This window comes from Lemur catta, chromosome 1, assembly GCF_020740605.2.
Source record: "Lemur catta isolate mLemCat1 chromosome 1, mLemCat1.pri, whole genome shotgun sequence".
NCBI classification, from domain to species: domain Eukaryota; kingdom Metazoa; phylum Chordata; class Mammalia; order Primates; family Lemuridae; genus Lemur; species Lemur catta.
In genome coordinates, this window is record NC_059128.1 from 167,492,353 (window position 1) to 167,619,446 (window position 127,094).

Genomic DNA, 127,094 nt, shown 5'->3' on the forward strand with positions numbered 1-127,094 from the left:
ACCAGAGGGCCCTTGTGAAGAAATGGTCGTCCCAGGACTCCTGTTTACTTAGCTCTCTCGCCTGGGAGGCCAGGGCTGGCTGACACAAATGCCACCCTTTTAAAGGCATACTGACCTCAAGTTGGCAGAGTGGAGAAGTTTAGAGTTTGTGTGAGGGGCTCTTACAGGGGAGGCCCATGGAATTTTCCTGCAGCCATTTTGACTGCAACCGTAGCAGCTGTTCCACACACAGTTGTTTTGATGTGGAGAGTTTTGACTCAGCCTAAAACCCAACCATTAAACTTTAGGCTTAAAAAACTAGACCAAGTACACAGACATCCCTATCCTATTCCTGAGCCTCACCCCTGGGTAGGGTGAGAGTCAGGAATGTAGTAAGGGTTATGAGAGTCTGTTTTGTACATGGACTGATAATTTTAAGAAACAGAGTTTTACAGTTTGATATAACCTGTCAAAATGTCAAGAAGATGGCATCTGAGTGCCCATTTCAAGACATCCAGCTTCTCATCCAACCCACTCTCACCCTCTCACACGGCACTGCCTTTATCTTATTGCCTGCTACGTTGGTTTAGTGTAAACTCCTTAGGGACAGACAACACTCTCTCTGAGTCTCTAGCAGGTATAACTGCTTGGTGTGTACTGATAACATAAAGTAGGCTTATATACAATTAGGACTTTCTCCTTCTCTGAAAATCAAAAGAAAGAAACCAAGAAAGATCCCTGGACCAGTGGTTTCTCCAAACTCTTTGATCACAACCTATAATTTAAAAAAATTACCATTTAATATTGCAACCCAATATAGTAAAATATCTCTTTCTCTTCTTTATCTCTCTCTCTCTTTCTCTCTCTCTCACAAACACGCACACACACACACACACCCCTGGTACAAAAGTTTAATGAAATAAAACTTGCATTCTCTATGTGCAATGCACTTAGCCATTTTCTGTCCTATGCTATTTTTTTTTTTTTTTTTTTGAGACAGAATCTCACTCTGTTGCCCAGGCTAGAGTGTCATGGCATCAGCTTAGCTCACAGTAACCTCAAACTCCTGGGCTCAAGCAATCCTTCTGCCTCAGCCCCTCGAGTAGCTGGGACTACAGGCATGCGCCACCATGCTCGACTAATTTTTTTTCTATATATTTTTAGTTGTCCAGGTAATTTCTTTCTATTTTTAGTAGAAATGGGGTCTCACTCTTGCTCAGGCTGGTCTTGAACTCCTGAGCTCAAATGATCCACCCACCTCGGCCTCCCAGAGTGCTAGGATTACAAGCGTGAGCCACCGTGCCCGGCCTGTCCTATGCTATTTTGTTCTCCTCTATTTAGTTTTTTAAAATGGTTGAACATTGTGCATTTAGTTGGTTTGGTGGGTAGCAAATGGGTGATGACCCACAATATGAAACACTACTGTTGACACTTGTCAGACCCAGTCCTGACGGTGCTCAGCAGGGCACCAGCTCACCCACCTGAGAAGGTGGAGCATCCTAAAGGTTCATAAGAAGGAGCTGCAATGTGTGCTTCTGAGCCTGGGTCCATGCTGGCTCCCATTTCTCACACCCCTCTCCACCACGTCCCCACACCCTTGCACGTGTAGCTGGCACTCAGTTGGCTTCATGGGGCAGGTGGGCAGGCTGTGCCTTTTGTGCCAGGAACAGCCCTGATCCAACAGGGAGCTCAGACTTAGTATGCCAGCCAGCATACAGTTGGAAAAGAGAAACCACACTGGGTATTCCAACAGAGAGGAATGAATATAGGGAATTGCTAGCACAGCTACCAGAGGGCTGATGTAACAAAAAGACAATATGAGGGGATTCAGAGGTACCATCAAGTGGGTAAGGGGTTCTGAAGCAACAGTGCTGGCAGCAGCTGGGGTGGCCCCACATCTATAGATTTTGCCCATGAGGGCATGATGAGCCTAAATGGATTCAGGTAGTTTATTACTCACCACACAGCAGGCATCATGAGCTTCATGTTTACATTGGTTTCCCTTGTCCCCTGAGTCCCAAGGGGGTGATGCAGAGAGGGGCCTGTGTGGACACCAAACACACAGTGGGTCTGTGCAAGAGCTGAGGAACCCTGAGCTCAGGAAATCCCCGTCTTACAAGGAGGCTGCTAGCAACCCTGCCATGTTAGTCAGCGAGGGCTACCACAAATATTGCAGACTGGGTGCCTTCAACAGCAGAAATTTATTTTCTCACAGTCTGGAAGCTAGAATTCTGAGATAAAGGTGTCAGTAGAGTTCTCTGTTCTGAGGCCTCGCTCCATGATGTGTAGGTGGCCATATTCTCCCCGTCTTCACATGGTCTTCCCTCTGGGTGTGTTTGTAGCCTCAACTCCTCTTACAAAGATACAATCATACTGGACTTAGGCCCACTCACGTGACCTCATTTTACCTCAATCACCTCTTTAAAGACCCTATCTCCAAATGCAGCCACATCCTGAGCTACTGGGGGTTAGGGCTTCAACATATGAATTCGGGGAGGATAGAATTCAGCCTGTAGCACCTGCCCAGATTTTGTCCCCGAGGGAGCCATTATCTCTGTTATCCTGGTCAGAAAACCTCCCTTGTGCCTCAGAGGGAGACACAAACTCTAGCTTTCAAGGCCGTTTGCATGTAAACATCTTTAAAAAGATAGTCTTGAACAAAAGCTGTCACAGATGTGTAGAAATGTATGGAGAATTGTCTCCCAACAGACGAGTATAGGGAGCAGCTATGGCCCCTGGGGCTGGGGAGTGAAGAAAAATTGGGGTTATCAGAATCTAGATGGGGCAATGAGGCTGGTTCTAGGAATTTATAAAGAAACTGGGGGCTGGGACCCAATTCTGCTTTATGAGTGAAGGACCGTTTCTAAGACAGGAAGCAAAGAGGAAGGGACAAGCCCTGTCTCCAGATGGCAACTCCTGTTAGTGCAACCTAGCAGGGACCAAGTTAGCTAAGGGAAGATACAGCGTGCAGAGTCCTACTGCCAGCGTTAAAAGGCAGAGTATAGGACGATGGATTGGGGGCCGAGAGATAATGACATAGTGACCAATACGGTCTAACTCTTTGACTGCTGAACATTGATTGACACACACCCTTCTACAAATACCTCAACTTCCACACAACAATTACAGCTTTATACTTCCATGTGACAAGATACAACTATCCTTCATAAAAACAGAGATGCTCTCAACCTCCATCAAAATGAGGATACAGAACATCCCGCCATTACTGTATCCATCTCTGGGCAGTAGTCATAGGCCCTACCTCTGCACAATGCTAATTATTTCTCTACCTCAGTCATAGACTTACCAGATTATTTCATAATCTAAAACCAGATTTTACAGGTAACTACCAACAGCAATCCTTACATAAACTAAAAATGGGAAGAAGAATGGAGGAAAATGTACACACACACACACACACACACTTATGAGCATAGCTTCTACAATCCTCATTTCTGTAGCTGGTCATGAGGCTGTGGTTGAGATGTAGTATTGATACTCCTTTTTCTTTGACTCATTCCCTGTTCTCAGATGGCTGGGGCTCTTGACCTGGGGGGCTGAGCCAAACCTTTGTGCCTGGATGGTCTGAGTCCTCAGTAGCTTTGAATTTTTTTTTTTTTTTTTTTTAGCTTCCTGTAATTGTCCATTAGCTTTTACTGTCAGACTTGGACATACTAAGATGCACCCTAGGACATCCTCTAGTTCCAGTCACAGTGCTCCTCATCACCATTGTGTGGTAATAACTCAATTTCATTTTGTAATCAGGATCAGTCATCCTAGCCTGTGGAGTAGCCCTTTCTTCTGCCTGCTGACTCAGTGGCACAGGGATCCCCAAATGGCCAGGTGGCAGCCCCATTTCCCATTTCAGTGGAATCAGTGTTGCGTCTGCTGATAGAGACACTCTCCCACTGGGAACTAAGATCTCCAAACCAGCAAAGCTCTAAGTTGGGTTGGAAGCAAAATTTCTGAGTGGGTTATTGTCAGTCACTCATTCCTACTCCCATCCCTTGGTTTCCAGGCCATGTGCCTCAGCTGTGGAAACGCAGCTTTATGTACTGCTTGCTGAGCCAACGCCTGTGCTTAGTCCTGTAGGGCACGACCTATCATTTAGGGGGTCATCTTCCAACTGGGGCTGTGCCTAGGTCTTCAGCCGGCCCTTCTGCTGTTCTATTAGGCCTGCTGCCTCTGGGCAAGGGGGCATGTGGTAAGACCAGTGAATTCCCTCGACACAAAGCCATTGCTGTGCTGCTTTTGCTGTGAAGTGAGTTCTTGCTAAACCTGTGTTCTTAAGAAGATGGAATAGAAAGGCTGGAGGGAGGGGTGGGAGTCCTAAGGTCATGCCGCGCTTCCTGCAAGAAAAAGCCTAAAGCCCTTCGCTCTACCTTCAAGGTCCTTTTTTCCCCTCAGACAGGCCCTCCTTTCCAGAACTGGCCACTTTCTCTGCACTAACTGACCTACCCGCTGCCTGTGAGCACCTCTGCTCTCAGGACCACTGCCTCCAGGCCTCACTGCCCCTGCCTCTGCCTCTGGCTTGCCTGGGCCACTCTCCTCCCAGGTTCTGTTTCATCTTTCCAGCCAGGGGATCTCTTGCTGCCACGCCTCTGCCACCCTGACCTGCCCTGTCCTTCAGGGTTCAGTTTCTGGAAGGCTCAGGGCTGCCATCTGGATCTGGGTTACCCCTGGAGAGCCCCAACATCTGGTCACCTCCAGGAGGCCACTTATTATGAGGCCGGGATGGAGCTGGTGGTGTGACAACTGCGATGTGGGGTATTACACCTGGTTCTGTCCTGTTGGAGATGAGGCTCATCTGCCTGGCTGGGAGTTTTGCCTTCATGGAGGGTGATTTGTGTGGCCTGGCAGAAGAGGGATGTTCTCAAGGCAGGGTCAGAGCAGCATCTGCCCCCAACAAGGCTGCTGGGTATCAGGTTACAGCCACAACAAATGACATCAGTTCAGTTTCCACAGACCTCCAGTCCACAGTGCAGGTCACTTAATTCCTGAGTCCACAGTGCAAGGCAAGGCTCCGTCTAGGTGGTGAGGAGGAGAAGGGCGGGCAGCGCAGGCATCATCCAAGGGTGTGCTCGTGGGGTGGAGGTGAGGGGTGTGGTCCCCGGGGAAGCTGTCCTCATGCTGAGCATTCTCATAGGGACGGCCTCTTCACACTGCGCAGGGAACTGCTGACACGGGCCTTAGACACCTGCTAAGGATACAATTCCCTACTGAGGATATGGACCCAAGGGAAAAGGAATCAGTCAGGTCCATTGGCAGAAAAATAAACTATGTGGAAGAAAAGTGGGCCTGAAAGAAAAGTGTAGAACCAACTTACTTCTTAAATAGAAAGCAAGGACTATCAAGCCTTGAAAAGAGAGCAAAGAAATACACTCAGCTCTATCTTTTGTCCAGTGCAGTGGAGTAATAACGAGAGAGCAACAGGAAAAGGGAGGGGGAGTGGAGAGCTACCTGCAGGGACATGGGGCCAGCTTGAGAGAGGGCGCCTGGAGTGCCCCTGGCCAGGCCCAGCTCCCCACTCTGCTGCCCCTCCCTTCTCATTACAACCTGCATCTGCCTCTGCCTCAATGCTCATCCTTGTCCCCATTGCGGTCCCATCTCTCTGCTCCTGATTTAGCCTACCCCAAGCCCACCATGCCTGTGTATGACAAAGGTCCCGATGGGCTGGATTTTGGGCACTATATGTGAACAAAGGGGAAGGTAGAATTTAGTGCCCAAGTCCTCTGGCTCGGTCCATGGTCACAAAGGAGGTAATGTTTTAGCCATGCAGAGTTACAAGGGATTTTAGCCATCACCTAGTTGAAGCCTTCATTTTGCAGATGAGAAGGTTGGTGGTCAGGAGCCCAGGGGCTCAGGGACTTCCACAGATCCTCGGGTCCCACTGGCACTCTTCCCCACTATTGCAGAGCACTCTCTGGGGCAATTGTACCAATGGACGTCACCTGCCCTTGCTTCTCTGTGTGTCCTTGAACTGCTTTCTCTGTGGGGAAGGATGGCAGGAAGTCCTAGGTTCAAATTTGGTCTCTGATAGTTACTTGCAGAGTGACCTTGAACAGGTCACTTCACCTCTCTGAGTCCAAACCTCCTTGCTCTAAAAAAGAGGACCTATCTTTATAATAGTGTGGTAAAGATTTAGATGAAATAATGCTCACGTGTAAGGCAGATAGCAGAATGGAAAGAAGTCAGAAGACCTGGTTTCAGATTCTGACTCTGCGACTTACTAATTGTCTGACCTTGGACAAAGTTTCAACCTCCCTGACCTCAGCATTCTGAGCTGGGAGACAGGGATGTTAATCCCTATCAACAGCAGTTTTTACAATCATGATTTTATTTTTGTATTCACTGAGTAAACGTTTATTAGACTATAAACTACTATGTGCCAGGCTCCATTCTAGACGTCAGGAAAGCAGCAGTGCATTAGACCTACAGAAGCCGTCATCATGAATTCACATTCTATTGAGGGAGACAGTTAATAAGCAAATGAGTAGATATATATATAACCTAATGCTCAGAAGTGAAAACAGCTATGAAAAATGGGAGAGAAAGGGAGAGAAAGATAGGAGGGAAACACTTGGTAAATTACAGGGCACTATCTAATTGATTCCTCTTGTTATATGTTGCCTGGCATTTAGTAGGTGCTCAACAAATGCTAATTTCTTCAATGCCCAGTGCTACTCTCAGGAGCCCATACTCTCCTCTGAGAGCCTCACCATTTTGCTCGGCCATCCTTCCGGCCATGCTGCATGCATTCTCACACTCTGCCTCTTGCAGACCCTGGGCCAGGCACTGAGCTCTCAGTGACAGTAGGATATCTGCATAGTGAGAATCTTATTATATGGCAGGAGGGAAGGCAAGGCAACAGATGCACACAGTGCAGCCTATGAGACATGGCCGTTGGTGACAGGGCAGGTGCTTACTCCCTGGGACCTTGTCCTTCCCTGCCTCTGGGACTGGGAGCTGCTCCTGAACAGAGCTTCAGTTAAGAAGATGAAGAGAGTTTCTGAAAATACCACACCAGTGATCGAAGATCAAGCCTCTCTCCCAAATTTATTTGTAATAATGAAACATAACATCATTAGTTTATTTTATCCACCAGAGATTATAAAAATCATTTCCAAAATACAAAGGCAAAGAAATACATATACATTTTTATTTATTTAATGCAAGGAAAGAAAATTTAAGAAATCCATTATATTTTTTTCACTTGTAAATGTGTATTCTGTCCCCTTGTACCCTCTTACTTGACTATAAATATTTAATAGCTCCAGGTATGAGTGGCTTCTCTAGTCTGTCAAGAGTTCAAGGTCAGGAAATCCTGAGTAGCTCCCGGTTGGGGTTTCAGAGGAACAGGCTACCTTGTCTGAGAGAGAAGAACCTAAAACAGCCTTCCTTCTATGGCAAAGCCTCCCTTTCACCCCTTTCTTCCTTCTGGCTCCCCCATCTTGGTCCTCTCTGGGGCAGGCACCTAGAATTCATCTCAGCAAGGCTGGGTGGTGGCCCTGGAGGCCACATAGGGGTGAAGAGACAGAGACCCCACCTTCAGGGAGTTTGCAGCGCGACCTCTGGCCTTGGAACCAGAGCTCTACTTTCAGGTCCAGTTCACCCTTTCATTGCCAGTGTGACCCAGCCTTGATTTCCCCATTAGTAAAATGAAGGGGCTGACTTACATTAGCATTCCCCCAGGTGTTAGCCACGTACAGCAGTTCCACAGGATGCTCTAGGGACAACGGTACTTTGGCCAGTACCTTTGCAAGCCACCGATGTCCGCAGGAGCATCCTGGAGGCCCTGCTGGCTGCACTTCGTCTGGCCCGAAGCCGGGCCGCCCACCCTGCTGGAACACGAGCCCTTTGCTGAGGGCTCTGCCGGCAGCTTTCTGGGAAAAGGCAGCTGTGGGTTTCGGAAGGCCTTTTCCAGGCAGAGACGCCTGGGGTACGAGGAAAACAGGATGGGGTAAGGAAACCACCACCTTGGGGAGGTGAGGGACCGAGCGCCCTCCCTGACCGGAGCCCTGCGGTCTCATCCCTGCCTTGGCCGAGCTGCTCTGGCCACAGTGGTTAAGTGGGTAGCCCGGTCTGGACGCGTGGCCACCACTGGTCCATCCGCAGCGATGAGCAAGCACGACCCCACCGCCCGCTGCCCCAGACGGGGCGCCTCATCCGGGCCCTTCTCCCGCCCGCCCCCAGTTTTCCCAAGATCCCCCGGGGCGAGGGAGACTCAGTGACTCTCGGACGGCACCGCGGGGGCCTCGCCTGGTGGGGCCTCCCTGTCAGAGTCACGGGCGGGTCTGAGGGGACATCTTGTCTGGCCCTTAGGAATGGAAGGGGGCAGGACGGTCAGAGCCGTGCAGTCTTCCCGGCCCCTCCCTCTCCTCCCTGCAGAAAGAGGCGGCAAACGGAGCATTCCTGCTGAAGGAGAGGAGGCCCCGGCGACGGAGCTGGGGGCAGGGCCGGCGACCTCAGCCCTCCACGCGTGCGGGTCAGGCCCTGCAGCCGCCGGCACAGCCGCGGAGGCGGCGGGAGGCCTGGCTGGAGCGCAGACTGAGTCACCTCAGACGAGGCGGAGGCCCGGGGAGTCCCGCCTGTGAGTGAGGAGCACCTTGACTGAGGCCAACGTCACGGGCGCGTCTGGGAGGTGAGTCAGGGACCCGCAGAGTAAGTCTCGACATTCCTGGGAATGGCTTCCTCTTACTGCCCTGTTGTGATGTATTTTCTCCCGTAAGTGACCTCAAAGGCATGACAGCTTTGCAGTTGACATTTCCACAGCTAAATGAGCTGGTGTGCACTGGAGTTCACAAGGCACGGCTGCGGCTTTCAAACCAAACTGCAGTGGCTTGTCAGAGGCGGGTCACCCTCCCCTCCCGCTTTCCTTCCTTCCATCATGTCTATATCCATCTTTCAAATATTTATTAACAGCCACTTCGTGCCAGGCACCGTGGACTGGGGTCACAGTGATCAACCAGACACACGTGGTCCCTGCTCTCACACACCCTGTGGTCTAAGGTGGAAGGACACTGAACAGTCACACAAATGATTACCTGCGGTTTGCTATGAGCTATGAATGACTAGCTCAGGGGGCTCTGAGTGCATCTAACAGGGGTCCTGGCAGGACCTGGAGGAACAGGAGGACTTCCCTGGGGAAAGTCCATCTAAGAGAAAAATGAGAGGCTGGGAAGTTCACCAGGGAGGAATATTGCAAGCAGAGGGAGCAGAGGAAGCTGAGAGCTCTATGGCTTTGAGAGGCAGTGTAGTCGGTGTGCCTCGAGAGAGGCAAGTGAAGGGGCGGGATTCAGGTCTGACAGGGCCTGGGAAGCCGTGGTGAGGATCCAGAGCTTTACCCTGAGAACAGTTCTTAAGCAGGGAAGGTGGAGAGCTGAGTCCCCAGTGCCCCAGCAGGGAAGTTGTGCCACTCTGCCTGTGGGGCGTTAGGGCTCTGACCCCCTAACCATCAGCCACACCCCTTACCTGAGAGCCAGTGATGCAGCCAAGGCTCGGACCAGGCGTCTTGCTCTGGGATGCTGACTTCCAGGGGTCTTCCAGGGGTCTTCCAGGGGTCTTCCTGCCCAGGCCTACCGTGGGTGACAGTGCGCAGGTTCTTCAGTTTCCCTTACTGTAACATGGGCATAATAAGGCTTGGATCAGTGTGTCTAGAGTCTGTAAGGATGAACAATGGTGGTAGCCTGAGGGCAGACCTGTGCTCTTTTAATGGTTAACCCTGCCCAGGAAAAGACTGCTGACTGCCCCCTTCCAAACCAGAAACCTTGGGCTTGCAGAAACTGCAGCCCCTCCATTATTAGGTGACACCTTACCCAAGGAAACAGAAAAATCCCAAGTCAGATAGCCCACAGACACTTTGATGTAGTAAAAGGAGACTGGGCTTTGGAGCCAGAAAAATTTGGACTTGTATCCTGGGTCTGTCACTAGCTGTGTGGCCTTGGGCAAATCACTTAACCTCTCTGAGCCTCATTTCCTCATCTGCAACAAGAGGACAATTACAACAAACTACCCTTATTCAGTTGTTTCAAGGATTACAGATGGTGTTTGTAAAATGTGTACATCAGAAGGCAAGAATAGCCCTCTGGGTATTTGGTAGTAGGAAAACATTCAAACAGTCTGAGAGAAGTGGTTTTTCACCTGTGCTCATAACAAGGAGAGCCCTTTCTACCATTAATGCCCTATAATAGTCCTTTATCAGTCAACCCTCATTGCTAGGAAGTCCTGTGTTGTGTCTAATCTGCATGTAGCACGCTGCATGGCAACTGGAGCCCATCTCCCTTTGATCTGCCCTAACAGGAAGGCCCGGCAACATCTGTGCACTACCAGAGGAAGGTGCCAAGACCCTACCACCCACAGGGCCTTTCTCGCTAAGTTTCTACAGAGGTGTTTCTACAGAAGTTTCTATGGAAGAGCTCACAGAGGACATAGAACATTGGTCCTACTGAAATAGCAAGTCAGCTGCCTGAATTAAATCATGTCAGAAATACAGACAGACATCACCTTCTCCCATCACTGTCCATGGCCCACACACCAAGACCCGTCGCTTTACACACTGAACTTTCCCAGGACCAGGACAGGAGAGACCAACTGTAAGGTAATCAAGAAGCCAGAAAAAGGATGCAGAGTTTCTGGAGCCATAAACGCACACACAGGCACACACATAGGAATGTGGACAGACATAAGAACATGTAATTTATGTAACACACACAAAGAATGACATGTAAAGGGATCCCAAACCCAGAGATCTCCAGACACTTGGGTACACGGTAAAGTTACTTAACGTTTCCCTACTTCAGGTCTCTTGTCTGTAAAATAGGAATGACAGTAACATAGGAATGCTGTAAGGATTACACATGAGGTACTTGGACAGTGCCTGGCTCAGACTGGGCTCTCAGTTTCTGTTAGCTATGATTGTTATGACAGCTAGAAACCCAAGCAGGACACAGACATACAGGGATACACACGCAGACACAAATACACCCAGACCCAGAACAATCAGTTTCACAGGCGCACACAAACCCCAAATCTGACCACAGGTACAACGTCCAGGTGTTCACCTAAGAGAAGCCGTGTCAAGCACCCTGCTGGTGGTTGGTGTGGTAGGGCTCACACAATCTGGCATTGGTCCAGTTTCGTTCAAGTGAGCAGAATTTTGAGATGGCATGTGGAGGGAGGCTGCAGCCAGAGGGAGGGGCTGGGCCGAGTTCAAAGCCTCTTTTTAAGAGGTCAGATAGTCACTTTTAAGCTGTCTAATGTCCAGACCTGCAGGATAAACAGCCCTACTCCACCATGTGCACCTTCAGTGGAAGGTGTATTGTCCCCAGTGCCTGATGCGACAAGCGTTTGGAGCTAACCAAAGAAAGGGGGCTGTGTGCTACATCTGAGTTAATGCACTGCCAGCCATGCTCAGAGGCGATAGGCAAGAGATGCAGACTTCAGTGGGAGTGGGAAATTAGAGCAAGCTGACCAGGAGAAAGGAAAGTGCCCTGAGGCACTCCAAGATTGTCATGAGATGGGGATCAGAGCCATTAAAATGTCTGGAGGATGCAGGGCCATCCAGATGGCCAACTTCTGAGTTATAAAAAGAGCAGAAATATGAGCACATACGCCCAGCCCTCTCTAAACCATTATCCCCACCTGCTAAGGGAGGCTGGGCGGCTCATGGGAACCCTGCAGGTTTGGTCAGAGAAGGCTTTGTGGAAAGTGGGTGTGGAGTGGAAGAAACACTGTGTTTGCATCTGGTCAACCTGAAAACAATGAAGGCTATATCTTGGGGGAGGCCTTGCGGGAACTTTCTCTGCAATTCATCAAGAGATTTTTCTGTGATCCCACACCGATTATATTTAAGAAGAGTCTGTGAGTGGCCCTCAAACAATTAGTACCTATCATTTTTCTTTTGAGGATAAAGCTGCCCCATAACTCTACAATTAATGCACCCTGACTGTGGATGTCAGAGGGGATTAAAGGATGGGATTGGACACTTTTGAAGAGAAGGTGGCCATCTGGATGGTGCAGGTGCAAGGTGGTGGGGCCAGAAGGTAGCAGATGGTTTGATTCTGGGAAGGCAAATTAGGGAACACAGAAGATGACAGATGGGCAGGTGTTGGGTCATTGTGAAAGGGATTTGCCCAGGTGAAACAAAGATTTTTTTCTATTTAAGCTTGGGGCAAGCACAAACTTTGCCTTTCAAGCTTTGCCTACAAACATGGCAGGAATCTCTTTATGGAAGATCAGTTTGGGAAATAAGAGAGAGGAGAGGCAAGATGGATCTGCCATCTCTTATCTGCAATTCCAAAAGGCAAAACAACTCTGAAAACTAAGTTTTAAAAAAAAACGTTTGGCAGTATAACCTGATCTGAATTGACCTGAAGCTCTTTGTTATCTTTATTTCATGTAGTTTGAACATTGATACAAAAATGTTGGTGCATTTGACCATCCAGGACTGCCCACACCACACCCCATTTTACATAATACTGGTACCTCTATATTACCTTTCTAAAACCCAAGAAGTTCTAGATTCTGAACACATCTGATCCCCAGGTTTGTGGACAGATCCCACCTACCTCCAGGGACAGCTGAGAATGAGTGCTCGGCAGGCTGCCTGGTGGTGGCCTCAGCATGGGACACTCAGGTGTAAGCAGTGGAAGAGGCTCCAAGGAAAGGCTGCAGGTCTTTGTATGGACACACTTGGGCGGCAGGGGAGCCGGGGTGTAAATGCTCAGGGTAGTTCCACGCACTCCAGCAAGCAAAATAAGAAAGAGGAAGAGAAGCTCTTAGGAAAGCCATCCTCCTGGATGAAATGATAATTCACTTGAGATAATATTAATAATTAAAACATTTTTGATAGTATTTTAAGAAACAGATCCATTCAGTTAGGCCCACTTGCAAAGCTACTCCCACATAGAAATCTGGGGTGTGACTTTGTGGTCCCTTGACTCGCCTTTCTCATCTCCAAAAGGCTGGGACTCAGTCTCAGGAGGGCCGGTGAGGAGGAAGGCTGAGGGGGGAGGGAGGAGCCAGGAGGATCACCATAAATAGATTCCACCTTCCCCGTTTTTCTCATCTGGTATCCCAAAACAGCCATAGCAGCAGCACGACAGTGGCCACAGAAGTGTTGGTGTCACCAGGATCCGGTGTCAGGTAAGAGAAGGGGTGTGGCAACAGAGGGCCAGAGTCAGGGGGGCTGGGTTGGTGCTGAGCTTCAGAGTGGTCTGATGAGAAGTAAATAAATAAATACCCACAGAGGTCTCATAACAAAGGAGGAAACATAAGGATGTCTTGGACACTTTTTAAAAAACATAGCTTCGGGCCCGGCATGGGAGCTCACACCTGCAATCCCAGTACTTTGGAAGGCCGAGGCAAGAGGATCACTCAAGCCTAGGAGTTCCAGACCAGCCTGGGCAACACAGCAAGACTCCATCTCTACAAAAAATAAGAAAAATTAACTAGCCATGGTGGCATGTACCTGTAGTCCCAGCTACTTGCGAGGCTGAGGGGGGGCAGGATTGCCTGAGCCCAGAAATTTGAGGTTGCAGTGAGCTATGATTGTGCCACTGCACTCCAGTCTGGGTGACAGAGCTAGATCCTGCGTCTTAAAAAAAATTGAGCTTCATTCTAAAAGGAATTGTCTTGTATGTAGTTTATATAGAAAACCCTGAGTGACTTGTACCTTTAACAATGGTTTTGCCATAGATACAAAGGGAATTTTTAAAATGATTTTTTATTGATAAAAGGGCTTAATAGAACAATAGGAGATTTTAAATGAGACTCTGGACCAGTGATTCTGAGAGGGACACCATTCATAAGCACTCCCTACTACAAAGGATGCGGGAGCAGGACATGCTGGAGTCTCCCACACAGGGCATGTGAAGAGATGCTGATGGGGGAGGGCTTAGAGGTGGGAGAGCACAAGGATCTGGGTGGGGAACCTGGCATCATCAGGGAACCAGCACCGATGGGAGGAGTCTCTGTAGCCACCGTCTGTCTGACCCCATCAAAGGAGGAGTGCTACCCAGTATGGATGGGCTGGGGTGGGAAGCAATGAGCTCCTCGACACTGCAGGTGTTTAAGAGGTTGGCAACTCCTTGTCAGGTATGCTGCAAAAGGGGTCCCTGCATCAGATGGGGCATTAAAATAGACACGTTATTCTCATCAGGAAAGGAAAGAGAGTGTTTCTGAATCCCAGCGGGAAAGCAAGCAGCAAATTACTATCGTCCTTTGGAGCCCCTGATCTGCCCCTCCCCCTAATCTCAGACCGCGTACATGGTGGCAAAGCATGGTGTCTCTCAGGCTGTTGGGGAGGAGGCATCGAGGACCTCTGTGCTGATGTTCTCACCCAGGGTACTTGGAGTAACAACAAATACTTAGCTAACTGCAGTGGGCTAGAGAAATACTCAGTGAGAGCTGCTTAGGAGTATTTTAGCCTAGAAAGGCAAGCTGAGTTCATGTTTGACAGAAGGCAGATTTTCTAAGGGTTGGCTGTTTTTCCCCGTGCAAGCAGGACCCTACACCCCACTGCGTCCACTTTGCCCAGCTGCTTCTGGTTTGTAGGTGATAGAATACAAAAGACTCTGGTATCAGCACATGTTTGAAACCAGAATTCTGGAACTATCTGGATATCTCCCACTGCCTGCCTCCATATCTAACTCTGTCCAGTGGAACTTTCTGCTAAGACAGAAATGTTCTGTGCTGCCCAATATGTTCTCGGTGAGCCACATGTGGCTATTAAGCACTTACAGTGTGGCTAGCGTGAATTTTTAATTAAATTTAAATTTCACGGATTTAAATTTAAATAGCCATCTGTAGTTCACAGCTACAATAGTGGACACTGCAGTGACAGACCTACAATAGTGGACACTGCAGCAACAGACCATTCATTCTTTGATAGCAGGAATTGTGTTTTTAAAGAACTTTGTATCTCCAGCTCCTTGTATGATTAGACATGTAGGTATTTGATAGGTAAATAGTAAATGAAGATGATGTTCTGGGAGGCTTCTGGAGAGGGCATGGTTGAAATCTCAAGGGGAAAGGGTTGTTTTTAGTAGATTAATGAAGACTTCAAATCATTGGGATTGTTGACTGGTTTATCTGCAGTTTTGTTCTCCTCAATGGCCGGGGGAATTCCTGCCATTTTAACCATAATTTGATGTGTTTTGACAAATGTACAGAAATGTGTAACCACCATCAAGATATCAAACATCGCCATAAAGTGTTTGGCGATTTTCATCGCCATAAAGTGTTCTCTTATGCTCAGGGTTGGTTTCATGGGTGTGTGTGATGTGTGCAGTCACACAAGGACTTGTGCTCAGAATGTCCCCATGCTTGGTTTAATGCTCTGCTGCTGCTTCCTTGAAATTCTTAGTAATTTTTTAACGAGGGGTCATGCATTTTTTTTTTTAAAGAAACAGGGTCTCACTCTTTCACCCAGGCTGGAGTGAAGTGGTGTGATCATAGCTCACTTTAGCCTCGAACTCCTGGCTCAGGTGATCCTCCCACCTCTACCTCCTGAGCAGCTGGGACTACAGGCATGAGCCACCATGTACAGCTTACTTTCATTTTGCTCTGAACCCTGCAAATTATGTAGCTGGTACTGCTTGTATCCCTTTGCAGTTGATCCCCTCCCCATCCAGCCTCAGGTAAGCATGGATCTGCTTTTGTCACTAGGTTAAATTTGGCTTTTTAAAGAGTTTCATACAAATGGAAAGTATATACTCCTTTGTGTCTGGTTTCTTTTACTCATAACATTGATCTTAAGATTCATTCATTTTTTTGTGGTGAGCAATTGTTTGTTTCTTTTTTATTGTTGAGTAGTATTCTATTCTGTGGATCTACTACGATGAGTTTGTCCATTCATTTGTTGATAGACATTTGGGTTGTATTTGTCTATTATAAATAAAACTGTTATACGCTTTTGTTTAGAAGTCTTTATGTGGACAATGTTTTCATTTCTCTTGGGCAAATACCTGGGGATGGAATTGCTGATTGTAGAAGAAGCATATTTTTAACTTTTCAGAAGCTGCCAAATTATTTTCCAAAGTGTTTATACCATTTAACATTCCTACCAGCAATTTTTGAGAGTTCCAGTAGCTCCACATTTTTGTCAGCACTTTGTATTGTCATTTTTCATTTTAGCCATTCTAGTGGGTTAGGTTGTATATCTTATTATGGTTTTACCTTGTGTTTCCTTGTGCCTAAAGATGTTGAGCATCATGTCATGTGCTTTTCACCATTTGTGTATATTCTTTTGTGGCATCTGTCCAAATCTTTTGCCCATATTTGTCTATTTTCTTTTCTTTTTTTTTTTGAGACAGAGTCTCGCTCTTTTGCCCTAGCTAGAGTGCCGTGGCATCAGCCTAGCTCACAGCAACCTCAAACTCCTGGGCTTAAGCAATCCTTCTGCCTCAACCTCCCGAGTAGCTGGGACTACAGGCATGTGCCACCATGCCCAGCTAATTTTTTTCTATATATATTTTTAGCTGTCCAAATCATTTCTTTCTATTTTTAGTAGAGATGGGGTCTTGCTCTTGCTCAGACTGGTCTCAAACTCCTGACCTCGAGCAATCCTCCCGCCTCGGCCTCCCAGAGTGCTAGGATTACAGCTGTGAGCCACTGTGCCTGGCCCTCTATTTTCTTATTATTGAGTTCTTTATATGTTCTGGATATGAGTCCTGTGTTAGATTTTGTGTGTATGTGTATTAATCAGATATATTTGCTTCCATTCTGTGGCTTGCCTTGTCATTTTCTTAATGCTGTTTTTCAAAAATAGAATTATTTTTAACTTTGATGAAGTTTAATTTAATAATTTTGTCTTTTATGGTTTGTGCTTTTTGGTGTACTAAGAATTTTTGCCTGCCCCAAGGTTACAAAAATGTGCTCTTAATTTTTCTTTTAGAAGTTTTATAGTTTGTTCTTTATGCTTAGGTCTGTGATCTATTTTGAGTCAATATAACAATCTTTCATATAATTAAATCTTTCTGTATTTGTTGAGACTTGTCTTGTGGCCCAGAATCTGGTCCATCTTGGTGGATGTTCCATGTGCACTTGAGAAAAATATGTGTTCTGCTGTTTTGAGGTAGAGTGTTCTATAAATGTTAATAAGATCAAGTTGGTTGATAGTATTGTTCAATTCTTTTATATACTAACTAGTTTTCTGTCTACTTATTCTATGAATTAAAAAGAGAGAAATATTGAAACATCTGAATATAATTGTGGAAAAATATTTTTCTTTTTTCAGTTCTGTTATTTTTTTTCCATGTATTTTGAAGTTTTATTGTTAGGTACATAAACATCTAGGATTGTTATGTTCTCCTGGCAAACTGACTGTCATTATTATGATTTGTCCCCTTATATTTTGGTAATATTCTTTGATCTAAAATCTACTTCATATAAGATTCATATAGCTATCTTAGCTTTCTTATAATTAGTGCTCACATGATATATCTTTTTCTGTAAAGGATCTTTTTACCTTTAACTTTCCTGTGTCTTTATGATCAAAGTGAGGTTCTTATAGTTGGCATATAGTTGGGTTTTTTAAAAAAGTCTAATTGACATTTATTTTTATCTCTGTTTGTGGTTTTTAGCTATATGTCTTTGTTTTATTTTTAGTGGTTACAATAGGATTTACAATGTACATCTTTAATTTATCACAGTCTACATTTAAATAATATAATATCACTTCAGGTATAATACAGAAACTTACCACAGTATTCTTTAATTCCTCCATCATTTGTACTATTATTATACATTTTAATTCTGTTATAAATCCCACATATATTATTATTTTTTCTTTGAATAATCAGTTATGCTTTAAATATATTTTAAAATAAGAAAAAATCTTGCATATTTACACAGTTATTTACTATTTTTGACATTTTTCATTCCTTTACATAAATCCAAGTTTCCATCAGAATCATTTTTCTTCAGCCTGAAAAACTTCTATTTATATTTATAAAAAATTTCTATTTCTACTTATTGTAACAGTAATATTTTTTTGTAGAATACGTTTGTTGACAATGAATTCTTTCAGCATTTGTCTGTCTGAAAGCATCTTTACTTCACCTTTGGTTTTGGAGGATATTTTTACTTTCTGTAGAATTGAAGATTGATTTGTTTTTTATTTCAGCATTTTAAAGATGCCATTCTATTGTCTTCTGGTTTGCATTTTTTCTTATGATATGCCTGTTGAAATTTTCATTTAGTTTTTTATGTCATATGTTATTTTTTCTCTGTCTGCTTTTAAGATTTTCTCCTTATCCTTGGTTTTTAGCAATATGCCTTCATGTAGTTTTATTTGTTTGTACTCTTCTTGGGATTAGTTAAGGTTATAAAATCTGTGGTTTTGGAAACTTTATCAAATTTGGAAAAATTTCAGGCATTATTTCTTTAAGTATTTTCTGCCCCCTGCCCTTTTACACATATGTTCAACCCCTTGATATGTTTCCATAGTTCACAGGCATTGTTAAATTTTTTCAGTCCTTTTTTTTTCTTTCCATGTGCCAGTTTGGAGAATTTCTGTTGCTATGTCTTCAAATTCACTTGCTTTTTCTTTTGCAGCGTTTAATTTACTGGTAATTCCATCCAATAAAGATTTTATTTCATATATTATATTTTTATACCTATATTTTTATTTGTTGTCTTTTATATTTTCCATTTCTCTTCTTACTATGTCTGTGCACATTTATAATAGCTGTTTTAACACCCTTTTTGCTAATTACAAAGTCTCTGTCATTCTGGGTATATTTCTATTGACTGATTTTTTTCTCAGGTGTGGGTCACATTTTTTTGCTTCTTTGTATATCAAGTAATTTTTATTGGGTGCTAGGCATTGTCACAGTTACCTTTTTGAGTGAACAACTTTTGTTTTTTATTTTTAAAGAGTATTGAAATTTCTTTTGGCATCTGCTTAAGGAACTTAGGATCAGCTCAGTTTTTTCAAGGTGAGGTTTTAAGTTTTGCTAATGCAGGTCTAGAGTAGCCTTTATTTTAGCTCTATTTCATTTAATTTTATCACTAAGATGTCACTCTCCTAAGATCTCCACTGAATGCTCTGAGTGTTCAATGACAGGGGTTTCTTCTCTCTGTCTGGATTGCTACTATCAGCCTGTTTGAGCTCTGGGGATTGTTCAGCATTCAGTATGTCTTCACATAGCCTTGTGGAGTTTCACCCTAAGTATTTACAGCTTAGTTTTCAGAACGGAGTCAGGGAGACCCCCTGCAGATTCCTGGCTCTTTATCTGCGTAGTTCTCTCCTTCCCAGGACTCTGCTCCATACCTTCCAGATGCTTCAGCCTCCTTTAACTCTGATCCCTGCGTGTTTAACTTGGCAAGATTGTAGAGCTGTGCTTGTGTTCCTTCTTCTGCACCACTGTCTGGAAAAGTGGCTCCTAGCAGAAAGCAAGGGCATTTGTAAGGCTTACTTTGTTTATTTCCTGACTCGCCCAGTCATAGCTCTGTATTGCTTGTCGTACAGGATTGGGAAGTAGCTGTTTCATATATTTTGGCCAATTTTCTCATTGTTTTAAGTGGGAGGACAAGTCTGATACCAGTTACTCCAGAACCCCAAGCCGCTGGCCTCTGCAGCTTTCTGCTCCCACCCCATCCCCCTACTGGATTCACATGCCCCTCCTCCCCACCATAACTAGAAGAGAAAGATGGGCTTTTTTTTTTTTTTTTTGAGACAGAGTCTCTCTCTGTTGCCCGGGCTAGAGTGAGTGCCGTGGCGTCAGCCTAGCTCACAGCAACCTCAAACTCCTGGGCTTAAGCAATCCTACTGCCTCAGCCTCCCGAGTAGCTGGGGACTACAGACATGCGCCACCATGCCTGGCTATTTTTTTTCTATATATATATTTTAGTTGGCCAGATAATTTCTTTCTATTTTTTTTTTTAGTAGAGATGGGGTCTCGCTCTTGCTCAGGCTGGTCTCGAACTCCTGACCTTGAGCGATCCACCCGCCTTGGCCTCCCAGAGTGCTAGGATTACAGGCGTGAGCCATCGCGCCCGGCCAATATGGGCTTTTTAAAAGATCACATTCACAGCAGTGGTGACTCTAAACTTTTTTTCATAGAGCCCCACAACAAGGGACTTTGAGAACTGAGAAAGACTTTGGAGAATCTGAAGTCTGTCAATTTTATAGTGGTACAGAGGCCCAGGATGTCAGGAAAGGGATCTCAGAAAATCTGACAGCTCAGGCTGGGAACAATTGGGATTTCTGGTGTGTGGGTATTGAAGAGGAGAACCCAATATGAGATAGACCAGGACTTTTCTTCTGAAAAGTAGATTCAACCTTAGCTACATAGTGGAATCATCAAGGGAGTTTTTACAAATCCTGAAAAGTGCTCAGGCTGTCCTGAAAAAATAAATCAGTCTGTGAGATGGGTCTGGACTGATCAGTGTGTCTTTTAAAGCTCCTCAGGTAATTTCAGTGTTCCACCAAAGTTGAGGACCACTGCTCTAAGGTGCTCCACGGCAGCATGGGGGCTGTGTCTTCTTCCCTGGGGAGCCTATCAGGTGCTCTATATATCTTACCTCCTTAACACTCCCTTCCTTTCTTTTCCAGAGAATCTTTTTTCTGAGCTGCTCTTACTCTACTCATAAGGAAGCCCAGGTGATGAGACAGTGGGGAAGGCCAGACAGGAGGTATTGCAGTGGGGAGGAGGGGCATGTGGATCCAGGTAGGGGGATGGGGTGGGGGGAAAGAGCTGCAGAGGCCAGGGGCTTGGGGTTCCCCAAAGCTCTTTCCCTCCTACTGTCATACTTCCTTCCCTGCTCTAGGCCCAAACAAGTCTGGAGCTAGCCAGTTCGGTTGGTGACTGCCCAAGATCTCCTGCCCACACTTCCTGGCCACAATCCTCCTTCAAGGTGATGAAAAGGCCCTGAAAATCCCTTCCTATTTACTGAGAAAGTGTAGGCTGGTCTCCTGGGAACAGAATCCACAGAGTTTCCGTGATGGACACACCATGTGTCAGAGCTTGTGCCCTGCTGCTGACTTGCAGAATGACCCTGGGTCAGTTGCTGCTCCTCTATGCACCTGTTTCCCCACCTGTAAAATTAGGGGATCAAACTGTATTGTTTCCTTGATCCTCTATCCCTGACTGTGCTTTGAGGACCCTTTTTTCCCCAAAGGTATGTGATGTCTTGGGGGTGTTGGCTCTGACCTCTCCTCCTGGAGTGTACCCAACTCTGAAGGACAGGCTAGAAATGAAGATGGCTTTAGTAGCTGAGAGGATGGCAGGTGGATTGTTGGATATTTAATAGAGAATTATGTGGAACTGGACCTCAGCATGGCCTTTTCTTTCTTTTCTTTTCTTTTAAATCTGAAAAAAAAAAGACTATTTTGAAAGGGTCATGTTGAGGGCAGACAACATGTTTGTTTTGAAAGAGACCACTCAGCCCTTCCATTGATGATGTGGGATGGGAACTACCTGCTCTTTGGGCTACGGGTGTGCCATGGAGATTCCTGGAAATTGGGTGGGGTGAGGGTGGACAGCCAGATGGAGGGTGTAGGGAGAGGACCCTGTGTTTGGAGAATGTCTGGGAGCTGGACAGAAGCCAGTGCAACAGGGACTCTGCAGACAGGGCTGAGCTAGGGGGTCTCTGAGGATGTGCTGGAGCAGCAGTGGGGGAGGAATTTCTTTGAATGAAGGAAGGGGCCAAAGAGGGAGATAGTCTCCAAACTGGGCCCCAGAGTAGTTCTCTGGCGAGGCTCAACCACAGCGAGCAGCAGAGATGACCTCACAAAGACATTGGGCAGAAGCGGCAGCAGTGCTGGGGCCCAGGCTGAGCAAGGAGACTGTCTGGAAGCTGTCTGAGGCCTTGATTGAGAGCCCGTAGAGATGGTACTGGGAACCCCCTGAAATCATCTTCAGAGCAGACCATCAGAGGGCCCAGATTCTCTGCATTGGGTGGGCAAGGGCTGGGGTAGAATTAGAAGCGGTCCTTCCTTTGCAGCTGAGGGTTGCTGAGGCCTGGGGCAGAGGCTGCTCCTCACAGCGCTTGCCCCACAGCCCACAGAAGCACCACACAAAGGGGGCAAAGGCTGATTATGAGAGCAAAATGTGTAGGGCCCAGTGTCCTCGGGTATGTTTACAGAACTGCTGCTGTGATTATCATCATTGCTAATGAGCCATCCTGGGAATGTTATCATGAACTGTGGCCCAATTTACACTGATCGCTTTGTTGACTTCTGCTTGGTAACCAGGGTACCACTGTCCAGGCCTGTCCCTAACATTTGTGTGGGGCCTATGCCAAGAATGCAAATGGAGACCCACATACTTTAACATAATAAATTCAGCTTACGACCAAATTTAAGAGCAAGGGGAATTTTTTAATATTGCAAAATGTTCCTTAGCCACCATATACAGCCGCTATGAATACACACTAATTAATGAGAGCCTCAGGAAGCACACATTGGGAGTGAACACTCAGCATGGCAGGGAAAGTGTATGCTGCTACGTCCTGCTGGGTAACCCACTGCACTCATGCTGTCTGAGAGGAAGGACTGGGAAAGGTAATTTGTCTTTTCTCCATCTAAGCACCTCCAGCTCCAACTGAGCACATTGTCCCTCTTCAATGCCACACCTTCACAGCATTCAGTCACCTTTGTTTGGAGGACACAGAGCAAGAACTCTGCAGTTGGATTTTCCTGATCCCTAAATGGTGCTAATTGAGAGAACGGATATTTGGGTTTTGCGATTGTAATATGTGGGGTGCTCAAAAGCACCAATGGTGGTCTTGTTGCTGGGTCAGCTTTGTTTTATTTCATTTTATTTTATCATTGGATCTGAGATACAGAGATTTTAGTTGAGTGCACTCCCTAGTGCACGACACAAAAATCTTTGGTGTGTCCAAGGACCTCTTATCATTATTACACATAAACTTCAGGATAAGCTTTTCAAAGAGATGAAGGGAACTATCAAATTGGACTAAATGCACTGCTGAGATGATGGTTCTCATCTATTTTGAGAAATACAACTTAAAAATGAGTGTAAGATAGATTCAGCTTAACTCCTGGATTTTTGATCAATTTTTAGGCTCTTGTTCAAAATCAGTTAATAACTGATCGAGGATCAGAAGGATTGACACCACTGGATGCAGATAGGCATTTATAGAGGCGAGTGTCTAGATTTCACGTGAGGAGAAGACAGGGTACAAAGAAAAAGAGGCACCGCGCTTGTGGGCGGGCTGCCTGTACATGAGGAGCAGCGGGACAGCTGGTCCTGCAGCCCCATCACTAGCTTGTCCACTGTGGCCTTGCCTGGCAGTCAGCCGCTTCCTTTCTCCCTGGCCAGCACTCTTCTGAGTTAGGGTCGCTGGCCTCCCAGTCCCTGTGTTTTCTGTCCCCAGCTGTCCATTCAGCCATTGTAGCTGGTGCCACTGAGGCCTTGACATTCCGGTGTCTCCTCCCCTCAAGGGGCCTGCCTGTGCCCTATTTTGCCCATCTCCCCACCTGCCCCAACTGTCCTCCCTGGAGGCCACAGGCTGTGCTTATGGAGACCCTCGTCCTGGGTGTCAGTCATGGCAATGGGGAAGGAACCTGTGAGTGAGCACACCAACACAGGCCTCCCCTATTCTCTCATGGAGATGTTTGCTCTAGAGCTCCCTCTTGGGGCTGTACCTCTCTGAGGCTCTTCCTACCCTCTTCTCCATCCTTCCCCCTTTCCTTTTGCAGGTGTCGAAATTGCCCTGTGGTTTAAAGGGTCTGCCTGCTGCCTCCTGCTCCTTCTTGCCCTCCACCCTCCACAGTCATCTCCCCCCATACATCTCTTGTCCTTCTAACCTCACCCTGGTGTCCATGTCCTGGAGGACCTGAACTGACACAACTTGTGAGAAAGTCTGTGTAGAAAAGCCACATGTGGCTTTTCAGCTACTGGCAGAGGGGGAGAAAAGGTGGTGTGAGGGTCTGGTGGGCCGATAGTGGCCTGCCCAGAGGCTCTGGCCCAGAAGAGCATGCTTTGAGCAGGAAGTGAAACAAGGCAAAAGGGTAGGCCCCTGGGTTGCTGTGCTCCCCCAGCCCAGCCCCTGTAAAAGGTACAGGGAGCCTGGGATCCAGGGCTCAAGTTCCTTTCCTTCTTTTGGTCGTTATTCACCCCCGGCCCTGCTACTTTTATGGGATCTTGCAACATGTGTTCTGCAACAGGGAGGGCACTGGCAGCGAGGCTCTCTTTCCATTTGGCCAACTTTCCTGCACTAAATTCACACTTGTTGTTAACTACTCATGCAAACAACCCTACAATGTCCACCTTCCCCTTTAGAATATAAGCCCTGTGAGCAAGAGGACCCTATCTGTCCTGTTCAGAGTTGATTTTCTAGAACCAAAAACAGTGTCTGAAACATAACAGGTACTCAATAATATTGGTTGATGAAATAAATGAGTGAATGAGTAGGGGGTAGACCATATTCTTGTTCTTCCAGCAGCTATAAAAACAAACCAAGAAATAAACGCCATCCCAATAGCTTAGTATTCTAGCCAAAAAATATATCTCCCAGGGCTACCTTTTTCATGAGCATAGTCCCTGTGGTCCCTGTCCTAGAGATGTCATTCCTGTATTTAAGATGGTTTTCTTTTTTCCCCATGAGAAGCCTGTTTCCATACCCACTGTCCCCAGATTTCCGCAAGAGGCTGAAGCCAGCTCTGTTTGTGTTGAGCAACATGTTTAGGGTGCCTGAGATTACTCCAAACTCCAGGAAAGCCTGTGAGATGACATTCCAGAGTACTCCTCCCTGTCTTCTTTCATTTAGGTAATTACAGGTCTCTTCCTCCCAAGGTTCTGAAAGAACTTCCCCATGGGGCAAAGTCCTTTGGAAGGTGGTCCAAGCTCAGTGTTGATGATGTGCACTCATATTTGAAAAGCCATCTCTATCAATTATCTCAGGAACTGAGCAAGCTAGCAAGTAATCATTTGTCAATACCGAGGAGAAAAACAATAGCCATACTCAAGAGTTAAGTCAACTCAAGACTTGCCGGGCTTTCACAGAGAAGAGGAGCAAGGACTCTGTCTACTCTTCACTGAGGACCAAAACAGAGACTGTGGGCTGATAAGGGCAGTAAGCCATTCCTGGGCTGGTTGTTGCCAAGCTGTGATTCTTTCAAAAAATAAGGTTAGCTTGTTCTTACAGAGTGTGTTAGATGTGCTGACGGAGGGGGCTGGGCTCTGATAAAGTCCTGCATTCCCTTCCTCCTTTGTTACCTCAGGAAAAGTTACCATACCAGGGATGAGTCCTTTCAACAAAAGAGTCTCTGTTTCTATGTCTCAGTCTCACTTGCTCACTTTCTCTGTTTTCCAGAAGACATTATATAGAAGGAAATTTCTCTAAGATCAAGGTGGGAAAGAGTATATTCATTCAATCATTTATTCATTCAACAAACATTCATGCTGTATGTACCCTGTGCTAGGAATTGTTACAAGAGCTGAAGATGTGGCAGTGAGCAAAACAGACATGGTGCCTGCTCTCACAGAGCTTGTGCTTTAGTGGAGAGGAGAGACAAGATGGTGAGCAAGCAGTGAATAAATGCAAAAGACAATTTCTGATGGTGGTGAGTTCCAGGAAGACTATAAAACAAGATAATGTGATGGATAGGATGGGTTCTTTTTAGGTAGAAACACAGCTTGGGAAGGGTGTTGCTAATTTGAATTGGTAGTCGGAAAGAACTCACCAAGAAGGTGGCCATTTGAGCCAAGACCTGAACAACCTCAAAAAGCCAACATACAAAGACCTAGGAGTAGAACTTTCCAGGTAGAGGGAAAGAGCCTTGGAAAGAGCCAAGGTGCTAAGATGGGAATGAGCTAGGTGTGTTTGAGGAATTGGAGGAAGGTCCAAGTGACTGAAGTGCAATGGGCTTGGGGGAGAGGGGCCAGATTATGTGGTGAAAATGACCAAACTGACATACCAATGAAAACATCATCAGCTCCATGTGCATCTCAGTCTCTAGGAACCTGACTCTAGGTCCCTGTTTGTACAGGGATCACTAAGTGATGATATAGGCTGAGACAACTTTGGTCATTTTGACAGTCACACATATATGCATGTGTATCTAGACTCCATTCCCACCAGGCTTCTGGCTAGTCTCTTACATATTTCATTCTCATGTCGGCCAAGTCAATAGAAGTGGCTTTGCAAACTCAGCATTCCAAGTCAATTACAGAATTCCCATTTCAATAATTCATGTTATGTGAGCAGGAAGTGGTTAGTCCTCTACTTTTCAGTGATGCCTCTGACTTCCACGTTAACCCTCTTGTTAAGCAACATTGGGTTACATATTGAATCAGGTTCAAAGAACTAACACCAAAGCTTCTCATTGGCCAAGGCAGGGCTTTGCAGAGCTTTGCAACATCATTGCTCATTTCCCTAGTGATTGTTTCTTCTCCTGCTTTCTATTGAATGTTAGAGCCAAAAGAGTCATTTGAGATTCATACTTCCCTCTCAGTGAAGGAACGTCAGTGCCAACATCCTTGTCAAGTGGTTGTACATCCTTGACTGAATTGTTTTTTTCTACTGGGGAATTCACCTCCTTCTGAAGAAGTTGGTCCCTTTGTTGGACAACTTTTGTTATTAGAAAACTCATTTACCTGTCGAGTTTATCTTCCAGTAACATTCATCAACATGATATTTCTAAAGAGTTATCTTGGAGTCTTAGAGTCTTCTCTTCTCCAAGATAACATCACGAGTTCCTCAGCTGTTCTCCCTAGTGAAGTTTCCAGATCCTTAGAAGCCCTCAGATACACTTGAGTCAGTTAGGATTCTTTTGGTAAGAAATGACTGAAAATCCAAATCAAATTGGTTTAAGCCAAAAAAGAAACTTAATGGCTCACAAAACTGAGAAGTCTGGGGAATGCTCCATGTGGTCTTGGTCCAGCAGCTGGTTTCTCCTTGTCTTTGACTCAGCCTTCCTTTGTGTTGGGTTCATTCTCCCTTCCCACATGGTGGCCGTTAGAGTACTAGGCTCACACCCCAGTTTAAATGTGATGCTGTGATTGGCCAGTCCTGATTACATTGCTACAGTGGAGCAGGGGAAGGGATCAACTGCATCAGGAAGAGAGATGGGCTGAGCATGGAGGAGAAGTGGGGTGCAGCTACCTGGAGAAAAATGTGAATAGACTCTTTGGGAACAAAACAACAGCACTCCAACTAAGCCACAGATCTAAAAGCAACGAATAGGTCCCACTGCATTAGCTTGGGGTATAATTAAAATCATATCTCTCCATGCAGTCTTCCAATTAAAGACTTCAGATCCCCAATCCCAAGTCATCTTTTCCTTCTTCCTGGGGTCTACCCTTCTGGGATAAACCAAGAAGTGTCCAAGGTATTAATCTGTGTTTACTTGGGCTTTATTTTTGGTGGAAACACTGCATGGTGTTTGGGGTGGATGTAGAATTCAGACCTATTCCAGAAGCCAGAGATCAAGCATCAGAGTTGGCGCCTCTGAGGTGCATGGAGATTTCTGTGCTGTTGCTGTTGTAGCTTCTGCCGCTGCCCTTACCACAGAAGGGTGTCATACCAGTGGTCATATATGAAAACCTCTGACCAGCTAGGACTGAGCATCCTGTCCAGGTCGTTGCCTCTGGCCAAGGCAGGGGTTTCTCTGGTTGGGATGCAGGCGGATTTACTGTTCCTCCCCCTCCACACATTCTGGTGCTGTAGGCTCAGCCAGTGGGGTCCTCAACAAGGTATAGCCGAGGTTCCAAGTGCATGCATAAACAAGTCTTTAATGTTTGAGGGCTTCTGAGGAAGAAGAAGAATTACTACTCTTGTACTCTAATGATTTGCTCATTAATGGTCTACGTTTATCAGATGATTAACATTCCATTGACATTAATTGCTCCATATTTCTCTACATGTTCACACAATATTTATACAATTGTAAATTAAAACTTGACTTAAATTCTCCTAATTATTTGCCCATTGATTGAAAATTATTTAATCTTCTAGACATTTATCATATTCTAAAATTATAAATCCATTAAATCAGTTTTTCTTAAATGCTTAAAATATTTTAAAAAAACAAAAACACCCCAAATATTACAGTGATTATAAAAACAATTATTAGACTTATATTAAAATCATTCATGAAAGTGCTAGTATCTGGATTTATTATATATGTTCTTATTCTTACTCTTACTTTTATTCTAAAACCGCATTTAAGTTCTTTTCCTAGGGTTTCAGCTCCCCAAAAAAGAAAAAAACCAACCATTTACAGTGGCCAAGATTGTGAGATATGAGTTCTAAATTCTTGAGCAGGATCAAGAATCGGTACCTTAAATCCTATCCCCTGAAGGTCAGGCTGAGCCCTTTGATAATTTAGCTGAATTTTTAGTCCCCTAGAATTGGTGTAGATTTTAATTTTAGGAAGGGAGGTGTCTTTTTCCAGAAATGATGGACTCCTCAAGTTTTTCACACTGGCTCAGCTGACCCTCTGCCCTGTCACTGAGAGACTTTGCCTTGGTTAGGATCCCTACAGGTAAGTCTTGATAATTAGCTTGAGGTCAAGTCTGGGCAGTTGGCATCATTGTGACATTTGATTCTTTTGCTATCCTGGAACCCACACTTGACTTTTTTGTAACTGGTGAGTGTGGGTGACCACCATGGCTGGCCAATTTGGGGACCTCTTCTCCCTCTGGTCCTGGTCAGCTGGTACTGTTCTTGGTACAGCAACCACTTTTTCCAGCTTTACTTGGCTTAGTCACAATTTCTGTGTTTTTAAAATTTATACTTAAAGAACATATCCTTACTTTACAATAAGAAATAAAATAACTCTATGTGTGTATGTGTATGTATTAAATATACATAGACATGTGGATACGTGGATATAGGCATACATTCACATTCCCTCTCTCTCTCTTCCATATCTATGAAAATTATTTAAAATGGAATCTATTGTATTGTATTCATTCTTTTTTATTTCAACAATATCATTTATACTCTCTGTATCATTTAAACTGTTTCCTGAGCATTGTTGTACTCTGGCCTTTCAGAAACCCAAACTGTTTCAACCAGCCGTATTCATTATTCCCCCTTGGATGCTCAGAGTGTCCCACCTTGGCCCACGGGATGCCCCTCAAGCCAAGCACATCCCAGAAAGGATCCTTGTCTTCTGGCAACAACTAGAGGATGTTCCAGACCCTTCCTGATTTTTCTTTATTATTCGGGACCAAACTCTGGGCACTAGGAATGCACAGGAGAGTTGGAGGAGAACAAAAGTGTGGCTTTTGTTTTGTTTTTGGAAAAAGAAATTAAAGATTTTTTTTAAAAGGAATGTATTTGCCCTGATTTTTCCAGTGTAAGCCATCACATTGCCTACTTTGCATAGTTTGTGTTCCCTTCCCATAGTCTGTGGTCTCGTCAGCCCCTACAGTGTTTCCTACCTCACAAGTTACAGCTGTTTCCATGCAGTCTGCCTATCACTCCACCACCTGGCCACGCTCCAGCCTCCCTTATCCCAGAGACCTCCAATCCTTTCCCTCCCTGGTCATTTAACTCACTGTGGAATCCAAGGCATAGGTCCCATCTCTACCTGTCTTCTTTTGGGAGGTTTGCTATATCCCTCAATTCTGCTTCATTAGGAACCTGCTTCATAGAAATGTCACCTTTTATTTATTGTTAGGAAAATAATATATTTATTAAAGGTAATTTGAGAAAGTCATTAAGTTACAATGCAGAAAATAAGAACCAACTATGTCCTCTAGCTTTCTCTGTGCAGACTGCCTGAAACAAAGGATGTTTTTAGCAAATTTGGCTTCAAACTCTATGAAGTCCGATTTATATCACAGTGTTAACAGAGGTTACATCTGGGGAGTGGCAGTGGAAGTGAGAGAAGAGAAACTTTAATGTTCACTGTTTATACTTGGGTATTGTTGGAATTTCTTAATCTAAAATTTACTGCCTTTGTAGTAATAAATACAATTTTAAGTGCTTTGGCTAATAAAAAATTAACCACCATGATAAACACTGCTAATACTTTTTGCGCTTCCTTCTAGTCTTTTGTCCTCTGAGGTATAGATTTCTCTTTGTAACACCAGAACCATACTCTATACTTAATTTTTTCCTTCTACTTTGAATTTTAATTTAACATGGTATAACAAGCACTTTTTCCTGTTATCAATTATTCTTGGGAAACACAGGACTTGTAATAGCTGCATGATATTCTCTCATGAGGATGCACCATACTTTATTGGATCATCCTCCTATTGTTGCCAACAAAGTGTTTTAAATTTGAGAAGTACATGAAAGATCATCTCGTTGGAGTGTCTCATTTTCCAGATGGGAAAGCTGCAGCCCAGCGAACCAGTCATTGGTGTAGGCGTGGCCAGCTGGTCGGAGGCTTGGCTGGGACCGGACCGGCACTCCCGAGGCCTGTGCTTCGGCTCTTGCTGCCGTCACACGCTGCCTCCTGGGCCTCCGCGGGGCACTTTTGGAACCTAACTGTAGGGCACTGCCTACATTCTTTCTAAATTACATTTTGTAATTTGGGGCGTATTATTCCTGTCTGACAAGATCATTTTTTATCTTCTGTCATATAACCATTAGCTAATGAGGGATAGTGTAGCCAACAACAGAAATTGTGGCTTTTTCCTCTATCAAGATCTGTTTCCTAAACCATCTGTGTGGCAAGGAAGAGGAAATACTGTCATAACTTCTATCAGATAATTCTAGTAGTCACCAGCAATTACAGGGAAGGGTGCTACTTTGCAGACCTTGGTCTGTGTTCTCAGGGATCCCCTGGGTTCTGACATTCTGTGATCAGCACTCTGGGAGGATGCCTGGGCCCTGCCCAGGGGCCAACGCTCACAGGATGGAGGAGGAATAATTATTGGGTGGGGAAAAGAAGAAGAGAAGGGAACTAACTGCTTTATTAGAAACCTGCCTTATAGAAATGTCATCTTTTATTTATTGTTAGAAAAATATTTTACTATTATAAAAATAGGGGGCTGACTTTTGTGCCAGGTGCAGGGAACCAGGGCATGGATGACAACCATTATAGGACGGGGGTCCTGTAGGATACAACTGGTGTGATTTGGGAAAGCAGGTAGATCAGAGGAATCTCCCTTTTACTTGAATAAAGGAATATTGTCTCACCCTGAAGCTGTATTATTAAAGTCTAATCAGACATGAAGGAATTCATGATGATAGAAAAGAGTACTGTTGGAGAGCTGAGGCTTATTTTGATTTTGTTTCCTTCATGTTTTATGAAATACATTTTGTTCAAACTTTACAAATGAGTCTTTGACATCAGCCTCTGTCATCCCTAGAACCACTTTTGAGTCATCTAATTTAGTTTTTTCCAGAATATATCATGTTCACTCCCAATTAAGTTATTTGAGCAATAGCCCCTTTAAAATCTCTCTTTAAAAATATAGTGGCCTGGGTTTATTCTGCATGGACATTTTTCATGTATTACTTTTCAGAAAATGCTCAATTCATATGAATGTGATTGCAGATACCAGAGAATATGATGGTTTCTATTTATGGTTAATGTTAATCCATTGACCATATGGTAGTGTAAATTTCTAGTGCAAATTCCTTTTGTATGATGTTATAGCTCATTCCTGGACTGTTATATTTATGTAATTTATCAATGTAAAAAATGGACTTTGAAATGTAATAGTCCAGGGCTAATATGGTGAGCAGCAAGGGAATTGTGTGTGTGTATGTGTGTGTGTGTGAGAGAGAGAGCTGTTTCCATGGGAACTAAGTGCTTTGAGAAAGACCCCAGGATCCCTGGGCTGCAGTGTGAGTTGTGCATCCAGGTGATCTGACCTCAGTTCCAGGCTCAGCTCTGATATCAATTGCCAGGTGCCACAGACAAGTCCGTTAGTCTCTTTGGGACTAGCATTCTTGTCTCTGAATTGAAGAAGTCAGACTGGTTCCATAGTTACTAGACTTTGGAGTATCAGTGACCAGTAATGTATTTAATGTTTTTTTTAATTTTGGAATAATTTTAGATTCACAGAAAAGTTGCAAGGATAGGCAGCTTCCTTTAATGTTATTCTTTATCCAGATTCCCTCAATGTTAATATCTTACATGAGTACAGTACATTTGTCAAAACTAAGAAACTAACATAGGCACAGTACTATTAACTAGACTACAGGCTTTATTTGGATTTTCCGAGTTTTTTCATTGCGATCCTTTTTCTGCTCCAAGATCCAATCCAGGATACCACAGTGCATTTAGTTACCAGGCCGTCTCATCTCCTCCGTTCTGTGACCATTTCTCAGTCTGTCTTTGTTTGCCATGACCTCAATAGTTTTAAAGAGTATTGGTCAGGTATATTGTAGAATGTTCTGACCAGTAATATTTTTAAAAAGAAAAAAAATTGGAGTCTAGAGTTGGTAAATTTTTATTTTACCAGGTAAGGTATATGAGTAAATCCTCAGGATTGCAAATGACAGAAAACCTCACCGAAGAGGGAAGTTATTGTAATTCGTTGAACTAAAAAGTTCAGGGGCCTATGTGGGTTCAGTTTGACATTCCTACTGAGCTCCACCTTGTCTCTTGGCTTGGTTCTTCTCTCCTCTGAGCAATTGGGTCATTCTCAGATATGCACTCACCATATGGTTACAAGATGGCTTCCAGCAGCCTGCATGGCTATTTCTACCTGGGGTGTGCATGTGTGTGTGTATGTACATGTGCATGTGCGTGCGGTGAGGGTGGGATGTTTGCCTCTGTTTCACTTTTCCAACTAAGTTCTTAATGGCTCTTATTCAGCCATCTGCTCATCCCTGAACTAGAGGGAAAAGCTAATCCTTTTTCTGCTTGGATATGAGGATGTATTGCGCAGAGATGTGGCCACCATCTCCAACCATGAAGAGAGCAAGCTGCGAGCTGAGTTGTACACAAAAACCTTAAAAGTGAACAAGAACCTGGGTTCTGGGTGATGTCATTTAGCTGCTGAATTAACCAACCCTAGAGCTGGGTTGATCATATGAAATAATAAATCCCCTTTTGGTTTGAGCTCCTTTCAGTTGGGTTCCATATTACTTGCAACCAAAAGCACCTTAATGATACAATATTACCTGTTGCTCATTTTCCTGATACAGATTTCTTTCTTGGGCTTCTGTAGTTTATGGCACAATGCAAAGCAGAGATTCTGTTTCATTGTTTTCATTAGAATTATTGTTGAAAACTCTAGCTTCACATAGGCATTTTGGAAAAACCAGAAGGGATACTCTTTGATTTCACACAATATAGGACACTAAAGCAATCACTCCAATGTTTCTGTTTGTTCTCATGAAAGCTGGAAGGGGACAGGAAAGGGACAGGAAGAGGCCTGCCAGGGGATCTTCACTTGGATCATGTCTGTACTCAGGCTTCTGATCACCCAATGGGGACAATCTGGAATTGGTCAGAAGGGACACCCCTGCCTGGAGATGACTTCTCATGACAAACATTTGGGCACTCTGGGCTGAGAGGATCTCGTCTAAGGCCCCTTTCAACTCAGTCAGGCTAATATTGCAGGCTGAGGTGGTGTGGAAACCAACATCAGTGAGGACCTTTCTCTCAGCGTAAGCCCATGGTTTCTAATCAAGAGCAACCTCTTTAAGGACGGAAGGAGTGTCAGTTTGGAAATGCTTTGGCTTCTTCCCTCTGGCTGACACACTCACTCCTATATGAACAGTTTTTGTTTGCTCCTCTGGCTTTTTTAAATGAAACAGTTTCTACTCCTTCCTTCCCTCCCACACGCACTTTCTCACGAGCGGATACATACTTACATGAATACTCTCAGACTTCTTGTGGATCCACATATTTTGGGCATGTACATAAAGGCATTTATAAGGGTTTAATCCATGAATCATAGACAGAAGATTCTCATTAGGAATGGGCCATGGCCTCTTTATGCTTGCATAGTACCTACAGTATTTGAAGGTGGAAAACAACATTTTATGGGAGGCTTACAGATTCACAGTAGACTCAGCATTTTAATATCAAAAACTCAGGTATGGTATCAAGCCCAAGGGCAATAATCTGAAATGTTAGCAGCACTTCGTTCAGGGCCTGGCATATAATAAATTGTCAGAAACATCTGTTGAGAAAGTGAATGACACTCCCTCACCCCTCCCCTGGGTTTTCAGGATAAAAAGTTACAAAACAGAGCTTTAGGGAAAATCAAATATTTCAGAATTCCTGGATTGCTAAATGATGAAACAATGTTTAAATTTCTCTGCAGTTAAACTTCAACAGGGCTGTGGACAATTTCATGCAGATTTGTTATTTTTTAGCAAATGAGGTTTTATCTTTAGTGTAAAATTGACTCCATTGTTTGAGCCCATTTTAGGGGATGCTGTATTTTGTTTTGAGCAGCTCACACAAAGCCCTCAGGACCTGGGTACTCACTTCTCTGCTGAAAGTCCTACACTTTCCCTCTTGGTCTCAAATTAGTTTTACTGAAACCCTATCTTTATGTGGGTCAGGGCTTCCTTTTTTCTTAAAAACTCCTTTTTTTTCCCACTTGAAAAACAAACAAAAAGAACCCTCCCATTTCCAGAAATTCCTGCACTTCTTATTTCCTGTTGGCTTATTTAGGGGCATTTTTTGCTAATGATGTTTCAAGATGGTTTCTTGAAACTGTTATAAAGTTATATAACTTTGCTGATTTAAAACTATCTTCTTTGCTAAATTCTTAACTGTTGAGTCTCTCTCTCTTTTTAGAACAGAAGCTCTTTTTTAACTATTGATGGTCATAACAGTGAAATGAGATCTCAGTTTTGAAGACTGTCAGTCCAGTATGCATTTTTTTTCCTTTTCTGATCCCAGACTTCACCATTCTCTGCTCTGTAATTGTTGTTGCTACCTCCTATTTTAACCTTGCTGATCAGACTCCAAGGCATGGACCCATGGGCTTGTTTCTGGGTTCCTGGATGACACGCTGTCAAGAAAAGCATCTTGTAAAGTGTCCAGGACTCCAGGTTCCAGTCCCAGTTCTGCCTTGGTTTCCACATCTGCGAAGCAAGGACCCTGTAGTGGATGTCTTTATGGTTCTTTCAGCCCCAGGCTCTGATCCGTTCTGGTATCTAAACATTCCATTTCTAAAGGCCTTGGAGAAGAAAATTCTGGGGTCCCTGGCTTCAATCCTTTGATTTTTCTGCCTAGTAACTCTAAAAATTTCTTCCTTCCGTCATATAAATTCTTTCCCATTCAATCAAGGCTGTGTCCTTGAAGTGGGAAATACATGACTACTTCTGCAGCCCCATAGATTGTTGGCATTTGCACACTGATTAATAGAATATGCTTTGCTCCTCTTCTTCATAACTGTTGGCTATTCTAATTATTTATATTTTTCCCAGAATAAAGACTGCAGGTATGATGGCATGGTGCAAGGAGGCTGGGCTTGGGCTGGGTGATCTTGGCTCTCTGAATTCTCCTTTCCTGTAAGTAAGGTAGGGGGATCTGGCCGCCTGGCCACAGAACTGTTGTGAGGATGAACTGAGATGATGCACTGAAGTCCCGGTGGAGAGTGGCTGTCTTCACAATGTGTGATTATGTTGCAGCCTGTGGCCGGCTGACTCAAGGACGGGATCCGGCTGTGCACGGAGACTCTTCACAAGCGGCTTTAGATCCATATGGAATCCTTGGTGGAATGTGATAGGCTATAAATAAATGAAAAGTATACGCAGGGCGAAAATGGAGACTTCTAGAGAATCTGGCTCCCTGTGACCCTGTTGGAGTTCTGGGCAGGGAACACTTATTCAGAGCATTGCGACTGCAGCGGCTGTCTCCAAGTGCCTCCCCTCAATCCCCTGGGTTTAAAAAAAAAAAAAACAACTTTCCCCAAACTTTCCCATTCCTCCATGGCCTGGCTGCGAAAGCCGAAATTCCATCCTGTGTTTGTTGTCACCCGCGGCCCCGTTTCCATGGTTACTCAGATTCCAGGCACTGGCCCGGGGCCACCGCAACGCATCCCTCAAAGTGTCTTTGGCAGAAGGAAAACATTCCTCCTTGCTGTGGCCAGTCAGAGCCAAGAGAGGCACTCGCCTTCTCACAAAGCCCCTGCCCTACTCCCCTCCGGGTATGACTTGCGTGTTCGAGGTGGGTCTGTGCAGCACCGTTTTGTGTGTGTGTGTGTGGACGGTGGGGGCGGGGGAGGTAAACACAATATAACAATCCCCTCCATTTCTCTTCTCATTTAAGTTGAGGAATTACTTGTACCAATCATTACACCCTTGGAAAACACTCCAGATGGTTCTCATTAAAATTCCAATTCCTTTTTTTTTTTTTTTGCAATTCTTCCCGCCTCATTCTCCTCAAACTGCAATCTCAAAAATAAACACCAGGTTGGGGAGTAAGTGTGTGTGTGTGTGTGTGTGTGTGGGGTCTAGGTATTCCTGCTCCATGACTGGAATCTTTTCAGAGACCCCTGGTATGCCCTGAAGGGGCCTCCAGCTCCACTTCTTGCCAATGGCCACCTTGCCCTTCATGGGGCTGCCGGGGGTGGCAGCCTCGTGGCATTTTCTGTGTGCACTGTCACATTTTCTCTGTGCACTGTCACCAGGGAAAGTCTGAACATACCTAGGGGTGTGTTCAATGGCAAAGGTGCCCTTGGCCACGGGCTCTGCTGCCTCTGCAGGAAGAGGGCAGAGGGCTAGCTAGGCCCCTGCTCCCCAACAGGCCCTGGCCCTGATGTGCCCGCCAAGGGCCTGTCTACCCCAGTTAGTGCACACTGAGGCCTCTCTGCACGCTACTAAAGACCCTGGCCACAGGAGTGAGGCGACACTCTAAGAAGGGTGGTCATGGGGGGAATTGCCAATGCCTTTTGGCCATAATTACAGCTGAGCAAACCATAGGCTTTGCTCCCACATCAGGAAAAATCTGCTTATGCAGGAAAGTATGTGTCCAAGATGTGTATTTGGTGTGTTTTTATTTCCAACTTCATAATACAAAAAATTTTAAAAATATACAGAAGTTGCAAGAATGCTACAGTGAATAGCTGTATCTCTCCACCTATATTCAACAAGTGTTGACATTTTGTCATGTTTGCTTTCTCTCTCTTTCTAGATATATCTTTTATAAAATTTTTTTAATTTCAGCATATTATGGGGGTACAAATGTTTAGGTTACATATATTGCCTTTGCCCCACCCAAGTCAGAGCTTCAAGCATGTCTTTTGATTAGACATTTGAAAGTTGGAATCTTGCCCCTATAGTGTTTTAATAACCTTTTAATTTATGTATTAATGTAATTATACAATGCAGTCATGTGCCACATAATGATGTTTCTGTCAACAACAGACTGTGTATTTGACGATGGTCCTATATGATTATAATACTGTATTTTTTACTATACCTTTTCTATGTTTAGATACACAAATACTTACCACTGTGGTACAACCGCCTACAGTATTCATTATAGTAAGATGCTGTGCAGGTTTGTAGGCTAGGACCAATAGGCTATACCATATAGCCTAGGTGTGTAGTAGGCTACACCATTTAGGTTTGTGTAAGTGCACTCTGTGATGTTCACACAATGACAAAATTGCCTAGTGACACATTTCTCAGAATGTATCTCCATCATTCAGTGATGCATGACTATATATGAATATATTCTTACAATAAAATATTCAAACAGTACAGAAGTTTAAAGAGTATAAGCAACAGCCCTGCATGGGTCCCTCCTCATCCCATCTTCCCCATCACCCAGGATTGCTTGGTTTGTGTCTTTCCTGACCTTTGTCTTTATGTAGACATATGCATATTTAGATAGAAATATATATTTTTGTTATATGTGTTTTTAAACATAAATGAGATCATACTACACATGCTGTTTTACGATTTATTTTTCACTTGGAAATATGCCCCAGATCTTTCTATATTAGTACTTGGAACTCTGCATCATCCTTTGACTACTGTAGAATATGCCAAAGAATGGCTGTGTAATAATTTTCTTAACTGTTCCCTCTTGATGGGCATTTCAGCTATTTATTATTATTTTTCCATTACTCACAATGATGCAATTAATATCCTTGGGAAATGTTTCCTTAATGATGTGCGCCAGTATTTCTCCTTGACAGATATCTAGAGGTGGAATTGCTGGGTTGGATGAGATGCATATTTTACATTTGGAGAGAGTGTCAAACTGCCCTTCAAAATGGCTCTCCAATATACACAACCTCTGAGAGAGAGCCCGTGTCCCCTCATCCTCACCAATGCTAACTTTTATCAGTCTTTTTTAGTGTTGACATTCTGATTAATGAAAAATAATAGCATTGTTGGTTTAGTTTACATTTCTTTGATTATTAGTAAGGTGTCAGAGTTCAGCTAGAGATGACAGAAGCTACATCATTAGTTTATGTAGAAAGAGATTTATTAATAATACAGGGAAGAGACTGGGAGGAGAATGGCTGGGAATGCAAGAACCATGGAGAAGAGATGGATCAGGCAGAGCCAAGCTGCCATCTGTCTGAGCAGAGCTGGGGGAGGCTGCATGGGGTCTTAGTCAATGACAGATGTCAGGGTATCCCCACTGGCCAAGAGGCAGGGATGCTGTACCTCATTCTCCCTCCAGAAGCCCTACCCAGTGAGACTGCATGCCACTTAGAGCAAGTACCGTTCTGTGAGCACTGTGGCAGGGCTGGGGGAGCTGCTGGAGACTGAGCTGGCAGGTGGGGAGGAAGCATGGGCAGAGATGCCAAGAAGGTAGAGAAGAGCATGCCATGGGCTGAGGAAAACCCCGTTTGCCCTTGGGTAGTGGCACCATGATAAAGGGGATCTGAGTCACCAGGGAAGGCATAGAGTAACTGGGATGGGCTTGTACATCAACTTCTCCCTCACTTCCTTTGGAGTCATTTGGTTGTTTTCAAATTCTCCACCCTTTGCCCGTCCCCTGCCCCCATCAAATCCGCTTGGTGTGTGTTATGTGCGTGTCTTTGTGTGTATACATTCACGGTTGGCTCTTGGTAAGAGTAATATTAGCTAAAAACAGGAAATTGCAATTATCTGGCTGTTTTTGACCTACAAAAACAGATTTTTCACAAGGTTCAACCCAATTGGGTAAACTAAAATAAAAACCCAGGTATTAACAGAAACCCCTTATACTAATGAGTAGAACTAATGAGGTCACCATTGGTCTTGGCTCTGTAATTGTCTTCTCACACCTTACTGCAGTCAGAGGCTTTATTCTGAGATAACTGAGTTGCTGTGGCCAGGGTGGTAGAATGCAAGGTCATGTAGTAGCTGGCTAAGAGCCAGGTGGAATTTAGGCAAGGACGTGTCCTGGAATTGGGTGATAACCTTGCTTCAAGTTCTGTCTGCCCCTCACCCTGTGGTCAGTCAGGCTAGTTTTCAGGAGGCAAGGGTGAAAGAGGGCTCAGTCCAGCTGAGGGAATGATTTCAGCAACTGCACTGGGACAGCTTTTAAGGACTTCCCCCTGTCAGGACACCGCAGTGAGCCTGGGGTTCTGCCTAGCTTTTCTCCTGCCACTCCTCCTGGACCTGCCTGCTTTACTGTCATCCCAAAGGCCAACGTTCACAGTGCCTTGAATTCTCACTCCTAAGGCAGGGGTATTCTCTGGGTTGAGTTAGTCACTGTTCAGTGTGGAACCCCGACAGACAGCTGCCATAGATTCAAGGACCAAATACACAATTTATGGGCCCCAGAGCAAAATGAAAATGTGGGTCCCTTGTTAAAAAATCATTATAAGTTTCAAGGTAGCAGTGGCAGAGCATTATTCCAAACCAAACACAGGCCCTTTTGAGCGTGGGGCCCAATGCGACTGCATAGGCTGCACACCCATGAAGCTGGCCCTGGTTAGCTCAGATGCAGAGGCCAGGGCCACCCATGGGGGAGCCAGGAGGGCCGTGAGATATGAAGCCCCTGCAAGACACCACCCAGCTGCCTTTCCAGGCCTGCTCCTGCCCACCCTTTCTACAAGAGCTCACACCTGGGGGCCTGGCATGGCAAGGAACACTTAATGGTGGTAAGGTAGGGCCAGATTAAGAAAGAAAGCTTTGGAAGCTTAATGGATTATTCTTGGATGATGCCTAAATTATCCAAATGATTTCACACGAAGAGCTGGGAAATAGTTAATTGAAAAAGCTCCAGGCTTGACTATGAGTTGGAGTCACAGGTGGGCAAAATTCCTGATTCCAGTCCCCTTTTTCTGTAACCAAGGTTCTGAACTGCGCTCACCTTTTGTGTGCCCTCATTCCCCTGCCTCCGCAAAGCATGAGTGAGGAGCCCACTGGCTGCACTGCCCAGTCAAAGCCCGGCCGGCCAGAATCCCAGGGAGGCTGCACTTTCCTCACATAAACCCCTACCCAGCACTTTGGGCAACTCGGATATGTAGAATCACTTCCAAGCAAAAGACCACATTTATTCAGGACCTTCAGTTTCAGAGTTTGCGAAAGCATCGGTGATTTAAACTTTCTAAAAGGCTTGGAGCGCCCCCTGCTGGGTACCATGTAGCATTGACGTTGAACTATCCTCTGCCAAAGCACCCAAATCTGAAACTATACCTTAGGGCAGCGGTCCCCAATCTTTTTGACACCAGGGACCTGTTTCGTGGAAGACAATTTTTACGGAACGGGGGATCAGGGGATGGTGTCTCCGCCTCGGCTCCACCTCAGATAATCAGGCATTGGATTCTCAAGGGGAGCGTGCAACCTGGATCCCTGGCATGCGCAGTTTGCAGTAGGGTTCCTGCTCCTAGGAGGGTCTGATGCGGGGCTCCGCCGGTGATGCGAGTGATGGGGAGCGACTGTGCGTACAGGTGGGCTTAGCTCGCTCACCAGCCCTCACCTCCTGCTGTGCGCCTGGTTCCTGGAGGGCCACGGACCCGGTTCACCATCTCACTGGGTGTAACCAGCGAGTGGGCAGCCTTAAGGAATTAACTTTATATAAAACCCAGTGACAACAGTAGGACCCATGGTAGCAAAGTTCTAAATTAAATATGAGTTCTGTAAAAGGTTGAATTTTTTAATGTTTCAGGACTCCTGGGCTCCTAATAAAAATTCTTTCAGTTCTTTGTCTCAATTATAGAAACAAAGTAAACATTTTGAAGTTCTGAGTGTTCTGACAGGATTTTCTTCCCATTTCAGAATGGGTGGGTCACGGGTTTTACGGGGTCGGGGATGTGGTGGGGTGGGGTGGGGATAACATGGTCCAGGGAGAGCACATGGGTTTTGGGATCAGATAGCATAGGTTAGAATCCATTTACTATTTGAGTGACTTGGAGTAAGTCCTTTAACTTTAACCTTAAGTCATTTAATTTTAAGTCATCATCTCCTGACCAATGAGGACAATGATATCCACTTGAAAAGTGAATGCCAGCGCCAGAGCTCATGTGCATAAAGCACAGAGAAGTGCTTGATTAATCATGGTGTCACTGTTACTATACTATTAAGATGTGGGTCTAAGTTCAGCTTCAAAGGAGGGGCAGCTCCAGGACTCAGATTCTGTTTCTAGAGAATAGGGGCTGCATCTGGAGTCCTGTGTCTGGCTCAGAGAGCTCAGTACCCCACTTGAATCTCTTTAGAACCACATGGCCATGATCCAGGGTGCTGGCTTCATGAAAAACACCTGGCACTGGGCGAGTCTGGACAATTCCACTTCTAAGAGACATCCCAAGTCCCTCCACTTCTACCTCCATCTTGCTAGTCCAAACCACCACCATCTCGGTAATGACCTCTCCTCTTCAGTCTATCTGGGTCATTGCTGCTATCCTCACTGCCAAGTCTGAAGGGCCCTTGAAGGAGGTGGCTCCAATGCTTGGAGTCTTTGCCCAGTCTAAGACACTCAGGGCTGAGGTTCAGGTCTCTTTCAGGGGACCCCTGCAAACCATGAACCTTTGAGGTTCACCATCTCACTGGGTGCAACCAGCGAGTGGGCATAGCTTTCTACTCCTCCTAAGAGGCTCCTATCTTCATATTCTCTCCTCTCCCACCTTCCCCTGCTTCCCAAACAAGGGGTAGCGTAATTTGGGGGCATGTCTGCTTTCTGCTGTGCACAGGAAGGACAAAGGACCTGCCCACTTCCTTGGAGAGTGGAAATAATTCATAAACAAAATCAGTATTTTAATTATGTGCTACAAATGCTACTTACCATAACCCCCCTTGATTACCCAATATAAATCAGGTCCCCTCCATATGCTCCTACACCTGCAGTAGTCACTCTTGGTGCCCAGGTGCCCCTTACCTGGTCTGTGTACTCATTCCCCAGCTACTGGGTATTGGCTGCCAAAGGCTCATGGCTGTACCCTCCCTGGCAATGCCCAGGAGGCTATGCTCTCTCTAGGGGATGGTAGGAGGGGCAAAGCCAATGACTGAATAATTCATACTTAGGATGTGGGCCTAGCCCTTTGCATTAAGGTGGGAAAACTGTTGGTACCAGCACGGTCCAGAGCTCCCATGAGAGCAGACTGAAGTGAGACTTCAGCTGACACATCTTTGCTCAGCTTCTTTACCTGCTCTATCCTGCTTCCCTCACAGGGATATGCAACCTCCATAAAACACTTGCAAAGAAAATTCTGCTCTAGGCTTAGCTTCTAGGAACCCAAACCTAAGTTACATCCTTTATTTTTCCTTCCTAGCTCATGGCACAATTTGAAACCATAGATTTGTATGGCCATTGGTTTAATGTTTATATCTCCCCCACTAAACAAAGGCTTCATGAAGGCAGAAGCCATATTTACTTTGTTCATTGCTGTATTCCCAGCATCAAGTATAGCACCTCCCACAGATGAGAGCAATACACATGCTTGGAATTGCAAAGCTGGCAGAAACCAAGGGGCCACATACCCTCTTGGCTTCTCTCTGCACAAACTTTGAGTGTTTTGGTATATATGCTTGAAGAAAGCTACACTGTAATAGCAATTTACCATCTCTTGTGCCCATCATCCTCAAGCCAGTCCTAGATGGACAGATTCCAAAGCCCCAGCTGACAGAATCTGACTGGCCCAGGTTAGGTTACCTAATTCCTGATACAACGAGCTACAGTTCTGGCACAATAACACAGGTCACGATCTTGCCAAATGAGGCCATTCCTGGGGGAAGATGCAGTTCTCAGATGAGGGTCATAGTCAGACAAACCAATACCTGTCTTACAGGAACCACATTCTGATTTAGTTGAAGTCAAGATAACTTCCATATTTTATTGGTCTACCGATATTCCAGGGAAAGGCTGGGCTGGATTCATATGAATATTCATCAAGTTCCTAGTTAGTGGCTTAGATATTACATACTGCAAGTTGTAAAATCCTCATTTAACGAGAATGTGAAATAACTGTGGCATACATACTAGGTACTTTAATTTTTTCAAAAGCTTTGCATTCTCTTGGTATGAATTTTTTCTAAACATCATAAAATTCTCTTTTCTATTAGATTGTCTTTCTTTGGGTCTTTATTCCAAAGATAAATCATTTCTAGGCAGGACCACTGATGCAGAGGGAAGATATCAGTCTAGATGTGTCTGGATTACAGGATAGTTGCTACACGTTTCTGCTTGAAACTCTAAAATAAGCTCATTTGTTTTGTGACGTACTTCTTCCTCCTAAAAGGCAGGTAAACAAAAAGACTCAAGCAAAAAGAGGGTGAGAAGAGACTTAGATTATTCTGTGTTTTCAGCTTTTTCAATGAGGGATACAGATATATAAGCCAGAACTTCTTTCTATAGAGTTTACATGTTAGAGAACATGAAAGACACTGTCTAACAGAGGCAAATAATTCCAGGAGATAAATATACATGAATGTGTTTCGCAAAATACAGGTTCTTATACAAATGTATAACTAAATACTGATTCCATGGTGGTTTGGTTATATCTGAAAGGGCTTTGAGAAAATAAGAAATGCCATTACTAGATAAAACTAGTGGTCCATGTCGCCAAAGAGCCTTTCCAGCAGCACCAAAGTTGTAGGGACAGCAGAGGTAACTGTCAGATAACTTTTTAATCTGTAAATTTATAGAAGTTTGAAAATACCATGGAGAATCTTAGGAATCCCAGTAATCAGTGAATGGGATATCTATAGATCCATAACATCTACAGGCTAAATCCACTCAAAGTTGGGGAGTATGAGAAGTTAATAATTCTCCTGTCTGGCTTCCTTTTTGCCTTCCCCTCTCCTGTCTGCAATCACCTGTGTCACAGGACACGTAAGAGTAGGTGGTAAATCCAAATCAGAGTTAAAGCAAATGTCTAAACCAGTCACGTTTACACAAGCTACTGAATGAAGAGTTTTAGGGTTTAAAGAGTCAAATATTCTACATTCCTGAGAAATCTTAGTTTCTCATTCTGCTGAATATTTTCATATTGCACTTTGCTACTATAAACTAACTGGGTATACCTTTTTAAGTGTTGATTTACTACTCAAAGATTTGAATTAGGAAACTAAAAGAAAACATTTTGTATCTGTGTATTTTATAAAAATGCATCCACAAGAAAGGAGCCACGTGTCAGTTTCCAATGGCGGGAACATTCTCATGGAGGTACTGTAAGGCTAAGTCTGTCCACTTCATTTCTTGTTCTTTGACAGATTCTGTGGTGCCACCGTTGTCTTGTTCAGGTTCAGGAAGCTCATTCTGAAAAGGTACAATGGACACTTAGAACTGTAATATATTCTGTATTAACCTCTTAAAACTCAAGAGCACTTAGAATTAAAATCTGTGAGTTCCTAGGAACAGGCAACATAATTGACATATGTACTCTAAAGAGGGAACTAAAATAAACAGATGTAAGAAAAATATCAGAAGTATCCCACAAACATGGCCTGGTCCCTCTTCAGTAGGAATTATGGGCATTATGACTCTGGCATTTGTGCAGCAGGCAGTGTGGCAGGAGGGCTAAAGGCAGAGGCTTTTGGAAGCCAACTAGGATCCAAGCCCACAACTCTACAATTTGCAGGGTTACTTGACTGAGGCATTCAAATCCTTGAGGCCTCTGTCTCCTCTTTGACAAATGGGAGAAAATAGCCATCACCTCATAGGAATGCTGTAAGGATTAAATTAAGTAATTTAGATAAAGTGGTTAGCATTGTGTAGGCATCCAGTGCTCAAAGAACACTGACAAAAGCCAATACTAAATCTTTTTTGGGGAGTGTGTTTTAAACGAATATGAGATTTGCGAGCATATTCCTTAAGCATTAGAAACGTATCCAAAAAACTACTCTGTACCCAACATGCCTGTGTTATAATGAAGGTGGAGGTGGAGGGGAAACACTGAAAATGTAACCTATTACATTTTAACATCTAATAACAGATAAGACCTCCCCCTTGTGGTAGAGCAGGGCAACACAAGACACAGCAAATGACCAATCACACCCTACCAGCAGTTTTCTTAAATGGTAAGCCATGGGTCATGCTTAGTGCACAATCTGGGATCATTTCCTTGTATTTTAAATTTAAATGTATTACTACTGAAACTCTGCTTTGTACCAGAGTTCACTGACAAATTTCTATTATCTGAATTTACATTCTGTTTTAGGGTTGGCAAACTGTTATTCAATATCTACACTTACAATTTCTCACTGGATTCTAATTTGCAATTTGTGAATATGTTTTTCCCCTTTAAGGTTATGTTCAACATATATTAAATGATATTTACTCACAATATGTGTAAGTATATTTGAATCACATACATATTGCTCTACAAATTTAAGGTTGGGATTCAAACATCCTTGTACAGATTGAAAAGAGCTATCATTTATTGTAAATACAAAAATATACTTAATAAAGAAAGTCTGGTCCTAATAATTACTTATAGATGACAAAGAATAAACAGGTCCTTGGGTAATAAATTATTTTCAGAAGCAGGCAACTTTTCTTAATTTCATCCTATCTGTGGTATGCTTTTTAAAATAATGTCTTTCCTTTGGTGACTACTGTCTTTTGCAATGAATACCAACACACACAATTGCACATGTACCTGGAAAACAAGAGTATCATAAACACAACCATCCAGTATAGTTTACTGCAAAAATAGCTGTAGTTCTTTGCAACTACCCCTATCAAAGGGTGGAAACCATTTCCCCAGTCTTGGATTTGGACTGGTTATGTGACTTGCTTTGGCCAACAGAATGCAGTTATGGTGCCAGTGGGCCAGTTCTTGGCCTAGGTGCAGTTTCTTCTCATGCTGCTCTTGGAACCATTAGACTGAGAAGTCTGGGCTAGCCTGCTGGATCATGGCAGACCATGGCCCAGTTGTCCCATTATCCAGCTGACAGCTAGCTAACTGCCAGACATGTGAGACAGTCCAAGGTCACCCAGCCTCCAGACAGTCTGCTGGTTGCATGCACAACACAAGCAAGTCTAGCAGGGATCAGCCAAGCTGGCACAGATCAGAAGACCCTCCTAGCTGAACTACAAAATCATGAAATGAACAGTTTTTGTTTTAAGCCACTAAGTTTTGGGGTGATTTGTTATGCAGCAAAGCTAACCTGACATACACATTGCCTCAGAATTACAAGACAAGGGAAAAGGTATGGATTAGCAAGAGGGCAAGGTCACCATCTGAAAGTCAGCAGAGAAGTGTCCCTCTCCCTAATCCCCTACTACACAAATGGTCCCCAATCCATGCCATCACATCCCCAGAATTTGGCAAGTCTCCTCTATTTTCTTGACTTTGTTTAGGCCCTCCTCCCTTGCCTAGACCCCTGCAAGAGCTTCCTAATTGGTCTCACTCCCCTTTCTCCATGTCAGACCATCTCTAATAAAGCTACTAAACTGATTTTCCAAAAGCCAAATCTGAACATGGCAGTCTTGTTCTGAAGACCACTCATTGCAGGATCTCCTGTGGATGAGGTCTAAGTGTGGCATCAAATACTTCTCTCAAAATCTGGTCTGAGTCCAACTTTTCGGCCTACTTAGATGACAAATGTATTCTCCATCTACACCAAATCTCTCTCCATCTCCCAAAGCCTTTCAAAACTCTGGGCCTTTACATACCTGTCCTCTCTGGTGCAGTGACCTTGTCTACCCCCATTAAACTCTGGTCCTTCCTTACAACCCAGCTTAAATATTACGTTCTTTCTGAAGCCTTTCTGATGTCCACCAACCAATCAGCTACTTCTTGTATGATGTGGCTATTTACCCCCCACTTAGATCACTTATTATTATAATTATTTATTGATATGTGTTGCCTCTCTAGGTCCCCCAGGGGCAGGAACCATATCTTGTGTTCATATGGCACACAATAGGCTTCAAAAAAAAAAAAATGCTTGCCAAGTGAATGAATCAACAAAAGCTCACATGACAGGATTTGGAGCTTCACAGACCTAGGTATAAAGTCCAACTTAACAGCTACCAGACTTTGGGCAAGTTCCCTTTTCTGATCTTATTCCTTTCCTATAAAATGGGGATAATACCACCTTCCTTGCGGGGTGGTTTTAAGGATTAGAGATAATGTATGTCTTCAACCTCAGCCCCTGGCATAAACTGGTATTCAATAATGGCAGTTATTATTCCCATTATGCTCTCTCTTTTGACTATATTCCTAAACTTGAACTAAGCTGTGATTTGTTCTTTGATATGTACATTATTAATTGAACATATTACTCTTATTTTTAAATGAAAATGTGGGTGAACTATTTTATTTCTCTAAACAGCAGCACTGGACAACCTACCTGAAAATTATATTTTATTAACCACTCTCTTGAGGTCAGCTGGAATGCTTTAAAGAAAAACAGTCCCCAGGCCCTGTTCTCCTTTTGTTAGGCCTCTATGACATAAATAGGATTTTTAATGAACGTTTATTTACACAAGCAAAACTTCTGGATCACTTATAACATGACGTTTAAAATACTCCTTGCAGAGGAGTTTTCCAGAGATTAGGGAAGAAAAGAATATTCTAGGAGCTTGTTGGCCTAAATGCAAAACAGAAAAAGTCAGGTATCATCTGAATATTTTCCAGGGAACCTAGGATAGATGTGTGTTCTAAGAATGTGAGTTTCTAAAAATGTCAACAGACTGACAAGCCACAAGCAGGGAAGTAAGAAACAGTATTTATGCTGCTGCTCCTTATCTTACACACTAAATTCTCATTTTTTGATTTATTTCTGGCTTTGGTGTGATGGACAGAACATGGCTCAGAAACTCTGGGCTCCAGTCCTGGAGTGACCCCTAACTGAGCTGGTCATATTTCTGAACCACATTTCTCTTCAAATAAAAAGTTGGGCTAGGTGCTCTCCAGAGGCTTCTGGAATTAGAGAACTTCACAGCTTTCATTTCTTTGTCCTACTAATCTTCCATTGATATTCCACCTCTGCTAGGTACAGCCAGATGATACCTTTAACCCATCATCCTTAGCTTAAATCATAACCTACCAGTGGTATCGCAACATCCTCGTAAGGCAGCTTGTCTTCTCGCCAAGCATCGTCAATCAAATCCAAGATCCTTCCATCTCTCTGTACCTCACTGTCCATTTTCCTGCAGCTTTGATTTTGTCAGATCTGTAAACCAAAGAGGTTATTTCTTAAATGTGAAGACTGAGATGGTGTCATCCAGTATTAGGATTTCCCAGACTTTTTCAGCCTGGAGTCATGTTTTGGCACAACATCGCCCTGGGAAAAGCTCATTTTCTCACATGGGTCAGGTGACAACTTATAAGACCACAGTTCCTCCCCCTCCACCCGCTGATAAATGCTTTATACTGCATATTAGACAGACCTAGCCCAGTGACAGACCAGTGCCAGAGTGTGACAAGAGAGCAACATATTCCTACATGAGGCCTCAAACACGTTGCATCTAAATGTAGCTTTTCCCTCCCAGCTTGCCCATTCACCTTTCCCTGTTCATGATGCCTCTGATGAGTCCCTGACTCGTAACTGTTTCCTAATTCTCCTCTCCAGCTCCTCTAGACTTGCCTGTGCCAATTTTATAAAAGTTTCTACCTGCTTTGGTTCAAAACTCAGCATTCTTAGGCAGAGGAGCGAAATGAATATACTGGGATAACAATGAACTGGACTGTGCAAAGTGACCAACTACAGGCCTGACACAAATCCTCAAGGCAAGAACCATGTCAGAAGTTGAGCTTGTAAAGGAAACTGCTTCCTTTCTTAAAATAGCATGCAGGCTAAGCTCTGAAAAAAGCATCTCCAGATGAACAACAGTGGCAGAGCCCTGTATTGCTCCAGTTTCTACTTTCCTTTGGGGTCCCTTCCCCTGCTTAAGTATTAATGCTACATTCCCTTCAATGCCTGGCCCAAGTGGTCAAGATGCTTACTTAGCTCTTTGACCATAGTGGATTACCCGTTTTTCTCCTGAACAGCTGTAATCTAAGCTAAAAGGCTGGCCAGCTTGGAGGATACCTTTGGGTTCCCTGTTTCCAAGCTGCCTGTTTCTTCATTGTAGGCATCACTCTACTATCTGAAGGCCTGGAAGCAACTGGCACCAAAAGCACTCTCAGTCACTCCCAGTTTCTGAGGGGTGAAACTCAACTATGTTATACAGGCCTATGTTTGTCCCCAGTAGTATAACTGTAAAATATCTCTAATACCTGGGTATTAGAGATACCCAGATTGGGGTGGGGAAGAGTTTTTAGCCCCATGATAAATTTCAGGCAAAAGTGAAGCAAAAGGTGCCCAGCTACTTCTGTCACCAGTGAACCAGGTGAGGTCTTAATGTTTCACTCAAGAATGAATCCAGTACTACACAGCGGATAATTCAAGTTGAAGGATCTTGTCTTTAGGAAAATCCTCAGTTCCAGTTATACTTTTGAAGTCCCTGCCCTACAAGAGCTCTCCTCTTTCCTATTGCCACTTCTTTGTCTTTGCTGCTGTCCCTTAGGAAACCCTTCTCACTTCTTTCTGATCCAAACCTGCTGATTTTCCAAAGCCCACGCAGATTCCACCTTTCTGTAAAGTTTTCCCAAATCACTCCAGCTTCAGGTGGGCTTCCGTCCTTGAATGCTTACTTTTTGTCCTAATTTGATCCACTAAACAAGTTAGGTCTGCTTTGTGACTGACTACTCAGGTATTATTGCCTCTAACCGTTATGTGTAAATTTTGTACCAGTGATTCCTTAACAGATCTTTCCACAACTTGGCCTCAATCTTTTTCACATGTCCCTCTTCCAAACACCTCCAACCCTTTCTCACTTTCCAGTCTTTGCACTTAAAAGCCTCTTTCCTCATCACTAATGTCTTTCAAACAACAGGGGTATCAGCTCCGCGAGGTCAACATCCCATTTCCAGGGTTAAGCGCTAAAGTGCCTTCATCAAGACAGGAAATGCCAGTGTCCCAAGCACTCGCCACACACTATGACCACTCCCAATCTCCTGCAGAAACTTTTCTTATACATGCGATAGTACCAATGCCTGGAATGCTCTCCCCCCCCCCCCCCCCCGCGAACCCACAATCGGTCTGCGAATCTTAGCCCCCTGATCGCCTTCCGCAGGAGGCCCCCTCTAACCCCAGGCTGAGCGCGGTACAGGTACCCACCCTCCGTCCCCCGGTCCCGCAGTTCCCTGGGCGCAGCGCATGGCACCAACTGAGGAGCTTGTCACACCGTCCCGACACGCAGTGCCTGCGTTACCCGGCACAGGGGCACGTTTTATCCATCTCTTTATTTTCCAGCTTTGTAAACATGTGATTTATATGATCAAGGAGGGAAAGCCTTTTCCCTCGCTAGAAATGACCCTCGCAGGCCACCACCATTCGTGGCAGAGTGTCACGTAACCCCCCAGGCGCGGCTTCCGGCCTCAGGCAGGATATACCAAATGTGGAAGTGAAGGGCGGGTCTAAGAGCGCCATGCAAGTCCCTTTCCACCCAACACAGTACGCAGTAAGGGAGAGGATTACGAGCGGGAAGTGAGGGCCTCGGCCTAGGCCGAAAGCAGGAGCGAGTCCGACACTGAGGAACGAAGGCGTTCCCACCCCGCAAGACCTAGACCGGGGGCGCTAGAAACCCTTACCCGCGCCCGGCCCACCGCTGCGCCCGCTTCCTACGACCGCGCCCTCGGCACCACGTGACCTGCACGCTCCTCTCTCAGATCCCGGATGTGGGTGAGCTCAGTTGCCGGCGCGGAGGAGAGGACCGTACTTCAATAAAAGCGAGGGGGCGGTGGGCGGGGCCGACGTGCCGACGATAGAGGCTGGGCGTAAGGTTGGCGGTGACGCGCGTGCGCGGCGCGGGCCCGAGGTAACGGCGGGAAGGCTCGGGCGCGCTCGTGGCGGTCCTGTAACTGCTGTGCTCTCCTAGGACGGGCCCGGGGCGGGCGCCTCTGTTCCGGAGGCGGCCCCGGCTGCCGTGGCGCCGCTGGCCTCGCGGCCCCATGGCCTACGGCTGGTTCCCGGGGCAGCCTGCAGGGCACCAGGCCCGTCCCCGCCGCCCTGGGTCCGCTCGGGCGCGCCGCCCCTCGGCCTCGCCACCCGCGCCCTGCAGAGCGGCGGAGGCAGGCATGGCTCCGCCCCGGGCGCCCGGCCCTGCCAGGTGGTCAGCCGTCCCTCGCAGCCCGGTGGCCGGAGGGCGCTTGGGAGGGTGGCGGGGTGGGCGAGCTGCTCCCGAGGTCTCGTCTTCCCCCGCGCAGCCAACCTGCGGGCCAGCCCCAGCCCCCGCTCAGTGGAGGGACCCCCGGCGCCACCTCCCTGCCTGGGCTGCTGTATCTAGCTAGCGCTTTCTAGCATTGTTGCGGCTTGTTTCATTTATGGCCGATGATACCGGCTCTTTTATGGTGGGAAGTTAATTAAGGTTAACAACTTTTAAAACAGTGAGTTGGTTTAAACGTTAACATTAGTACGGGAGGAACGGAAATGTGGCAAAAATCGTGAAGGGCTGAAATTGGGGAACTCTGAACTTACACACACAAATCAGCGATGGAAAGAAATGATAGATTTAAAAAGAATTTCTTAAGAACACTTTAATTATGAAGATACTTGAAGACAGTTCATCTAGGCACATAATATGGCTTTTCTTACATCATCAGGAAAGTTAAGTCTGATGTCAGATTAGTCTTCATTTACAGTTGCAGTGCAGTAGACTTGCACAAAGTAGTTTCCCTGAGCTTTATAGCCGACTCCTTAAACCAATTTAAACCTATTTTTTAAAAAAAAATTCCTTTAATAAAGCAGTATGTTAGGGTAGATGCCTTGAATTTATACAGTTCCTCACATGCTTGCATTTTTTATTTTATATGAAGAGGAAGTCATAAGGATCATTGGCCATACATTACTTTCAAATATTTACTTTTCTACTTAATAGCTGTAGCTTAATGATGTAGTAGTGCATATAATTTTATTTGTGATGCAGTGCCATCTTTAGATTAATTTTTATCCTAAGCTCTTTATCTTTTGACTAATATTATCAGTGAGCAGTATAGTAAAAAAGCCTCTGAAACTAAAATGGTTTAGAGATTTATAAACATTCAGGCATACTGCCTTTTAAAATGTATCTATATTAAAGTCTAAAAATTATTTGTAAAACTTGAATATGTTAGTTGTACTGATGCGGTTAAGAGGTAGAAAACCTTTGCATAGTCCTTCCTGTCCTCATTTATGTTGTGGATAGTGAGTAGGCCACTCCACATAGCTTTCTACTTTTAAAAAATGTCGACTTGACTTGAAATTCAGCTAAAGCTAACGTTGATATTAATATAAGGTTTCAGGAATTGAATTTCTGATTTTTATTTTACTTTAGGTTCCCTCCCCACCCCCAGCTAGGTTTGTTTTTTTCAGTTTTACAAAACTATAGTACTATCATTACACCTATACAAATTAATACAAATTCTATAATGTCAATATCCAGGTGGGGTTCGGATTTCTTCAGCTCTCCCATAAATAAATATCTTTTCACAATTAGCTTGTTCAGACCCAAATCCCACAAGGATCTGCCTGTTGCATTTGGATGATGCACATTTTACATTTTATAATCTATAGCAGTTCCGTCACCTTTTTATTTTTCCTAAACATTGTAAATTTAGCTGTTTGCATTACATGATATCCTGTTCCCTTTAACATTTATCTATGTTCCCTTTATGTCCTCTAAACCAGTGGTTAGCTCTAGAATTGTGCTGTCCAGTATAGTAGCTACCGACAAGCTGTGGCTATTTAAATTAATTAAAATGAAATAAAATTAAAAGTTCAGTTTCCTGGTTGCACTAGTCACATTCCAAGTTCAGTAGCCACAGATTGCCTAGTGGCTACTGTTTGAACAGTGCAGTTGTAAAATATTTCTGTAATTGCAGGAAGTTGTATTGAGTAGCAAGATCTAGAAGCTTCATCAGATTCAATCTTGATACATTTTTTTTTTTGTGGTGGGGTTGGGGGGAGAAAATTTCATAGGTGGTACAATATACTTAGTATTTCATTAATTATCAGGGTGGCAAGTGATGTCTGAGTTGTTTCTCCTTTTGTGATGTTAAGACTGAGCATTGTAGTGGGTTCAGATGTTGTTGGCCCAATCCATTCATCATGAAATTCCCCGGGAGCCTTTCACTTAATGGTGAAATCCTTTCATAGATTTAGGTATTGACTGTATCTATTTTTGCATTAGGGATTGTGAAGTGGTGATTTTCAATTCTATCATTCCTTTAGTATTTATTAGCTGGGAATCTTTTCTGAAGAAGAACTTTCTTATCAGCTATTTGACTACCCTGAAATACACTTTGTACAGAAAAGGCAAGAAAAATGCTTTAATTCTTTCCCTCTATTTTCAGACTACAGTAATATGTAGGTGGCCTAGCAACCTCCAAAGGTAACCTATGAGTGTTTTTGCCTTTTTTTTAATCATCATAAACTTATAGACTTTAATATGTTTAATATTTAAACTGTTTAAACATACTGCAGTCATTTTTTTTGATACTCAAATATACTCAAATTGTTGGCAAGTGAGATTCCCTTTAAATTGGCTCCTGTTCCATTTGATATGACCAAGAGTTTTGAGTTTTCATAATTTCCTTTCTTTTTTCATTCTTTTTTTCTTTTTGAGACAGAGTCTTGCATTATTGCCCAGGCTAAAGTGCAGTGACATCATCACAGCTCACAGCAACCTCAGACTCCTGTCCTCAAGTGATCCTCCTGCCTCAGCCTCCTGAGTAGCTGGGACTACAGGCATGTACCACCATGCCGGCTAATTTTTTAATTTTTTTTTGTAGAGACAGTGTCTCACTGTGTTGCTCAGGCTGGTCTTGAACTCCTGACCTCAAGCGATGCTCTTGCCTTGGGCTCCCAAAGTGCTAGGATTACAGGTGTGAGCCACCATGCCTGGCCCTTGTCTTCTGATAAAACATTTTCCTGGCTTATTTATACATTGCTGGCCTCCAAATGAGCCCTGGTTCCTTTGAGTTGGAGGTAATTAGAGACCACAGTCTGGATAAGAGAGGTGTTCTCGCTCCTAGGTTGGTTATTGGTCCTAGGATTTACAATGGTCAGAGTTAGGAAATGCACTTTTTTGAAAGAGAAAATAGAGAGTTCACACTGCTTCCAATTTAAGCTTCATTTTATAGTTTTTTTAAACATTTGATTTTATATTTGTTTCTTTTTCTCTTTTACTGAAAATGTTGGTACCTAATTGCCATTAATATAATTACTTTTTTCTTATATATAATGATTTCAAATTAACAATACCAATTTTGTTATTGCCAATATGGTTCCTAAATAGAGCTTAGGATTTCTTTTCAGTTCTTTTTTTATCCTTAGTATATATGCCTCCAGGGCTGTGTACAGTGAAATTATTGTATTTTAAAGGCATATGAAATAATTTATTGTACGGTTAGTCTGTCAACTTGATATCTAGTTGATAGTTGATTTATTTCGTTTTGCTTCCAATTTTTCAGTACTGTTTTTTTCATTTTGATTTGATTTATCATGTGTAAAACATTAGCATAATCTAAAAAAAACCAAGCACCTATAAAACAAGGGTCATTCAGAGAAGTTTGGCTTTCATCCCTGTTTCCTTCACCCTGTTAGTTTATCTATTTATAGGAAACTGTGAAAACTCAAAACTATTGGTCATATCAATAGGAATAGGAGCCAATTTAAAGGGGGATCTCACTTCCCATTTTTTACTGGCTTTGGTTTTATTGTTCCATAAAAAAATGCACCTAAAAGCAAATATGCAAGCATCATAGATAAAAGGTTCTATTTACATATGCTGTTTTGTATCTTGCTTTTTAAACTAATAATGTATGCCCTGTAGGTCCCTCATAGAAGTATGTAGACATTGTTACTCTTTTTTATAGTTTCATAGAATTCCTTTGGTGGAGGAATATTTAACTAGTCCCCTCTTGGTAGGCATTTGTGTTATTTTCTGTTACAAATAATGCTGCAGTGAATATCCTTGTGCATGTGTTATTTTGTATTTTTAGCAATGTATCTTTGGTATAGATTGTAAGAAGTAGCATTGTTGAATAAAAGGGTAAATACACGTATCAGTTGGTAGATGTTACCAAAATCTCCCCTGTGGTAGTTGTACCATTTTATATTCCTATCTACAATGTGTGTGAATGCCTGTTGTCTCATAGTCTTGTCATCAGACTTTTAATTTTTGGTTAATCTGATATAGAAGAAAGAATAACTCAGTGTAGTTTTAATTTGTGTTTTTCTTATTATGAACAAGGTTAAACATCTTTTCATATGTTTAAGGCTATTTACATTTATTTTTTTTTGCATTCCTTGTTAATATCTCTTGCCCATGTTTCTGTAGATTTTTTTTCCTAGTTATAAGCTCTTTGTATATTTGGGTAATTAATGCTTTGTGATAAAACTTTCAAATACTGTTGTCATTTGTCTTTTAACTTTGCATATGGCATTTTTTTAATGTAAAAGTTTATTTTTATGTACTCATATTTCTAAGTCTTTATCATTATTCTTCCTGGATTTTGAGTCATAGTTTGGACAATATTTTTAAAATTTAATTTTTTTGAAAAATTTCTCTAATACCTTATCCACTGATTTTTTTCCCTTTAAGTTTAATGAGAAGCCTTTCTGGAAAATGCTGAATAGTATTGATTATTCATAGTTTTGGGGAAGGAGTGGGATCTTTAATTTGGGGGGGTAGAAGGAGAGTACCCCTTTAAACACACACGCACACACACAGAGCATGCAAATAGCCCCAATTTTGGCAGAATAATTCTTGGTCTTCCCCAAAGGGACAATTTGTTGTACCCATGACTGTTGCCTGCAAAAAATAAAAGAGAAAAAAAGAAAAAAGAAACAAAAAAAATAATATTGATTGTTGATTGGAAGTGCTATAGTTTACCAGCCATAGTATATTTGACACAACCATGGATCTTTATCATTACAGTGATCCCAAGGCAGGTAAAGGGCCAGAACATTGTCATCCTTCTTTAAACTAGACTTCAAGGTTAGGCATATTCTTTCTCTTAGTACATACACATTATTCATAATTCTGTCTGGAGTTTTTATTTTCTTTCTGTGTCCAATTTTGTCAGTAATTTGATCTTGGGCATATACTCTAATATTTTTTCTGATCTGTAAAATGAAGAGGTTAAATTAGAGACCTGAAGTGCTTTCTAGCTCTTAAATTCTAATATGTTAATGAATTTCAAAGATTTACCTATTTTCAGACATTCTATTTATGTTCTTTTCCCTTCATATTTAAAGTGTATTTTTCCTGCTTCCCAGACTTGATGAAAACACTTGTATTTCCTTTAGCCATCCAATTCCAAATTTCTCTTATTTAAAACAGCCTTCATTCCAAAGGAGAGTTATGCTTAGTAAGTACTGTTTGTTGATGTTTTGGTTTAATTGCTAAATGAGTAAGATCATACCAATTGTAGAGCTGTACATTTTCCATTTAACCACATTATCATTGCATGTTAGTGGCAAGGAGTAGCAGATTATCAAATAGTATTTACTTAAATTTGTATTTGATATTATGAAGAAACAATATCTAACTTTATGTAATTATCACATGGCACATGCAAAGAAATAATCAAAGTGACATAGTACATACAGTTGAATGAGAGGTTGGTTAGGAAAGAAATCAGTGATGTAGCTGTGAGCAACTCATAACAAAGATCCACAGAAAATCTGAGTCCTTGCTATTTACCTGATACTAAGGTATGAAAACTGATGGTGTTTGGCAGCTACTCAAGCAGATAGTGAAGGCATTATTAAACAAACACATTATACATTAGTAAGTTTATTTTCCACAGAGTGTGTTTCTGGTTCCCTCCCCCCACAACCCCTTTTAAAAAACAAACAACAAAAAACCAGGGATCTCTTTGTCTTAGTCTTAGACCATTATTTTGATTTCTGAAATGGCAGTTTCCCTTGTGTGGACTATTTCATTATTGTGCTGCTGCCACCTGGTGGCCACAATGGTGATGTCATACTTCATTTAAAAATTTTTTTTTTTTTATTGCCAGGACACTATTGGACCAAAAGAAAATATGCCAATGTATTATAAGATCTGGAATACCATAAAATATATAAAGATTGCCCATTAGTTGATACTCAAGAGTCACTACCTAGGTTGAATCCTAGGATTATAATTTGTAGTTTACTATAGACAAGTTATTTAACCTTCTAATCCTCAGTTTCCTCAAAGTAATAGTATCTGTCTTTTATGAATGTTGTGAAGATTGAATTAGATAGTGGGTACAAGAGAGCTATTATATAACAGTTGGGAATTCAGTGACATTTAACATCTATGATAAATATTGTTAATTATTAAATAATAGTAATCTGGAAAATATATTAATGTATTATATATTGCTAAATATATTATTGAATTTATTAATGTTTAAGAATATCATGACCTAAAGAAGTATAATTTTATTAATGATAATTTTAAATAACTAGTAGCACTGTATTAAGAATAGCACTTTCCTACATATTTAATAAATATCTATGCATAGTTATCAGGAGCACACTATTTACACTGGACATTTCATTGACTATTAGAACCCCATGAGAGCTGTAAGAAACCTTGGAGATTATTGTTCACGCCCCTCATTATGCAGATGCAAAAATGGAAGTCTATGGACAGAGGAGGACTATATCCTAAGTCTCCATACTGTACCGTGTGGACTATGTACTGCCTCCTAGTTCTCCTAGAGTGGACCAAAACATAGAATCTAGGTTGCATTGCAATTTGACTCTATCATGGTTTGACAGTGGAATAGAACATGAGAACCTTTTTCTTTAGGTTTTTATTTTGTGTACTGTTGGTGTAACATGTAGGGTAATTCAACTGGAAAAAATTCCTCCCTGCTATATTTGTGCATGAATAGTTTAATACTCCTTGTTAGTACCTTTGGAAATGGATATAAATAAGGTTCAGTGGTTGTATTTTCCAATCTTTTCATTCTCCTCTGTGTCTCTGGAACACCCTGGACATGCCTTTGTCACTATATTTGTTGCACTGGGAGAGCATTTTTGGCTAATTTTTTCTGTCCCTTACTGGACAGTTAGTTCCTTGAAAAGGGCCATGTCTGTCATCTCTGTGTGTCTAGTAGTACAACACTGAATTATTTGTTGAATGAAGGAATCTACTTGGAGCAATATAACTTTTAGATGAGGTGTTAGGACAAAAGGGCAGAACCTCCACACCACAGTCTTTGCTTATTGTCTAAATAAGGAAAAGGAGCAGTTTTTGAGGAGTGAAAAATGGCTTGATATTTATGAACATTTTAAAGATTTGTGATAAAAGGCGAGAAACCTACAGCACATACTACTCATAGGCATTTCTGAATTTAAGGGTCTTCATTCTTCTCTCACTCTCATCTTCCTTTCTTCATGATGTATCTTTTCGTTTTTATGGCAGTCTGTTCTGTCTCCCCTCATCTCTTTCTCAGCTAGACCCTTCTCTGCAGTCCTCCAGGTATGACCAGTTTGCATACTGGGGTAGGTATAAGAGAGGAGTTGAGATAAGCCAAAAGCAAAAAGCACCTAGCACATTCCATGTTGGAATGCTATACTGAGCTCTGGAGCAGAGGTGAATAAAATTGGTTTTCTGTCCTGGAGGGATGAATAGTCTAGTAAGGAAAAAGAGTGTATAAAAAACTCACTGCCAGTGTGGTGTAACTCCTAGAAAAGAACCTGTTAAGTGCTAGGAGCGGCCGGGTGCGATGGCTCATGCCTGTAATCCTAGCACTCTGGGAGTTCGAGGCGGGTGGATTGTTTGAGCTCAGGAGTTCGAGACCAGCCTGAGCAAGAGTGAGACCCCGTCTCTACTAAAAATAGAAAGAAATTAAATGGACAGCTAAAAATATATATATAAAATTAGTCGGGCATGGTGGCACATGCCTGTAGTCCCAGCTACTCGGGAGGCTGAGGCAGGAGGATTGCTTGAGCCCAGAAGTTTGAGGTTGCTGTGAGTTAGGCTGACGCCAGGGCACTCTAGTCCGGGCAACAGAGTGAGACTCTGTCTCAAAAAAAAAAAAAAGGACTAGGAGCTATGAAGTGCAGAGGAGGGAGGGTCCTGTAGCTGCCTTTCATGGGAGAGAAGGTGTAGCAGGAATCTCCATGGGCCTGTCTTCTGGGTGAGTGGGATCGCCTGTGATGGACCAGGGAGTTCAACTTCAGTGCCTTTCACCTTTTTAAATAATATTAATATCTTTATTTTTTTAAAAGAGGCTATACTTTTCTTCTGACATATGTGACCCGTGTGTTTTCCTCTCATTTTATAAGAGGGTTTGTGTCGGTGTCCCTTTGCTAGAAAGACCCACCTCCAGTCCTGGCCCACCCTTACATTAGGAACTTCACATAGAACAATGAGGTATTTGATAGCAGTCGTATGAGGAGTGTCAACAGCCACTCGGATAAGTTTATTTTCTTTTAGTCTGAAATATATTTGGTCCTGATATTTCTTGAAGTGGTATTATTTGACTGCTTCTACAACCATCTTAAGAAGTGCTGCATTTTGTTATTGTTACTTGCATGCTTTCGTTCACCTTCTTAGGTTGTAAGTTAGAATGTTAGAACTTAAAAACTGAATTTTCTCATGACTAATTTTTTTTGTTTCTCAGTTGCCAAAACAAAGGGGATTTGGTGATGGAGGCTTTGTTGGAAGGAATGCAAAATCGGGGGCATGGTGGGTAAGTTTGCTTTTTTAAAAATTAATTTTCTTTATTAATATAATAATTATAAATATTTTTAGGATACTTGTGCTACTTTGATACATGCATATAGTGTGTAATGATCAAATCAGGGTATTTAGTATATCACCTCAACCATTTATCATTTTTTTATGTTGGGAGCATTTCAGCTCTTCTCTTCTAGCTATTTGGAAATATATAATAAATTGTTAAGGTTTAAGGAACTTTACTGTGCTAGTCTGCCTTACTGTGCTACTTACTTACTAGTCACTTACTGGTTACTTACTAGCCACCCTACTGTGCTATTGAACACTAGAACTTATTCCTTCTGTCCAACTGTATGTTTGTACCCGTTAACTAATCTTTCTTCACTCACTGTTCCCAGCCACTGATAACCATCATTCTATTCTCTACCTCTATGAGATCCACTTTTTTTGGCTCCCACATATGAATGAGAACATGTGATATTTGTTTTTCTGTGCCTGGCTTATTTCACTTAACATAATGACCTCCAATTTCTTCCATATTGCTGCAAATGACAGAATTTCATTCTTTTTTGTGGCTGAATAGTATTGCGTTGTGTGTATGTACCGAGTTTTCTCTGTCCATTCATCCGCTGACACTTAGGTTGATTCCTTGTCTTAGCTATTGTGAATAGTGTTGCAGTAAACATGGAGTACAAGTATCCCTTTAATATACTGTTTCCTCTCATTTGGATTAATACCCAGTAGTGGGATTACTGGATCATATGGTAGTTCTATTTTTAGTTTTTTGAGAAACCTCCATATTCTTTTCCATAGTGGCTGTCCTAATTTACATTCTCATCAACAGTGTGTAAGAGTTCCCTTTTCTCCACATCCTCACCAGCATCTGTTATTTCCCGTTGTCTTGATAGGAGCCATTCTAACTGGGGTGAGATGGTATCTCATTGTGGTTTTAAGTTGTATTTGCCTTATAATTAGTGATGCTGAGCATTTTTTATATACTTCTTGTCCATTTGTATGTCTTCTTTTTAGAAATGTCTATTAATTTCATTTAATGAGATTTTTTTTTTTGCTATTGATTTGAGTTCCTTGTATAATCTGGATAATTAGTCCCTTGTTGGATGAGTAGTTTGTAAATATTTTCTCCCATTCTACAGGTTGTCTCTTCACTCTGTTGATTGTTTCGTTTGCTGTGCAAAAGCCTTTTAGTTTAATATAGTCCCATTTGTCTATTTTTATTTGAAGTCTTAGCCATAAAATCTTTACCTAGAGCAATCCTGAAGTGTTTCCCTTATGTTTTCTTCTAGTAGTTTTATAGGTTTGGGTCTTATGTTTAAGTCTTTAATCCATTTTGAGTTGATTTTTGTATATGGTGAGAGATGGGTCTAGTTTCATTTTTCTGCATATGGATATCCAGTTTTCCTAGTACCATTGATTAAAGAGGATGTTCTTCCCCCCAATGTAGTTTTTGGTACCTTTATTTATTTATTTATTTATATTTATTTCAAGATACTATGAGGGTACAAACGTTTTGGTTACATTTTATGTCTTTGCCTCACCCAAGTGAGGTTTAGAGGCTTGCCCTTCCCCTCTGCAATGCACGTTGTGTCCATTAGTTTTGATTTTACCCCCTCCAACACCTAATCCCTGGAGAATATTACTACCATGTGGGCACCATAGTGTTGATCAGTTAGTGAGTTTTTGGCACTTTTGTTGAAAGATGAGGCTGTTTTTGTTCCATTGGTCTCCATGTCTGTTTTTATACCAATAGCATGCTATTTTGGTTATCGTAATTTGGTAGTATTAATATATTTTGAAGTCAGGTAGTATGATGCCTCCAGCTTTGTTCTTTTTGCTAAGGATTACTTTGGCTATTTGAGGCCTTTTGTGGTTCCATATCAATTTTAGGACCTTTTTTTTTTTTTTTTTTCTATTTCTGTAAAGAATGTCATTGGCATTTTGGTAGGGATTACATTTAATCTGTAGATTGCTTTGGGCAGTATGGTCATTCAACTGTTAATTCTTCTGATCCATGAGCAAGGGATGTCTTTGCATTTGTTTTTGTTCTCTTCAATTTCTTTTACCAGTGTTTTATAGTTTTCATCGTAGAGGTTTTTCACTGCCTTGGTTAAATTTATTTCTAGACTTTTTTTGGTAGCTATTGTAAATGGGATTGCTTCTTGATTTCTTTTTCAGCTAGTTCATTATTGGTATATACAAATGCAACTGATTTTTGTATGTTGATTTTGTACCCTAAAACTTTACTGAATTCCTTTATCAGTTCTAACAGTTTTTTTGTTGGAGTCCTTAGGTTTTTCTGTATACAAAATCATGACTGCAAAAAAGGACAGTTTGACTTCCTCCTTTCTAATTTGGATGCCTTTTATTTCTTTTTCTTGCCTGGTTGCTCTGGTAAGGACTTCTAGTACTGTGATAAATGAGAGTGGTGAAAAGCGGCTTACTTGTCTTGTTTCAGTTCTTAAAGGAAAGGCTTTTTAACTTTTCCCATCAGTATGATGTTAGCTGTGGATTTGTCATATGTGGCCTTTATTATGTTGAGGTATGTTCCTATTGTTCCTAGTTTGTTAAGAGTTTTTATTATGAAGGAATGTTGAATTTTATCAGATGCTTTTTCTGTATGTGTTGAGATGATCTATGGTTTTTGTCATTCATTCCATTGATGGTGTTGTATCACATTTATTGATTTGTATATGTTGGATCATCCTTACATACCTGTGATAAATTCCACTTGATCACCACTTTTGATGTGTTGTTGGATTCAGTTTGCTACCATTCTGTTGAGGACTTTGCATCTGTGATCATCAGGATATTGGCCTGTAGTTTTCTTTTTTTACTGTGTCCTTGTCTGGTTTTGGTAGCAGGGTAAAGTTGGCCTGGAAGAATGGGTTAGAATTCCCTCCTCTTCTATTTTTTGGAACAGTTTAAGAAGAACTGGGGTTAGTTCTTCTTTATAAGTTTGGTAGAATTCAGCAGTAAAGCCAACAGGTCCCAAACTTTTCTTTGTTGGGTGACCTTTTATTACTGATTCAGTCTTGTTTCTCATTATTGATCTGTTTAGGTTTTCTATTTATTCCTGGTTCAATCTTGATAGGTTGTATGTGTTCAGGAATTTATCTATTTCCTCTAGGTTTTCCAATTTGTTAGCATATAGTTGTTCATAATAGTGTCTAATGACCTTTTATGTTTCTGTGGTATCACTTGTAATGTTTCCTTTTGTTTCTGATCTTATTATTTGTGTCTTCTCTTTTTTCTTGGTTAGTCTAGCTAGTAGTTTATTAATTTTATCTTTTCAAAAAACTAACTTTTCATTTCATTGATCCTTTGTATTGTTCTTTTAGTCTTTATTTTGTTTATTTCTGCTCTGTTCATTATTGTTTCTTTCTTTCTAATTTTGGGTTTGGTTTGTTCTTGCTTTTCTAGTTCCTTGAGGTATACATTAAGTTGCTTATTTGAAATCCTTCTGCTTTTTTTTTTTTTTTTTTTTGAGACACAGTCTCACTCTCTTGCCTAGGCTAGAGTGCTGCGGCATCAGCCTAGCTCACAGCAACCTCAAACTCTTGGGCTCAAGCGATCCTTCTGCCTTAGCCTCCCAAGTAGCTGGGACTACATTTAGCCACCATGCCCAGCTAATTTTTTTATATATATATTTTTAGTTGTCCAGCTAATTTCTTTCTATTTTTAGTACAGATGGGGTCTCGTTCTTATTCAGGCTGGTCTCGAACTCCTGAGCTCAAACGATCCGCCCACCTTGGCCTCCTAGAATGCTAGGATTACAGGCATGAGCCACTGTACCTGGCCCTTTCTGCTTTTCTGATATAGGTGTTTGTTGCTGTAAACTTCCCTCTTAGCACTGCTTTTGCTGTATCTCCATAGGTTTTGGTATATTGTGTTTCCATTTTCATTTGCTTAAATAAATTTTTTTTTATTTTCTTCTTAATTTCTTCATTGATCAGTGGTTGTTCAGGAGCTTATTGTTTAATTTTTATGTATTTTTAGTTTCCAAAGTTCCTCTTCTTATTGATTTTTAGTTTTATTTTATTGTTTGAGAAAATATTTGATATGATTATGACTTTTTAAAATTTGTTGAGACTTGTTTTGTGGCCTAACATATAGTCTGTCTTGGAGAATGTTCCATATGTTGAAGACAAGAATATGTATTCTGCAGCTGTTGGATAAAATATTCTGTAAATGTCTGTTGGGTCCATATGGTTCCTATTGTAGATTAAGTCCAACGTTTCTTTGTTGATTTTTCTGTCTAGATGACCTGTCCTATCCTGAAAATGGTACGTTGAAGTCCCCAGCTACTGTTGTCTTGAGATCTATCTCTCTCTTTAGCTGTAATAATATTTGCTTCATATATCTCAGTTCTCTGGTGTTGGGTCATGTGTACTTATAGTTATAATATTCCCTTGCTGAATTAATGCCTTCATTATATAAATGCTGTCTTTGTTTCTTTTTATGTATTTGACTTAAACTCCATTTTGTCTGATATAAATATAGCTACTCCTACATGCTTTTCATTTCTATTTGCATAGAATATTTTTTCCCATCCCTTCACTTTCAGTCTATGTGTGTCTTTACAGGTGAAACATGAGTTTCTTGTAGGCAGCATGTAGTTGGGGCATTTTTTTTTAAATTTATTCAGCCAGTCTGTACCTTTTAATTGGGTTATTATTGATAGGTATCATTTTGTTAATTGTTTTCTGATTGTCTTTTATATCCTTTGTTCATTTTTTCCTCTTTTATTGTTTACCTTTATGATTTTATTGTTTACCTTTAGTTTTTTGTAGTGATAATGTTTGATTCCTTTCTCTTTCGTATTTGTGTCTCTACCAGTGAGTTTTATACTTTTATGTGTTTTCATGGTAGTAGATATCACTTCCATAAGCATTTTTCATACGGCTGGTCTAGTGGTGATGAATTTCCTCAGTTTTTGCTTGTCTGGGAAAGACTTTATGTCTCCTTCATTTTTGAAGGATAGCTTTGCTGGATGTGATATTCTTGGTTGGCAGTTTTTTCTTTTCTTTTTTTTTTTTTAGCACTTTGAATATATCATCCCATTCTCTCTTAGCCTATAAAGTTTCTGCTTAGAAATCTACTGTTAATCTGATGGGGATTCCCGTACATGTGACTTGATTCTTTTCTCTTGCTGTTTTTAGAATTCTTTATCTTTGACTTTTGATAGTTTGACGATAATGTGCCATGAAGAAGACCTTTTTGGGTTGAATCTATTTGGGGATCTTTGAGCCGTTGTATCTGGAGATGTCTGTATCTCTTGTAAGACTTGGGAAGTTTTCAGCTATTATTTCATTAAATAGGTTTTCTATACCTTTGCCCATATCTTCTCCTTCTGGAATTCCCAGAATTCAAATATTTGGTCACTTTATGGTCTCCCATATGTCATGTAGGCTTTCTTCATTCATCTTATTCTTTATTATTTTTATTTTTTGTCTGACTGAGTTATTTTAAAAGTCTTCAAATTCATAAATTCTTTGTTCTGCTTGATCTAGTCTATTGTTGAAGCTCTCAGTTGTATTTTTTATTTCACTTGTTGAATTCCTCAGTTCCACAATTTCTGTTTGGTTCTGTTTTTATGATATCTGTCCCTTTGTTGAATTTCTTATTTAGATTATGAATTGTTTTCCTAATTTCTCTGTATTGTTTATCTGTGTTTTCTAGTATCTCACTGAGTTTCTTTAAAATTATTATTTTGAATTTTTTTTCAGGTATTTCATAAATTTCTTTTTCTTTGGGACTTGTTACCAGAGAATTATTCGTTTCTTTGGAGATGTCATGTTTGCTTGCTCTTTCATGTTTCTTGTGTCCTTACATTGATATCTGTACATCTGGTGTAACAGTTGCTTCCTCCAATTTTATGGATTGCCTTTCATAGGAAAGATTTTTTCCTGTAGATGTATCTGTAGTGTTAGTTGGGTAGGTTGCTTTGACTTTGATCTTGGTGGGCTCAGTAGTGTAGTTTCTGTGTAATTTTTTCATCTGTAATTGGTGTCAGTGGTGTCTGTGAGCTCCTCAGTAGCTTATACTGAAGTTGTTAGTGAAGGTTGTGGCAAGGATTTGATGAGGATGGGGATGCCAGGCAGCCTGGTCTTCAGGCACCAATGATGGCAGTGGCAGGAAGGGTGGGCATGTTCTCAGGCCCCTGGATGGTGTATGGAGGCACTAGTGATAGTGGGCAGGGCATATTGATACCCAGGCCCCCAGATGATGTGTATGGCCACTGGTGGTGGCAGTGGCAGGTGGTTGGGCTGTCCTCAGGTCCCCAGGTAGTGCATGTGGGTGCTGGCAGGCTGGAGTGGGTCAATCCCTAGGGCCCTGGACAATGTGTGTGGGTGCCAGTAGTGGGTGGGACAGATCTTTCTTCAGGCCCCTAGATGATGTGCATGGGTGCCAGCAGGAAGGGCAAGCCTGTCCTCAGACCCCTGGATGTGAGAGGACACCAGGCAGTAAGTTTTCTTTGACCTTGAGCTTCTCACTGAAGTTTAAAAAGCTTATCTGAGTTATGCCTCTGACTATATTATGCTTTGAGTACAGAAACAAAAGTGTTGAGCAAAAGCTAAGCCGATCCATGTCATGATTGTGGACAGTGTCTCTTTTTGGGATGTTTGCTTCATCTCAGCAGTGTGAAGTTAGATGATTGCCTTCATCCCACCTTGACTTTTCTACTCTTAAAAAGCAAAAGTACAAAGGTTCCGTAACACTAAGAATATGTGCTTCTTTTAAAAAGTATTTAAGCCTTAGTGATAGCTCTCTGTGGCCATTTCTGGAAACTTCTTTGAATCTAACACATCTATGTCCACCTCTGTTTCCACATCTACAATATCTGGCAACTCCTGAAGCTTGGAAGGACATCAGTAAGTTTACAATAATAAGGTAGATTGTAGTAAATTTCTGACAATAAGGTGGGATATATAGTTGAAATAAATCTGGCTCAACGTTGCATTTCTTGAAGCCACTCTTAAAATTGTATTATCATTTTCCTGCATAATAGCCAGCTTTCTTCTAAGGCGTTTTATTTTGGCTTAGATGAGTATGTGACATATAGGCTTGTCTGAATTCTTCCTGAAAGCTTCCCTAAAATATTACAGACATGCTAGTGAGTTGTGGAAGTCTTACTCCACAGGCCAGACTGAAAACATCAGTCTTATGCTTAACCAAATGACTTGGGCTTTAGGTTGGCCATTAGAGGAAGACAAGACATTCTGTGGCATAAGTAGTCGTCTTAGTACAAGCATTAAAAGCAAAAGCTCAGAAATCCTGCTCTTTGTTTGTGGTAATTTGTTAGTTGACGTTGTTCTACTTCAGGGAGGTTTACATCTGCTGTGTTTTTATGTGAGAAAGATGAAAAGCCACTTGGACATATGTTCTCTGTTTTTTAATGATCTGTTCTTATTTTTAGGGGATTTTTGACATCCTGTGAAGCAGAACTACAGGAGCTCATGAAACAGATTGACATAATGGTGGCTCATAAAAAATCTGAATGGGAAGGGCAGACACATGCTCTAGAGACTTGCTTGGACATCCGGGACCAGGAACTTAAAAGTCTTAGGAATCAGTTGGATATGAAACACAAAGAGGTAAAGCAATTGATTCACTCTTCTTTTTGATATCTTTATTTATTTATATTTCTTAAATATTTATTGAAGAAAGCATTTGTATGCTAATTGGTTTTTTTATTGGTGCATAAATTCCTTAAGAAAATGTAAAAGGGTACCATACAACGTTTGTGTAACCTTCATCGTATTTCATGTCTACGTTAACATTTACTGAGTTTTAGTGGAAGTTGTTTTTGGCTTCACCATGTGGCTAGTGTAAAAAACAAAGTTGAGTTCCAAATTCAATGATTTGCTTCTTTTAGTTTGATTTAAAACAAAACGAAGAGCAGCCTTTTAAAAAATCATATTACCCTTGTTGAAAATAAAAACTACTTATAATCCACCATCCATTGATATTGGTGATTTGGAAGAAAAGTTTAATAATATTTGCTGAGTGCTTTCTCATAATTTAGCTGGTATGGTAAGAAGAAGTACACTGAATATTGGAAGGGAATCAGAAAGCATTTCTAAGTGCAAGAGTTGTATCTAAATTTTTGGTATGAATGTCAATCTCAGAAGGCTTGGAAGAGTAGTGAGGAAACAATGGTCCCAAGCCCTTCTCTGAAGGCCTTTCCTACCAGTAGTATCATCACTTATGAAGGCTGTCAATCAGCTTATTCGGCTATACTTTTATGAGTAGTGCACACTGAGGTTGTGATTTGGTTGAGAAAACTTATTAAGGATAGTTCAGAAATGTTTCATGTTACAAAGAAAGGGTTAGGCTTGATAAAAAATGTTTTTATGCTTATCAAGGAAATCTCTCAGTGGTTGGCCATTCACACTTTGGGTCAAAGTAGTACATGGTAATATTGGCTATATCCAAATTTTCTATTAATGCCATGTGCTAAAATGCAATTTATTTTAAAATTTGGGTAGACCTTTGGGAATATATTTTGAAATTACACCTCATGCAAAGATACAGAAAGTGATGAAAAAGTACAGTGAATGATGATCATGTTTGATATTTTTAAAGTCTTAATTTAGGTGGGGTCAGTGTTCCTTTTCTGGTAAGCTACTTTAGCTAGCACTTCTTTGTTTCTCCTAAGGCAAAACAGAAGTAGTTCTGTTTAGTAAGTTGAAGTGAAAGAAGTGAAAGTGGTTTTCTAATGAAGAAAATCACCATATATGTAGATATCTAGGTTGTTTATTTTGTTTAAAATCCATTAAAGAAATTTCTGTGTTTGTGATTTTGAGAATAGTCACTCTGATGCTAAGTTTGTACTTATTTCTGTGGCTTAATTTTGATGTCAGGGGCATTATTCCCATTACTTAATGACTTAAAGAGAAATTAAGGGATCAAATGGATAGGTACAATGGTAGAATCTGAATGATACAAGTTTGAAACAGCTGGGAACATACAAGAAATTTATAATTGCAGCTCTCTGGTCAATTTGTTGTTTCATTGATGGGGCTGCTGAAAGTTGATTAAGTTTGCAGAAGCGGTGTACATTTACCAATGGGAATCTATTACTTAGAGTTTGTGAAATTGCGTTGCATTAAAACACTTTTTTCAAGTGTGGGTTATAACATGTTCATAATCTGATTTGAGCAGTACATGATATAACAAATATAAAGTAGGGCTTTAGGCTTTTGTCATTTTTATTTGTTTGAAAGTTACAGGCCTTGAAGCAGTCGTATGGTACAAATACTGCTACTCAAATGACAGGTCCACAATGAGGTAGAAAGCTTACACCAGCATGTAAATCAGTGCATTACATCTTTTACTGAGAAAGTTTTGCTATGTAAGAATGTCAGTTGCACTAAATAGTGTGTTTCATGACATAGTTGTTTTACATTCTACCTCAGGCTCCTTATCTCCCGCTGGGTTGCTGTCTGAGATCAGCTCCAGCCTGCCTGCAGATCATACTTTGGAGGAGCATTACCATCAGCAACTTATTTTGGAGTTAATGCTTTATGTGTTTTCTGATTACAATGTTGGCATTGGATTGGTTTCAAAGGACATTCCTGCTGCTGTTATCTTCTAACTTCCTATGGAGCAGGTTGACCTAACAAAATGAGTAAGGAATTTGGAGTTATTCTAGGCATTCAAAGTTGTTTTAACATTTGTAAATCAATATAACTTGTCACATTATCGGAGAAGTAACCCATAATTATCTCAAACAATCCAGGAAAGGAATTTAATAAAACTCAATTATCCATTCATGATAAAAATTTTAAAATCTCTTAGCAAACTAGAAATATAAGGGAACTTCAATCTGATAAAAGGGTATACAAGAAACATATAGCAAGTAACAATTAATGTGAAATATTAAAAGCTTTCCTTCAGAGATTGTGAATGAGACAAGGATGCCCAGTATCAACAGTTTTTTTCATCATTATAGTAGAGGTTTAGCCAGTACAATAAAGCTAGAAAAATAAATAAAAGATAAAAGAATTAGAAAGGAAGAAATACCACTGTAGTAATTAACACATGATTTTTTGTGTATGTAGAAAATCCAAAGAATCTGTGAACTGTTATAATTAATAAATGAAAATAGCAGAAATCAAGGTTAATATACAAAAATTTTTGTATTCTCTGTACCAGCAAAAAAGCAATTAAAAATGAAGTTAAAAGACATCATTGACAAGAGTATCAAAAAAAGCACAAAATACAGTAAATCCAATGAAAGAGTTACAGAACCTTCTAACAGAAAGCTCTAAATTATGGAGAGAAATTAAGACTGCAATAAATGGAAGGATAGACTGTGTTCATGGATAGACTCAATATTTTAAATGTATTAGTTTCTCCAAAATTGAACTATTGATTCAGTGTCATTTTAATCAAAATTCCGGTATATTAAGTATATGGAAGTAGCCAAGACAATCTTGATGAAGGAGGAATTAAGTTGGAGGACTTAGTGTACTAGACAACAAGATTTATTTAAAACTGTATTAAGACAACGTGGTATTATTGCAAGGATAGAAAAACAGACCAATGGAAAAGAATAAAGAATACCATAACAGGCCGGGCATGGTGGCTCACCCTTGTAATCCTAGCACTCTGGGAGGCTGAGGCGGGTGGATCGCTCGAGGTCAGGAGTTCGAGACCAGCCTGAGCAAGAGCGAGACCCCGTCTGTACTAAAAATAGAAAGAAATTATCTGGCCAACTAAAAATATATATAGAAAAAATTAGCCGGGCATGGTGGTGCATGCCTGTAGTCCCAGTTACTCAGGAGGCTGAGGCAGTAGGATCGCTTAAGCCCAGGAGTTTGAGGTTGCTGTGAGCTAGGCTGATGCCACGGCACTCACTCTAGCCCAGGCAACAAAGTGAGACTCTGTCTCAAAAAAAAAAAAAAAAAAAGAATACCATAACAGAAATTCCACATATGTGAACATTTGATTAATAACAACATAGCACTGAAGGGTGGTGGGAAGTCTTTTCGATACATGGCACTGGATCAACTGAATAACAATATGAGGAAAAAAAGGAAAGATTTTGACTTCTAGTTTCATACTATACACCAAATTTAATTCTAGATGGATTACAAATTTAAATGTGAAGTGCTTGAAAATCTTCAGAAGGTGACATAGGAGAATGTCTTAGTGACCCTGGAGTAGGGAAAGATTTCTTTAATAATAATCATAAAAGAAAAGGTTAATGATTAAAATCACGAGCTTGTTATATATTCATAACATAACCAACAAAGGACAGATAAGGAACTAATAATAAGAATTTAACTGAGTAGAAAAATGGGCAAAATACTTAAATAGGTGTTTCACAAAGGAGGATATGAAAATGGCCAAGAAACATGAGAAAAGGTACTCAGTTTCACTGGTTATTAGAAAAATGCAAATTATAAGCACAGTATACCTCTAGATACATCCCAGCATGGTTAAAAGTTAAAAGACTATTAATACGCTTATTGTAAGGATATGAAACAGCTGGAATCTTTATATTATTGGTGGCAATCTAAATTGGTGTAATGTCTTTGGAAAACTGTTTGCCAATTGTCTACTAAAGTTAAACTGTGATCTGGCATTTCTACTCCTAATATATATGTATATAGTATATCTGTTCATAACAGCATAATTGTTAATATCCAGAAACTGAATATAGCTCAAATGTCCATCAGAAAAGAAATGATTTTAAAAAGTTATCTTTTCATGCAGTGAAATACAGTACAGCATTGAAAATAAATGAGCTTTTACTATAGGCAACAGTATAGATGAATCTCGCAAACAGTGTTGAGTGAAAGATGCCAGTCCAAGAGTAGATACTGTATGATTCCATTTATATGAAGTATGAAAGCAGGCAAAGTAAGCTGATGATATTAGAAGCCAGACTAGGCGCTAACCTGTGGAAAAGTGGGGAGGGGTAGTGATTAGTGGGGTTGGAGGAGGCAGATCTATTGGAGTGGTGGTGATAATGATTGATAGGCAGATTCTCTTTTTGATAAATCATTGAGCTACACTTTTCTGTGTATTTTCTTTCAATTTAAGTTTATTAAAAAATAAAGTAACAATTCCTACTTGAATGGTTGAAAATGTGCATTTTTTTTCTGTGGGTGTTCTGGATTATTCTCCTCTGGGCCTAGAAAAGTTTGGAAATGATTAGTGGTGATGGTAAACTCTAAGTGTCAACATGATTTAGCATGCTTGCTTTCAGCCTTATACACTAAAAGTTCTTTGTCTTTTTACATTTACACAAAGTGCATTTGTGTTTTATACGTATTAGTTTCTTTTTATATTAACATATTCTGTTAACATGCATAATTTGTTCACTTTCTTTTGTTAGCTTTATCCTAGAACTCCTGTAGGGGGAAGTACTAGAAGATCTGTGAACATCTTGGTCCTGTTACCATCATTAACAGTTAATATTCTCACTTCCATTTACTGATCAGTGACTTGTTACATAAGAATCAGTAGTACAATTAACTGGAACTTTGAGCTCTCACTTCTCTCTTGCAGTATTAATAATGTTCAGGGAGGGATATGTGTGTGTGTGTGTGTGTGTGTGTGTGTGTGTGTGTGTGTATGTGGCATTTGTGGATAGTAAATATAATGTACCTTTTCTCTTGGTATCTTTGTTACGAGTAATGGTTACTACATATTGATGTGCTTTGTCTTCATGGGTTATAGCAGTGTAGACATAGGTTACTTTCAGGGTAATCTGCTTCTCCCTTTTTTCTTCTATCTTTGCTAAAAGCTGTTGCTCCTTCCTACTGATCATTGTACCTACTTCTTCTATTATAGCCACTTTACTTTCTAATTTTATATCTTCTGGCAGGTTGTGGGCTAGGAAATATGAATAATTAAGACTTGCGTTAAACAAACAGATGAATCCTCAAGGTCTTTATCAAGTAGGTGGGCTTACTGTTTTCTTTTTTAAGACTGTTTTTTCTTCCACAAAGCCGTAGCCGTTGGGGAAAACTTAGAAAAGACAGTAAAGTATGTTTATTTCTAGTACTTAAAAAAAAAGCTTCCATTCTATTTTGTGATTGAGATTATTACCTCTTATTCCTTGTTCTCCCCCTCTCTCCCCACTTATCAGTAGATCAACAGGAATACTGCTGGATGCTTATGGAGGTGAGGACTTGGCATGAAATAGCTGTGACTGATACCAAGTCATTGAAAAATGGGCTAGTATAATTTCCTTACTCTGGTTAGTGGAACTGGTTTCTCTGAAGTGGGGTAAATGGTAAAGCAGTTACAAAGTTCCTATTGTCTTTCTGTTTGATGTTATTATTCTGCACTTTGATTTGGAGAAATTATTCCTGAAGTCTCATAGATTTTTTAATAAACTATTCTTGGTTTCCAATGTTCTTAAAACTTTGTTAATTTTTTCATGAGTTTTTTTTTTTTTTATGAAAAGGGTTGGGTAGGGTAATTCAGACATAGGGAGAGTTTTCGTTTAAACCTAGAAATTCTAAAACTAGTTGTTTGTTCTCTGTTTTTTGATAGTGTTATGGATTATTAAATAACTAGATATTTGACTTCCCGAGAAGGGGTGTATTACCATATATATGCATTTGAGAACTTGAATTTACAAATAAGTACAGAGGTTATTTCCTATTTTTATGTTTCAGGGATATTGTTTCAATGCTAATAATGAAAGATACTACTACTTATCTGCTTTTAGGTTGGGTTGTTGCGTCAACAAATAGAAGAACATGAAAAAATCAAGGAAGAGATGGCCATGGAGTATAAGCAGGAGTTAAAGAAACTACATGAAGAAGTGAGATTTTAGTTCTATTACATGTTGTATAGTTCTCTCTCTTTTATACTTGAGAATTTTGTTAATGAAAACCAGTTTTTACTTTGTAAAGTGGGAAGCACATATTCATGGGAGGAACAGGAGTGGAAATCTATTTCTCTGTTCTTTAACCCCATCAAGAAGTCTTGTCTAATTATATGTTTGAGACTACCTAGAATGGAGATTCTAAAATATGTTTCTTGGTTGAACACCTGAAAGAAATAGAGCTACTTTTGTATAATACTGTGAAATACTGATACCAAAAATATATTTAATATTTTATCAGTTACTAGATTCTAAATAATCGAGGATCCCAAGATTTAAGAACAATTTTGGGATAAATAAGAAAAATAAGAAACTTCTATCCATTAACTTAATTTTATTCTTTAGATTTGGAAAAAACTGCTTTTATTTTGATTTAATTCCAAAGTACTCTTCTCCTGCTTACTGAATATCAATACCTCACAGGAGTATAGCTTGAGAACCACAGGCCTAGAGGAAAGAGAGAGAGTTTTTATTTGCTGCTTTTATTGTGGGGGTAGGTGGTGGGGTCTTTAAGTATAAGGCTATTGTAATAAAAATGAAAGTTTTGTTTAAAAATTATTTTTCCTTTTATTTTTTCTTTGAATATATTTCTTTGCTAATGTTTATTTTACATACATAATGTTTCGTTTTGTATTTTAGTTTGGAAATATAACATGTTCTCAGTGTATTGTCAATAGTGCTGGTTAGCACTGCTTTTGCTTTCATAATACCAATTTGCCCCCCAACCACTGTTTACAAATTCTTACATTTTAAGTATAGAAGTAACTATCTCTACAGTTAGGCAGACTGAAGAGAAGCTATGAAAAGCTGCAGAAAAAGCAAATAAGGGAATTCAGAGGAAATACCAAAAGTCCCAGGGAAGATCGATCTGAAATTGAGAGGTTAACTGGAAAAATAGAGGTATGTTTATAGTAATAATTTGGTCATAGTGATTTTCAGCCTTCATGTAGGAAAACACTGTTTCTAATGGTGCTGTTTCCTGAAACCAATTTTCTACCCTTTCCAGGACTGCCACTGAGCTATTTCAAAGGTGGGAGGGCGATCTACTGTACATCCTATCATTATCTGGTTCCCTGTGGTTAACAGGGTTACTGTCTATCAATAATTCTCAACAGGGCAGTACCACCTTTAGAAGGCATTTGCAAATGTATGGCAGCATTTTTTTGGTTGTCAGAATGACCGAGTTTGAAACTGGCATTTAGGGGACAGGAACCAGGGATACGAAACATGCCCGGGACTAATCCATACAGGAAGGATTGTTGTACCCAACATGCCAATATCTCCCTTATTGTGAAAGTTATTGCAGTCTGTCATGGGTGGTGTCCTTGTCCTTGTCTTATTTGTCGTCGTACCTCAGGCACCTAAGAGAGTAGGGGCTTAGTAAATGTTGAATGTACATGGCACTTTTTGTACAGAGTATTCTACATATCAGATTGTTTATCCTCAGTTCCCATTTAGATATAGTAAGCCATCCACCTCCCTCTTTGCTAACCATATTTTGATTAAGACTGAGTAACTCCATGCTTATTGTATATATATTGAGGACTTAAGGGGAGGTGGGAGCTAATTTTGCCAAGAGTAGATGAAGGAGCAGCACAAGGCTGTTACTTGCCGCCTCTATCTTTGCCAGTAGTTCTCAGTGTACAAAAGAAGCCCCAGGGTGCTTTTTGGCTCTCAGAAATTCTGAGCCAGTAGTATGGCATGGGACCTAGGGGTGTGCGTTTTATCCAGTTCCCCTAGTTGATTCTAATTTGAGAAACATTGTTCAACGGCTTTGTGTGATTACTTACAAGTTTTCTATGCTTGGCAGTCACCCACAAATGCCACTGTATTATTACTACTTAAAATTGTAATTTGTGTGTTTAATTCTTTTACATCTGAATATTTTTATGCATTTGAAGAGCTCAGAATCAGAGGACTACACAGATACTGCTTCCTCTCTAGCCCTTGACAGCGATACCTTCCCCCACCCCCCCATATCTTTCTTGGTTCTCATTGCTACTTCCTGACCATTTTCTTTTCTTTCTACCTCAAAAACCCCAGCAGCCTATACCACCAACCGATGTCCATACAACCAAAGTAGTCGTCTTCTGATCCCTGGGTTACCTCCCCGGCTCATTGATTCCAGCTCCCAGCTCATTGTCACTCTCTCCGTTATTCTTATCTTAACTTTGAGGATTTCAGTGTCTGCGGGGATGATGTCTATAATACTCTGGCCTCTGAGTTTTATGGTGTTCTTTCCTCCATAGATATTTTGATCTCCTGCCTATTTCATCCACTTAATTCCATTGCCATTCCTTAGCTCATGTCATTAGCAATATTTACATCCCTTCTAGAATCTCATTTTTAAGTATATAACTCTGACTACATCCCTGTCTTTTCAGCTTACTCCTTCTAGTCTTTTCACTCTCAATAATCATTATCTATATCTTAAAGTGATTAAATTCTGCCACCTTTTCACTGTTCCATATCTACCTCGTGTCCTCACTTATCAGTCCTTATCCAGCTTAAATTCTGTGGTTACATTCCTTACCTTGCCCTTCATCTCCTGGATTCCTCTCTTGCTTCATCATATTTGCTTGGCAAAACCACAACTGTGGGTAAATGTCCCCCTTTCTGCCCACTCTCTACCAGTAATGTGTGGCTTAATGGCTGGAGAAAAACATAACTACACTGGCTGGCCTCATCTTAAATTCATGGTCATTAACTTCAAATGGGTCCTATTGCTGCCTGGAATCATACTGCATTTCCTCTCAGTCTCCTACTTTTCATAGTAACTGATTCATACTTCCTTTTTTCTCCTCAAACCTTCAACAGTTTTTTCACATCCTCACCTTTGGGTGATATCTTCCTTTCTGTTCACAGACTTCCAACCCTGTGTCTACCCACCTATCTGTATCTGTACCCATTACCCTGCCTTCTCTCCTGGAGGAATTATCCATGTCCACCCCCTTCCCTCCCCTCCAGCAATTCTTCTCTTTTCTGCATCCTCAGTTTTTTCCGCCCTACTGGATATTTTTCACCAGCATCTAAATTTCTCCCCTATCAAATATCCTCTCTTGACCCCTCTCTTCCTCCTCTGCCCCACTTTTCTCCTTCATTTTATAACTAAATTACTTCAGGCATCTATACTTGTCTGCGATTCCTTTTGTCCCATTTTTCTTGCACCCACTCAATGAGGCTTAGTCCCCTCACACTACAGAAACTATTTACATGGAAGTCACCAATGACCTCCACATTCCTAAAGCCTGTAGGCTGGACCTCATCTTCCTCATCCTATTTGCATCGTTATTGTACCCCGCTGGTCTCTTCCTTCTTAAACCACTTTCTTGATTGGCTTGAGAAAAACCACATTTCCCTCGTTTTTCTCCTATATTATTAGCCACTCTTTCCCAATCTTGTTTGCTCCCCAACCTTTTAACATTGGAATGAATATCTTTGGGTTGTGGCATGGGACCTTTTTTTTCTGTCTACACTCACTCCCCTGGTGAGTGAGCTTTAACACTAATTCAATCTCATAGCTTCAACACTGTGTATACATTGACAGTCACCAAATTTATGTATTTAACCGTGACCTCTCCTCTTTGATACAGAATAACTTTCAACTGCCTGTTTCACCTCTCCACTATAATGTCTAAAACTGTCAAACTTAACGTCCAAAATAAAGGTCCTGACTTATCTTCCTAATCTTACACCAATTACTGTTTGAGTTGGTGGCAACTCTATCCCTCAGTTTGCTCAATCCTAAAAGCCTTGGAGTCATCCTTGACTTCTCTTTTCTCAATACAATAGCCAGAATGATTCTGCTGTAATGTAAGTCAAATCATGTCACCTCCTGTACAGAAACCTTCCGTTATCTTCTCTTAAAACCCAAAATTATCCTAATTACATACATGGTCTCACTCCCAGTTAACTCTCTGACCTTGTCTCCTACTTCCCTTTCACTCACTCCATTCAAGCCACACCAGTCTCCTTACCCTTAAACACACCAGGATGCTCCTACTTCAAGGCTGTTCCCTCTGAACCAAATAGTATAACTTCATCCCCATCTTCCTAGGTGTTTACTTAAATGTTATTTTCTCAGTCTGGCCATTGCTTTTAAAAATTGCAACCGCCAAATCAGCTGGGTGTGGGTGGTGTATACCTGTAGTCCCAGCTACTCAGGAGGCTGAGGCAGGAAGATTGCTTGGGCTCAGGTGTTTGAGGTTGCTGTGAGCTATGATGACACTGCTGCACTCCATCTTGGGTGACAGAGTGAGACCTCGTCTCAAAAAAAAAAAAAATTGCAACCCCCTACTCTGAGCATGCCATGCTCTATTTTATCCAAAACACATATTACCATCTATTGTGCTCTATACAATGACTGTGAATAGCCCTCCAACTGAGTGGGACTAGGATTTTTGTTTGTTTTATTAAATCTTGTATCCCCAACACCTAAAGCAGTACCTAAAGCAGTAGAATGATTAAAAGAATGAATGAGTGAATATTAGAAATCTGGTTAGCAACAATTATCCTAAGGAGCACGAGACTTCTGGAGTTGAGAGTCTAGAAGACAGTGATAGAAAGATGGAGTTTCCTTTCCCTTTGATTTGCCCCATTTTCATAAATATTGGGCTTATTTTCTTGATCATACAATTTGAAATTACTGTTGATTCATCATTAATTTTTAACTGTTTGGCTTTCAGTTACAAATATCTGTTAAAATTTAGTACATATATTCCTTATCATTCAAGCCTTTGTAGTTCTTCTGTGAGATAATAAAAAGTTGGATATCAAAGGCTGTTGTGTTACCTGAATCTACTTTGTTCTTAAGTTTTAGATACTGAGAAGTAAGGTTTCGGCTACCAAGGGACTTACTTGAAAATTTAATTTGTTCAATTCCTGGGTCTGGATGTCAAGAATTTGGATAGCGAGGGATATCTGTAATCATACTTTGAAATTTTAGTTAACTTAGCATCAGTTTTCTGAAAAATCACTAGAAGATTATAACAACCCTTAGGTGGCAGCAAATCTATTAAAATTGTCATGAATCCAGTATTCAGCATCTGTGTTTCATACTCTTCACCATTAGGGTGTTAAATTTAGAAAGACAGATATCCAGAGGCGCAGTGTGTGAGGAATCAGTGTTACCCAGCAGTTCTGTCAGCTAAGTGAGTAATGGGGCCCCTGCTGTGGAGAAAGGTGTAGGCACACCCAGGGACACGGGAAAGTTAACGGAGAAGTGGGTCTGGGAAGATGTGAGGAGAAGCACTTAGAAGTTAAGTACCTTAATTGCCTCCTCAGGAATTTCGTCAGAAATCTCTGGACTGGGAGAAACAACGCCTGATTTATCAGCAACAGGTATCTTCTCTGGAGGCACAAAGGAAGGCTCTGGCTGAACAATCAGAGATAATTCAGGTAGGCTTAAGATGTTTTAAAATAATGTGAAGCAGATAGGTTTTGATTAAATTTTAACTACCTTAATGCAACTTCCTGGTGCTATTTAGCCTCTTTCAGCTTCTCACTACTCACCCTGCTGTCTTTCTTGTATAGGAAGCCTCTCTTCTATTTATAGGCTTCTCCTCTTCAGCATCTAGGCATATCTCCTCCCTCCCGTGCACACAGGCACACTTCTACCCACGCTCACGTCCTGGTGCCCGCTTGCTCCTTTGCTGGCTTCTTCCTTTCTCACTGGCTTGCTCACACTCTGTCTTGCTCGTTCTCCGCTCACATCCATGTTCACTCCCCTAGTCTTGGTCTCTAGCTTTCTCTCCTCGTTTCTGCTCCACGCCACTCCCACCCCAGTCTCTGTCTCCTTTTCCTTATCTTTTTCTGTGTCAGTCCCTGGGTCCCCTGGCTCTACTTCTGTCCATACCTGGCTGCATCTCTGTGATAGCTGCGATACCTTGGCTGAGGTTCCTCAGCTGGGGAGCTTCATTTCGTCTGCTTGTTTGGACACAAATGCTGAGAAAGTCACACTGCATTGGTACACACACTAACTAGAAGTAGTGTCTTTGTGGTAACAGAAACACTTTTTTAGAACACTGGTAGAAACTTTTCTTTTAGTGGCTTAAGCAAAACCAAAAAATAGATACCTGCTTTAGGAATGTGTCTTAGAAACATATTCAGTTTGTTTGCTTTTTCAATTAGTATCAAGAACATAAAGGAAAATGAACATGGGAGAAATGAATGTTTGTGATCATCTGTTATGTGCTAGAGCTTGATACTGTCTCAGTACTTCTAGATGAGTTTGTATATGTTATCTGTTTAATATCATGGCAATCTGTCAAGGTTGGTAGTTATTTCAGTTTTACAGAATGAGGGAACAGACTGGATAAGTTAAAAGAGCTAGAGGGAAGGTGTTTTTGTTTTTTGCTCTTATAATCTGCATTTATTTGCTGCTTTAAGTCTCAATAATGCATTGATTTTTTTTGTTCATCTCCCTGAATATCAGCTGTCTGATAAAGTACTGACAATGGCTCTGCAGAAGGGTGTCCACAGCAACCCCAAGGAAGAAAATTATCTTCTAGGCTGCAGCAAGATGTGCAGCCAGAGCAGGTCAATGAAAATCCTGAGATGTCTAGACCAGGGTTTTTTGACCTGAATACTGTCAACAGAAAAAAAGCCAAACTCTGTAAAATAATTTTAAAGAGATTTATTCTGAGCCAGATTCGAGGACTATGACCTGGAGCCACACCCAAGAAGCCTTGAGCAAGTGGACTCGGTGTGGCTGGGTTACAGTTTGGTTTTGTACATTTCAGGGAGACAGGGGTTACAGGGAAAGTCATAAATCAATATGTGGGAGGCATACATTGGTTTGACCTGAAAAGGTGGGACATCTTGAAGCTGGGGCTTACAGGTTATAGGTGGGTTTGAAGATTCTTTGGCTTGTAATTGGTTGAAGACATGAAGCTTTGTCTAAAGGCTTGGAATGTTTCAACATAAGGAGCTGTTTATCAGAGATAAGCCACTAGACTTACTTGTTGTGTGAATTGAGGACCTGCAGGTTTGTCTTGTATACCCTTAGGCCTGCTAATGGGTTACAAACGATGTCCCCAAGAAGGGAAGGAGGCATGATAAGGCATATCTGACTTCCTTCCTCCTGGCAGGCAATTTAGTTTTAGGATATTCCTTTGGCCATGAGGGGGTCCATTCAGTCAGCCGGTGGGGGTGGGGGGGTGAGCCTTAAAGTTTTATTTTAGTTCAGAATACGAAAGCACCATATCCTAATTGTTGCCTTCAGATTGGCAAGAAAGCAAATTGAGTCTGAACTTTTACAGTTCTCAGTTATTTATCTGTGGAGTATTAGTATTGACTGTAGATTTTTATTTTAAGTTACTATTATCCTGTTTCAAATAACTATTGTGATTTTTGACTCTACATAATTAAAACTTCATTGTTAGTAAAAATGCAATTTTTATTTACCATAATTCAGCTAGGGCTAGAATAAGCAGTCTTTAAAGAGCCAATATTTGTTTTCTCTAGTAAGGGTATTTGAATTATTCTTCCAGTAGTTTCGTTTAAAGTAAAACTGTCTGACTGTTTAACTCAAAAAAGTTACTTATATATGTATTTCTCTTTCTCCCTTAACAAATGAAACAAAATTAAATCTTTCTGTGATTCAATATGTAGCAGTGCTGTATGATCATCATTTATTTTAAACATCTAAATAAACTTTTGTATACCCATTACCTAACAGTAATAATTATTATCTTGACAATCTTTTTTTTTATTATGGTAAAAAACACAACAAAATTTGCCACCTTAACTATTTTTAAGTGTATAGCACAATAATGGTAGCTATATGCACATTGTTGTGCAACAGATGTCTAGAATTTTTTCATTTTATAAAACTGAAATTTTATACCATTCCCTACTTTTTATTTTTGGCTAGAATATTACAAAACAAATCACATTTTATTTCCCAACTTAAGTAAGGGCTTAAAAAAAACTACAGTGTATCAGTATCTCATTAATAGAATAAATAATAACAATATACTTTAATATCCAGTCTGTTCAGATTTCCCCAGGTGCCTAAAAGCTGTCTTTTTACAGTTGGATGTTTGAGTAGGAATCCAGTCAAGGTTGACACGTTGCATTTGGTTAATATGTGGGTCACCACTGAACAGTAACAGTAGGAAATCTGGGAGATTGGGTAAATGGGTATTAACATCCTCCCCCCCATTACAAAAATTTCTGGTATGAATTTTTTTCTTGTATGTTTTTTACCTCTAAAAGTGGAATTCAGAAATAACTTCTTACCTTTTGAGTCATATATTTGCTTGAGTTCTTTTCTTTTAGTCAGCTATTAAAATTATGTAATACATGTTCATTTTAGAAAAATGAGAAAATGTAGATCAAATAAGAATTAAATAAAATTACCCATAATTCTATACTTTATAGGTTCACCATGATAAACCTTTTGGTATAAATTTCTTCTGACTTTTTCTATGCTTATATACAGTGTATATTACATTTATGTGTATTTTTTAGGAAGAAAACTATATACACTGTATATTGGAAGGGAAGGGTAGTTGCAAACTTTAAAAATACCAAGAATAGCAAAGTGTTGATAATTTTTGAAGCTAAGTGATGAATATATAGGGGCTTATCATCTTACATTTGAAATTTTCCATGAAACATAATTAAAAATGTATGGAGTGCTTACAATGTGATGGGCACTAGGCTAAGCACTTTATGACACAGTATTTCAAGATCAGTACAGTCCAAAACACAAGGTCATTTCTGTTTAGAAGGCAAAGGTATCATCTGCTATTTTCCCTCTTGCCTAAACAATACAATTATGAAAAGGAAATATTCAGGGAAATTTTAGAAAACATTAAGGACATTTGAAAAAGATTAAAATATTAAGTCAACACAAAGTGTAAAATATTTAGCTGATAAATTGTATGTGAGAAAAGTAGAGGTTGCATTATATGTTTTCCTTTGGAAATATTTAGATGTGCTGTAAGGTATTATTCAAGTTAATTTTAAATCTGTTCAATTATATGGATACATAAGTATACATTATATTTAAAAACATCATTTTCCTGTTACAACTTACAAAGAAAAGATGATCCTAACTGAAATGTTAATCTGTTGTTTTGGTGGCATTATTAGAGTTGAGTTGGCTCAGACCTACTGTTTAGAAGTTTATAGTGGCATAGACACAACAGTGATAAGAGGATCTTACTGGGAGCTGTATTCTTAATAGGCTCTCCAAGCTATTGGAAATGCTGCAAGGCTGTGGCCTGTAGTGACACATTGGGAGTTGACAGTGTTGGGGAGCTTGGTAAGGTATTGATGCCTGCAATGGCCATACCTTCATACTGGGATCCATTGTTAAATAAAAAGCCCTATTGCTTCATATTACATTGTTCTCGGTAATTCCACTATCTGGGAGAGTCATTTTCTTGAAGTACATGCCACAAATCCAGAAGAGGATTTGAATTCAACCCCTAATTCCCAGCCTCTTCCCTTCTTCTCTCTCTCTCTCTCTCTCTCTCTCTCTCTCTCTCTCTGTCTCCTCTCTCACTTTAGCTGCACACCTTTGGCTTTTGTATCTGTCTCCTGATGTAAATTGCCTTCTTAATTGTTTCTTACTTCTAACCACCTGTATTGTGATTTGTTTTGTTGATAACCCCACCCACTTCAATAGAATAGTTAGAATGCTAAATGTTAGGTTAATAAGAGGGATTTCTAGTTTCTGGTGCAAAATATTAGTGGTTAGTGCAAAAAAAAAAGTTTAAAAATAATCCTTAAAATATCTCTAAAGCCAGATTTTTAAGAGAAATAATCATTATTTTATAAGTGGTTTATATGATTATTTCTGACCTTATTATTGGAAAAGTATTCTTGAGATTAGTGCAGTGCTAATAGAGATACAATGTGAGTCACAGTTATAACTTAAAATTTTCTAGTAGTCACATTAAAAAAGTAAAAAGAAACAGGTAAAATTTTTCATAATATATCAACTCAGTATGTCAAAAATATTATCATTACAATATTTATATTCTTTTTTTTAACTGGGCTTTTGAAATCTGGTCAGACTAGCCACGGTAGTCTGGATTCTAGTTGATGGAAATTTAGAATTTGTACTTGCGATGATTATGTACTTTTCACTATGCCTAGAAAACATTGTATTTTTGCATGTCTGAAATAACTAATAAAAGATGTTTATATTCTTTGTTCTTCAAAACTGAGAAGTTGATTTGTTTTTAAGTAGCAAATCTAGACTCACTGGTTAAGATATAGCTTAATTAAACTATATAACTTCAATATTGAGTTTACTTTAAGATTACAGTTTTGAGTTGAATAGTGTTAAGTAGCTATTGCAGTGTTAAGAAGATGCTGCTAGTATTTTGCAATTATATATTTCGTTTCCTCCTGAGCGCCGTTTGGACAGTGGTTTTCCGGCTGTGTTCTGCTAAGCCTCAGAGCTGCTGTACAGGTTAAGGTAGGGTTGGGGGAGGTTCAGCAAGCTGTGCTCCAGCCCATTTCTCCTTTTCACCCTCACCTAATCTCTGCATTTATTTATTCTGTGCAGGATTCTGTATAAGATTTCCTCCTCTTGGAAAAAAAGTTTATATTATGTTTAAAAGTTTGGAGACAATTGCATGCCTAGCAATTATTCTAGCAATTCTAAACCCATGTTGATGTCCTTCTCTCATACTATTGTGAGATCTGGTAAAAACAAAAAATTGGCTTTTTACACTGGAATCTTGATCAGTAATTTATACAAACACTATTTGTCACTTTGCCTCTCTCCTCCTATCCTCTCTCTGGCTTATGGACATCTTTTTAGCATCTACTTTATGTGACCACAGTATACGGTACAGGATTTTGGCCCTGTACTGTTTACAATAAAATCTTTAAATCTGTAGCAGATAGATTTCTCATAGACATTTCCACTTATATTTCTAAAATAAAGTTATGTGCTTTTACCTTTAGAAATGTTTAGAATAAGAGAAGTTTACCTTCACAGATGATTTATGTTCATCTTCAGTGTGTAGATGAAGTACCAGTCTGGATGCTGGATTTAAAACTTGTGAAAACTAGAAAGTTGGGAGCTAAAAACCAATATAGCTGGACTGCGTAGCCTAAAAGTTAGGAAATATATACTACAGGTCTGTGAGACAGTTGCTAAAGTGGTTTCATTTATATGTACCTCAGTAGATACGTCATTGAGAGAAACTAATTTGAGATGCATATGTTTGGTTAAATCTTTAGTTCAGGAAATGTCCAAAAACCAGTGACAGAACCAATCTCTCCTTCCTTGTAAGCACCTTTTTCCTTAATGAACAAAATGCCACAATTCCCTCACCTCTTCGAATTCAAACAGTATTTTGTGGTCAGTTTGAATAATCTGAGTATGTGCATTTGTCATGTATCTGAAAATAATGTTAAAACAGAATAATTACATACAACATGCTGTGGGTGGGGGGAGGGGAAAATTTGAACTATGAATTTAAGAAGTGTAGTGATTTTTAAAATTTTAATTTTAATTTCTGAATTTCCATAAAAAATGGAAGAATGCATTATAGCTCCTATTTCCTATTTAAGGAGGCGATAATTCCACTTTTTCTATATGATGGCTTGTGGTTGCAGTTGAATTTTTGCACAAGTAGGTAGAATATTGCAGCTGTCTTTTCAGTAAGGAGCAGCATGGAATCTCTTTACTTTCTCAATTCTTTTTTATCCCTTCTAAAGATATTTATTACATATATTTTAGTGAGCTAATGCTTTGTGTTTTTATGGAAATGTTACTCAGTTTCATTTTAGTCTTGCTTCTTCATTGGTTATTCTTTTATCATGTCCCTTTTTCCTGTTGATAATCTATGTATTTCTAGGCTCAGCTCGCCAATCGGAAACAGAAATTAGAGTCTGTGGAGCTATCCACCCAATCAGAAATTCAGCACCTGAGCAGTAAGCTGGAGCGGGCCAATGACACTATCTGTGCCAATGAGTTGGAAATAGAGCGTCTCACCATGAGGGTCAATGACTTGGTTGGAACCAATATGACTGTTCTGCAGGAGCAGCGGCAAAAAGAAGAACAATTGAGGGAATCTGAAAAACTATTAGAGGTGTGTTTTTAAATTCCTATAATTGGGGGAAGTGTGTGTATGAGTGCTAGAGAATAATTAACTTAGAACTAGGTTCCAAAGTCTATACTTTCTTCCCTACTCTGTAGCTGATGGATCAGATATTGATAACTGTGACTATAATATAACTTACAGTCTGACTCCCTGGCTTCCTTTTCTCATGAAATGGAAAAATTATAATAGTATCTTTTCTTTCTTTTTTTTTTTTTTTTAGTATTTTGTAGGTTCTGGAGGAAGAAAAGAGAACTGAAGGAAAATTGTAATAATATCTGGCTTTTTTTGCAGGCTCTGCGGGAAGAAAAGAGAGAATTGAAGGCAGCTCTTCAGTCTCAAGAAAATTTCATCCATGAGGCAAGAATGCGAAAGGAGAAGCTACAAGAAAAATTGAAGGCAGTTGACATGCAACACCCAGTAGAAGCCATAAGGTGTATTAAATCTTAAGTATTATTCATCTTAGCCACTTGATGGTTTGGCATTAAGCACCAGTTTCAATATTGCATATTCATAATTTTATGTTTGATCATATTGTGGGTTTTCTTACTCAGTTTTAATTTGTGAGTTAGGTTTTTAGAGTATTATAAAATTTTTCATGGTTAGTTTTTTTTTCCTGCCTCCAGTTTGGGTCCCTAACAGAGACCTGATGTTTAGAAAGTTAGAAACCTATTGCTCAGTTTGTACCTTTGGTGAAACTCCAAATATTAAAGGAACCGTAGTCTACGGTTCCTGAAAGGCCTCCCTTTCTTGGTAGAATAGGTTGTCATTAGTAGCTGCTTATCATCAGTAATAACCAGCCATTGAGCTAGCCCTTTTAAACACATTCCTAAAACTAATTTTATTTTTATATGTGAATTTTCACTATGAGAAATTTGTTGTGGAAAGTAATAGAATGAGTTATGCACCTTTTGCTTGATTTAAGTCTGTTGTACAATTTTATCCTTGCCAGAACTCTCCTATAACTGTCTTTTTTTTTTTCTATAAAACTCATAACAGTTCTTTTTTTATTTCAAAATATTAGGGGGGTACAAATGTTTTTGTTATGTAGATACTTTTTATGATGCTTAAGTGAGGGTTTTTAGTGTGCCCACACCCAAATAGTGTTCATTGTGCCACCCGATAGGTAAGTTTTAACCCCTCCCTTCTTCTTTATTTACTTATTTTATTTTATTTTTAAATTAAATTAAATTTTTTAATTTCAAAATATTGAAGGGGCACAAAATTTTTTGGTTACATGGATCACTTTTGTAATGATAGAGTCATGGCTATAAGTGTGCCCATCACCCAAATGGTGTTCATTGTACCTGTTGGGTAGGTTTTCACCCCTCCTCGCTTCCCTCCTATAACTTTCAGTTTCTTTGGCTCAAGGTATCAAGTGTCAATTAAGTGATTTTGCCATTCTGTCTTTTTCTCTTGAAACACTGGCAAATTCCAGTTAACAAAGGAGTAAATTTCTGCTAACTTTTTTGAGAAGCAACATCTCTTGACTCTTTACTCTCCCAGTGCTCTTTTTGTAAAGCAGGAGACAGACTGAGGAGTTCCAAAGAGTTTAATTACCAGAAACAACTGGGAAATATAAACTGGCTATGTGTTGTTTTTGTTTGCAAAGATAAAAGGCCTTTAACAATCATAGTGTGTCTTTCTATAGGCCACTGGAGGAGTCTCAGACAGAAAGGAAGTGTACCTCTCAGGGGCAGGGGAACGTAGACAATGTGCTCTCCCCGTTGAATTTTACCCATACTAGTGAAGAACTTCTGCAGGAAGAGGTGACTCGTCTTGAAGGCAGGTAGATAATTATTATATACACATTTCAAAAACTTTAAGTTGTTAAAATGAGTTTTTGATCATATTGATAAGGTAAACTAATGTAATAGTCTTAGTAAAAAAATATTTTTTTTCTAGCATCTACAAATGGTTTAACTTCTTATTTCATTGAGTAAACAAACAAACAATGGAGAATTTCTTGATCTTTCTACCACCAGATCTACCAGTCTGCTGCATCTGTGCCCATAATCTGTTACTATGGATCTGTGTTCCTAAGGCCAACCTTTCTACTTGTGTCCTCTTTCTGTAGTTATTTCCTTTATCCCTACAGCATCAAGTTCTTCCTCTCTGCTGAATCATTTCTACTGGTATGAAGTATGCTGTAATATCTCCCATTTTGGAAAAAAAAGTAAAACCTTCCTTTAATCCTGTATCTCCATCAAGTCACTCCCACATTTCTCTGCTCTTTTTCAAAACCAAATTCATCAAAAGAGTTGTCTATACTGTCTCTACTTCTTCACCTTTTACCTGTTTAGAACCCCTTTATTTAGGTTTTCCTCTCTACCACCTCACTGAAACTGTTGTTGTAGAGGGCCCAGTTGATCCAGGGTGCTCCTTCTTTTTTGTTCTGCAGTGGTGTTGATATTTCCTTGGGTGTTAATTGGATCCTGTTTAATGCTGTGCCATACCTGGCTAACTCGGATCATTGTCATACTCATAAACTGTTTTTTGTTTGTCGTACCTCTAAGCTTTTTGGCTGGGAAGAGTTTGATACTTTGTTTTAAACACACGAGTCATTGATCATTTGTATACTCTTGTATTCTGTATGTAAAAGATAAAAGTACATACATCATTAGCCTTTAGGCAAACAAACAACAACAAAAAAGTTGCCATTTAACATTTTTTAGGTTATCGTTAAGTAATACATTTTTTGTTTTCACACTTATTTTTGTTTTTGGAAACCACTACGTATTTTCTTGGTTTTTCTCTACATATTAAACACACACACACACACACACACACACAAAAAAAAAAAATTTTTTTGCTTTATTCTTTTTGGAATACTTGGAATACTTAAGATATTCTTTGTTATCATCAAGGTATATGTGTATGCTTTAGATTGAATAAAATAAAGCTTATTATTATTTTTGACATTGGGACAAAAATTCACTTTTTTATTGATTGGCTTTCTAGTAATTTTTTAAATGGATAAGGTAATATTTAAGATATTGGCAGGGTATTTCTTGGACATCAAGAAGGTAAATTAGATAGTCCAATTTGTAGATTTCAGAATTTTTGTTTTGTTTTAAATATGTGAAGTTATTTTTGTCATACAGTTTGGAATCTGTAAGTGCAACATGTAAACAGCTGAGCCAAGAACTAATGGAAAAATACGAAGAATTGAAGAAGATGGAAGGACATAACAATGACTATAGGGAAGAGATTAAGAAGGTAAAAATCTGCATGCCTGGGTTTGCATGTATGTATTTATGGACCGAGATATGGGTTGGGAGATTATAGGGGTCATTTTTAATGAGAGGACAATGTAGTCCAAAGGACCACTTGATATTCAAGAATGGAAGAGCAACTGGAATGGGAAGTGCTTTCTTTCTTACCCTGAGGGTTCCATATAAATATTTTCAGCGTAATTGAAATCTGCACTCTTTGAATGCTAAGTCTTTATTCTAAACATATTTTGATGAAAAGCTCTCTCTAAAGTATATACTTTCTTGCTTGTAAAAAGATATGAACTATCATTTAATATTAATGACTAAAGATGGGTATGGTTATATATTTTCTTCTGTGCTACAGTGTAGTTAGTATCCTCATTAGCTACTGAGGTATGCAGAGCCCTAGCTGTCCTATTTGTTGGTTTGTATTTTTTTATTACTTTGAGATTACTTCTAGCCCCTTCTTCCTCTTGTCTTTCTGTTTGTTACTTATTATCTTCTGTAGACGAGGAAACCATATAAACAATATTTACAGGTTTGCAACTAATAAAAGAATGAAGGTCACAGGTTCTGTCCTCTGAATGGTGTACACGGACTTTGATACTGGTCCTCAGTGTTGGAATAATCCATTTCTCCCTGTTTTGAGAGGGAGATGATTATAATAAATGATTGCAGTTATAACTACCTGACCTTCAGTATAGACTTGCATCTTGGTAAATTGCTAATTTTCTGCATATCTAATCTAGAAAAAAATTTCATGTTTTGAGGTAACGTAAAATTTATTTTATTAGTTATTAATATATTTTTCTATCTAAATGCTTTCTCTTAACTTCTGGTGCTTTCCTTTTTGCTTCTTTGTAGTTGAAGGAACAGATTATACAGGCTGAACAAAGTTACAGTTCTGCACTAGAAGGAATGAAGATGGAAATCTCCCAGCTAACTCGGGAGTTACATCAGCGAGATATTACCATTGCTTCTGCCAAAGGTTCTTCCTCAGACATGGAAAAGAGACTCAAAGCAGAGATGCAAAAGTCAGAAGAAAAAGCAGTAGAGCATAAGGTGGTGAAGCCTGAGTAAATACTCTTTTTATTGAAGTTTGTTTTTGAAGATGGAATTAATTAGATATAATTTCCATAATATTTAACTCAGTAAATTTTTCATAGGCACCTGGTTTGAGCTAAGGGTGTGCTGGTTAACAAGCAGTCTAATGTGGATTGTTGGGGAGGTGAGAGTAGATACAGACAAGGAAAGTGCCTGTGCCAGGGGTGTGTGGTGAGAGGCTAGGGGACACCCCAAGGAGCCTGGATCTAGACACTCAGTGCAGAGGCTTCCCAGAGGTCACGGTAGCTAAGTTAGGAGCTGAGGACTGAATAGGAATGAGCTAGGTGAGGGGGAGGAAAAGTGTTTCACACAAAGGAAGAGTATACACAGAGGCCTCTAAGAGAGAGTGGGACATGCTTGCCATGGTTGAAACTAGAATATGGGTGGGATAAGTGGAAGGAATAAGACTGGAAACCAGGGACTAGCTCCTGAAGGGCCCTGTCAGCTGGGTGAAGGAGTTCTAGTCTGCCCTTGAGATCACTAGGGAATGGCCTTAAGCAGGAGGTCAAGAGACCACTCAGATGCTGTCACAGCGGTAAGATGATGGCCTAAGCAGGAGGCAAGGGAGGGAGAGGGAAATGGATGAATTCTGGAGATACTTGGCTGGTGAAATTGACTGGGCTCTGTATTTGATTGGCAGGGAGGGTGAGATAGACAGAGTTAAGGAAAGATGTCACTTAGGATCCAAGTGTGGGCATCTGATGGAAAGTGATGAAATAAATAAAGATAGGGAGCAAGTTTGGGCGAAGCTGATGAGTTTGTGTGAAAGATACACAGGGGAGCTGGTAGAGGGGACATTGGTTTGCCACATTTGGTTGGAGATAAAGGCTGTACTTTTATGTGGAAATATCTAATAGTCAATTCCACAGAAGGCCTGGATTTCAAGATTAAAATCAGGGTTAGGCATTTAGCTGTGGGAGTCCTTGCATGAAGCTGGCATTTGAAACTTTCTGAGAGACTTAGAGATTATGAGGAGAAAGCATAAAGGATAAAGAGCAGTGACTCAGCCTAAATTTAGGTTACTTCTCATTTACGGTAAAAAAGATGTTGGAATGAAGCTGAAAAAAGGATCAGTGGGGAAGGAAACCAGATAGTGTTTGCCAAGCCAAGGAAGGCAGGAATCTTTTCAAATAGGAATGGCCCAGCAGAAAGGCTATGGACAATGAGGACTGAAAATAAGTTGTTATTTTGTGAAAGAAGTGCAGTTCCATGTGATGCTGGAGGTGTTGCCGCCCAACCAGGTTCATTTGCCTGCTGTCCAAGAAGAAGCCAATGCACTGAGACAGCTGAGTTTGCAGCAGAGAAAGAGTTTAATCCGCACAGTGCTAAGTGGGGAGATGGGAGAAATTTCTCAAATCCACCTCCCTGAGAATTTGGAAGACAGAGATTTTAAAGACAGTTTGGCATAGGCAATTGAGTCTGCTAATTGGCTGGGTTCGAGGTGGAACCTTGGGGTTGTAGAAATTGTCTTCTTTGCTGACCAGGTTCTTGGGTGGGGGCCACAAGACCAATTGAGTCAGTTCCTCAGTATGGGCCACTGATCTGGGTGGGTCAGCCGTTCCACTGGAATGCGGGACCTGGAAGATATCTCAGAAACTATCCCTAGGTTTCAAAAAGGTGATGTTATCTATGGAGAAAGCTAAGAATCTTTATGACCACCAGCTATGTGCTACAGAGTAGCATTTATAGAGAAGGAAACGGGGACAGTGGCTAATTATTATTATTATTTTTAGCTAGGCCTGTGCCTTGTTTTTAGCTAGTCCCTTACCGCAGTTCTTGCCTTGCACCCCTTTGTCAATTTGTAAAGGCGGTTTCAGAGGTAGAAGCCAAATGAGAGAAGGCTAACCCAGGAGAGTGGTTTGGTATTTACCAGTGAACTGAAGCTTTGCTGCTTCACCTGATTCATTATCTTAGGATATTTTAATCATATGCATGTTAATTTACCTTTAGAATACCTTTAAAAAAATCTTTTTAGATAGTACATATTTATTATATATATATGTTTGTATATGAATGAAGAATGTAACTTAGTCTAATGAAAATTACACGTGGAAAAATTTTGTAAGATACATTTGATTTCTTTTTTATATTTATTTTTTTCTGCTTTTTCTTTTTCAGGAGATTTTGGATCAGTTAGAGTCACTCAAGTTAGAAAACCAACATCTTTCTGAAGTGGTAATGAAGTTGGAATTGGGTTTACATGAGGTACATAAATAGAAACTCAAGTTTTCTACTATCCAAACCTTTTAAAAAATCACTTTGTAACCATTGATATTATAAAGAAAGAGTTAAGATCAAACTAGTAGAATGATCCTCTTGTAGAAATTTTCTCAAATAGAGTGAAATCAGAACAATGATGGAAGTGAGTAAATGTAACTTTCCAGAAGATTTTTTTTTTCTATAATATTATGTATGTGATAAGATATATGTACAGTCTATGTTCTTAGTGTGGAAAATCTATATAAAGACCTTAGCAGGCTGCGCGTGGTGGCTCACGCCTGTAATTCTAGCACTCTGGGAGGCAGGGGTGGGAGGATCACTTGAGGTCAAGAGCTCAAGACCAGCCTGAGCAAGAGCGAGACCCTGTCTCTACTAAAAATAGAAAAAATTAGCCAGGCATGGGGATGCACGCGTATAGTCCAGCTACTTGGGAGGCTGAGTCAGGATTGCTTGAGCCCAGGAGTTTGAGGCTGTTGTAGTGAGCTTTGACGATGCCACTGCAATCTAGCTGGGGTGACAGAGCAAGACTCTGTCTCAAATGAATGAATGAATGAATGAATGCCTTAGCATAGTGCCTGGCACTTAGTGTGGAGTAAATGCTAGATGCTGATATTATTATTATTGTAATTATTATGTTCACAATACCTTTTTATTCTAAAGTATATTATCTTTTAACTAACTTAGTTTTAATTATATTTCTACAAGATATAATTCATTTAATCAAATATTTTAGAATCTTTTATGTGTAAAGAATTTTAGTAGGTGCTATAATGAATGGGGGATGAATAAGATAGGATTCTTGCTTTTAAGAGATTAATCTAGTAGTGAGGATAAGAAATGCATACAGTGTCGGGCACAGTGGCCCGGGCCTGTAACCCTGGGGACTCAGGAGGCTGAGAAAGGAGGATTGATTGAGCCCAGGAATTTGAGACCAGCTTGGGCAACACAATGAGGCCCCATCTTCAAAAGAAAAAAGAAATGCATATAAGCCTCTATAAAACCAAGAGAGAACATGATTAGCCAACAGTGAGTTGTAAACAGTATAGATGCTCTTTTAACTATTTTGTTATAAAATTCTTATAATTTGCTGACTCATTTATTCTGACCCATCTTTTCTCCATGTAGGGCAAATATCAAAAGATTGTATAAATGCTTTTTTTCTGCATTTCCAGAGTATATTCCTCCAAAAAGATGCTGCCTATTTGCTCCCAAGTAGTTCTAATTCCGCAATCCTAGATTGTGGAGGCTGGGGTGAAAGAATGTGCAAAAGGCTAGAAGAATACTTTACTTCAACTAGAAAAATGGGGGACAATTTTTATATCTTTTAGAAGGGTAAGATTCTCTAAGCATCATGAAGCCATAAAGGATTTTACAACATAAAAATGTAAAATTTCTGGATGGTAAAAGACCTTATTAAAAAAGATTAATAGGGAGAAAACAATCTATAAACAGAAAAAAGGTTAATATAAAATATTAATATATAAAGATTTCCCACAAAGATAATAAGGAAAGATAATCTGTTAGAAAAATGGGCAAAGGACATAAATAGATAATTCACAGAATTAATGCACTCATCCAGTAAACAAAGCTGTTCAACCTTTATAATATTCAAAACAATATAAATAGTTTTTTTTTACTAATTGGCTTGATAATGACTTTTGAAACTAATATATAGCCAGTGTTAGCAAGGATGTAGGGAAATAGACTCTCTCATGCACTGGAATTGATAAGGCCTTTCTAGAGGACAATTTAGCAATAGCCATCAAACATGTAAATGCATGTAGCTTCTAAACTCCTGGGTCATGTGTATTTCTGATTTTGATAGTCATTGCTAAATTGTTCTTCAGAATGATCTTACCAGTTTACATTCCCAAAGAACTTATGCTATAGGAGCAAATGTGTAAAAATTATCATTACAGTGTTATTTGCAATATCCAAAATTTTGAAATAAGCTAAATGTTTATTTAAATGGTTAATTTGTGACTCTGTACTATGACATATTATGCTGTCATTTAAGATGGCAGATGAAAACATTCATCTAATCGTACTGCCTCTCCAGACTCCTCTAAAACTGTAATGAAGGGATTTTTTTTTTTTTTTTAAAGCACAAACTTACAAGGATGAGAAAAATAGGAGAGGAGACAACAGCTAAATATTTTGTAAGGGGGAAGATGGACGGATGGATGAGTGGGTGAGTAGACGAGTGGGTAGCCAGATGGATGAATGAGTGGGTGGATGGATGGATGGGTGGATGAATGGTAGATAACTTTATATGCCCTGATAAAGCCAATACTAAATAGTGGAGAAATCCAAGAACTAGCCTGATTTACCCCACAAATTCCTCAAAAGGCTCAAGATTCAGCAATACTTGATTGAGAGACTCTTATCTTAGGTAGTGATTACCTGTCCATATTTAAGAGTTGAGAACTTTCAGGGGAGCTTAACCCAGACTATGACGAGAGATTTTGTTCAGCTTAATTTCTCCTAAAATCTCCATCTAATAGTGGTAATAGTGTTCTTTTTCTTTACAGAGGTTGGTGTGTGCTTGCTACTCAATTTTTAATATTCCCTTTCACATTTGTTTATCTGTAATTGTTAATAAAATAATAACTTTTGAGAAATTGTTAAAAGGTACCTGACAAAGGCAAACATTATATTTTTTTAAAAGTGTGTTCGATGACATCAGACATCAGACTGGCTAGTGAAAATCCTGTGAGCAGTTCATACTTCCCCTGGTTTTGAAGTTACATAGTGTGAACTTGTTGTACATATCATTAAGAATAATTATTAGAAAGTGCCCCTTTGCATTTTATCACCTAGAAAGGTGGAGTTATTTTTACACATGAATATTTGGGTTAAATATAGATTTTAATAAATTATCCAATTATATTAATAAAAGCAATAGCTCTGATACATTATTTATCATATTTTAAAAACTGACAATAGTTTGTTTAACTCATCTGTCCTACAAATGTTCGTCTCAGAAATTTTATCAATGTTGGCATTGGTAACTTTTTGGAAGATTTTGTAACTCATTGTACATAGATAGTTCACAGGTATATTTTAAAGATTATGTTTTTGTTAGGAAAATTATATTTGTCAGACCATTCTTTACCACCTTACTTTCAGAACTTTTTTTACAGAAAAGACCAAAGCTAAACATCATTTTAAACTCCAAAAAAGATTACCATAACTTTGCAGAATGCTAACTAAAATATTTTGTCATTAGGAAAAAAAAAATCTCCCTCATGAAAAAAATGAAAACACTGGTAGTGTATTATCAGGAAACACCTAGAATTGAAGAGCAATAGAGTTTAGCACAAATCTAAGACCAGATCAGGGTAGTAATTTCCACCATGTACTTGAATCCTGTCCAACATTTACATCTAAGAATATTCTTGGGCCTGGCATGGTGGTTTATGCCTGAAATCCCGGCACTTTGGGAAGCTGATGTAGGAGGATCACTTGAGCTCAGGAGTTTGAGGTTGCAGTGGCCTATGATCACACACTGGGCAACAGAGTTGAGACTCTGTCTCAAAAAAAAAAAAAAAAAGAATACTCTTAAGTTATAGCAGAAGAACCATGGCTGCTATTTTCTCCCTTTTTCCCTCTTTCTGATTCTCTTATAGCTCTCGTCCATCCTAGTTCCAACCTTCTCCAGCACTATGAATATTCTTGGCACATAAGGAAGCCCACTGTGCTTCTAACTTTCCACTACTGTAAGAGTAAGAGACAAGGTTGAGACCATATGCAGGGGCTTGCAGAGTGTGTGCAGACGTTAAAATAAACAACCCTCAGACAGAAGCTGACTAAGCTACTGGGCTCGTAGCTGGATACAGGGACTTGCAGAGTAGGTACAGATGTTAAAGTCTAACCAAGGGAGAGAAGGGGCTAATACTCATAGGCAAAAGCTCTTTAACTTGCTCATCAGCTCTCTAGGTCACCTTACATAAACTTTGGCTAATTACGATATCATTTGCATTGTGGTTTTAAAATTTCTCCCCACTTGAAATCGCCATGACAGTTCCGAAACAACTATTAATATATAAAGTAGAAAAATGAGAGGAAACCCAATTCTAGGAGTTACTGCCCAAATTCTTAGTGAAAACCAACCCCTTAACCTTGAATATTCTTCCCTTCCAGTAGTGGGACTGCTCAAGACCAAAGCCCTTTCCTTTACAGACACCAGCTCTTTTCGAGCCTGCCACTCACTCTCTGGAGCAAATTCTCTCGTTTTCACTTTCAATAAAAACTGCTTGCTTTTGGCTTACGTAGTGCATCCCAAACTTCTTTTCTTCCCATGATCACCAAAAACCTGAAAAAAACCTCTGGTCAGAGGATGGTACCATCTCTGTGGCAACCGCGACTGGACACAGTGTGTAAGCCTTGACTTGATTGTCATATTGTACCTCGAGGTAAACACATTCTTGTGTCTTACCACTTTTATAGTCTCTCAGTGAGTTACAGATACATAACCTTGCTCCATCTGGCTGACTGTGGCTCCCGCTGACTGGGGTAACAAATTCAGTCAGATTCGGTAGCCAGAAGCTAGGTGACACTAACCTAGGGACCTGGCAGGGGAGTTCCCCATACCATGCAGGAGCCCAAGTACTCTCTAAGCCATGACAATTCCATGCCTAGCCTACTGCTAGACTTCATGCTTACTTCTCTCTATACTTCTCCATATTTGAGGACGAGACGCTTGCAACTTAATATGCCACCTTGCAAGGCAGGACTACCTGTATGCCACTTGCCCTTTCAGTGTTAGCCAGTCTCCCCTTTTTGCTGTGTTTTTGCTAGATTCTTTTGGAAGAATTATATGGATAGACAGGGTGACCCAAGAAAAAGAAAACTTAGACTATGGTCTTGCCTGATCAGACACTTGATTAAATGCCACAAACCTGAAAAAAACCTTCACTTGGAGGACAGTAACACTACCGTTTACTCTAAGAAACAGAACACTTTTTCTCTGTTAGTCTTAGGAGGACTAAAATCTTCACTTTTTCCAAAGTAAAGCCATAAATTAACTAGTTACAACTTAAAAAAAAAAGGAATTTTTTAACCCACAGTATCACAGGTCACAAATATTCTTGTACAAATTAATGATTCGAGTATTCTTTTTTATTAGGCAAAAGAGATTTCACTAGCAGACCTCCAGGAGAATTATATTGAGGCATTAAATAAATTAGTCTCTGAAAATCAACAACTACAGAAAGATTTGATAAATACCAAATCTCAGCTGGAGATTTCTGTTCAGATGTGCAAAAAACAAGATAACAGGATCTTTAAACCAACACACAGCAGAACGACTGAATTCAAGAATACAGACTTCAAGTAAAATTTCTTAAAAGTTTATTTAAAATGTGTATTGATGCAATATACTTTTCATTTCTTTGAGAATAATTTCTGACAAATTAAATCTTCATCAAAGGATTCTATGTTTAATTCTGAAGCACAGTGTGCACAATCAGTAAAGCTACAAACAGATTAAGAAATGGAGGGGAGGTTGTATAGCATTTTCATTAAAGCTTTGGTTTTGTACACTCTGGATGTTGGTATAAACATCTGTATTCCCTTGAGCTTTTTCGTGCTGCCTCCTACCTCCTCAACCCTGCTTGCCCCATAAGAAATAGAATTTATTTATTTTTAATAAAAAGCTTCCTTTGTATTTTTTGTCAGTCAATTGTAGGCTGTTACCATAAGAAGTAAGCATTCAATGAAAAGCCACCTGGCTTCAGCTCATACTATATGCCTTACATGTTTTCCTACCAAAAGCCTTTGAACACCTTCACTCCCACCATTCAGTGAGGTTCGAGGCCTTTCATGTGCCTAGTATCTTCCCTGTCCCAGCACCAGCCATACTACATAATGCTGGCAGCTTGCTTGTCTTCCTTGAAATATTATAAATGTGTGAGGGCAGGGGTCTGAATGAATGAAAGAACACCTGGTCTTAGTGGGCTGCTCATTTTGTAAATTTTAGCCTTATGAGTTAGCTTGTTTATTTTTAAGTGAACTTCCTACAACATTACTTTTGGAAAGAGACAAGTTGCTACAATTTTTTATTTGTTTTGTTTTCTAATTTACTATCCAGGCCAACCCGTGGCCAGCACAGAAATGATGGAATAAAGACTGAGCACTACAAAACTGGTCTTCATTCTCCCAGAGGACAAGCGTCGGATAGTATAGATCCTATATCCAGGGTCCTAAGCCCCCTGAGTCCTCAGATCAGCCCTGGCAGCTCCACCATCTCTCTGCCTTCCTACTTTCTGTGTAAAACTCACTCTTTGCCTTCAGCGCTAGATACAAACGACGCCAATTTTTCTGACATTGTGTCTGAGAGTATGAATGACCAAGAAGAATTTATGTCTTCGGTATGGAAACTTTCTGGTCTTACTAGTTTATTAGTTATTTTAGTTCAATTTTATTCTTTATTTTAAGGGTGAAGAGGGTGATTTTTTTTCTTACTGGTTCTGTATCCTAAGTACCCTTTATTATTCCTATGTATTTCTGTCTTACAGTTTTGTTTGTAAAGGCACATTCATTCGGCCAAGATTACTGTTAAAAATACATGCTAGTTCTGAAATGTAGGTATTCATTGTCTTTAACCCTAGTTGGAAATTCCCTTCCTGCCTTTTTCAGAGAGGCTCAGTTTTCCACTGGAACGGTTGGTTCGAGGAGTATCTCTGGAAGCCAAGATGGTGCTGAGGCACAGACAGTGAAGGAGGAAAAGAGGAACTGTTGGGAAGGGGAACGGGGGTAGGCAGAGGTGGGGGAAGGCAGGACCTCTGACATGTGCAGAGCATGGCTTAGGGACCACAAACAGTGGTCCTGGCGGCAGAGGTTGCCTTTGACACTTTGCTGGCCCCCTGTTCCTTCCACTGCTGTGTAGACTGCACCATTTTTTTACCTTCTATGCTGAAGCACCGGCCTTGGGCCTGTCATGTCCTATCACCTGCTATGGTCACATACCTGTGAAAGTTTCTAAGTCCCCACTTATATGTAATTCTGAAATCCAAGGAAGCCCTGAAAGCTAACCTTCTTCCTAAGTTTAGCAGCAAAACTTTCTGGCACCAAAACTGTTCCTGACCTGAGCTGATATGATAATATGTATAGACTTTATCCCACTTAGTGTGAGTATCTGTGTGTTTTGCTTCAGAAATGTCAGTGTGTTTGATTATGGGATGTTATCTTAAATTCCACTAGGGTGATATAGTTGTTCCTCATTATTCACAGATTCTGTGAGTTCTCCTACTCCCTGAACTTTATTCATAACTCCCAAAGTGATACTTGTGGCACTTCTACAGTCATTTGTGGGCATGTGCAGAGAGGCAAAATGTTTGAGTCGCTGCCTTGCGCATTTCCAGCCAAAGTGGAGCCAGATGGCACTCTGCCCTCTTGTCTCAGTGCTCATACAGGGGTGACCAGAGGACAGAGATGGTAGGGGCAGCCCAGTGTAGTGTAAGAAGCTCAGCTCTGGGTCAGCTGGACAGGGTTTTAATCCTAACCCTGGCACCGCTTAGTAGGGTGGCTTCAGGAGAGTCATTTATCACTTCTGAACGTCATGTCTCTTTTGTAAAATAAAGAATATAGAATCTATCAGAACTATCTCTAGTATTTAGCATTATAATCTATATGAAGGGTGTTTGTGTGTGTGTGTGTGTGTGTGTGTGTGTGTTGTATGTGTGTGTGTATTTCCCCTGGGGCCAACGATTCTGTATTCGCTAATTCAGTGTTCAGGGTGACTTTGTAGAACACAACCACTGTGGATGAAGATTGACTATATATGGCATATGTCCTATATTACCTTTCTAAAATCAGAATTCTGAAACATCACTGACCCCAAGGGTTTCAGATAAGAGATTGTGGACTGGAATTCTGGAGAAGACAAAATATTGATTTTAGCTGGCATCTAATTTATTTTTGGCAAATTTTCGGTACTTTAAAATGAAAGTGACATTCAGATTTTTAAAGTGAATTTGAAATAATAGATATTAACTGTAGTCTGTTCTGGGGTATAGAAGTGTATATAAGTCTAAATTGAGATTTTCTTCAGACCAATACCTAGTATATTTACATGATACTTTATATTAATATAACTTGGGTCAGAAAGGGAGTGATCTGTGTTTATTTTTACAGAACTTACTGATCTTTTTATTTTACTGCTCTTGTCATTAGGATGAAAATAAAAAATACCTTTTCAGGGGAAAAAATCATCTGTTAATATTGCTAGTTAGAAAATATCATGAACAGTGTGTCTTAGAAATACAATGTTCTACTTTACATATACATGTCAATATTGTTTCTCTTCTAGTGTTCTTTGCCTGTGTCTCCCCTGGGTTCAATAGCTACCAGATTTTTGGAAGAGGAGGAGTTGAGGTCTCATCATATTTTGGAGCGCCTGGATGCTCATATTGAAGAACTTAAAAGAGAGAGTGAAAAGACAGTGAGACAATTCACAGCCCTAAAGTAGCCCTTAAAACATCACAAACTTGGAAATAAAAATAAACACCAAAGAGTTACTATCCTTTGAAGTAGCAGCTCTTAAAAACATGAACATACAAAATTACAAAGAGGATACATACTAAAGCAGTGGTGAAGAAATCTGAAAAATTGGTACTTCCTCAGACATTTTCACTGCACTGGTTTGTTTGAAGGACTTCTTCCAGCAGTGATTTGTGAGAATAAACCATTTTGATAGACTTTTTTCTCATATGAATATTTATTATAAGGTTATACTTTATCTTGCTGACTTAAATGTGAATAGCTATGTACTAATAAAGATTTAATGATGCATGTTGGAAATAAAGTAACTGCAGGAACTTAAGCTTAAGAGAAGTGTATAGTAGCAGCATAGGTTTAAGGGTCAAACTGGGTGGTAAAAAAAAAAAAAAAGGTCAAACTGATCTGGTTTGATAGACTGGTTTTGCCACTTACTAGCGAGTTAAGCTGGTTATTTACTGAGCCTGTGGCCACTTGCTAGCCAATGGGGCTGGTGACCTGTAAAGTCGCACTGGCAGTGGATAAAGGGGGCTGTGCTGAAGAACCCTGGCAAGGAGCACTCTCTTGCTCAAAACTCAAGTAGGAGAGAAGTGGAGGAGGGGGCAGGGACTGGCTTTAGCACATGGTGCCCATGGAACATCCAGTGGAAATAAATGTTGAGCGTCTGTACTGCTGAGCAGAGCTTTAGATGGGAGACAAAGGTGTGGATGCCAACTTGCTGGAGGCATTTGAAACTGTGGGAGTTGATAAGATCCACCAAGAAGGGCATGAGAGAGAGAAGAGCAGGGTACTGGGCTTGGGGCCCTGAAGGATGTCATCATTTGAGGATCACAGGAAACAGATCCAGCAAAAGTACTAGATTGTGCAATTAGAGACAAGCAGTTGAAGTGTAGTGTACTTGTCAGCTCAAGGGTGTGGCTCCTGCAATTCTCTTTCTTTAAAAGCACATCAATCGCAATTCCGGCTGGGCGCGGTGGCTCACGCATGTAATCCTAGCACTATGGGAGGCCGAGGCAGGTGGATCGCTCGAGGTCAGGAGTTCGAGACCAGCCTGAGCAAGAGTGAGACCCCCGTCTCTACTAAAAATAGAAAGAAATTATCTGGCCAACTAAAAATATATATAGCCGGGCATGGTGGCGCATGCCTGTAGTCCCAGCTACTCGGGAGGCTGAGGCAGTAGGATCGCTTAAGCCCAGGAGTTTGAGGTTGCTGTGAGCTAGGCTGACGCCATGGCACTCACTCTAGCCCGGGCAACAGAGCGAGACTCTGTCTCAAAAAAAAAACAAAAAAAACGCAATTCCATACGCCTCTCTAATAGTATTTGCTCCCCATCACCCAGACGTTTCTGAAAAGCGTGGTCCACAGTAACTATTTCTAGTTCTTCACCTTCCCTCCACCCCATTCTCTTCTTAACCCTCTCCAACCCCACTTCGTCCCCACCATGAAACAGCTCTCTTGCTCTCCAGGTCACCAGAGACCTAATCAGTCTCTGAGCCTCACTTGACACAGTGAGCCTCTCTCTTGGCTGCTCTGACCTGGCACTTCTGGTTTCCTCTCCGCCTCACCAGCCACTCCATCTCGTTCTACTCTGGTGGCTTTTCCTCTTCTAACCTCTATGTCCACGCCCCCTAGGGCTTTGAAATGGCTTTTCTCGTTCAACATACTTTTCCCTAGAATTTTCCGTTCCATTCTCAAGCTTTTAATACCATCTGTGGGACGGTGACCCCTACATTCATAACGAATCCTGACCTCTCCCAGAGCTGCTGTCTTAGATACCTAGCTACTTGTGAGGTATCTTCACCTGGATGTCTGATAAACATTTAACGTTTCTAAGAGAGAACTCTTGATCCTCCCTCTGGCTAAGATTCCATCTCAGGACACAGCAGCATGTTTGCCAGTTCCCAGGAGTTATCCTTACCCACATCTCTGTATTCAATCATTTGGGAGACCCTGGCAATTCTGCATCTAAAATCTATCTCAGACCCAACGACTTCTCTCTCCTCCACTGCCACTACCCCGATCCAGACTGTTTCAGTCTCTCACCTAGATTCAGCCAGTAGCCTCCTCCCTGGCATTATTCCTACTCCTGACACCAGTAATTCATTCGCCATAGAGCCTCCAGAGTTGTGCTTTAGAAATGTAAATGAAACAATGTCACTGTTACTTTCCTTAAAACTCTTACAAGACTTACTGCACTCAGAATAAAATCCAAATCGCTTATCACAGCCTGCAGGGCCTGGGCCCTGCCTGCATCACCCACTGCGTCATCCTGCCTTGTGCTCCACCCGTCCTGGCCTCTTTCATGTTCCTTGAGTGCAGCGGGCTTTACCCTGTTGGGGTCTTTCACATGCAGTTTACTACCTCTCTCTCCCCTTGCCCGTGGTGGGCGTTTCCCCCCCTCAGGCCTGCACTCTGGCCATCCCTGACTGCTGCATCCCAAGCTCGCTTCTCCCGGTTTCTCTAGCTCACTGTCTTGCCTCTTTCCTCCCTAGTACTCACCACTACCTGAAATCATTTTATTACTTGGTGTATGTTTTCATTGTATCTATTTCTACCTTTAGAGTTAAACTCTTTGAGAGCAAGGACTTTGCTTGTCTGGTTTGCGGTGGGAGCTCGTTACCCGGCACAAGCCCAGCACTTAGGAGAGGCTCAGATAGTTTGCACCCATGGGTCAGTGTCCTTCCTCAGGGGCACCACACGGTTTCCTTCGTGCTGTTGTAGATGCTGTCGTAGATGCTGTCCTTTGGGTTTGCCTCCTCCTCCCACATCGTGTCATGTGCCCCGAAAACACCCCATTCACTCGGCCACTCTGTCTGCCTTGGCAAAGCTTTCCCTCACCCCTGGGAGAATTTCTCCTCATTGCTCTCACAGCAGCCTGTGTGTGCTCCTCCCAAAGCACTGACCACACTGCCATCCTCTTTAATTTGTCTGTCAGGGGCTGGGTCCCGCCTATAGCCTCAGCCAGCCATTATGTGCTGCCTGACACATGATGGATGCTGAGCAAATACTGGATGGATGAAAATTACCACCGTTCTGGGCTTTGTTGTATCTATCTGTAAAACGGGAATAATACCTAATGGAGTTGCGAGGATTTACTGAAAATGTATTTCTGAAAAGGCTTTGCAGACTCTAAAAGTATTGTGCCATTGTGAGGGATTTCTGAATTGCAGATGGTCCCAGGCTTCAGCTTAAAATCTGCAGGCTACGACCTGTTCTGAAATGTTCATAGTATGTATTGACCTGAAGGAACAATGACGGATTCTGCAGTCACTAGAAATACTTAAGGAATCATGAAGTATTTCCTTAAATTCGTACTGTTATCAAAAGTTGAAGTAGTTAATTGTCTAAATTTGTCAGGACATTTGACTGTAATTTAATAACTTCATTTTTCACAAAGATATGCCAAATATTAAAATGTGTCAAAACTAAATTTGAGTTAGTTTCTTAACACACATATTACAAAATCCCTTGGTGATCAGGCTTCCCAAATGAGAGGAGAAGATGAGGGGTCTGTAGTCTACTTTTGGTCTTTACAGATGATATTTCGTTGGCTGAGTTATCTCACTTCTCTTGCCCTGGATTTCCAGTGAATTTTCATTTCTGAATTCCTGTGCGATTTTAGCTGAAGAGGGCAAAGTTGAGTTCCCACTCTGAGCTGGACACTACCTTCCCATGGAGCCTCATTTGATCTCAGTAAGTCTAGGAGGCATGAGTGTCATTGTTTGCATTTGATGAGGAGGGTTTAGGTGGTTTGTGAAGGCTCCCAGAGCCCTGGTTCTAACAGAGCCTAGAGGTAGAGAGTGTGGACTCTGCAGACAGATGACCCTGTTCCTAATCCTAGCTCTGCCACTTACTAGCTGTGTGACCTTGGGCAAATTAACCCCTCTGTGCCTCAATTTTCTCATCTGTAAAATGGCAATAAATAGTTTTTGTGTGCATGAAAATTAAATTAGTTAATATTTTTAAAGCACTTAGAACCCTGCCTGGCATAGTCTGTACTGTGAAAGTATCTTGTTGAATAGAAAAAAATACTACAATACTGCATTTCTATGATGTCTACTTAACTCCAAACAGTTTTACCTTCTCTCTCATATACCCACATAGCACCTGGTAAACTATGGGTGATGGTTTTCTGTTTGCAAAATACCCTTGAGTCTAGTGCCTAAAAGTTGCAGATGAGAAAAATAACCATAAAATCAGCTCTATGTCAGTGAGGACATAAGTTAAGCAGACAGTTGTCATGAACAGCAGTGGAGTGCAGGATGACAGAGGTTAGAAAAAGAAATTTGTCAGCTCGTCCTAAAACAGTTTGAGACAGCATACAAAAACGCATCAAAAAGAAACAGTGGAATCAGGGCAAAGGAAATTGCAGGCCATAAACTTGGATTCACAAATGAATCCAGTTGTCTGGTCCAGTTGCTAGAGGCAGGCAGCTAAGTTACCTCTAAGCTTCTGAGGGGCAAGTGCAGAAGAGAAAACACTTAAAAGTTTTATGGTACCCACAAGATCAAAACAGACCATAGGTTTAAGAGAAGCACAGCTTTTTCTGAGTGTGCATATAAGCACTTGGTAAGGCGTATGAACATTAGGAGAGGTCCTACAACACTTTCATGACTGGTAATAAAATAACCTTTACAGATTCCCTATAGTGTTCTTCAGTGTGGGTTGGTGGCATAAGGCAGAAGTCTAATTTGGGAGGAACCTGTTCTGAGAGGGTCCCACACTTTATGGTATAAAGCTCTTGTGGCCGGGCTTGATCAAAGGGGCAAATTGAGAGGAATGATGGAGTGGAGGCCTTTAAAGCAATTCTCTGTGAAAGCTATTTTGGTAATTCAAACAACACAGTTCACAGTTTTTTTCTCCAGGGGAATTTGGGACTTTTATTTTTATTATTATTTAGAATTTGGGACTTTTATGTTGCCCGTCAAGGCCAGGTTCAATAATTTGATAATCACCGAATCAGAAGTGGATTTATGCTCCTCTTATGAAAAGAAAACCTAATCAAGGCAATGATCAAACTCCCTGACATTAAATGCAAAATATACAAATGTGGATGTGTACATTTTTCTGGGGAAAGGGTTCATAGTTTTCATAGTATAGTTCATAGTTTTTTAGATTCTTAAAGATATATGTGAGCCAAAAAGAGTTGAAGAATCACAACTTTAGGGACTAGAATTCTCCCAGAAAGGTATCCTGTTTCCTGGGGAAAGACATGAAATTGGTGAAGTCCAAATTCTTCCTGCTGGAGCTGAGTTTTAAAGTGCAATTGAATAGTCATTCAAAATTCAAGCTTTTCAATAATAAAAAGACAACTTAAAAATGGGCAAAGCACTGGAATAGACATTTCTCCAAAGATATATAGATGGCTAATAAGCACATGAAAGATTCTCAGCATCGTTAATATCAGAGAAATGCAAATCAAAACCAAAATGAGGTGCCATTACACACCCACTATAATAAACAGCTGGACAATGACAAGTGTTGAGGATGTAGAGAAATTGGAATATTCATATTAGCCCACGGGAATATCAAACAGTGCAGTCACTTTGGAAAACAGTTTGGCAGTTCCTCAAAAATTTAAGTTTAGAGTTGCCATATTACTCAGCAATACCATTCCTGGGTATATACCCAAGCAAAATAAAAATGTGTGCACACAGAAAGTTGTACACAAATGTTCATAGCAGCATTATTCACAATGGCCCCGAAATGGGAGCAACCTAAATGTCCATCAGTAATGAATAGATAAGCAAAGTGTGGTATATCCATGTAATACAATGTTATTTGGGAATAAAAAGGAAGGAAGTACTACTGATATCACAACATGATTGGACCTTGAAAACATTATGCTAAGTGAAGGAAGCAAGTCAAAAAAATCACAAAAACATTTGTATGATTCCATTTATATGAAATGCTCAGAATAGGGAAATCTATAGAGGCAGAAAGTATCCTAGATTGGTAGTTGCTAGGGGCCAGTGGTGGGGTGGGGACTGAAGTGAATGGGGTTTCTTTTTGGGGTTATGAAAATGTTCTAAAATGGATTATGGTGATGGCTGCACAGCTCTGAATATAACACAACTAAAACCATTGGATTGTATACTTTAAATGGCTAAATTATATGGCATGTGAATTATATCTTAATAACTCTGTGACCAAAAAAGTCTCTGATGCATGGCAACACCTAAAAAAAATCAAGTTTATATCAGGAAACATCCCAGCACATATAGCACATGCTATTCTAAATTTCCTATTTTCAGCTCTCAGCTCACGTTGAAGAGCACCCCTTTTGGGGAGAGTGGACGGTGAAGCTCCACCTGTGAATGATTGCCTGGGGTGTGGGGCCGCTCCACACCCAGGATAACGTGGGTCAGAGGGCCCGAGCCTGCGCACCGCAGGGGCTCCCGTCCTGGCAGCACTGCGGCTTGGTGCTGCTGCCTGCCAGGGGAGCAGCCTCCAGGTTACGAAGGGTACAGGCAGCAAAGTCCACTCATCAGCCTGGCAGTTTCTCGGCTAAATATATTCTAAGGAGAGGCTAAAGGATGCTTGGCATTGACCTCAGTGGTGGGGGAGGGCTATGTACAGAGTGCTTTGGAGAGGATTAAAGACCACTGATGTGGAAATGTGAGAATAGTGGACTTGTGCCCCAAGACTGCTTGGCAAGCCCCTCAGTGTCTCTACAAGCATGACTGGGCAGAGCAGAGAAAGAAAAGCCAGGTACATTACCTCAACCTGCTTTGTTTCTTCGGCTTTGGGAAACACGTCAGCTGAGACACCCTTCGACGCTAGTCTGCCCAGTTCTCTTTTTGGAATAGCCACTCCTTTGAGAGGCATCCAGTGTGGATGGCTCATTGCCAGTCCCAGAGCTGTCCTAATTCTCATGGCACTGGCTTTGGAAGCAATCGGGGTCTCTGGGTGGGCCGGCTCATTGTCTTGCCCTTGATGTATAGCATAAACAACCACAGGTCCCCGATCTTTCTGCCGTCTAGGACATGTGTTTCAGATCCTCAGCCTAAATCAAATACCACACACAAGACCAGAAGAGTTATCTTCCAATTAGTCCCTTCAGCCACAATCGAGAACAGCCCTTGGTCCCAACGGGAGCGAGAACTCCAACCCTGTAGGCCCCTGTGTAACCCAAGGGGGCGGCGGCCGGGGCAGGAGCCCCGAGGCATCCCCAGTGATCCCCTCTCCTGGGTGAAAGGCCCAGCGTGGAACCTCAGCAGCAGCCTCATCACATTAGTAAATGCTGGGCCTGAGCAAAGGATGGGAAAATTTCCAGATTCCTGGTGTGTTCAACAGGCCACCTCCTGTGTGAGCTATGACTTGTAAACTAAGAAAGAAGGCATCACCTGCTCTGTTAATTTTGCTCCGAAAAGATTTAACATTAACATATTGTGTAACAACACCAAGCAATTCCACTATCTTCCCAGGCAAAGTCATTCCTTAAATCCACATTTCTCAAACTGTTTTCCAGAGACTGAAATGCTTAAAGTATTAATAAGTGTTCTTTAAGAACTACCAAAGCAGAATGGAAAACACAGCACACCTCACCCCCAGGGCCAGGTCAGCCCCTGGATGGACTCGAGGAGTCCTCTCTCCCTCCCACTGTCTTCCCCCGTTGCTTCCCAGATGGACTAGGAGCCGATGGCTCTAGGTACTTAGAGGTTCTCAACCGTCTGTGTGCTAGGAACTCCTGGCAGAGTGGTGGAGAAGCAAGTCTATCACCTACCCTGCTTTGTAAGCAGTGATGCATGAAAATAATATGAGATGTCTGCAACATATGAAAATATCTGTGATTTCTATTGGAATAAAGCCACAGGTTCTGTTAGCACTACTGTGGTTTATGGCCTATATTCATAATAGGAGAAAAGCTGAATTCCATTCAGAAGTTATTGAAAATAATGATGTCAGTTTTTGCCATCCAAGTTCATGGAGCCCGCAGTTGTATCCTTGGACCCCTTGGGAGTTGTCTGTGGACTCCAGGTTAAGAATTTAGACGCTTACTTACGTTTTACCGAGTACCTAGTCACTCTGGTTTCCTGTGAACATGCACTTGTTTAGAGGGGTCAGTACTTGGGCTTAGGGTCAATCGTGACTCTAAGGACTTCGTCTTTAAGTGGGCTGAGATAACAAATTGACTTATCCAAGTGAGGGATCCTTTTTTTTTCACTCATGGCATACTTTGGGGCATTTTAGAGAGCTATTGTTCTGCATCCAATAATCAGAGCATTCTAGCTGGGTTATGGGTAGACCCTGATATCTTGGAATCCCTCAGCATTTGGGGCAATAAAGTCAAGCCTAGAAGGGTGAGAATTTCCTTCCTGGGACTCTGGATTCCCCAGGAGCCAGTCACAAGCCCAGTGAGTGATATGGAGCATCTTGGGTGGGCTGCATGCGACCAAGGAGAAGCTGGACCATTCAGACATCTCCATTGGCAGAGCTAAAGGGGGTGCTACCGTCCACTGTGGATGAGGGACCCATAGCACCATTGGAGGAGTGAGTGCCCTGTGCACCCCAGGAGAATTGTGCACAGCCCAAGTGCAGCCCCTTGGGACTGGGGTGAGGGAAGAAAGGGGGGAGGTTGGTGCCGGGAGACCAGGCAGAGCTCAGGTGGGTGCAACTCGTCCCAGACCTGTCTTTACAAAACAATCCAATAGTTGCTGAATCTTTTCGGAATCTCAAGACATTTTGGATCCTTGGTCTAAAATTAAATACTACAAATAAGGCCAAAAGTATTATTTAGCACTGTGTTGGTCAGTTCTGTCTGTCTGCTATTGGTGTACTCTGCTGCCTTTCACCCCAGGCCAGCTGCAGGGAGCCTGATCCAACAAGAAAGTGTTTCTCATAATTTTTAAACACTAGATCTAAAAGTGTTTGGGTTAAAAATATATCCATAGTATTATTAAGAATTTCAACAATTTGTCAATAAAAGAAGAGGAATGTCAATTAGGGTCTTTACATACAATCTGTACTGTTGTACTTTTGGAATACATGTAAAGAAAATTAACACTAATTTGCAAAGCTGCTCATCAATGAAGACTATGAAGAATTTAAAGATATTGTCACTAAAGTCATCTTTTTTTGCAAAGATTGTATTGGAAGTTTCATATAAATTCTGTCTTTTCTAATACTTGCATTTTACTTTTCTCTTCATAATTAAATATTGCAGAGAAAATGTAATGAATTTTGTGCCATATAGACTCCCTTAAATTCTTTCCAGTTTACCTCAGAGGTGCAAATATTGCCTATGCTTTTCATAGGGGAAGTCTGTTAAATGTTGGACCATTGGATGACATGGGTTCTAGGACACTGTAGGCCAGCCCCTTCTCCTCTCCTTGATGCATAACTCAGCTACAGTATTTCTGCAGTTAAAATCTGTTTTGATTAATGGTTAAACATATGCGGGCTACTCAGATGACAGTTTATCCATTTATTAAGTCATTCATCAAACATTAATCAAGCAAACCCCTCATCTTAGAAGATTGAGCTCCTGCTATTCCCTGAAGATGCCAGCACAGGAGACAGAGATGCCAGCTCCCTTCCTGCCCCCAGAACCTCTGAAGAGTGTACACCGCAGGACTAGTAACACACCTGTGCCCTTAGCAATTTGCATCAGCAGGGCTTGAAGACAGCCCCAGTGCCCACAGCAATGGGCCGCGTGGAATGAGTCTCAGCCCAGGGAGGCGAGGCCTCAAAGCCAGCTTGCCACTTAGCAGCTGTAGGCCCTTGGGCAGTTTCTTCATATGCAGAATGTGGACTATGATCCTAACTCATCAAGGCTGTCACGAAGCCAGGTGAGATGTTGAACTGGGCAGAGAATGGAAAAGCTGTAGATGGGACCCTGCAGGTAACATCAGCCACCCAAGGGGGCAGCTGTAGGAGAGCATCGGTGCAGGCAGCTGGGAGACAGCAGAGGGGTGGGCGTGGGGAGACCTGGAGAGGCAGCCCACCCAAAGGGAGGAGCTGGAACTTGGCTCCCTGTGGAGGAGTTCTTGGGCTTCTCAGGAAAAGCTGGCTGGTGAAATTTTTAATGCCAATTTTCCTAATTTTTAAATGTGAACACCAATTAACTTTTTTTTTTTAAATGCTATGCAGGCTGAATGGTGAAGTTTGCAACCTCTGCCCACACCTTTGTCGGGAAATAAGGATGACCTGGGGCCATGGTCATCACCATAGGCAAGGCCCCCAGGAAAGGGTGGGCAGGAGGAGAGCCATCTTCCTTGTCTGCAGGGCTCCAAAGGACACTGGAGCCACCGAAGCTGGCCACCCGCCCTGTCGCCATGTGTTCCTTCAATCTCCTGGGGAGAATGGGGCATGTTTTACAATAGAGTGACTTCTATAAAGAACTAAAGTTAAGAAACTTCTAAAAAAATACATAAAAGAAAATCTTTGTGACCTTGTGTTAGGCAAAGATTCCTTTTTAAAAATAGTGGAATGGATGATTTTTTTCCCTTGGACTTAACAAATGTCAACATTTCATCATATATGCTTCAAAACTTATATAGAATAAAAGATTACCAAAAACTTCTTTGTGGCCTTTTCTAATTCCACACCCTTTCTTCTATCTCCAGAAACAACTGCTATCCTGGTAATGGTGTTAACACTTCACAACCATATCTTTATATGCGTACACATCCACAAGACACACATAGCGTGATTTCATGCAGTGTAAGAGGTATATATGGTAACACCACACATAAAATTTGCAACCAGCAAATGAGCACCTTGCAAGGTTACTTACAGGTCCTGGGGGTAAGGTTGGCTTATACAGACTTCATTTTTGCACTTTTCCTGGAATGATGTGCTGAATTGCTGGGTTTATATTCAACTTTTAAAAATACCAGGCTGTTATTCAAAGTGGCTAAGCCATTTTACATTCCCATCAGCAACATTTGAGGGTTGCAGTTTAACCATGAACTCACTGATGCTTGAGAGCCATCAGTCTTTCAGATCATAGCCATACCTCGGGTGCTGTGATACCTCCCTGTGGTATTAATTTGCATTTCCTTAATGACTGAAGATGTTAAGCAATTTTTCATATACTTATTAGCCATTCATATTTTTCTTTGGTGAAATGCATATTCAAAACTTTTTGAATTATTTGTTTTCTTATTATCAAGGAGTAAGAGTTTTTTATATAATATGTTCAACACAGCAATTCTGCTCCTACATACCTACACAATGGAAATGAAAGCATATATCCATATATGTACATCTATATAAAGACATTATTTAATTTATTATTATTATTATTTTTAGAAACCGGGTCTTGCTGAATCACCTAGGCTGGAGTATAGTGACTCAATCATAGCTCATTGCAACCTTGAACTCCCAGGAGCAAGTGGTCCTTCTGACTCAACCTCTTGAGGAGCTGGGACCACAGGCATGTGACACCATGGCCGGCTCATTTTAAAATTTTTCTGTAGAGACAAAGTCTCTGTATTTTACCCAGGCTGGCCTGGAACTCCTGGGCTCAAGTGATCCTCCCACCCCAGCCTCCTGAGAAGCTGGGATTATAATAGGAGTGTGCTACGGTGCCCAGTTTATATAAAGACATGATTTTAATTTCCATAACAATATTACTCATAATAGCCAAAATCTAAATGCATCAACTGGTAAATGAACAGAAATATGGGGTATCCATGCAACAGAACACTATATAGCAGCACAAAGGAATGAAGTACTGATACATGCTACAACGTGATTGAAACTTAAAAGCATACTAAATGAAAGAAGCCAAAAGATTACATATTGTATGAATCCATTTATATAAAATCTAGAAAGGCAAATCTATAGATCAGTGCTTACCTGGGGCTGTGGGTGGGCATGGGGATGCTTTTTGGGGTAAGTGAAATGTTCTAAAACTGGATCATGGTGATGGCTGTACAACTGTAAGAATTTATGAAAATTATCAAAGTGTGCACTTACACGGAGTGAATTTTATGTTCTCTAGTTCATATGTTAATAAAGCTGTTTAAAAGCAAACACACATGTTTCTCTTCCAATCCCAGGCACACTGGCAGCTGCAGACGTGGCCAAATCCAAAAACCACACCGCACACAACTAGTCCCGAAAGTGGCACAGAAATGGCAATCAGGAAACCCTGATCACAAAGATAAGAATCTCGTAAGGGGGAGCACCCCAAGTTCCTGAGCAACATGCGTTTTGCCGAGAAGCACATCAAGAAGGGCTGAAGAAGACGCAGGCCAACACCACGGAAGCCCTGAGTGCGCACACCGAGGCTATCAAGGCCCTCGTTAAGCCCAAGGCGGGTAAGCCCCGATCCCAAAGGGCGTCAGCCACAGGCTCAGTCCACTCGCCTACATTGCCCACCCAAGCGTGGGAAGCTGCTCGTGCCCACATTGCCAAGTATCTCAGGCTTTGCCGGCCAAAGGCCAAGGATCAAACCAAAGCCCAGGTGTGGCTTCAGCCGCAGCTTCAGTTCCGGCTTTAGCTCAGGCTCTCAGAGATGCCCAGGCCCCCATGAAGGCTCCAGAGTAGAGACCTCTGTCTGCCAACGTGAGGACAGAAGCACTGGTGTGACCCCCTGGGCTGCCGTCTGCATGGGGCGAGGGTCCTTCTGCGCTATTTGTATGAATAAACCCAAGGCAGGAAACACACACAAACACACACACACACACACACACACACACACACACACAGAAATAATACCAACCATAACTAAATCCGTCCAGAAAATGGAAAAGAATCCTTTTCAACTTTTTCTATTAAGCTAGCATAACCCTGATACCTAAATTTGACAAAGATACTGTGAGAAAAAACATGTACAAATATCACTTATGAACATAAATGGAGAAATCATTAACAAAATATTAGCAAATCAAATCCATCAATAAAGCAAAAGGATAATACATGATACCATTGGTAGACGGAATGATGGCCCTCCAAAACTGTATCCTAGTCCCTGCAACCTGTGATTACTGTACATGGCAAAGGAAAATTAAGATAACACATGGAATTAAGTTTGCTAATCAGCTGACCTTAAAATAGGGAGATTATCCCAGATGTCTGTGTGGGCCCCATGCAATCACAGGGACCTCAGGTGAGGAAGAGGAGGCAGAAGAGTGTTAGCGTGATGTGATGTGAGCAGGGCTCTACTGACCAGTGGTGGCTTTGGAGGTGTAAGGGGCCATGAGACAAGGAATGCAGGAAACCTCTAGAAATTGGAAAAGGCACAAAAAGTGATTCCCCCTAGAGCCTCTGGAAAAGAACATAGTCCTGCTAACTAACACCTTGATTTTAGCCCAGTGAACCTCATTTTGGACTTTTGAGTTATAGAACCAAGCAATAATAAAATTGTGTTGTTATAAGTCACTAACTGAGGTAATTTGTTATAGCAGCAATAAGAAACTAATATACCACATTAACAGAATTTTTAAAACTATATAATCATCTTAATAGATGCAGAAAAAGCTTTTGACAAAACTCAATACTTCATAAAACACTTGTTTTTAAACCAGAAATACAAATAGTATACTTCAAGACAAAAGCACAATCAGATAAAAAAGGAAAGATTCAGTGATGATAAAAATGTCAATCTATCAAAAGATATAAAATTCTAAATCTATATAAAATTAATAACATAGCCTCAGAAAAGCAAAACCTGTCAGATATAAAAGGAAAAATAAATAAATCTATAACAGCAATGGATGTTCTCAACACTTCTCTCTCAGCAACATTTAGAAATAGTAAATACTACATAAGAAAGAATGTGAAAAAATTGAAAATCAAGATTAACAAACTTGAATTAATGGACACATAAAGAAGATGCTACCTCAAAATTTTAGAATACGCTTCTCTTCAAGTACACATGAAACTAATATTGAACATATGTTGAGATATAAGAAAGACTCAACAAATTCAAACAATTAAAATAATATAATCCCTGACAAGAGTGGAATTAAACTAGAAATGAATTTCAAAATACATTTTAAAAAATACCCAAATGTTTGAGAATTGGGCTATACATTTGTAAACACACATGGGTGAAAGAAATCACAATTGAAATTAGAGAATAGTTTGAACTGAATTATAATGAAAATACTATAACTTTTAGTTTGCCATTGAAGTTGTGCTGAAAGGGAAATTGGTAGCCTTAAATGAATATTTTAGAAAAGAAAAAGGTTGAAATAATAAATGATCTAAATATCTATCTTAAAAAGATAAGGTAAGAAAGAATAGGTCAAACCAAAAGAATGAATGAAGGGAGGAAGATATAAAAAGTAGAATGAATGAGTTAGAAAATGGATGTGCCATGGAGAAAACAGTAAAGTCAAAAGATGGCTCTTCAAAAAGACTAATAAAATTGATAAACCCCCTAACTAGACTGATTAAGAAAGAGAAGTAAATGTAGAAATAAGAAGTATCAGGAATAAAAAGCAGATCTTGCAGACACTAACAAAAAGGCATGAACAATTCTTTGCCAATAAATGTAAAAATGTAAATACCATGAATAAATTCCTTTAAAAACACAGCATACAAAATGGACACACGAAGAAATAGAAAATCTGGTGTCATATATAGTGTAAAGAAATTGATCTGTAATTGAAAAACTTCCAACAAAGAAAATGGGAGGTTCAGATAGCTTCACTAGTGAATGCTTCCAAATATTTTAAAGAAAAAACAAGCCTACACAAACTCTTTCAGAGAATGACAAAAGGGGAAACAATTTTCTTCTCATTTTATAAGGCCAGCATAACCCTGATACCAAATCTGACAAGGACACCTCAGAAAAAGAAAACTGTAGGCTTTCTTGTGAACATGGATGTAAAAATCCTAAACAAAATATTACCAAATCAAATTCAGTGATATATAAAAAGGATAACATAATATGACCAAGTTGAATTTATTCCAAGCGTGCAAGTTTTGTTTAACATCCTCCTGAATGGTGAAATATTGAACACTTTTACCCTGAGATTGGGAACAAGAATACCCACTATCATCATGATTTCTACCCAGCACAATCAGACAAGAGAAAGAATTAAAAGGTAGAATGACTAGGGAGGAGAAAAAAAAATTACTCACAGGCAACATGATTCTGTGTGTAGAAAAATCCAAAAGGATCTCCCTATAAACTATTAGAATTAATAAGTAAATTTAGTAAAATCACTAGATACAAAGTCAATGTGCAACAACAGTTTTCTTTCTTTTTTTTAAATAGTTTTATTTCTATAGATTAGAAATAAGCAACTAGAAAATGAACTTAAAAATGGATACCATTTACCACATCATCAAAAATACACCTGTGAATACTCAGAAATATATCTGGTAAAAGATACACAAGACTCTACAAAAATCTTCCAAGCACTATTAGGAGAAAGTGGGAATTTGCTCCCTCTGAGTGGGAGGTGGGAAAGAGAGAGTGGGGCTCGGATGGTGGTCACATGTGCAAACGCTGTGTCTAACACATCAACATTCAGCATTTACATTATCATGACCATGTAAATAGCTACATATAGCATACTATAATCACATTTACTTTTTTGTACACGTTTTCCACATGGAGTTAGCATTTGCTTAGTTTTCTGCATATCTTTTACTAAATAGTCCTCCAAACTTCTCCACGGCACTAGAAAATTCCCTCAATAATATCAACTGCATCAGGTGACCACTTTGTCAGTCCCATTTTATTTTTTCTTTTGACATGCCTCCTGGACAGGTCTGCCCCACGCCTGTCTGGACTGTGTCCATCCTGCTCACTGCACAGCCATTTTCCAGAATTAATTAATTCTCCAGAATTAATTAATTAATTCTCCAGAATTAATTAATTAATTAATTCTCCAGATTAACCTTCTCTGAGGAATTCCCTTTGTCTCTCCTTTGTGCAGGAGTTTCCTAGTCCCCGAAGTACCTCTTTCTTGGTCTATAGCCCTCACTGGGTGGAGCAATCTGCCAGAGAAATGACTCATGGGAGGCAGATTTTCTTTGAGACCTTGAATGCTTCTAAATGTTCTTACGTTACTTTCACCCTTGATTGAGATTTGAACTGAGGATAGAACCGCAGGTTGGAAATATTTTCCTGCAGAATGTGAAGACATGGCTCCCCTGTTTTCTCACTTGCAGTGCTGCTGAGGAGTGTGAATCCATTCTGATTCCTGATCCTTTGCAGGTGACTTGCAGTATTTCATCCCTTGAGGACCTGCTTGTCTCTAGTGCTCTGAAATTCCTAATCATCAGCCTTGAAATCGATCTGTTTTCATTCATCACTCTGTGAGTGTCCCACGATCCTGGGAAATTTAATTAAATGATGTCTTCAATATTTTAATCCTTAGCAGATTCTGGCACAAACTAGGCACTATGACAGTATTTGTTAGTATTATCGTTCCCTTCCTGGAGCTCTTGTAGGTCAAACCTTTCCCTCAAGCCTGGGGATCTTTGGAAGTCCTCTCTTGTTTAAGATTGAGACACTAACATGCGGTATCAGCTATTTATGACAGTGTAACACATTACCTCCGAACTTAGCAGCCTCAAACAATACTTTCATGACCTCAGGGTTTCAGGGTCAGGAGTTTAGGAATGGTTTAAGTGGGTGGTTCTGGCTCAGGTTCTTTCCTGAGGTTCCAGTCAAGGCCTCAGACAGGGCTGCAGCATCCTCATGAAGAGCTGCTTCCAGGACAGCCCTGCACATGGCTGTGGGCAGGAGGGCTCAGCCGCTCACACGTGGCCTCTCCAGAGGGTGCCTGGGGTCTTTACAGCGTGGCAGCTGGCTCTGCCGGAGCAAGTGACCTGAGAAAGAATAAGAGGAGGCTATAATGCCTCTTATGTCCTGATCTTGAATGTCATACACCGTCGTTCCTGCCACGTTGTGAGAGAAGAGAGTCATTAAGTATAGCTCCCACTTAAGAGAATGGGAATCCGGCTCTACCTTTTGAAGTTAGGAGCTCCAAAGAATTCATGGACACTTTTTTAAGCCACCACAAATGCCATTTGCAAACTGTGTGTGTGTGTGTGTGCGTGTGTATAGGGAAGGACTGACCGGCCAGGTTTCCAGAGGTGGTCACGTGGAATCCTGGCCCTCTCCCTGGGGTGCTGTCCACAAATACTACCTGTGGGTCTTTTTCCTTGATCAGTTTTCTCAGAGAAGAGTCCTCCAGTTTTTGTTTGGATGATAAAATCCATACAGCTACGTTTGGGGAATTAAGTGACATCAGGGTGTGGGGTGGTCTCACCATTCAGTATGCAGATTGTATTTTTAAAAACCTTTTGTTAATTTTTTTAAGCCATTAATTTCCTTCATGGGGTTTGAAGCTGGTTTGCAGGCTGTCCTGGATGGGAGGTTTTCTTGTTCTTTCCCTCTGCTCTTTGGGTCCCCTTTCTTGTCTATTGTGCTTGCTTCTCCCCCATCCCCAGAACCCCCAGACTGGGGCTGGGGTTTGTGCTGGTGACTCAGGGCTCCTGCCATATGGTGGTCCCAGAATAAATAGACAAGCTCACTGAGCCAGTGGGCGGGTTGGCTCCATGGCTCTAATTTAAGGCAGCTACGTATAGGCAAGGCCTGTCACAGGTGTCCGGTAATGGGATGGCTGCCTCGTGGGCTGGTGAGTTCCGGCCCCTGGAAGGGTTCTAGGGGAGACCGGGTGGCCAAGTGTTGGAGATCGGATTTCTGTATTGAATCAGAGGCTAAAATCAGTGGCTTCTGTGATTTTATGGGGGGCTTGAGTCACCATCATCATAATGCTGGTGGTAGCCGTGACGTGGTAGTGATGACAGCTGACGCTTACCGAGTGCTTACCTTGTGCCAGGGACTTTTCTGGTGACTGTATCGGTGTTAACTCATTTGATCCCCATAAGAAACTTACCCCTCATATATAAAAAAAGAAGCTTACGTGGTGGGTGCAACGATTATCCCTATTTTACTGATGAGGACACAAAGACAGGGAGCTTCAGTAACTTGTGAAAGTCAGTCGGGAGTTGGCAGAGCTGGGGTTAGGATGCAGACGGCCGACCGCAGCGCCTGTGCACTCTGTCCTGTCTGCCGACAAACAGGGTCTGAGCCACAGGTCTCCCCAGCCTCGCCACAGCCAGAGCCCCGTGAGGGTGGGCCCCAGTTGGCCGCCAGTCTTCCCCAAGTCAAATCAATGTTTATGGAGCGAAACTCAAGGCTTCCATCACACGTTAATGGCTCCTGACTGTGCAAGACAGCTTTCAGTCAAACGGGGGACCAGTGGCTAAGAGGCCATCTTTCCAGAAAGAAGCCCATTTGCTTCTTTTTAGAACAGACTTTCAATGCTCTTGTTGAGCCTTAGAAATGTCAAGTGAACCTTTTACCGCCAGAGTGGATGCCTTCCCCCGATCAGGTTCACGTGCTCTCTCCACCGTGCTTCTCCTGGGGGATGAGGAAGAGGATCTGTTGCTTGTGAAATGGACGCCACAGGGGTCGTGGTGCCCACACCTGCCCAGTCCCGAGGGTGGGACCGTCACCCAGGGTATGAGAGGAGGGGACAGCCTTTGAGTGCCTCTAGTGTCTTGGCTTCGTTTAATTTTTTATAATATAATGGTCAACATTAATTTCCAAATCTCCTTAGTATTCATATGCAAACAAATATACCCGTATACATATCAGCAAAGTGTTCACCAGGCAATGTGTAATCCTGCAGTCATTTCGTTTTGAATAAACACTTCCTCATTTTTCCTCATCACCATCCTTCACCCACATGGGAGCTACCCAAGGCTCTTCACTCCTGATATCTGCATGTCGCTAGTCACTGTTCTTGTGCATTTGCAGCTGTGGCCACTCCTCTGTCCACATGCCACCAGCCTCTCCGCAGCTGCCCCTGCCACCCTGGAGCGGAGCGTCACCGCCTTGGTCCCTGCACAGCCGGGGCGAAGTGATGGCTGATTCCTTGTGTCACGGAGGCAGTCAGCCGTTCCGCCTGATGGAAACAAAGCAATCCCAGCACGAGCTCAGGGCGGCAGACTCCCCGAGAAGGGCACTCTGATGGATCGGCTGCCCAAGCCCTGGTTGTTTCCCGGAGGCCAACACCATGCGCCCTCACAGCCAGGTGGCGATTTTCCTTTTCCTATAAATAAACATTTCCAGCAAAGGCAAAGAAGTTTGCTGCTGTGCGTACGCTTTCTTCGCTGAGCAAAAGAAGGAAATGACTATCTAGGATGTTGTAACTCAACAACCTTTTTGGTCAACAGCCATGGAAATAACCTAGTGATCTATTATTTCATTTTTGAAATGACAAGTCAATGTTCACTTCAAAAGTTTAGTGATCACGTATTAAGGCACTGCTTAATCATGGGGCTGAACGAGCAAACAAGTTCAGCCCGAGCTCCTTCTCCCTTGAGTGATATTTGTGTGCTCTGAGCTGGGTGGGATGTTTGTTGAGTGGAGCCCAGTGATGGTCAGGAGGCCTCCAGAGGACCCTGGACCTACGGTTTGGCAGCTGGCTGGGTGTCAGTTGGTGGGCTGGCTTGCTGGAAGCCAGGGAGCCCCACTGGTCTGAAAAATCTTCTTCATTATTTTGGTCTCAGCCCTGATTCAGCTGCCGTTAAGTCAGGATTGGCAAATACACGGCACACCTCACCCTCCAACCCTGTGTCTCGGGATCACTAGCTAATCAGGACCCTCTTTCCTGAGCCCAGATGTAACCTCAGAATCCTTCTGAACCCAGGGCTCCAGGCAGCAAGGACCAAACAGCTAGAGAACTGGTTTAAGCCGAGAGACGGAATATCTCTGGAGGCCCTGTCCAGGTTTCCTTCTTGTTCTCAAACCTCTGGGCTCAGCTTTGCCATTGGATGACCAAGCACCTCACAGCTCTGTCTTTTTCATGCCTCATCCTGCAGGGGCTTCTCTTTAGAGGATCAGCCTGGAGGACAACTATGCATGAAGAAACCAGGAAATTTGAGTGTTGCTTTCCAAAATATCAACCCTCCTGAAGACAGTCCCACAAACTCAGGCTTTGCCAGCAGAAAATGTTTGTGCTTTTAGGTCCTGAATAATCAAATTTGCGATTTTGCAGCTCTTTCCTAAGATAACAGGTTCTTCTGGGGTTTTAGAAGCTTTGGAAAGGTCTGTTTGGCCGTCTCTAGACGGGTGGGTGGGCTGGATGGGCAGATGCCCTTAGCTGTATTTGTGTGTTACTCTGGGTTAAACAGAAGCATCGAGCTTAGGTTATAGACTCTCCTTCTAACAGGGCCATGGGGGAAAATCTGGGGCAGAAACCAAACTGGATAAAGGAGAGAAAATTCCATAAAACCGCTCACGGCCAAAGAGTCTCTGACCACCCCCACCTTCACAGACAGGGTGGCCATTCTTCTCTGGTCAAGCCGAAGGCCTACATTCAGGTCATGTGCTGTGGAGTGTCTGTCCTATTTTAGAGCCTCATAAATAAGTCCGGACAGTTGTTCTCGGTAAAGGGGCCTGTACTACCTTGAAGACCACCACTAACTGCACCCCGAGCCTTTCCAGGATGATGGTCCCACCCCACATTCCCAGCCCTTCCCTGGGGTGTGGCCTCCCCCGAGAGAATCTGGGCTTCTCCTCTGCAATGCCCAGGCTGTGGCGTCCAGAGTTGGGCAAAAGGCCTAAGGGCCAGTCCTGGTAAAAAGGGAAGCTGCTTTGACCTGTGCTCAGCGAATGGTACTGAGTTACGGTACTTCCCCGGCCCCATCTTCCTCTCCCCTCTCAGTTTTCCCAGGGAAACACTTGCCAAGCATTTACCAATCACCTGCTTTGTGCCAACAAGGAGAACCAAAGTGTGTGTGTGTTCAAGGAATTCACGATGAGAGGAAGAACCTCCAAGCACCTTCTCCTTCAGACTCTCGTAGGAAGTGCTGGGTTAACAGAGGAGCCACAAAGGGTGAGTGAGCGCGTAGGACGGGCAGATGATTCCACTGGGCTGGAAGTGGGGGGGTTGGGAGGGGCTGGCAGAGTGGGGGGCTGGCCCGACGCAGGGAGGCCAGGCAGGGCTTCTCCAGGGAGAGAGGGAGGGAAAGGCACCCATGTGCGTGTGCACAAGCATGCTGGCGGGAGGTCCATGGCTTGCCTGGTGTCATGCAGTTAAGTAATTATGCTCAGGGGCCCTTGGGGAGAGGCAAAGAGAGAAAGCAATGTGAGGCCAGCGTAGGGGTTTGAGCCCATTTTGGAGCAATGGGGGCCCACTGGCAGGTTTTAAGTAAGAGCGTAACATGGACAGATCCTTCTGGCTGTCCCGTTGAGGCTGCCCTGGGTGGCAGGGGCAAGAGGCCAACGGAGCAGGAAGAACGAAGCTGCCTTCCGTCAAAGTAGTCTGCAGCCCCTGGAAGGCAGGCTTGTGGAGGGCGTTCTTCCTACACAGAGGCAGCAAGACCTGGAGCCTTGCTCTGTCCCTTCCACAAACCACCTCATGAAGTCTTCCCAGGGATCACTGGCTTTGGCGGTGCTGCCTCCACCCCAGAGCCTTCACCCAATCTTCCCTGAGTCCCCTATAGCACAGGCAAATAAATTTGTGTGGCAAACACAGAGATGCACTGTGCAGGTGTTTCTCCTGGAAAGAACTTGTTGATTAACGGCCAGGAGTGGAGTTACCTGAGAGTCTCCAGCTGTTAGCATCTTCAGGGTCTTTCTCAGCTTTTGTACTGAGGCCAAGCTCTTGCCAGGCAGCCCCTAGCCAGTGGCTGAGCATAATGAGCTCTCTAGGGCCTGGCCATTTCTGCACAGCTTGGGACTCTTCTAATAAAAAAAATCTCTGCTTTGGAACTCCCTGTTGGGTTGACTGATCTTGGTCAGATTTGCACCACGGTCTGACAGTCTCTCTGTCCAGTCCTGGTTCCTCCCCTTTTACCTCTCACAGCCGGTGCCCTCCAGCACGTGTTTGCATTCCTGACTGTGTCTCAGTTTCTGCTCCCCAGGGGATCCAGCCGGCGCACCTGGACATGTGAGCAGTGTGCTGCTGGTCTAGGAGGACAGCAGGGAAGTAATCTGTGAGCCGTGGACGTGCAGAATCTGACTTCAAGGCATATCTTGTTCACCCCCAGGCTGGGCTCTGCCCTGGACCCCGCCACAGTCCCCCACATGGCTGTGATGGGAAGAACCATCTTGTGTACCATCACCCAGGAGTGAGGACCTCGGCACCTCGTCTTTTTAGAGAAAAAGGAGGAGACTGGTCTTTTCCCGGATTTCCTATTAAGACCAGTTTTTGTCTGAAGACCTACCTTTTCTACCAGTGCCTGACACCAGTTGGGCCTTCTCCAGAGATGGTGAGCTTCTTCTGGAAGGATTCATGGAGGCCTTGTCTGAATGCAACCCAATCATTCTAGTGATCTTACCGGAGGCCAGCACGGATAGTAACAGGGCAGATGGGCTTCATCTCACCACAGGAAACAATCCCATCGGTGGAGCTGAGATGACGAGGGCCTACATTTCGGCAGGCTTTGGGAACCAAGAGAAGCTGGAGCTGGGAGAGCAGGTTGGACATGAGACACGTCCAGAGGGGACCAGATTTCATTTCATTACTTGGGGGGGAGGGGAAGGAGTCACTAGTGACCACTATGAGTCTGAATTAGGTATCTGGGTGAATGGGGATGCATTTGCTGAATTGGGGGCCCAGGAGGAGTCGGAAGAAATTTGGGGGAGAAAAATGGCTTCATTTTAGCATCTGTTGACTCAGAGACGCCTATGGGACAATCAAAAGGGGACGTCCCAGTTGATTTTTAGTATTCTCTATTCCTGCCTGCAAAATCAGAGAGAACCAACAGCCTGTCAGAGGCTGTTGCTTCCCCTCGGGTCCCTGTGCTGGGCTTTTCTCCAGCCCCCTGCCCTCAGGCGAGAGAGGAGCCAGCAGCGCAGTCTGCCGGGGGCTCCAGGGGCAGGCTCTTAACACAGCAGGGCCCTTCAGATGTTCCCCAGCAGGGCCCTTCACATGTTCTGTCGCTGACAACCGCAGGCCCACCGCCTGCCAGCATCTGTTCACAGAGACACGGCATCACAAACTCTCCGGACTGGAAGGGACGTTGGAGGTCATCCCTTCCAGCCTCGGGTTGGCGTTTTCAGACTGTTCTAATAACTCAAGAGTTACTCCTTCTTTTGTGCAGCAGACTGTTTCTTCTGCCTTCCCTGTAATACGCGGTTGCGCCTCCTTCCTGAGGAGAAGCATGCTGGGTCTCATTTTGTGGATCTAGCAGTGAGAGACGACGAGGCCAGATTTGGGAACACAAATTCTTTTTGTCCTTCACACTACAGCTACGAGAATGGTCTCCATGGTTACAGCAGCTTCTCGGAGGTGTCTAGATTTTCATTTTCTGTATTTCTCTACATGTCTAATTTATGAATAATCTGCTTGTAAGTAACCTGCTGGAAAGTTTCTGCATGTATATGAATATCAAGAAATACATATTTATATATATTCAAAACAAAAAAAAAACACCCTAGGCTGATAGGCATTTTTGGTACATTTTTTTCCTCCCACTATAAAAAGAAATTAGGGTTGACTTAAAAAATTTCAAGTTAAACAAGATTCAATGAAAGAAACACTGCCTTCATGTTCTTCAAAGGCATGTGAGCCATAGAGGGCTGGAGCTAACCTAATTATGTTTTCTTTAATGTGAAATAGCTATTTGCCTGACATTCATTTGCATCTCACCATCACATTCGAATGGCTGGGACATTGATTTTTTTCCAGGGCTCTCTTTGAACATGAAAGCACTTTTTCCTCTTTTCCCGCCCCACACCTTGTGAGAGCAGTGATAAGAATGAATCGATAATTACATTGTTGGATAAAAATGAATATAAATTTTATTGAAAAACAACACCAGCAACAATGTGGGGAAAGCGTACTCAACAGCCACCGGCCCACACAACTCAATGCACACATTATGAGAAGTAATCAGCTCTTCAGGTTTCCAACTACTTATTCCAAATGAAAAGAAATTATGGACCTCAGATAAACCGATGTGGGCCCACAGATGCACACCACCTTTAAAATGTTGTCAATAGCAAACAAGCTGGCAATACCCGTCAACCCTGTGTTTGCTGTGGGCGAACCAGTGTGTTTTAAGAATTAATTGGGATGGAAAGAACCTAATCCGTCCCAGCGGCATCTAAGACACCAGAGCACTGGGAAAACTCTTCTACTTTTCAAGTCCTTTGAGAAGAGGATTTCACCAACTTTCTTGGCAGCTTCCCTCCTGCTTAACAACAGGAAATAGTTGTTTATGTCTAGCCTAAATCCTTCATGCTTCAATTAATCTATTTATTTCCTTTTAATCTCAGCAGGCTGTGAGGAGTTTGTCCTGGTGGGACAATGTAACATATGGGGACCTCACAATGATCATAATCAGATTGAAAACGAAGTCCAGCTGTGCTGGTGGCACTTTTAAAACAAGCTGAAAAGAAGTTAATTGCGGCTGTGGTTGCAGCCCCTCTGCCCCTCCCCTCCCCCACTCTCATGTGCCCGGGCACCTGTCTGCCCTGTGGCCTAGGGGCTGCCATCCTGGGACTTGCGAGCAAGTGTACTCTGAGTCTGAGCAGTTTCAATGCTTCACCGTTATAGCAATGAGTGTGGTCAAAGCTGTCCCAACCAGTCCAGTGTTTCTGTTTCAAGAAGGGATTTCCGGGCAAAACACTCCTAATTCCTATCACATTCCGTCTTCTTGCCACGCCAGCAGGCCCCCAGGCTCCCCTCACAGCTTGTGCGTGGCAAAGACGTGCTCCATGTACACGAGGAAGCGCTGAGAAGCCACGAGAAAGCACCAGCGGTTTTAACACAAACATCTCAACAGTGTTTTTCAAGTTCTGCATAAATCCGCGGCTTCGCGGAGGTGAGCAGCGCCCGCAGCGCCGCACTTCGGCCACCAGGGTGCGCCCGAGTCATTCCACCGGCCGCTGGGACTCGTGGGCCGGCAAACAAAGATGGGGATTTGAATAAAAGCCTTCAAAATGCAATCCCGAATTGCTACCCTGAGCAGCATGCGTGTAAAAATTCATGAAGATTGGATTTCGTTTCATGTATTTTTACTTCGGTGGGAAAGAAATGCAGGTGATTTTCTGACTGCGCCTACAGCTGTCTTTACAAAGGGGGCGCCTGGTTAAATGAAGAGGGAGGGGCGGGGCCTCCCTCTCCGGTACGGGGACGGCTCCTGTTTTGCTGGGTGGCACCCTTTAATCAGAATGTACTGATTAATTATATTGTATACCAAAAGGTACATCTTTTATTAGAGGGTCCCTGGCAGGACTAGCCGTGACGCCAGCGCTGGGTCCAGCGAGTGACATGTGTTGTAGAAGGCACTTATTACTTTGATGAAACACAGCACGTTTCTTTCAGCCTGTAAAATCAAAGGTGTGTGAAAAGGCTGTTTTCAGGGGGTAAAAACTCCCCTTGTTTCCCTGTGGTGGTGCATATCAGTTATGTCTCCGGGGCTTTTGTGCATTTTTCAGGCGTGAGTGACAGGGTGCCGGCCAGGTGGCAGAGCCTGTCAGAGGGCACTGGACCAGGCTAGGGCAGCTCAGCCCCCGGGAGGCATGCCCCTTGTGCCCAAGGCCCCCAGCCTGGTGCAGGATGCACACCCGTGTGAGCTGGCTTTGGGCTAGGTCCATGCTGAGTGGTAGGGACTTTGTGGGGAGGGACTCCAGGGAGCTGACGGACTGAAGTGGTGGGAGCCTGGAACTTCAGACGGGCTGGGTAGGGGAGGCTGCTGCTTGCTGCCTGGCAGTCCTCCCACCCTGAACTTCGGAAGGCAGGGGCTGGGGTGCTGTGGTTCACCTCTGTAGCCGCAGCATCTAGCACGGCTCCTGGCGCTTATTAAGTGTCCCCTGAGCATTTGTTGGAAACACAGATGTGAATGCAGAGGGGGAGGCATTAGGATCCTGGCTGGCCCTGGCGGTAGGTGAGCCCGAGGGCAAGTGGAGCGGCAGAGGGGAGAGGTGCCAGGTGGTGCCAACTCTCAGGGGTGGGGAGCTGAGATAGACAGGGGCCATAGAGCTGGAGAAGCCGGGAGGTTGGCAGGGATCATCCCAGAATGTGTCCAGGTGCCGGGATGGTGCTGCAGCGGCCACAAGGGGCCTCTCTCTGTCCTTTCCTCCTGGCTGCCCTCGCTGGAGCCAGCCCTTCCACCGTTGCCATAGCAACGCCAGCTCCAGGCGCTGCTGAAGGCCAGCTGCTCTGCCCAGGCTTCTCAGGCCTGGCCTGAGCAAGCAAGGGGCTCTGAACTGTCCCTGCAGAAGGCGGGCTCTGCATGGCAGGGTCTCTCTTCTGAGAGAAAGGGAGGAAGGGAGATGGGATAGGCCTTTTTCTCAGGGA

The 127,094-nt window shown here is 41.6% G+C and overlaps 2 protein-coding genes and 1 pseudogene across 17 annotated transcripts; 2 read left to right on the plus strand and 1 right to left on the minus strand.

Moving 5' to 3' along the window:
• Positions 1–44,294: 44,294 nt before the first annotated feature.
• ANAPC13 (anaphase promoting complex subunit 13) lies at positions 44,295–50,926 on the minus strand. 2 transcript variants are annotated; one of them, XM_045539094.1, is made up of 3 exons: positions 50,802–50,926; positions 48,214–48,339; positions 44,295–44,476 (listed from the first exon to the last, which is right to left on the minus strand). In XM_045539094.1, the coding sequence occupies exons 2-3, from the start codon at positions 48,310–48,312 to the stop codon at positions 44,351–44,353; spliced, it is 225 nt and encodes a 74-aa protein (XP_045395050.1). In that variant the 5' UTR covers positions 48,313–48,339; positions 50,802–50,926; the 3' UTR covers positions 44,295–44,350. The 2 variants fall into 2 exon arrangements, with proteins under 2 accessions (XP_045395050.1, XP_045395051.1); XM_045539095.1 differs by lacking the exon at positions 50,802–50,926 and adding an exon at positions 50,329–50,535.
• CEP63 (centrosomal protein 63) lies at positions 50,636–101,055 on the plus strand. Of its 15 annotated transcripts, none has more exons than XM_045539071.1 (15): positions 50,638–50,892; positions 59,820–59,888; positions 67,311–67,488; positions 73,587–73,682; positions 74,523–74,645; positions 79,029–79,142; positions 85,574–85,807; positions 86,111–86,250; positions 87,468–87,605; positions 88,921–89,035; positions 89,896–90,093; positions 92,254–92,340; positions 97,484–97,689; positions 98,447–98,726; positions 100,667–101,055. In XM_045539071.1, exons 2-15 carry the CDS (start codon positions 59,845–59,847, stop codon positions 100,823–100,825), a joined length of 2,112 nt encoding a protein of 703 aa, XP_045395027.1. In that variant the 5' UTR covers positions 50,638–50,892; positions 59,820–59,844; the 3' UTR covers positions 100,826–101,055. The 15 variants fall into 15 exon arrangements, with proteins under 15 accessions (XP_045395047.1, XP_045395048.1, XP_045395027.1 ...); XM_045539063.1 differs by having other exon boundaries at positions 50,639–50,892; positions 59,820–59,884; XM_045539080.1 differs by lacking the exon at positions 50,638–50,892 and adding an exon at positions 50,941–51,028 and having other exon boundaries at positions 59,820–59,884.
• A 9,956-nt stretch (positions 101,056–111,011) lies between these two features.
• On the plus strand, positions 111,012–113,352 carry LOC123643994 (annotated as a pseudogene).
• Positions 113,353–127,094: the final 13,742 nt, after the last annotated feature.

Bases quoted from the DNA above. Each gene is read 5' to 3' on its own strand.
- ANAPC13 (XM_045539094.1), bottom strand. From the start codon at position 48,312: ATGGACAGTGAGGTACAGAGAGATGGAAGGATCTTGGATTTGATTGAC. The intron at 44,477-48,213 runs GTAGGTTATGAT...GTACCTTTTCAG, and splicing joins AGGATGTTGCGATACCACTG to AATGAGCTTCCTGAACCTGA.
- CEP63 (XM_045539063.1), top strand. The intron at 86,251-87,467 runs GTGTATTAAATC...GTCTTTCTATAG, and splicing joins CACCCAGTAGAAGCCATAAG to GCCACTGGAGGAGTCTCAGA. The intron at 98,727-100,666 runs GTATGGAAACTT...TTTCTCTTCTAG, and splicing joins AAGAAGAATTTATGTCTTCG to TGTTCTTTGCCTGTGTCTCC.